This window comes from Anopheles stephensi, chromosome 2 (assembly GCF_013141755.1).
Source record: "Anopheles stephensi strain Indian chromosome 2, UCI_ANSTEP_V1.0, whole genome shotgun sequence".
Taxonomy (NCBI): domain Eukaryota; kingdom Metazoa; phylum Arthropoda; class Insecta; order Diptera; family Culicidae; genus Anopheles; species Anopheles stephensi.
In genome coordinates this window covers 83,029,961-83,150,367 of record NC_050202.1, presented here as the reverse complement: position 1 = coordinate 83,150,367, position 120,407 = coordinate 83,029,961, and the positions used below count along the sequence as shown (strand labels likewise).

The following is a 120,407-nucleotide window of genomic DNA, read 5'->3' as shown; positions in this document are numbered from 1 at the left end:
TTTCAAGTTCAGCTTGAGGCATCAGGTGGATCAAGTTACACCATGCGTGTGGTAGTGGTGGTCACATGCAAATCATGCAACCGATCGCAACGTCGCTGACGGATCGTTGCCTTCCACCGATCAGCCAGTGAAGATTTTTGCCATCTCCAACGCTCCGATTGACCTGAACATGGCTGCGCCTGACCATACCTTCCCGGTGTACCTTCGGATCGAAGCAACAAAAAAACCGCCCAAGAACATCAGAACAAAAACTGTGCTAACATAATGCACACAGCCAAGGGCCACCGAAGCAACCAACAAAGCAAAAAAACCTGGAAGCATCTCTCTCAACACGATTGTCCATGCGCGCACGGGCACACGGCACGATCCAGATTCGATCGCCACGACGGTTTCGGGCTCTCGACATGCTCCCGTTGCCTACTTCTGCCAGGCGACCGGGTTTTTTGGTCCTTTTTTTTGGTGCCGTCCGCTTGCGTTTTTCGGACTCGTTTTTTCCATCATCGCTCGTTGATGGCAGTGGGAATGGCTGGTGGTGGTGGTAAGGTTTTATGGCTAAGGCTTCACGCCAGGACGATGATGCAAAAATTCCGGCAGCAAATTTGAAGGGCTCAACAGAATGGAAGTACTGGACTGGATGGAACTGTGTGTGTGCTTGTGTGTGTGTGAGCACAAAAGGCCTGGGCCACAAAAAAAACGTGGGAAAATCAGTTTCTACACGGCGCAGAACCCGAACAATTGGAACCAGTCGAGAAGGGAACCCGTATGGGCAGAGGTAAGTAGTCGGGCTGGCAGCACAACCGTCCGCAGGTAGATAGCGCACCCGTGGCAGCAGAGGGACCCTTGCCTTTTCTTTGTACTTCACTTCGCCTTCTCGCCGTGCGTCAGGACGCTTGGCCGGGTCCCGCCGCTCGGATTCTGCACCGCTGCTCTGAGCATCCTTTGAAGAACCTATTTGATTATGTTATTACGGTTGCATTGAGCGTAGGCACCTTAGCCGTGGATCTGGCCAGTGCATGTAGGAGATGTACGAATTGATTGCAGTAGGATGAAACTCTGATGAAGCTGGAAGATCATCTTACGCCATCGTGATGCGGGCATATCTTCTGGCTGGAGCTCGCTACCAATTCTGCAATCCCAACAAATCTCCGTTACCACTGCCACATGATCGATCGGCCGAACAACGCCAACCAAGAAGAAAAACGTCGGTTGGCGACCTTTCTGACCCCCAAAACGTATCGTCCCCTTGCGAGTTCCAGCAACATCAGCAACGATCCCAACGACGTTGCAGCATCTTCCCTTTTGGAAATCAACCTATTCTTAGAAAGCGTGCGTCCCGAGTTCCTTCTCCGAGATCTATCGCAAACCCTCCTCGCTCGCCATTAAGTTCCTAGCGCCCGGTGCAGTTTTTCGCTCGGACGGACGAACGGCGACTGAATGGTCATAATTTGCAAATTTCGACCGCGTCCCGAGAATCCCTCGCCCTCGGCCGGGGACGATCCACGTAATCATACGTCTGTCAGTCGTCCTGGGTGTTTGCTTTGCATACGGCCATTACACCCCGCCAGACCCTTCTGATCGTCCTCGGAGGGTTAGTGCCATTTAGAGGCACCGTCGTTCGGTTACGGCTGTTGTGCAAATTTTGATGCTCAACACGAACGATTAAGATTTTGCAAAAATGTTTCTAGCTTAGCCTAGAAAGAGGATTGGAAAGCGATAATTTATGTTGCAGCATTTATCCTCCCATTTAATGTTCCAGTAGGCTGAAATCTAGGCGAACGGGGAGATTCCTTCGATTGGAATTAGGCCATCAGAATTAAAATATAAGCCCTTATGTTCAATAAAGCACCAAGATATTTTATTCTTTTATTTGCCTTGTATTTTCTCCTGGAACAACACCTAAAATCCCGCTAAAGGGCACACAACAACACGCAGTTAAAAAAAAAATGCACTCCCATCCGTACGATCGGCGCGTGCTATCGATCGGTTAACTTGTGGAAGGGCTCGTCCAACCGACTGTTGACGGTTTTTTAAAGGTTTGTCAGATTTTTTGTCCACTTTCATCGAGATCCTAGCAGCCTTTTTTTTTTGCTGTAACTTTCCTTCAAATCATCGCACGAGCTGCAACCAAAAATGGACATGAAAAAAAAGTATTCTTTCGCTCTCTCTCTCTCTCCGAACAGTGGTCGATGCACTTTTTTAGTTGAGACTCCTTTTTTTTTGCTCTGGTGCTTGCTGGTGATTTACAAAGTGTTTGGCATCCTTTTTTTTTGTGGTGGGTTATTCAAAAAAAGCGCTTTTACTTTTTTATTGGAGGCTTAACTGCGACTGCATCATTACAGTGCTGCTGTAAAGGACTTGTTTTGTTGTTGTCGTGCTTTCAATGCAATGTTTTCATCAACAAGTGCCTGCGTAACAAGGTGTAAAGGGACTTGAAGGGACGGTTTTTGTAGAGGATTGAACAGGTTGTTTATTTTATAAAAAAGGAACTATTTTATTAATAGTTCCTAACGACACGATAGAGTAATTTTCTGACAATTCGGTGTAACAAAGAGCTGGGGCATAATAAAAATTAGGAGAATAATCGCTAAATTGTCTCCTAGCTTTCAAGTCAGCCAAAAATAGGTTTGATGTTGGGTTCAAATCTAGAATTTATCATAATTTCTTGTAAAATTTTGAATTTAAGTGTTTATTACTACAATACTTAGCTTTTCCTACAGAAAAAAGGAGACCCGGCCGTTGTATGAGAAGCTACTAAGCAAGCTCCAACGCTCATCTGTTGCAAGTCAGATTGAAGTGAGTTGGAGTCACTCAGTCAAGAACTCACAACTCTGGAGAGGAGCTAGCTCATAAGCTTTAGCTGAAAAGGGAATTATCATTTGTCAAGTTGATACCAAAATACTTCAGGTAACTATCCTTAAGATTCTTCTTTTTCCTTGGCACTACAACCTTGAAGGGTCTCAACCAGTCATTTCTGACTTTCTTTGACTTTTAATTTTACCCGCAGCAACTCTTCGTACAGGGAGGCGGTCTGAATGGAATTTGAGCCCCGGTCCTGCCACGTGAAGGCAGCCACCCGGATTAAGGTTACTTACGAGCTAAATCTCTCATATCTTAAGCTAGCTGAATGTAGAGTTTTCTGTTTTCCGAATTGTAATTTGTACCTATAGCAAATTTGATATGAGTTCTGCTGATCCTGATATCCTGCGCTTTTGTTCCTAGTTCTAAAAGTGCAAGACATCTTGCCCAAGCATTTCTGATTTTCTAGACTCTCCCAGAATTTATCCTTTACCCTGCCCTGGGGATCTAGTCCTGAGGAGCTAGTCTGCCTGATATGTGAGCTTGTGTGCCTACTCGATACATTTTACGAGCAAGAGCTTATCAGCTGTCTCAAAGGTTCCGTGAGTGTTCACCGTAATATTTTGGCTATGCTAGGGTTCATTATATTAGCTGAGCCATTTCTAGCTCCAAATTAATTCTTGTTTCTATCCCAACCAACAGGATGTTTTTCAACCCCGTTTTATAGGTAATGTTGTGAAAATAAGCTCATGAGTCACTCGAAAAAATCACACCTTGGCCCATTAGACTCCCAGCCTGCTGCACGCATGACGCAACTGAAAACTGGTAACGGCATTGCAAAAGCAACACAACGGTCACGTCCCACCAGATGTGACCCCCAGCGAGATCCGCCAAAGATTGTTTCCCTTTTTTTCTTTTGGATAACGGATAAAGCAACATACGTACGGAAAAAAGGCACAAAATGACATGTACCACATCCGATAACCTCGGGACGCATGCATTCGCGTCAATCGGCCACCAAATTGGACTCACTTTCCCAGGCATGACACTCACTTCAACACTCAAAGTGAACACAAAACAACGAAATTTGTCAGCGAATTTTGCTCGCTGCACCTCGGTTTCGGCTGGAACGTCATAACATCGATAGAATGGATTTAAAAATTTGATTTTTGCTTTCTTCCCCTCCTTGTTGTGAGCATACGAATTAAACACAACTATTATTGCCATAATGCCATATAACCAGAGGGTACAACGCCGTATTTTTTCACTAATTTACACATTAGCTAACTAATTCTTTTTTTTTTTGTTTAATTCGTGTTATTTGCTCGTACCAGAAGGAAAAAAGAGACCACTTCAGCAGCAAAGCACAATTCTGTAAACCGTTGCACTTAGCACCCCGAAAAAGACACAAAAAATCGTCAACGTAAATCGGTGTCCACATGCAAAAGAAAAATAAGCCAAAGCAAAAAAATGGGGAGCATGCCAAAACAAGAAACCAAACGAAACCAGACAAAAAGAAGGAAAAACACCCAAAGACGCTGTGGAGGTACAATTTAATTCATAATTTAACACAACTTAACGCACCCAGTGCCGGCAACAGTGGACCAGTGTTCGGGAAGGGAACCGATGAGGCCAGCAGAACGACACGTCCCTGGCCGTTCATTCACACATTTCCTGTCGCGGCGTTTGTGCATGTGTGTTGGGGGGGTTTATCTTTCCTCCCGAGGTTAAGAAAACCAAGTATTGCACTCTGGTCTAGAACGTGTGCATGGGCCAGTGTGGGTGGAATGGATTGTTTTGATAGTGCGGCAGGAGAGTCAGGTGGTCGTGTCTGTCACGGTAAACAACTAAACTACCGAGGCCGGATCTATAGTGCGGTGGTTTGGCCGACAGGAAGGCGTTAAAGGCAAACAATAAACACCGCGCGGTCGGAAAAGTGTGCCTGGGAGTGTGTTAAATAACGGTTCAGAAGGCTTCAATGAAGTTGGAAGTCAATTTTAAACTAGAATAGAATAAAGTAATTGTTGAGCAATTAACGTAGTTTGTAGGAAAAAAAAGTATTTTGTGGAAGGCCCGAAACGTTGAAGAGATTGATGGAATTAATTTTATATTTTTGTTATAATACATATAATACATATTAATATTATTTAAGTCTTCACAGGCCAGGACCGGGGATCGAATCCCATCCGAATAATTGCCCATAAGTGAGGAATGACTATCCAACTGCGAGTGATCAATTAGTCTAATAAGCCAGAAATGAGCTATGTAAAACGTTGATAAACCAAGAAGAAGAAGAAGTTTAATTAATTGAGCCTAAAACATATTAAGAATTGCTCTAAAACCAATAAATAATTTTAGTCAGTTTCTAATTTTCTTTATTAATTTATTTTTGTATTCAATTGTGTTTTAAATCTGTTATCTATAATTATGTTTTAGGATACTTTTTCCTTTAAAGTTTTCTTAACAATATTTCATAAAAAACAGGAGTTAAAAGGATTTTTTTTTCCTTGCGGCCGCTAGGGATCTCCCTTCACCGACAACCATGTGCTTTGCTTTACACTAATTGATTCGCATTCATTTCGATACTCGAATCGATACACCTTGAATTGGTGTGTTTGGTTGTTTTGTCCTTTTTTTAACTCTTGTTACTTGCAGCGGTTCGGTTGTGATTGTAAATCATTTTCTCGTTTTCGCTGACACTGACGGAACGCCGGTCTGCTTTCCGATGCATTTTCCTGTCGGCCTGTCGCAGCATTTTTTCTTTCTGTGTTACACATTTACACTGGTCGTCAAATTGCGAGTCAATGGTCTTGTGGCTTTGTGTTTTGATTTGTACCCCGGGTGTTTTTGTTTTCGTAATTTATTGGCCACCGAGCGAGGTGTGTTTCTTTGTAATTGTTAAGGGCTGCGCGGTTGAACAATTGAAGGTTGGTTTCTTGCGTGTTTCTTGCGGACGTTCGGTTGTAGCTTTTCGATTATTACAAACGGACTGTTAAATGATAATATTTCTTCTATTACTTAATAGTGGTAAGCTATTTAAGCTATTGTAGCCAATGAATTTTAAAACAACGTCCACTTTTTTATAGCCAAAATTTTACCTTTATCGACAATCATTTCCCTACAACCCCCTATATTGGAAGATCGGAATTCACGCCTGCAAACGACAGCATTCCTTTTTCCCTCTAGCTGCCCACCAGAAACAACGCGACAACCCGAAAAAAAAACCGAACAAAAAGTTCGATTAGAATAGCGACCGCCATAAGAATGGAGGAAAAAATTGCCTCCAAAAGCCCATTTAACTCGGGCCACCATTAAATTTTCATTTCTATGGCGAAATTTAATAACCCTTCCGAGCTGCGTTTGGACCTGGTGGACCCTGCTGGGAGGTTGGCGGAGCAGGCGGGTGGGCACACGTCAAAGCCAAGCGCCATCTTTCTTCGGGTCCTTTTGGGAAAGTGAAATTAGGAAGAAGAGGAAAAATGTAAATTGAAGGGGTAACGTCGGCGGTAGAGCATTTAGTGCATGGCAAGCAAAAGAAAAAAAAGGAAGCAAAAGAAGCAAAAAAAAGCCTAAATTAATCTCCAAAAAATGTAATCAGTTTTCTTCCGCCGGCCCGCTTTCCTTGTCCCTTGTCCAGCATTCACATCAGACAACGAAACCCCTTCCCCGCACCGCTCTTTTCTCTCTCTCTCTCTCTCTCTATCGGTGTTAAACTTTTCCTCCCCCACGCAACACACACACATACAGCGATAGAAACCTCGAAAGAATTTGCCCTTTATTCCGTTTTTCTTCCGAAAAAGGATGCTCGTGGCTAGCAACAACAATCTCGAGCTACAGGCCAAAATAAAACGCGGAAAAACCAACCCATCGCGAGGAAAACCGGACTCATCATCAGCTTCGGGTCGTGGATCGCTCGACGGGGCACCGGGAAAAACGGAAAGACCACAGTTGATCAACGACAGAAATTCGACCAGCCCCGGTTCTCGGTGCTGGAAAAGAAGGGATGGAAAACGGGCACAGCGAGGAAAACGGGCTCTAAGATGCAAACGATTGGTGGATAGAAAGATGAAGGATGCAAATAAGGGAAGGAAAGAAGAAAAAAAAGCATCTCCGGGCAGCAACAAAAAAAAGGAAGGAAAACCAACACCACGCGAACTGTTAACGAATTAAAAGCAACAAACGCGAACTGAAAAAGAAAATCGAAAAGAAAAGAAAAAAAACACACACACACACCTCTTCCTTCCTCGTTGCAAGAAAACTTCATTTCCCACCTCCCCTTGGGCAGGCGAAAAAAAAAGGGGTGTTCGGTTCTATTGCTTCACTTCTTCGATCAGCCCACAGAGCTAGAAGTTGCTATTACTCTATTTTTTTTCTCCTCATCCAAAGAAAAACTGAGTGGAAGGGGAAGCGAAAAAATTAAAATCTTTAAAAAAGACTCGCCCAGCAACACTCACTCTTGGTGGTGGCCAAAAGGAAAAAGGGTTCGGGCAGGCCGGCAACCGAAAGCGGGGAAAAGCGAGATGGAAAATGCAAAATTGCGGATCGAAAAAAAAAAACTCGCACGCACTGCTCGCGACGACGCAGAATTATGCGTAAATTTTTCGCTTACGCACAGCCTCTTCCTTTCCGATGGGTCTTTACAATCCTTTTTTTCTTTCCATCTCTTTCCCTCTTTCTTGACAACATTCTAATTTTTCTTTTAAAAAAAACCCCTTTGGTAAAATCGATTATGTGGAAGGGGGAAAATTAAAACTCGCCCCCAGAACCGTTACCGACGTTGGGAGGAGAAAAAACCCTTTCCTTCTCCTTCCAGCAAGCGAAGCAGGTATTTTCTTGAGCGTCCGGGAAAATCATCTTTTTCCGATTGCGTAGCGACGTGAATTGATCGCTTTTCGATCAATGTAAGCGGCGAAACATCGTCGATATGATAATTAGGATTGTTTGCTTTTAATTTTAAATGGTTTCAGAGTAGATGATAAGATAATTCTTTGTCATAAAATAAATGGCGAAAAAAAAACTGAGCTTTTCCATTTTTCTCCCAAAACAGGCAAATTCCAGTCCTTCCTAACAAGACCACCGCCTAAGCGATGTTATTCTTCGATCCAGCAACAAAGCACACTTTTGGTTACTTGGGTCGGTCTGCTCACACTCGCGCCAAAACGAGACAACAGCCGCTCCGAACCGAGCGCGCTCCCTCTCGCTCTCTCTCTCGCTCACCGTTTGAAACACGTTTGCGGACGATCCTAAAAAAGAGATGCAGACACCGCATGCGACAGTGCGCCCGAACGAGACAGCCAACCTGGTCGTGCGTATGCTCGCTCCCGTTTCCTCTCACTGCAAACGTGCGCTTTTTGTGCGGTTTGGTGAAAAACATCGCAATCGTCGGTCGGTCGGCCTGTCGGCCGAGGCCGAGCATACCGCCGCGCGGACCAGGGCAGACCTCTCGTGAGCATAACAATTTTTTCAGTTTTCATTTCGATGTAATCCAACGGTCGGACCGGTGTGTTTCCGTGCGAGCCCGCTCTCACCTCTCTAGCTCGGTGCGTTGGGAACGCGTTTGTGTTTCTAACATTTTTATCGTGTGCGAGAGTCTCAAACCCGTGTGACGCGTGCTTACCGGGCCCTGCCTGATAAATATTGTGTGTGCGTGTGTATGATTGATTTTTTTTTTGGTTGGTTTCGGTTCGTTCGGGCTCAGTTCGGTTTGGTTGTTGGCTGCATTGACTGCACGGCTACTACGGGCGGAATTTGATGAGTTAGAGATTAATTATGTTTTGTGTGTGAATCGGTAAAGTGTGCGACAATTTAGGCTGTCCAGGCCGTGGGGATTTACACTACTGCCCTTTTTTCCCACGTCCGAGTTGTTGCGGAACGGTTTGATGCAGAAGTGCGTGAATGTAGGTGCGTGAACGTGCGTGACAGTTTTATCTCACAACACAACAGCAAAAAGGAAAAAAAAACACTCAACCACACAAATAACATGTTTGAGCGATTTTGACACACATCCACAAACCACCACGCTAAACGTTTCCTTCCGGATAGAAGCTGCGTTTTTGTAGTGAAACCGTTTCACCGTGTGCTTGATCGACGACTGTGTGTCTCTACGCCGCTCTGGCTGTGTGTGAGTGTACAAGTATTTTGGATTTCTGCATCCGAGGAGGCGATTTTTCGGCGAAAGAAGCAAAACAAAACGTACCCGCGCACACACCGGCACCAACGACGGAAAAGGTAAAGCGCGCCGTCATTTTCTTTTTCTGGTTTTCCGCGTGTTTTTTTTTTGTCTTTCCTTTTTTCGGAACAAGTGTTTTACGCTTGCGTGGTATCGTGGAATCACACTCTACGCACACTGTTGTGCATAGTGACAGTTCTCCAAACTCTGTTGTCCCCCGGTTCGTGTTGTCGGTGGAAAAATTGCATCTTTACAGATGTCCACTGGATTTGTTATGTATTACAATTTCCGCACCAAAGCTCGAAAAACCACACCTCGATCGTACCGTTTTTAAAAACCCGTTTTTCCTCGGGTTGGAAAAATGGAGGAAAAGTTTTTCCACCCGGTTCCCCAAAAAATCATTTGACCAAAAAACCCATTCCCAAACGTTCGTTCGCTCGGTATGCCTGCATCGGAAGTGTACCGTGACTGATAATAGGAGAGCGTATTTTTTTTTCTCGGGGGTCGTTTTCCACCACCCACCACTCCCCAACATCATCACCAGCCGTGGCAGGCAAGCTGCTTTGTTAGTTTGGCAGTTTTTCGTGCACCTCGACCACTTTTTTTTGGGGTTGGACGTTCCTACACGCTCTTTTTTCGGTGCTTATTTCCTGGAGCACCGAGGCCCGGTGGAACAGGAAAATCCCTCCCTCCCACTCGCACCCACCTAACCCACCCACCGCAAGTAAAATGCGCGCGCGTGCCCTGCTGCTACGAGACGAGTGGGACTTCTTTTTCTGCAAAGTGTGTGTGTGTGTGTGTGTGCGAGGTCTTTTTTATTGGCGTGGGGAACGTTTGAATTTGGGAAAAAAAGGTTGGAAAATTCGTGCCCAAAAGGTGGCTTCTGTCTCACTCTCTCTCTCGGTCTCGCTCTCTCGCTGCTTTTTGCGTACGCATTGATGAGGGAAGGATTTCCACCGCCTGACGTCGATGTCGTCGTCGTTGGCGCGTTTTTTGTTTGGGGTGGTGGTGGTGTTGGTGGGATGTGTCATCGGGTTCCATCAGTTTTTCCAGTCGCCGTTTTTCCCCCGCGAGCGAGATATGATGCGCGCGGCAACCCCCAACATCACACTTGCACCGACAACCAATTTTCATCCAGTGGCCCCGGAGTAGTTGCGACATCCCAAAAAAATGGGAAAAAGGATTCCGTGTTTTTTTATCTTCTGCCCAGGAACAAGATCGGACACTTGCTATGTACATCGGGAAACTGGGAACCATCCACGAACCAACTTATCTCCCACGTTCACCTTTATGTAGTGAAGGTGAGCAGTAGTTAGTAGGCTCTGCTTTTTAGCACCCCTACACACACACACCAGGGTGGAGGAAGGGTGTTTTTGAGTGGGGTGGGAAGGGTGATTTTTTTTCGGTCGGACCGGTTTTTCGCATAGGACGAGACGCGATCAACGCAGTCGCGCGACCGACCGACCGACCGAACCAGAGGCAACTCTCGATAGCTTCCGGAAAGTCAAACTTTGCGGCCCTCAACATACAAAAGCGGGAAAAAAGAGAAAACCACCACCAACCCTCTTCAAAAACCCATTCCCGCGCACCGTCGGACACCAATTTGCCACCCAGCCACAGGGCCAGTCCGCCTGTCTCTCCCAATGAAAATGGAAAAAATGTGCCTCTGCTGTGTGTGTGTGCGTGGTGGTACATTTTAGATTTTTTACAAACTTCACCAGATCTAGCAACCGCCGTAAAAAGGTGTATGAGTTTAGTGTGCGCGAGAGTGAGAGAGAGGGAAAGAGAGCGTGAGAGCGAGAGAGATGCGAACTTTGCAAGGGATGGCAAGAAACACTTAGGTCGAAAGAACGGTGAGTAAGCTCCGCCAAAGGGTCAGTGGAAAAGGGTGGTGGGTGGGTTTGGGGTTTGGAAATGAAACCCAAAATTCACGCAACCCACGCGAACGACCCATCTCGCCCGTGTGTTGGATGCGTTGCGGAACGAACGGAATCAGAGGAGAGAAGACCTAGACGAGCAAGAAAGAAAGCATAACCCCCAGCGCGGGTAGAAATGGTTAAACACGGCCGGAACCTGGTAGAGTGACGTCGTGACATCGCGAGTTTTGTTTTTCTTCTGTCGTGTACGTGCACGCACCGGGCTGTTCTTTGACAATTTCCGATAGCAACATTCACACACACACACACACTCTTTTGCTTCCTCCCAAACGTCAATACTGAATGTTCTTCTTCTTCTCTCCTTCTTTCCGTAGAGCTTGAAACGAGGTTTTTTCTTCTTCTGCCATCATAGGAGACTGTGTGGTCAACGTAGACAAGGTCCCGCCAAAAATTCAAACCCCAGTTCCCGGTGGACCACTAGGCAAAAACAAACTTTCGTTCAAGTGAAGCAACGACCGCGAGCGCCTGTGTGTGTATGTGTCTCGCTGTATGTGATATGTGTGCCGTGAAACGTGAAAGAAAGTCTCCGATGCAGCAAGCTTGACAGAGCACCGCTACCATTCAAAACAGGAATATCGACATTGCCGTGCGTGCCAGACAAAAACATTCGAAGTTTGACAGGTCCTCGTCCGTATGTGCATTGTGAGTGTCAAGTAGTGATTTCCGTAGTGTGTGACGCGATCGCGAGTGTGCGTCCTCGGTGAAGTGATCTCTGGGGTTTTTTTTTGAGCAGCGATCCCCTTTGGGCGTCGTGTGCCGCGCGGTTTTGCGACACCACGGACCCACGCAACGGCTCCAAGATTCTCTCGCTACAGCATCCCTATCACCATCATCACCATCCGAACGCCGGTAGCACGCTGGAGGGCAGAACGATCGAGTACCGGCCCGGTGGCGGGCTGGACTACCACAACTCTCCCCTCATGGCGGAGATACCGACCGGTGACTACAGCCACATCCACCGGTCCATCGATCAGCTCCGGTCGATGAACGAACGGGGCGTACTGGGACAGCTTAACGCACTGCAACACGCGGCGGCAGCCGTTGGCAATGGAACCGATCTCCGGTCGGCCCTAGTACACGACTACAAACCTTACATTAGTGATCTGCGGGCGAATGCCGCCAACGATCGGTTGATCGACTACGCTGTCGTCCAAAAGCACCACCACCATCATCAGCAACAGCAGCAGCAGCAACAACAGCAGCAGCAGCAGCAACAGCAACAGCAGCAACATCAGCAACACCAACAGCAGCAACAGCATCCTCACCAGCAGCAGCAACAGCAGCAACATCATCAGCACGGTCCTCCACACCTGCTGGACGATCGGACAGGCAACAACAATAACAACAACAACAACCATGAAACGGATCTGCGAATGGTGGAGGATCACAAGCCTCCCCACTACAGTGCGCCGTCCACACCTCCCACGCCGTTGGCGATCGTCGAGACGCAGATGGCAGAACCTGTGAAGGTAAGGATCCTTTTTTTTAGTTTTTGAATTTAAAAAAAAACCTTTCTCTGATTCTCTTAGTCTAGACAGGATTTGAACCTAAGATATTAGATTTGTTGTTGATCGTCCGTTACCGAGACCCGCCCTCTATACCTGCTCCAGTATCTGCGCCCGTTAGCGATTCAATGTACGGCACCCAAACCAAACCTCCAATGCACCAACTTTCGGTCCTCATTAAGATTACTCCAGCGTTAAATTGTGCATCAATTAAAAGAATAGTCCAAGAATGTCTCTCATTCCCCTTTTTTTTCGCTGTGCGTCCAGTGGCAAAAACAAGTGTTAATGAGCCTTCTTTTTGGGATGAACTAATGGGGGATTCCTTCTAACCGAATAGCAGAAGACGAGCCTGACCAATCTGAACCCTACAACGTTCATTAACAAACCTACAGCAGCAGACGAACAGCAGCAGTTGGTTTTGATTAATTTGCGTCCACCCGAGCAGATTAAACGAGCTTTTTTCGTGTTTGTTGCGCGTTTCGTTCCCGAAAAATAATTAACATCTACCGAGCGGTCGTTATCATTGGGGCACTCTCTCTCTTTCTGTCTGTCTCTCTCTCTCTGGAGCAAGTGCTATTTGATCTGCCGAAATGCCGAGGGAGTCTGTGGCATTTCTGATCTTGTTTTAATTTCGCTGACTATGGCGCTGACAGTGCCGCAACATGCACGAGCACTGCTTTATTGATTCTAGTCGAGTGGGACGCGAAATATCACTTATCAAAAACCCCAATGATGAATGTGCAACTTCACATTCATTCACTAGTGCCGTGCGCATCACGTGCGTTACGAGGAAGCGTTACGGGAGCGATCAGAAACCCCAGCTTCCTTCACTGCTGGGGTACGTCAGGCTCTATCAAAACAACGATGACACGAGACGATGTGCCATTGCTATTCCGTATCATGACGAGTTTCCGAAATTATTAAGTCATTTTGTGACGGTTGAGTGGGAACGGGAACGGCCTCCGCTGGTTGGCGTCTCGTGTGAAAGATCTAACGAAGACCGCAGGAGGACGCATTGTTTATCAATTAAACAGAGTTTAGAATAAGTAGAGCAATATTCCAAATCAAATTCCAACGCCAGCTTGCACGATCTTGGGAAATTCTTCGCAAGCCACTTCGCCATCGGTTCAGAGGCGGGAAAATGCATCGTGATCGAGCACGATTAACTCTCCCCCCGGAGGGTGGAAAATCCCTTTGCATTAGCTCCTCCTACTGCCGAAGGCTCCCCGTTCGAGGGAGGGTGGCCTGCATATTGTGCACTGTCAAAAGTACTGTGCGCCATGTTGGCTTTTGCCAGCTCCCCCCAGCACTCGCATGATGCACATTCAGGGGTTGCATTGCAGCAGCTCGCGCGTAATGTTATGCACCCCTTGTACGGGGTGGGAAAAACGCACCCTGCCAGTGTCGTTTCTAGGCGCACATTAAGATGTACTTTTCTGAAGCAAAGACCCACTGTTTTTTTTTGTGTGTGTATGTGTGTGTGCGCACACTTTTTGCTTCAATGTATGTTTTATCGATTACCATGTTAATCGGACCGCTGCTGCTGGTGCTGCTGCTGGTGTTGCTGCTGCTGCTGCTAGATGGCGAGAGGCGCTCGAGCAATTCATCCCCCTCAGTCGGGGCGCGAACCGTTCCCGAGGCTAGAGATCGTGCCGGTAAAAGCGATAATTAGCATATTTTAATTATAATTACCTATAACGCAAATTCAAACTCCACACGATTGAGGTAGGATTATTCTCTCATGATCGCACCATCCTGCTCGCGCTCGAATCTAGCCGTCTGCTTTCTCCCGTAGACCCCCATACGAACGCCCGTGGAAAAGCCCACTCCACCAGACAATGCAACACGCGTTTGATAATGTGCGCGAGAGTGAGAAAGAATGCGTGCGTGTGTGTGTGTGTGCGTCCATTAACGCAACAATGCACGCAATGCAAAATGTTGCACATTTCGACGCATTGCAATGCCGCGCTGTGCTAGCCAGCAGGGCGATCAAAAACAGGGCGGATCCTAATCCTGCAAACTAGTAGCAAAAACAAGGACACGCACACATGATGGAGCTCAAAGGGGGAGTACTCATCGCTCCGGGGAGGCTCATTTGTGCAGTTTTCCACGCCTACCGGCGAGAATGGAAAATGAGAAATTGCATTTCGATAGCAGTAAAAAGTTGGATTCTAAACTTTCCCATCAGTCACACACACACACACACTGGTTGGGTCCTGACGTGTCCCATTCCTGTGGTGGTGGTTCGTGTGAGGTGTGCTCCTACTAGAGTAGCAAATGGTGGGTCCTCCAATGGGGGTCAACCATGCAACAAAAAGGGTGTTCTGCACAACGCATAATTAATAATCCAAACCTCAACATCATGCAATCGGCCATAAATCTTGCCCCCCGTCCCAGGCAGGAGTTTTTTTTTCTTTGTTGCGTTCCTTCACGATAACGCTCGCCAAACTTCTCAAATCACGCGTTACCCTTGCGCGAGTGCGTTGTTGTACTCGACGGATTAATTAACTTAAAATGCCCGCGTTCCTTTCGTCCAACTCCATTTCCGGCTAGTTGCTTATCTTTCTAATGATATTGCGTGCGCCAGTGTGTGTGTGTGTGTGCCAGACATGTGTGGAAATGCGTGCATCTTCCCGTAGCAAACCGCAAACCTCTTTGTCCACGGCCATAAATCATCGCGGATGTATGTATATGCACATTACGATCCTTGGTCATGACATTTATGGGCGATTGCATGCAGCAGCGTTGGGTCCACAACGAATTTTCGGAACTCTGCGGGCAACAGGCTTCAAAAAAGCATTCGACAACCAAAAAAAAAAAGAGAAGGGTCTTGTTTTGGCACGATTGAGGTGACATGGAGAGCGTTCGCATCGGTTGGTCCAAGAGTCCCGCATCACCGCCGATTGATGAACCCGCGCAATTTGTCCAATGTCAAACGTCAGGTTTCGAGCGTTGTGGTTCTGCGTGTGGCTCTCGGCGAAACCACTCCTAATCAACCTCAAATTTTGGCTGTATCGCTTGATCCGATCTGGGGAGCTGGGTCCCGCCTGCTGATTCTTGAAACCCACTCATTAATGAATTTTCGTGTGGATCTCTAGGTCACGGAGAATGGAGGTTTTGTGGATGCATGGAGTCGCCATGACCTCGCGTCAAACACGTCGGCACCATCGCTTGCGCATTTTTTGGTGATCTTGCTGCAATCGCGATCGTTGACTTTACTCGCTTCGTCGTTGCCATTCTATCCGGAAGTATTGTCTCTGTTAGACTTTATTAGGTTAAGGAGCTCTTGAAGCTAAAAAGTGTTGCGCAATAAGCGAAGAATTTCTACATTCTTCTCCCTCTCGGCAGCTCTTCACGTAAACACAATTACACACCCTTTGGAAAACGAGTTGCCCAAAACCCTTTCGTAGTGGTGATCAACACCTTCTGCCCACTTCCATCCTCAATCACAATGCGATTCTTTTCCGTAACGATCTCTCGTTTTCTCGCGCGCGCCACCGCAGCACGGCCACCCTCTCGTGTCTATCTAACGCACCAACCCCCTAACGAAACCTTCTAAAGCGTACCGCCACGAAGCAACAACCACCAAACAAAAAAAAGGGAATTGGGCATGGAAGATTGCGCAGACCGGTTTTCAGGGTCAAGCAGTTTGGCTGCGACTCTACTACTACTACCGGGGCCTCAAAAACTGTGTTCGAGCGGCGGTGTCACGCTCGTGCGCAGCAAGCGACTTTGTGTGGCGGCTGATGCCGATGATGGCCGTCTACCGGTCTAGGCAGTGATCGTGTTTTCGTTTCACGCACGATCTTCAGTATTGTCTCGGTGGGGGGGGGGGGGGGTGTATGCGGGCATACTCTTGGGCGGTGGGGAGGTCGAGGGTTAAAACGTCAACCGAAATGTCAAATATTGGAGTTAGAGATGAGTATGCTGTCCGGCTGGTCGAGATTACCGCTAGTCCATCCCAAACCCATTGTTCCTAACCTTCAATGAACCTTAGCCTCAGCTCAGTCGTTAAACGCGCACGTCGACTGCATTCAATTGGTGGGGTGCAGTTTCTCTATCTGTCACTGTCCCCAGTAGAAATCTCCCAGGAGCTCCACCATTCTACCGGAAATGGTGTACTGATTACGGGAAGACATCATCAAAAAAGGGCCAAAAGGTGACAATTTGTGCACAAGAGCGTAGTGGCGACCGAATCATTAAACGCTAATACCCTAGACACAAAGCGGTGACATTGTTTTGCGGTTGACTGATAATGATTTGCTCCACTTGACGTTTGATGATTTTGGATGAGTTTTTTTTTGCTGGGGGGGGGGTGGGCAATTTCTGAGCATTATTCTGAGGTCCTATCAGCCTCCAGCGGGGGAACACTTGTCGCTTATTAATTTCATAAAAAAAATATTACAACATTTCTAGCCCGTTTCCCGTTTCCTGACGAGAGTCTCCGATGCATTAAAGTGCAAGCTTCGTTTTAATGCATTAAAGTGCAAAATCGGTCGCTGGCTTTTTTTTTTCGGTTCGATTTCGTTTCCCGGTCAACAAACGAGATTTCACGGCGGGCTTTTTATTTCTGCTGCTTCATCAAACCTCTGGCGATTTTCAATCAACCAGAAAGCCTAATCAGCTTTGTTCTGGGAACCGCAGGCACTGGCAAAAAAGGGGGCAACAAACACACAGGACTCTGTGGTGGTGGTGGTGGTGGACCGGATATTTGATTTTTATTTTTAATGTTTTATAATTTACAATTTTTCGCCGCCACCCGGAACCACCAGCTACCCGCTGCGATAAGGGAATGTGTGGTTTTGGTGGGTGTGTGTGTGTGTAGGTGGGATGCATATGGGCGAATGCATAAAATTTTAATTTCCCGCAATCACAATCGCATGAAAAATCACATGCTCCACCGAACGGTGCTGTGTTGTGGGGCGGGCGACATTTGGCTGCGGTTAGCTGGTCGGTGTGACACACGAGGGGGGAGCACAGGACTCACGGCTGCTGCTGTACAAATGATGTTATTAATAAATGTAGTGTGTTCCACTGTTTATGCTAACCACCACCCGTGCCAGGGAAAATGACCCCCCACACCCTCTCAACTAGAATGTGAATTTGTGTGTGTGTGTGTTATTTTATTTAGCCGGGGGATTTTTTTAAAGTTTACGCGTTGTCTCTGCGGCTTGTGATCCGTGGTCCACATTCTAAGCTTTATAATTAAATCAATTATGAGCCAGAATGGTTTTATATTTATTGTTCCATAATAATCGGCACATTCCAGCCGCTGCTCATGTTTCTGCAACATCCTGATTGGGATCGCTTTGTGCTACAGGGCATATTTGTTTTCATTTGTTAAATAATTGCATAAAAGGACATAGGCTGAGTGTGGATTAACCCCCCTCCAAAGCGAAAAAAAGACCACATTAACCATCATCAACCAATCATCAAAACGCACCCTCCCGAGATCTGGTGATAGACATTTTTTTGCATAACACACAAAAGTAATGAAGAAGCCCGCTCACCAGCACCAGCAACTGTGGGTTTGAGCACGTGGATATTGAACAATTGAAATCCCACACGAATGCGAAACCAACCGGAGCCAATCTGCGGTTGGTTCGCCAAAAAGAAAAAAAAAACTACAACCCACAACAGGTCACAAAGGTCGTCCGTGTCGGTGCGGGTGCTGAAAAAATATGGTCGCCCATAAAGTGCATCAGGTGAACGAACGCGGAAAAAAAACACACACGAAAAACCGTGAAAAATGGACGTGGAATATGTTTTTTGGGCCGCACAGGAACGGGCCACGTGTGGTTTCTCGGAGCGGGGGTTTGCATTCGTCCGATCGTCGTCGACCCATCATCATCATCACCGTATGCGGATGGCCTCCAAGTATTGAAAACCAAACCGGGAGCCCCGGCCGGGCCCCCTAATTGAAATGGGAAAAAATAAACTCAGCAACATTTTTATTATGTTATCACCATCGGGTCCATCATATCCGCAGCACAACATCCAGCCGTCGAAAAAAAAGGACCGGGGAGCCGGGGTGAAAAAACACAAATTGCGAAAAATAACTCACGCTCCCCGGGGAGGAAGGGAGTGGTGGTGGGGGGGGGGGGGGGTGTACAACATCATTACTGTGTTAGCATCAAACCGCGACACAAACAATCGTGATTTTCAACAAAAAAAAGAGAGAATGAATTAAAAAATCAACCATTGACCAACAACACCTCTCACCCAACGGGAAATGCATCTCTCACCGCAAGTGCGGATGGCGCGGGGTGGGAGGGGAGAGACACGGATGCATGTTGACCTTTTGATGCAACATTATGGATGGCAAAAATCGAGCAACAAACTTATGAACTTTTATGTCACAAATTGTATAATAACTCTTGGAGCCATTGTCCCAAATTGGGCATCGAATCAAACCGTCCTTAAACTTGTTTTTATTGCTTGATTTTTCTGGACTTTAACTATTTTTTTCTATTTTTTATTTTTTTCTCCTTTTTTGGGTTTTTTTTGACTTTTTCTTTTTCTACCAAGAATATTTAGTACGTTTTTATCAGTTTTGCTAATGTTCTTATATTTTGTTTATTTTGAATTCTTTTTTTTATCCTCTAAAATCGCTGCTTCACTTTTGTATATTTTTTTTTATCACTTTTACTTTAAGTTGGGATTCACCACTTTCAAATAATAAATAAAAGTTGAAGAGTTTTCCGTTCTCTTTTATTGTTTTATTTATATTTTGATAATGTTTTTGTATCTTTAATTTTTCTGTGTTTTTTCAATATTTCCCCTTTTCCTTCTCCCTTGGCACTACAACCTCCCGCCTGCCATTTCCCCGCCTGCCATTTCTGGCTTTCTGTGACTTGGTTTTCACCCATACCAAAGTAGTCAGCCTTGCGTACGGGGAGGCGGTCTGGATGGGATTTGAACCCCGATCCTGCGCCGTGTGAAGATCGGCGCCGGACCACCCCAAATGAACCCCCCTCGCCTTTTCCACCCTGGTTGAAAAGATGAAGAGATTATTAGTAGTCTTTTCTAATGTCTTTTCATTATTTTTTCTTTTTCTCATCATTTATGTCTGTCTAAGTTCACTTAAATTGCTTCTTTCCCTTTTAAATTCTTTATTAATCATTTTGTCGAATTAAAAACAATTTGCTTGATTTAATGATTAATGATTTTTATACATTAACGATGATTTTTAACTACATTCCTCTATTTAAATCCTGTGCATTAAAGCTAAAAAGGCTCCACCATTTATTCAATGCACATGATTAAACAAAGCGGCATGAGTTATGATATACAAATAAAATAAAAAATTAACCCATTTCCCATACCGAACCAATAAAAGGGAATAAAAGAAAAATCTATCATATAAAAAATTACCACATCCTGCCAAACCCTCCTTCCCCATCGAAACCGCCTCCAAACACTGCAAAATGGAAAATGCAAATCAAATAATGAAAATAACTAGACACCACAGCATGAAAAGCCACGTCCGCGTGTGTGTCTGCGTGGGTGGTAACGGCGGAACATCCTAAAACAAAACAAAAATATTAAAATATTCCCCCGCACATTTTTTTTGTGTGCGTGCATTACTATCTGATTGAACACATTTATTGCACTTTTTTTGTTGTTGCTTTTATTCCTAAAAGTGCATTCGTCCTTTTTTCCACCACCCTGCTATTGATCTTTATTGTCCTGCTGTTCATGTATGTGGTTTAGCTACAACAAAATAATGACGGTGCGAGGTTTTTTTTTTGTTTTCGTCCACTTTTTCTGCAAAAATTACAATCGTCAAACATTTTTCATTGTGTAGGAAAAATAAAAACCCCCAATCCCCCGAACCGAATGGCCCGCGATTGGGATTTTTCGTTTGATATGAAAACGAATGAACAACCAACCTCTCTCCCTGCGGTGTGGGTGATAATGTGCTTTTATCTATGCTCTGTGGAGAGGGGGATAGGCGGATTACCGAGTTTCAGGGAATAATTGATTGAAGTGGCGAATGTTTTAGAATAGTAATGTATCGATTAAATGATTTCCATTTTGCCCAACTGTTCTATTCTAATGCATTTTTCTCTTCTTCATCTTTTTTGCAGAGATATGGAAAAGGTCGCAAAAAGGTACGTGTAACATGATCGAGTATATTCAAATCAGAACAGCTTCTAATTGCTATAAAACGGTGAACACTTATTATTAACACACACTCACACACACACCCTTTTGTCATCAAAATTATACCCCAATTTAGGGGAACGCTGTTAATCTAATTGCACTTTACGCAAACGATCGCACAAAAACCTACGGGTTGATCGAAAAACCCACACCCTGTTCCCCGCACTTATGATGCCGACCATCCCACTGCGCTTGTTGTCTGCTTAACATATTCGACCGGCCGCCGACCGACTCGTTTTACATCTTTTCGCAATTAGCCACCACAACAGGTGACGTTATCGGACGGGGCGCATGGCAGAAAAGAGGCTAAGAAAAAAAATATATTCGCCGATAATAAATGATGATAGGGCACCTGAACCGAACGGTGGCGCGAGTATGCACAGGATCAAGTACGATCCCCTGTTTTCTGTCCTGGCAGCAGAAGGGATGAATCTGCTCTTGTGCGTAAGGGTTCTTATGGGGCGTTCATTTTTTTGTTTGGCTCTTCCTTTGGCTGGTATGGCTGATTGACAGTCAGCTGGACCCAGAAGACCCCGTGGTCCCGTGTCGTAAGGACACCGCCCATTATGCTTTCTCCGAAATAACAGTGAAAGGCACCCGGATGGGGGGGGTTTACGATCGGTGCACGATAACGTGATACGCAAATTGTACGCTATCAAAAGACGATATTTCTCGCTTCGGGTTTTTTTGCCGGGCCACACATTCGGGTCCATCTTTGCTTTTCTATCGTTCCAGCGTGAGGGTATTGCTTTTGTGATACTGCACTTGTTTGCGCTTTTTAATGGTTTGGTTTGTAATTTTTCATCATCATCATCGTTTTGCGGTGTGGCCGCCGCGAGTGTTGCGTTGTTCGGTTCGAATTAAGCATTATGTTTTTTTTTGGGTGGGTCCTTGCTTCCCGGTGGCACTTGTTGAACTCCGTCACTATCACCACTATCACCGAAGCTTTGGAACGGAAGGATACAAAAAAAAAGCTGAGAGTGCGCACAGTGGACAATTTTCAAGAAATATTGGGACAAACCGGTACAGAAGATTGACTAAAACTTACTTACTTACTTATCAGGCGCTACAACCGCTTTACGGTCTTGGCCTGCTCCAACAATCCTCGATACCGTTCACGTTTTAGCGCCGTCGTCTACCAATCCGTTATCCTGGCCGTTCCAGCGGACGTATCAACGCCATCACTCCATCTCAATTTGGGCCTACCACGCCTCCTCTGTCCGTGTGGACGGCCTAAAAGGACTTTACGGGCTGGATCGTCCGGTGTCATTCTCATGACGTGACCAGCCCACCAGAGCCTGGCGAGTCTAATTCGCTGCACGATGGTGAGATCATCGTACAGCTTTTAGAGCTCGTCGTTGTAGCGGCTTCTCCATTGTCCTTCCACACATACGGGGCCAAAAATCCTTCTTTTTGACTAAAAGGCTGTTGATAAATTGAAGGCTAGAAAGGCTAGCTAGACAATCAAGTCAAGTCCTAATGAAGTTGAAATGTCACAGAAGCAGACTTGAAACATTATTGGTCGCGTGAGACACTCTTGGGCACGCGTCTCAGAGATTAAGGATTCAGAAGGCCGATGCCTCTATATCACAATACTACTTTATGAAGTATTGGAGAATTTCTCGCATGGACTAAACAATTTAAGATGTCCTGTATGTCTAGTGGTGTTGTCTCGTTCTTCTGGAACGCTTCCTTCCCATCTGACATATTGGGGTGAGCGGATGGGCTATTTAGTATCGGCGCTAGTTGCACACTCGAAGGGATCGGTAACAGATTACCAGCCGGATCGCTATCGATCGGCCGGCAATGACCGGCCAAGACTGCACGATTTTATATAATAGCTTTATAAAATAACTTGTGCACTTTTAAGCTCCATTCTTCTTAAAAAGGATTCATCAGAGCACGAGTTGCATGTTTTGGCCATCTTCTCGCCAGCCACCCTATGTGCGCATTGAAGAAGACATTTAACCCTTGATCTACACAAACACGCATGCATACTCCATAAAGAAGTTGTCAGAATTAATTTTTACGATATCACCGCGCCCATTCTTCGACCGTTGATTGTCCTTTTTGCTTGCACCTCATCGGCACGCGACTTAAGTACGTGTTGGCCACTAACGCATCATTCGGTGAATTGGTTTGTTATTTATTTAATGGTTGTGTCCCTATTTTGTTGTGGATCGATATCACCCGCCCGTGTAATCGTAATTAGATCCCCACCCCAGTCGGGCTGTATTCGGGCGAAGAAAACCTAATTATCTTCACCACTCAATTTGCTCTCTCAACAGCTAATGCGGTGGTGCGTTGAAATCTTGCAGTAACCATGTTTTGCAGATACAATCTGTCTGATTCGCAATTCGCGTCCATGTTTGCTGCTACGATCGACGGGGCACACACACACGGTGCATGATTTATGGGAACTCCCTTTTTTGGGAACCCCTGAAGTACAAAAAAAAGCCCCGTTCCGTTGCGCTAATCGAAGGCAGATGCAAAAAGGCTACCAAACAAACCGGTGGTTTTAAGATCACATTCTGGAGTAATTGCAATGGCAGTTTCGCCTTCCGGGGACGCCCATCGCGCTGGACATGTTTATGATCATGAAATGGCAGCAACTTTAGCATTCTCTTTTTCGGGCTGTTCTTCGAGACCACGCCGGAACCCATGCTGATCTTCATTCCGGAGCCGTTGATTTATGTCTTTTTATAACCTCAAGCGACGCGTGTCCGCAAAAGCAGCAAAAGGACACCGGAAAAACACCGTTCAGTGGCGAAAGTATTATAAATTTCGAGTCGAGAAAAATATGTAACACCACCATCCCCGCGCTGCGCGCTGTTGGCCGTTAATGCGTGAGAATGAAATAGGCGACAGCTTTACGTTATCTTCGTAGAGTGGACATCGTGTGTGTGTGTCTAACTTTGGGAGGTTTTGTTTTCGTCCACTAATTACGCGCTCCTGCCCGACAAGTAGTTCCCGTTGGGATCATTATTGCCTGATCCTGTTCCAGGACTCAAAGGGAAGCCCAAACACGGAAGAAAAGATCGAAATCTCATTAAGGCCAACGATGGGGCCCACAAGATCATTAACTCTCCACAGCACAGAAAACATGTGTTTCTCAAACACTGGGTGGCCGAGGGGGGAGGAGGGGGACGGTGAAACGCGTGTATCATTAGTGTAGAACGTGTGTGTGTGTGGTTGTCGTGTGCTGATATCCCTAGTAGCAAAAATGAGTGACTTTCCTATTGGATTCTCGCTCCCTCCAATAAGAAAGGAGCGAATCTTCGAACGCGGCAGACCGTTCGAAGATTTATCCCCGAATGATAACCGAACGCATCATCGGCGCCGATCGTGCGGCCGTCGCCGCCAATCGCTCGGTCATCGGCGACCGACTGCTTGCACACAAATGAATAAAAAAAAGAATGAAAAAGGAAACAAAAAAACGGCTCGAGACCGGGCAGTTTTACTTTTGCAGGGTATTTCTGTTCTGCTCTGCCCCGTGCCCAGCTACTTCGCTGGCTTTTTTATTTATTCTATGGAGAGGCGGCGGTGGTGTTGCCTCTGAAGAATTGTGGTGGTTGTGGTGTTTGCTCGCTCTCGCCCCCCCCCGTATCGTCGTTCCGTCTGTGGCGTTCTCTATCCGAAGCTGCTGCGTTCACAAGCCAGACGGTGAGGCATTTTACCGTGTGTGCTGCAAATGAAAGAGAAATTAGTATTTTTTTCATACTTACCCAAAGTAGTCTCGATCTGGTGTCTGTGTGTTGGAGCTTCTTGACACTACCATGAGGCCATCGCGGTGTTGAAAAAACTACCGTCTACAAGGTGTGCAGTATTGGTCGGTGACAAACAGAATTGGAGCAACGAAGTGTACGCGTGTGTGCTTTCTTGTTTTTTTTTTGCTTACCGAATTTTCGGTTGCACGCTTTGCATGCTTTTGGTATGTGCGAAGAAAAAATTTTAATTGTTTCGGCTGGAGGTGGTTTGGAATCTAACGGAAAATCAGCCACACAGTTTGCAGTTGGCATTTTGGTCAGACGTGTTTAACCGTGTGAATACTTGTATTAAATTTTTGGTTCCTAGTTTTGTTTGCTCTGGTGTTCCCTTTAAGGATTCTAAACGATCGATTTTTCAGAGGTGTGTTTTAAAACTTCATTTATTGAAGTTGACGTATTATATTTATCATGATATCATATATATTTATCATGAGTATTTCATAAATACAGGCATCATGGAGGCCGACAAAATTTTGAAGCCCGTTGTTTCCCGGACTTGTGTTGGTTTTGGGACCACCTCGCAGACCCAGTTGTCCCCTCCGCCATTGGCTGCACTGCGAACCACCAAGTCTCCGCCAAAGATGGGGTCACGGCTGACAATGGTGTCCTCAGCGGCGATACCGCTAACTACCGGCGTGTCCCCTCCGTCGTTGATACCACGTCGGATCGGGGCGTCGTTCAATACGGTACTACAGCAGACCATGGTGTTTCCGGGGCAGACCCGCCTGTCCCCTCCGCCGTTGGTCGCACTGCGGACCAGCGAGTCTCCTCCGTCGTTGATACCACGGCGAACAAGCGTGTCGCCTACGACGGTACCACGGCAGACCAGGGTTTCGCCAGTGCCACTACCGCTAGTTACCCCGCCGACCCGCTTGTCCCCTCCGCCGTTGGTCGCACTGCGGACCAGCGAGTCTCCTCCGTCGTTGATACCACGGCGAACAAGCGTGTCGCCTACGACGGTACCACGGCAGACCAGGGTTTCGCCAGTGCCACTACCGCTAGTTACCCCGCCGACCCGCTTGTCCCCTCCGCCGTTGGTCGCACTGCGGACCACCGAGTATCCTCCGTCGTTGATACCACGGCGAACAAGCGTGTCGCCTACGACGGTACCACGGCAGACCAGGGTTTCTCCAGTGCCACTGCCGCTAGTTACCCCGCCGACCCGCTTGTCCCCTCCGCCCCTTCCTCGACCTTCTCTGGCGATTAGCCCATCCCCACGGCAAGAAGCTTCTCCATCGCGTAAAATAGACGACGAAAATTTAAAAAAAATTGATCAAATGTTCAAAATAATTATAGAAATGGACGTAAAAATTGATCTTCTATGCAAGATGTTTTGTAAACAACGAATTGTTTTTGAAAAAATAAGAAGTGAGCAGGAAATAATTGAATTCAATGTAAAATTAGAACAGCCGGAATATCAATTGGATGTTATGAATTCAATAGGCTTAATTATAGCAGGCATAAATAATGTCGAAAATAGAATGCACTCGGCACTTGATATAATTTTTGATAGACAATTTTTCGCCGAGTGTACCTGGAAACGTGGGGGAATGCCACCAAAAATTCCCCTCGCACCGTTTACGAATATTTTAAATTTATTTCAATTAATTGGTACGTCAGGTAGAGAAACCCCAAGTTCTGAAATGGTGGAAATGTTTTTCAAAAAAAAATTATACCACGCAACGGATAGATTAAATTTGCTGGGGCAAATAGAAACTACATGCCATAAACGTAAAAAAGTGTGAATAAAAAAATCGAAAGATGCAAATGGTTATAATTTATCCAACAAAATTTCATTGTGAATATTTATTTCTTGTTAATCCTGTCGCATCGTTCGAATCCAATCTTATCCTATCCTATTCTATCTTATCCTATCTTATCGTACCCTATCATATCTTATCCTATCTTATCGTATCCTATCATATCTTATCCTATCTTATCGTATCCTATCATATCTTATCCTATCTTATCGTATCCTATCATATCTTATCCTATCGTATCCTATCTTGTCCTATCCTATCCTATTCTATCCAATACTATCCTATAATATCCTATCCTATCATAACTCCTCCCATCCCAAAGTATGTAGTAGTGGCGTAAATATGAATTCAGTTTGTTTGCTTGTCCTTGCTGCTACTAGCTTACATTTAATTTCAGTTAAATTAATGGTTACGGTGGATGCTACAAGGTTGTCCATCGTTGCTCTGAATGTGTTTATTAAATTTGCACAGCAAGGATAGCTAAATGCCGGGATATGGTTTGGCAAAACATGGCCCTCAATTTTAATAATATTACTCGCCTCTGTAGTAGCAGAGCTGTATTGCATAATATGATTACTTTTTGTAAGAAACCAGCTGTCTTTGTTTCCTGTTTTCAGTACAAATCCATTCCTAACATAGCAAATTACCTCACTGTTTTTTATTTTTAATTTTGGATACGATTCTAAGGTTTCCTCGGCCGCAACATTGCACTCTTTGCGCTCTCCTAATCTGCAAATTACTTGTTGCAGTGTTTTGGAACCACTTCTTATCAAGCCTTTTATGATTTGTAAATGGTTTTCAAATGGATAGGTTGAAAACGTGTGGAGTGGACCAAACCTATCTACCTCTTCACTTACGTGTATTAAATTGTGAATGTTGCTGGTCAAGTGATTTCGGCTATAAATTGTACCGAACTGATTGACGAATGTCTTTAGTAAAGAGCCTGCGTATTCCCAATATTGGCTATAATAGTTCGATGACAAAAATGTAACAGCACAAAAATAAAGTTTGAAATGATGGAACGCACCTTCATTTAAAAAGTCCGACAGTATGGCCAGGCTTGCATAATGGAGGAAGGTACGATATTCAGTACCTTTCCAATAATGCAGGTAATGTAAAGGACGTAGAGTACGATCAGTTATTTCCGAGGGAAATTCAATTAACTTAAATAGTTTGTTAATCCTATCACATTCTTTAGACGACCACTTAGTAAATGGTTCCAACCCACCATGCGACCAGCCTTTCAATAGTTTCTTCGTCACTCCAAGATCTATTAAATGCAGCCTATCTCCAACTATAACGTTTTCAACTATGTTGAAATTCTTAATCTCAATAAGCGGGGATGGTCGCTTATAATGCGCAGCATACAACCCGCTCCTGAACTCTGCATCGGTGCGTTTTTCTGCTTCGGAATTCTCGAAAATAACCTTCCGAGCATCTTTCACGTGCACTCCTACACACTTGCATTTCATGCAACCGTGAATTGCGTTGAAGTAGGCTGCACCTGAAAATATAAATATATATTTGTTTTAAAAAATCTTCAGTAATGGTAAATATTTTGTGTCATACCTTTTATGAAGGCTCTTGCTGGTGAGTCTGCTACAATTAGACGCAAGTTTACATGGTATTGCTTTCCTCCTATTTTGAAACCAGACTCCAAAAGTTGGTTCAATTCGGTCACCAACGGTCGTAAATAATCTTCACAGTTATTCGGCTTACTGGATCCACAAAAAACACCTATCACCAGAACAGGTGTCCCAGAGATGTTGTGTAATTGCATCAAAATGGGCCAAAGCTGGGTTGGACCGTTATTGTATACAGGAATTCCATCCATCGAGAGATTGATTTCCAAACGATCGATGGTGGGCTTTGTGTTACTAAAATAAATAGCATAAAAATAAATTAATATTACCTGATTGAGGAAGCGAATGAACAAAAAATTTACACTTACCTAAAATAGTTTTGCAGGGCGGTTTCAATCCCCTGATACCAAAGCTGACCGCCTGCCACAGTCGCTATCTGGCTTCCAACACGTGTTGGCGTATTTAAAAATGTCCTGGCATCTTTGGGCACATAATAATCGGTTGTGTCGCGAACTAGCAACAACAGATCATTCACATGCGCCAGTGAAATTTTTGACGCAAGGGCCCAACGGCGTAGACCTTCTGGGAACGTCATTTTTTTACGTTCATCAGTCGCTACATTACCATCAAAAGTATTATGGTCCTCGGGAATGTCGTCATCGTCTTCAAGGATGTACGAAGTCTCTTCCGTTTCCTCGGATACTTCAAGTACTGGCGCGTTGTCAACCACCGCAACCTCAGCAGACGGAGGGACGGCTAAACAATACATTATTTAACGTATATCACCAACTGCACCAGTATTTAACTATATATACATACCATTCACCAACAAATCTGCGCTACTCGTTCCTGCTTGATGTTCGCGCTGCCAATCTTCCTCCAGCATACGCTTTTTAGCCGCACTTAGTTTTGCAAACTTTCCACTTGCTTTCAACTCTTTCACAGTGTGAGACATTTTGCCAAACTAAACTTTTTCACGTTTCACAGGGTATTTAAAATCAGCTAAGCGCTTTCACGACCGTCTTGCTACTGCGAGCAGATTTTCGATTTGGCGCGTTCTACAGCTGACGCCGGACAGCTGATCACCGATACCAATAAGCGCGGAAAGGGGGTAAACGTAGAGGTGCAAGAACGAATAACGATTCATTCTTGGGCGGGGTAGGAAGTGGGGATCAAGGGACGAAGGGGAAACGACGACGAACAGCCGTCGCCGAACGTATCGATAGGCGCGGGCAATGGAGGAAACGTAGAGGGGCAAGAACAATTCGTACTTCGGGTTAATTGATGGACGACGGAGACGAGTCGCGGTAATGGCGGTGGGTAGCGCTATAGGCTTTGCCGTGAGTAGGAGCGAGATAGTAATACAAAAGTCACTCATTTTTGCTACTAGGGATGTTTTGTGTTATAATTCAATTTACGGCGCGCTCCGAAAGTACGACGGACGGGCGACTTATTTTTCGGCACATCAAATTTAATTCACCGGTACGATTTAACGCTCGTGTAATGTGTGCGCTCGCCCTGCACCGGAACCGCATTGTGTGTGATCGATCATGCAATTTTCCAAACGGCTTGTAAAAATATGTTCAGCAGGGGTAATTGAGTGTTGTCGGTTTTACTGCTGACACGGCACTCCAGCAGTGAGTGAGTGGAGAGTGGAGTTGTGGTGTTGGAGCGCTGGGCTGGACGGGTTAAAATAACTTTGAACAAACAATTTGCAAGTAGCTACTTTTTGTTGCTGCTTTTGTTTTTTCGGCTACAATACCGGGGGGCTCTCATAGAGGCGCCAACCTGCTGCTGCGCAACAAGTGAATGAACCAGTGCTTCGACAACAAACCACTTCGATGACACTTCTGGTGTGGCTTTTGCGTTGCGTTCTTCGCTAGTCAGCTTAAATGCAACATGTATACGTCACTCGTTTGCTCTTCTCCTTCACCCTCGAGTGAAGTTCTCAATGAATCTTCGGTCCGTGTTAATAGAAAAAAGCACCCAAGAGCCACCCCACACATGTGTGCCACAGGAATTGTGGTGTCCTTTCGTTTTAGCGCGCACGCATGCTGTCGACACAGTTGGAAGACAAATTTTGCCCACTTCCGACACGACGCGGGATTATGTTTAATTGCTTTACGGCTGCTTAACGGACTGCCGCAACACCGTGCCGGTGGTCGCCATTCTTTGCTGCGGGACCATCCCCCCCCCCCCCCCCTTGGGTTTTTTGTGGTATCTAGCAATGGCGCCCCCCCGAAAAAAAACTAGCTCCCTTGGAGTGAGTGCGCGCGTACATATGAATGGTTTGCTTTCTTCCGTTGGCACAACTCCTTCCGTTTCGTTAATGGAAAGTGTTGTGTATAGGGTGGTGTGGTGGTGGACACCCGATTAGCGCGTGTTCCGCCCAGTTCCTCAAGCACACAAAAACAGTCATTTTACTTGCAGGGATGTGACAGAATTGGCGCGTCTCGTGATCGAGTGTTGGACATTTTATTTGAGATGAGTGAGATGTGGTGGTAGCACTACACAAATCATATGGCTGTAGAGATCTCTCGTAGATGGGACGGAAAGATTAGACAAATGAGGGCTGTTGTGATGAAATGTTGTGACATAGCACGACTTCTACGACTTCAATTACCGGCAAGTGAAAAGTCAAAGTCTGTGTATGGACCTTTCCATATACCCATTTACTGACTTAAGCTATCGCCTCCGGAGTGGTATATTGAGCTATTCGGTTCTAAGTCGACTTGACGTAGAGAACTGAAATTACTTATAATCCGTGGAACATTTGATCTAACGCCGAGCTCTAGATCAGGGCATAATTCTAGAATTTTTTGATTCTTTTCCGAATGAAGTTAAATAACTCAGTCTTTGTAAAACGAACCAAACAACCTTGGTCATCTCAGCTTAAAGGAATTCTGATAATCTGTTGATGATTCTGATGAGGAACTGATGATATGTTGTGACATACTCAAGCTGCCTTTGACGACTTAAATTATCCGTAATTGAATAGTGAAGTCATGCACTAGATGATAGAAAATACGCGGCGTAATCGAGACTGGAACCTCGGAACCACGTAGTCGGCTCTATACTGAGTATCGCGTAATCAACCGTGACCCCCGAATAGAATTGAGCTAAGGATTTTGAGGAAATGCTATTCCAAATTTTGATGCATCAAGCCATCAGGGACTCCACTGTTGGACTCAAGGATTTGCAGAGTGTTTATCTTTATATTCCTTAAATATTGCTCTCCAAAAAGTTCACCAATCTACACACCATCTCCAAAAATTCGCATCGCAACTGCAGTGCTGCAGACGATTGTAGTAGGCGCGTGTGAAATCACCAGATCTCGTCACGATCTCTCAGTCAGCATGCGTTTTCCGCCATGTGCCGCGTGTGTCTGGTGGTTGACGCGGCCTGTGTTCTGTTCAGTCAGTTTTTTTTGCGGCCACCTTCCGCCTCCCTTACTGTTTTACCGCCCAAAATCATTCCCAAAAATCGCGCATCACATTACGTCAGACCCGCGCTCTTTGTCGGTCAGTTTGCTTCTTTCGATTCTTTCCAGCTTTTTTTATTCATCTTCTCGCTCGCTGCTCAACGATGCACGGAAGAACCTTCGCGCTATGGATACGCGCACCAGAGTGGGGAAGGCATCACCTGGTACCGGCCCACTCCACTCCGGTCCCTCCCTGCCTTTCTTCTCCTCACCATAGCAACATTGTAGCGGCACCACCAAATCGGATGGTGACAAAGAATGAGTTTTTTCCTTTTTTTTTTTTTGCTTCGCTCTCCCACCCGAATAGTGAGGCGGGCAAGAAAAATTGCAATTTTCGGCGGGTTTCGCGGATGATGCGTATGTGTGTGTGTATGCGTTGCTGGTTCACACAGCGCGGTGTGTGTTGGAAGCATCATGGGTTAAAGCAGGAAGGGGATAGATTCAGAGATTGGCTCAACAACAACAAAAAAGCCAAAACTATCAAAGCAGGCGCATTCGGATGGATGAATGCGTTTTTGTTTTTTTTTCTCGGTCTCTTTTACGGTAATCTAGCCACCCGGTGCGTTGTTGCATTGCGCCCTCTTGCCCTTGTGCGTGCGTGTGTGTGCGTTTGATGAGATTTTCTCCCGTTTTAGCAAAGGCTGAGTAGGAGTAGGGAATGATCGCGGGGAGAAGGGTCATGATGCATAAAGTGCGGGTTCGCTAATTTTTTTTTCGGGGTAGTTTTGTCGTGTTGTGCTATAACGATGATGATGATGGGGATGATATTGGTTTAGAAGTGAACAAGAAAAAAAAGAATGGAAAACCAGCCGATAGGGGAAAATGGTCCCCCGTCATGCAATTCGGAAATGCAATTTTTGGGTGTTATATGGTGCTGATGCAGATACATACGCGCGCGCGTTTGTGTGTGTGTGGGAATAAAAAATGCATCGATAAAGGAGGAAGTTTGGCGAATTTTTTGGCTAAAACGAGCACCCCTCACCATCCACCCGTTTACTCACACACCGAGCGAGGGAAAACGATGATTTTTTTTTGCGCTTTTTTAAGAGCCACAAGTGACAGTGTATGTGCGCGCGCGCACACGCATACACCCGTGGGACAGAGAGAGAAAGAGAGAGAGGCACAAAAAACTGCCTACTACCACACGAACGCTTAAAAAAGGCAGCAGCGGTTTTTTCGGCAGTGTGTGTGTGTGTGTATGTAGTTGACGGGAAAGAAACGGGTTCAAAAAACCAGAAAAAATCGTCACTTTTCTCATCTTTTTTCTTGTCGTTGCTGCGTCTGTTCGTCTCTCCTTTTTTCTTTTTTCTTTGGTGGAGCGCCGCGCATGAATGATGCGTTGCGTTGGCGGTGGTGCAGAATGAGGGTGGTGGTGTTGGTGGAGCAGTTTTTTTTTGTGTGTTCGTCTTGTACTTTACCTACCCGTATACAACGCAACGTGTAAGGTACGTGGAGCGTGGGGGAGGCAAACCCCGGTGGAAGGAAAAGCTCCGAAACGAGACATTCGCGCGACACGCAAGTAATGCGGGAAGCGCGGAAAAAGAAGAAGAAGAAGAAGAAGAAGAACAGGGGGAGGAGGAAGAAGAAGCATATCAAAACGAAAGTGGAGATTCTCTCTTGTCGAATTGCTTTTCTTGCTGTTGCTGGTTTGGGCTCGCTGGTTTCTTTTACTTCTTTTTGCTATGCGGTACAGCTGGTCAAACTGCCAACTGTACACCACGTTGAGCGTGGCGTATCAATTATCAATGTTTATTGATGAGTATGAAACGTCAGTTTGGTGATGCCTTTTGTCATTTTTACGGTGAAGTTTAGGGACATAATTAAGGTTGGATTTTCATAATTTTGACTTTTTTTAAGAAGAATGCTTAAAGGCTGTCATTTCATGTTTAAAGGAAATGGGTCAAACGCTTGAGATCACGATCAAGCGGACATGCATGTTTTTCACCTCAAATGGGACCTCACAAGAGCATTGACAGCTAGTGAAATGTAACCACGGCCTAGGACAAGCTCTCTAGCTTGATGTACAAAAAGTCATGCTTTTTTAATACTTTTTTTTTTTCAAAAATGTTGTAAGTTTGTGTGGTTTTAGTGACCTATCTGTCAAAATTGTTTGTGTTTCTGCATAAATGCTTCGAGATAAATGTAAGCAGTTTCTTTTATAAACTATGAACAATAAGTAACTTAGAATTGTGCATCCTAAAAAAATAGCTACAAAAAAAAAATTCTTTATGCAATGCAACTCAAAGTAAATGTGCTTTTGCAGTTCAGGTGCTACAGAAAAAAAACGATGACAATACCTTTTCCATGTACGGACATTAGTTTGACCGACTGTACGTACAAGCGTAGCGGGCGAGAAGAGCGTGTGCGTGTGTGCAGATTTTCGCGGTTTTATGCATTTTTCAGGGTGGAATGGAACAACGGGGAAGCGGAGGGAGAAAGAGGGAGAGAGAGAGGGAGCGAGTGAGATAGAAGAGCGCGGGAATGATTCGAGGTGAAGTCTTTTCGCGCCCCGGTACGTACGATGATGTTGTGAAGGGAACGAAAAGGGAGAACAACCTGAACCTTGCGGAGGGCCAAAAACCCAACCAAAAAAAAGAAAAGAAGGAAAACCTTCAACGTGGATGTTTGATTTCGATTTTTGTTTTTTTTTTCGCTTGCTTTTGGGGAAGAAGAATTTTTGCTCACTTTTCGCGCGCTGTATTCTGCTGGCTTGGTGGTTCGGGTTTTTTTTTTCTTTTGGTTTTGGGTGCCATTATCGTTCATTGCCCTGCGGGAAATCGTGCGCCTCGGCCTCGGTCGTCGGTGCGGTTCTGCAACAAAACTGCAGTATGTAAATTTTGGAATCTCTCCGACGTTTTTTCGTGCCGTTCTATCTCGCTTTGTGTTAGTGATTAGCCAACGACAAGGTTAACACCATCGGAGGAGTGTTTGGATTTTTATCAAGACGAGAGCTGTACCGCTATTGAGCCTTCAACATATTATTTTCCTACTAATCGCACTGAATAATTCATTCTCGGATATGCGATACGGTAATGCTTATTATTCTCTGGACAAGATGAACATTTTTTTTAGGGGAAATTCACATCCATTCGCAAAACAGGCTCAACAAGCACGCTCGGACCACATCGGCACATCGGTCCGAGAGTGGTGCAGTTACAGAAATAAAAAAATAAAACCGAAAAGGGAAAAAACCGTCCCTAGTTTTATTGAAACCTTCGAAGCACACACACCAGCTCACGAAAAAGGTACCAGGCCCTTGCTTGCTTCCCTTTTTTTTCGGAGACTCCTAACCTTAACGGCCGGTTTTATGTGTTTTTTGGGCCCGTTTCTCTCGGACTATTTTGCAAACATTCCGTTGTCCTGCAGCAGCAGCAGCAGCAGCAGCAGTACCACGGAGCGTCCTTTTTATTCGTTCCCGTCCCTTTTCGCCCGTCCGTCCTTCGCCTCCAATCAACACACGCTCCCTTTTGGCCTTGTCCAGTGTGTTGGCCGAATCGATGTGCGTGTGTGTTTGTGTGTGCCAGCCTGCCCGTTTGTCCCCTTTTCCCTTAAAAAAAGGAAGTAAAACTGGAAAATCCCTTGTATTGCCCAGAAGGTTTTTCCGCCGCACCCTACCGGGCGCGTTGATTTGTGTTTTTCTATCGCCTGGGCCATCTGGCAATGAGAGGTGGCAATGAGGTTGTACATAATGTGCTACACGCAAAAATCTTTTCTGGTTCGGGTTCTTGTTTGCTCTTGTTGGGGAACTTTGAACCGATAGCAACAAATCTTTGATAAAAAACTAGGAACAAAAAAAAGAGATGGTCGATTAAAGAGTCTGCTCAAAAAGCCCATCGTGTTAGACCCCCAAAACTGAAGAGGCGTGCGCGCGCTTTTGAAAATGACTGCGTGTGTAGGTGCTGCGTGGAGAAAATGCATAACAAGCGGGAACATTTTCTAAAAAAAACTGCTTTAAATTTGTTTACCAGATAAAGAGAATTAAAATCAAATTTTGATTTAGCTCTTAATAATTTTTTTATTGAAAATTTTGAGCAATTACTCGAAAAGAGAAAAAACTTCAAATCATCAACAAAACAATCACCACACAAAAAATGAAAACGTGTTGTTGCTCCAGTCTCACCACTTTCTCATCTCATCGCCGGCTCTCATCTCACGACCCACTCGCACGTTCGCCTGTGTGAGATGCACGACTCGAGCAGCGCGCGTACACACAGTACAACAGCCACAGTGAGCTGGGCTCACACTCGAAACTGGCCAAAATCGCACCCGTCACAGATTTCGAGCTGTTTTCGAGCAGTGCGCGGCAAATTGTGTGCGATGTTCTTCTGTTCGAACTTTTTGCTACCCACACACACCGTACCCAGCGTGTGTGTTTGTGGTGGTGTGCGTTTTGCTCAAAAAAGTGACCGCACACAGCAAACGATTTTTCTTTTTTTCTTACCTCTCAAAGCGTGCGGATGTGTTTTCGTCTCGTCTGCTGTGCTCGCGCGTCAAGTGTTTTTTTCGTGTGTTAAAAGTATTCTACGTTACGCAAAAAAAAACATGATGCGAAAGCAAATGTGATCAAAGTGCACCGGGACACACTTTTTGTACGCTGTCTACTTTAACCGTGGATGATGGTGATGGTTCGGGTTTGTTTATTTCGCTTTTTTCGATTGGTGGTGCCTGCTACACCGTGTAGTGCGCGCGCGGTGAAATGGTCCGCAGTAGTGTGATGGGAAGGGGAAGAATCCGGGGAGTTTTTTCTGTAAAGGAATCCCCCAATTAACCTGTTCGTGTGTGTGTGTGTGTGCGTGTGTCAGAAATTGAAAGGGAAAATGAAAAGTGTGCGAAAAAAAGTATTTTTCCCTATCGAAAAAGATGCATTTTTCATCCCAAAAAAGTATTGAATTGTCGTGTCCGCGTGTGTGTATGTGTCGCTGTCGGAAGCAAAAAATAGCCCCAAATAAAATGTAAAACGGATCGCACACAAACACACATACACATAGAAGCACTCCCCTGTGTCTCCCGCGCAGATGAAAAAAATCGCCGCACTTGTGGAAGATGAAAAAATTGTTTTCCTTTTTTTTGCTACGGGATTGGTTTTTTCCCACTCGGTTGTGTGTGCGTATACGTGTGTGCGTGCCTTCAAGTTTTGTTTAGTTTTAAGCGGTAATCCATTTGCGTGAAAAATATAGCGATCCAAGGGGGGTTTTTTGGTTTTCGACCATCTCGGCACTTTTTTCATTCGCCGTCCGCCGTTTCTTCCCCGGCCCATAGTCAATCACCCACCCACCCCCTCTGTGCTGTAAGGAACGTGTGCGTACGGTTGTATGGTTGTGTGCGTGGTGCGCGCCCCTTCTATAAGAGCAGGCAGCGTTGGTGTGAATGTGTGAGAACATTTTTTGTTCCGCGACCAGCTCTCGCACCGTTGGATGCGTGTGTGGCTGCTGCAGACGTGTGGATTTCTGTGTGTGTGCGTTTGATGAATTTGGTTAGCAGAAATTCGTCGTCGTCGTCTGTTTACTTAAATAATGTGTGCCGTTTTTGCGTACCACCAGCGTAAAGTGCCAAAAAGAATGCTTGGCACTTCATCCAACCGTTGTGTATATGTGTGTGTGTGGGTTATTATTATTGCTATTACTTGACGTGTAATGTGATGTGCCGTGTCCGTCTACCTACCGAACGAACCAAGAAGAATGCAGCGCGCGGGAGATACTTTTAATCGGTGTTTAATTTGTGACCAAAAGGTGTATGAACTACGTTTCAGTATCTTTCCCTCGAAATTTAAACTACAAATTAGCATCTTTGATGGTTTTTTTGTATTATTTTATTTTATTCTAAAATGATACCAAAAATAAACTGCCGTTTTACTTGTTATCAAATTTAAACATTGCGAAAAAATCCGCACTTTGAAAAATTGAGAATCAAAGCAAGCTACGTGTGTGTGAGTGGGGTTACGTTGGAGCAAAAAACCAAATGGCGTACCGAGCTGTGTGAGCGGCAAAACGCATGAGTTGCCGAACTCGACGTCTCCCATCTCCACCCACCCACCCACCTTCTGCACATAGTGTGGGTAACCTGTAGTCCCCCCAAAAAAAAAAAGGTCTGCGAAAAAAAATGTCTGTCCCTTTCAATTCGATTCGTGTGCGCGCGCTGTGTGTTGTTACAAGAGAGGTACCGAGCACAAAAAATCTCCGGGAAGCCAAAAACCCGCGTGAGAGAGCGATAGACAGAGAGAGCGAGCGAGAGATCGCGTGTGACACCCACAAAAAGTGAAGCTGCGAGCACGTGTGTGTGTGTGCGCCGGTTTTTCGCACGTGAGAGTTTTTCTCTACGCGCGACCGATACGAAAGAAGAGAGCAAAGAACGCGCGATCTTCTCGTGCGTGCTGTGCGCTCTGCTCCTCGCCAAGGACAGGCGAATCACACCGCACACACACGCACACCACACTAGCCTGCTACGGTTCGCTTTGTTCGGGTGTGCATTTTTTGACAGCCAGCAAGAAGAGGCTGCCGTTCCTTGTAGTGCCAAATCTTTAACGCTAAAATAATGTCTAACCATGATTTTGGTGCGTTCTGTAGCGTCGGCGGCGTGGTATTGCACGGGCAATTGTTGCGGCTTGATGATGCGATTGCTTACGGTGCTGATTACGCGTGCGGTGTTGCTGTGTGCAAGAAGTAATTCCCGCTTAATAAGTTGACGGGCGTGAGCAAGCAAAAGGCAAGGAAGAGAAAAAAAAAGACGCACAACAAAAACAACAGCGAGAAACAATAACAAACCGCGAGTGTCGAAGTTGTACGGGAAAAGGTTGAGCAGCGAGCGCGCGCGGCACTGGTGATGATCGTTAAGCGTGTTTGAAAAGTTGGCAAATTACAAGCAAAGAAAAGTGCAATAATATAATAGTTTAAATAGAGAGAAAGAGAGAAATCAGTAAAAAAAATATATCCAAGTGAATTCCTTATTTGATAAGGAATAGATTTTCCGTTCTCGCGTGCGTGCGTGCGTGATTAGTGTCAACATGGCGCCAGTATTTGGGCAGCTTTTGCTGGCCACCGAGGAGGGAAAAATTCAACAAACCGCTCTAAACGTCAAGCGGGAAAAGAGTGAAGAGTCGGATGATCTTGATGTGAAGGTGAGTTTCCTAAAGGTAATGAGACAACGGGGTGAGAAAAGAAAAACCGCCCGGCCAAGTGCGCTTGCAGTAACAAAAGGACTCTTTAATCCCTCTTTAAAATCTTGGGGTTTTCACACACACACACACACACACACACACACACACACATGAATAATTTCATTCCATTATTGTGCCAATGCAAATAAAACAGGGGCAAGCTTTTGCTGTGTAACGCTTTCCTCTTGCACAGTTTATGGGTGTATGTGGGCCGCTGGGGTAGTCTATAGAAAAATGCATTTTTCCACCCTCACTGTGTTAATCCTGTGCAACAAAAAAAAAAAAAAATCAGTGCGATGAAAACAGGAACTCGTCGTTGGGAGGGAGGAGGTGTATATGCTCGCATACTTCACACAAACCCACCCACCCAATCATCCACCCACCACTGTATGCAACTGCATAAAATTCGAATGACGGTTCTCCCCGCTCTCCCTCCTTTTTTGTGCATTCGGTCGGTGCATTTCTGCCATTTCAGTATGCAACTCATTTTTAGCATGATTTACGCATTCTCCACCCGGTTTGCTACTAACCCTGGAATAAGAACAGCTCGCAAAGGTGAGCGATAACAAGAAAAAAGAAAAAAAACACAACACAAACGGTTGGGGGAACGGTTTATGTACCTAAAAAAACCCAAAAATCCACTTTTGCCACACACCTACCAACCCACAAGAGTCTGTGCGCAAAAAGAAAAATATGGTATACAAAAAAAAACATACTCAAAGAGCCACCAAAGGGGAAATAGCATGGAATGTGAAGAAGGATTTTTGAAAATCGACAGGGCGAATGAACCACAAAAAAACCGAACGAGATTAAAATAAAATAAAAAAGCATAACAACATACCGCCTCCTGTCCTACTCTCCTGCCCGGGTCCGTCGTCAGCACACAATCGCAGTAACCTGTGCAGCATAACACCCAGTCAGAGTCGGTCGGTCGGTCGGTGGAGCCACCAAAAATCGCTGGGAAGAGGATGAGCAAAAGAGAGAAAAGAATGGAAAAAATACACACACACACACACCATCAAAACAACAGCAGAAACAACAAAACCGTCCGCCAAAAACAACATTCAGCAAGCGCAATCGTTTGGGAGATGGGAGAAGAAGGGTGGTGAAGGGAGACGCAGTTGGAAGCAGCAAAAGAAAATGAAAGAATAACAAAAACATCATCACCCAACAGTCTTCCACAGACTTCCAGCGGGGAAAACACGACGGAGTCTGGACGCGGGCAGGGACCGAACATACAAACATCCCACCAAATCCAGCCAAGCCTGCCACTCGACGCTGTTGGCCGCGTGGATGTGTCACACTTGGGCCAGTACAATCCAGAGGCAGAGTCGGCTCTTGGTGGTGTTGCCGTTGGTTATTTTGATTTGGTTTTGTTGCTTCGACCTGTTATCATAGACTGGGGATGATGATGATGATGATGATGACGATGGAGCACACACAGAGCGAGGAGTGTGCTCCACGACAGTGGTGGCTAGAGAAATTGATAGAATTGACGAACAATCTCTTGCATGGCACCCCACCAATAAACCTTTGGGTGGGTGGTTGGTGGGTGGGTTTGTGGAAAGCGCAGCAGCAGCAAGGACTGGCGGAATAAGAAGTAAAAATAATAAACGATACGAAATATATATATCGTCTGCGCTTTCCTTTCGAACGGACGAGATCGAAGAAGGCGATGGATTTACGGTTTCTTTTAGTACGAGAGTAGATGTGTATCCTCTTCACACACACACACACACACGCGTTCTTTGATGACGAGGTGGAGTTGGAAAAATGTATCACTCCAACCCTCCCCACTATAATCAGCGCCCATCATTCCCATTTCATTTCCTTGAGGAAAATGGTTACTTGGATGGATGTTTGTGCTTGCTTGCTAGCTTGCAATTCGGAAACTGTCAAAGCGATCTTTTACCGAGCTTTCGATCGAGATTGAGAGTGAGAGAGAGGGAGAGAGATTATCGTGGAAAAAGGAAAATATCCACTGTCATGTAGGAGAGGAATTCAATTTCCCCAGGACAGTGTATAAAAAAGGGAAGAAACCGTTTTATTATTCAAAGCCCTAGAGAGAGATGAGAGGATTCTTCTCAACCTTTTTTGATACTATAAAATATCTAGAAGTCTTATTTTATCCATTTATTGATTAAAAATTGGGATTCGATATGGCTCGCTCTGGATGGGATTTGATACAGGTACCAATCGATTGAAAGGCTCGCGCAATTACAACCATGCTATCAAGCCACCAGGAATGACGGACGTGGGGAATGGGGACAAAGAACATATACTCTCTAGCAACAGTCTAAAGATCAGTACAACCTTTACAAAGCATATTTGAAATAAAAGAAAAGTGTTAAAATATTTAAAAATTATGATAATATACGTCCATGCACCCGGCAAGACAAAACTCATCAAAAAGGAACTGAGCATCATAAGTCAACTGATGTGAAGTATATTCCTATGAATCATGCGCCCAATCCTTCCGCAACAGGTAACCAGTGTCTCATTTACGCGCCATTACTGTCCCAATCTCAAGTCATCCAAGACCTCCTACTCCTCCTCCTTCTGCCCGTCTTATGTCAGACGCTTATGTGTTTTTAAGTCAGAGAAATATTATTCTTTCATTACCCTTTGCTCGCTTCCCCATGCCTTTTGCTAAGGGGACACAGAAATTTTAAAATAAGTTTTGTGTGTGTGTGTGCGAAAGGCGAAGCAGCTCCATACGCAATTTGTGGAATTAATTTGAACTCATCAACCCCTCTTTTTGGAGGATGGTCCGATTCTCTCCCCAGCACCACAGGGTTATTGTTGGAAGTCGAGAACAAACAAGAGCAACCAGCAAAGAATTATGTTTATTTTTGACTCCCCACAAGGTGGTTATGCTGCTCGGCTGGACCTAGAAGAACTGGGGAGAGAGGGGGCTTTTTTTCGTTGTGGCTCGTAATAATATTCCGCTTTGTTTATGTTTGATTTAACAAATTTGACCAAACGTCTTTTAGCAAGCGGCCGGAAGAACGATGGGTGAGACAAGGCTGCCACGATCACTCAAATGCGGCAGCATTTAGCAAGTTTAGAAGCAGGCAAAGCTTCAGAAAGGTTCTCCCCGTCTTCTTCCTACTTCCCGTTGTGGCAACAAGACACCTCTCTGGAACCCTCAGCCTCTCAAGAGCTAAATGGATATTTGGTACGGTGTGACGCACAATTTGCATTTGCCACTGCCACCTGTGTGTGTTTGAGCGTCTCGCTCTTCTTGGCCTCTTCACGACAAATTGAAGTTTGAGGGAGGAGAGTGTTAGCAAACGAACGACGACGCGATCGGGTACTTGAGGGAAGAGAGCAAACCATAGCCATAGCCACATACACACTCACAAAGCACGTTGTTTTAAATCCTCGACCATTATTAAAGACCTCAAGTCTGGAGGAGGTGGTGCGCGCGCGACTTGGCATAAAATAGTTGTTTACGTTGTAATTGCACCCTGGCCGGGGTCTTCCACGAATCACCTTCCAAAGTGGTTGAAGCGCTCCAAGAAGTGTGTTGATGAGATAAAACATCCTGCTTATCTGCATCTTATCCATGACCTCTCCAGGTTCGGCTCTTAAATCACTGCACTAAAACAGCTGATTTGTCAACATTGGCGACCAGTTACTTCCACTCTCGATCGTTATCTCACGCAAACCTTCGTTAGGGGCGTCTAAGGCATTCTCCTCGCGTCCCACTCCCCTACAAGGAAGAACTGACGACCTTGGCGCAAATGGCATATGGTTAGCTATGGGAGTTACGGAAGGCTTCGTTAAGAGCACACGCTTTGCACCTAAATTCGCTACAGCAAACGAAGATGATGATGACTAGTCACTTTCGGAAAGCAGAAACAGACCAACCTCTCCTCACCACAACCTTCTGGAGGTTCGTTCTGGTTGGCATAATAAGAAATTGTCCGTCTCAGAGCCTGTGTTGCGTGTCACCCGAAAACAGCGACAGAGACTTAGAATCAAAACATCAAGCATTCTCCGCACCACTAATAACCATTCGCGAACTTCGCGTAGTGCTGCTGCGCTCTGTCAAAAAGCTTCAGAACCACCGACCAACCACATTCGACCTTGACATTGTCTTAATTCGCTGGTTCTTCTGGGCCGTCCCGAATGGTGGACGCGCGTGTGTACGTGAAGTGGAGTTGTTAATAATCGATTTAGCGATGGAATGAAGGAAACCAGCAGCAACCCAATAACAACACCACCTGCGGAAAAGGGGGCAAGGTTAAGGTTGCGGCTGGGGCGATCCGATCAAGCAAGTGATCGGTTAAGAGTGACGGGGAGGACACAGATGGAGAGCTGGAGGAGGGGCCTATAAAAGCGTTGCCGCGAAACATTTGCGCTGGTTACAAACAGACTTTATTTTGCATACATTTGCTATACAATTATGGTCTCCTATTGATATGATCAGAGACGATCGTTGCTACTATAAAATTAGAGATTCATATAACCTTCACAAAAGTAAAAAATCATTTTTTAAGCGGAAACGAAAACGGCGATCGATGTTTGTTTACTATGTTTCATGGTAAATTATAGCAAACGATGCTATAAAATAGGATCTTTCATCCGTTCAACTGTTTTTGGTGCGCACTTAATCTTAATTCAACTTAACTAAAGTGATAACGGATGATCGAGTTCAGCGAACACTTACCACATTCGACATCGAATCGAAGTTTGCCTTTACCATGAACCAACCGCTATGGCAGCGACGCGTTCCGCAGCCAATTAATCAACCAGATTAACAATTATCTTCATCTCCCCTTTCGATTGTTAATTATCGAATCGCCAGAACTCATCATAAGCTTTTTAATTCACTCATGAATGATAAATACACATCGACGAGATGCTATAAACTCTAATCAAACCGTCCCGCGTGCGTTTACAAGTGATACTCGAGTACCTGCGAGTGCGTTAAAAAGTGAAGATCGTTTCGCGATCGTTTTGTACACTCTCGGCACAGACACACCATTGACGTAGTAGTAGTAGTAGTACTCAACCTTCCGTCATTAAAGGGAGGCCAATTGGGCGATCTATGATGGTGGAGCCGAAGTGTCCACTCAACTACTCCTCGTCTGTCCTTGGGCACTTAAATAAATGCCTTTAACGATGCCATAGAGCTAAGAAAACACTCAAAACCACATCTCTCCCTCCCTTCCTCTCTTGCTTCATTTACTAATGCTCGTTCTCCCTTTCGTTCCTTTTCCCCTCTCGTAACAGATCTTCTCCGCCAAGGCTAACCTGGAGCTGCACGGCGGATCGCTTCAGATGCGCGAAACCAAACCGTACAAATGCACGCAATGCACCAAGTCGTTCGCCAACTCGAGCTACCTGTCCCAGCACACGCGGATACACCTGGGCATCAAGCCGTACCGGTGCGAGATCTGTCAGCGCAAGTTCACCCAGCTGTCCCATCTGCAGCAGCACATCCGGACGCACACCGGCGACAAACCGTACAAATGCCGACATCCGGGCTGCCCGAAAGCGTTCTCGCAGCTCTCCAACCTGCAGTCCCATTCGCGGTGCCATCAGACGGACAAACCGTTCAAGTGTAACTCGTGCTACAAGTGCTTCACGGACGAGGCCTCCCTGCTGGAGCACATCCCGAAGCACAAGGACTCGAAGCATCTGAAGACGCACATCTGCCAGCTGTGCGGCAAATCGTACACGCAGGAAACGTATCTGGCGAAGCACATGCAGAAGCACGCGGAAAAGGAGGAAAAGCGTCGCAACCGGGCGGCCGGTGGCGGCGGTGGTGGAGGCGGTGGTGGTGGCGGTAGCGGGGCGGCGAGCGGTGCCAACTCTTCGGCCGGTTCCGGAGCTGCGGGAAATAATAATAATAATAATAACAATAACAGCAGTAATGCGAACAGCAACGCGAATAATAGCGGTGCCGGAAGTCCAAACGGTGGTGGCGCTGGTGGTGCGGCCGTGGTAGCGAATGCGGCCGCGGTGGCAGCGGTCGCCGATGCAGCCGCCGTTGGATTGGCCGGCCTGGCTGGGTTGGGACTGAACCGGATGGGCGGTATGGTGGTAGGGAATGCGGCCGCGGCAGCAGCAGCCGTCGGGCTGGAGCATCCTTACTGGCCCAAGGTTAGTCCGGATTCGGCCGCTAGCCTAGCGGAGGCCATGCAGCAGCAACAGCAGCAGCAACAGCAACAGCAGCAGCAACAGCAGTACGATTTCAGCAGTAGTGGAGGGGCGAGCGGCGGTAACAGTGGTGGCGGAGCCGGTGGCAACGCGAACAACGGTGGCGCCGCGAACGGTAAGTGGCGGAAGGAGTGTGGTGTGCTGCCCGGTTTTCCAATTCCAACGGAACAACAGTGCGGTGCGATAGCGCCTGATGGTAGCTTCTTATCTGTTCCATCTTTCCAGATCCGCAGCATCATCGTAACTTGAACGGGAGCAGCAGTTCCGCCAACTCGGCGGACGACGTCGGCGAGGACCTGGTCGTCATCCGGCACAACTCCCAGCAGCAGCAGCAGCAGCAGCAGCACGTTAGCAACCAATCGAATTCCTCGTCCGCCGCCAACTCGTCCGCCTTCACGCCGATCAACGTGATGCCACCGCATCTGAACAGCCTGGCGGCGGCCCACCAGCACCACCAGCAGCAGCTGGCGGCCGCCCAGCAGCGGGCCGCACCACCCTCGTACCTGTACGACGCGATCAGCTTCCAGAACCAGAAAGCGATCAATCAGAATGCGGCGGCGGTGGCTGCGGCCGCCGCGAACGGCTTCCCGAACCAGCTCATCTCCCTGCACCAGATCCGGAACTATGCGCACCAGCCGGGCGCGGGTGGTGGCGGTGGCGGCGGTGGAGGCGTCGGAGGCCTTCTGTCTGGGGAGCATTTGCTGATGGGCGGCGGTGTTGGCAAGGTGGAAAAATAGTTTCACCTGCAAGGGCTGCGTGTGTGTGTGCGCGCGTGATAAGGATGATGTAATTATAGAGCGGAAATCTCCACACCCCCCGCACACACGCACACACACAGACAGAGCCGATCCCGAGGATCCGTCGTTTGTTTGTAACAAAAGCTGCTTTGTATCTCTCCTCTCGGTGTAGAAAGGGATATCTGGTAGGGGGGAGTAGTGGCATGTGTGGACTACTTCGATTAATTTCTATTTTTTTCTCTCTCTCACACACTCCCTATCTCGCGCCACGCACACACACGCAGCCAACCAACACGGGAAACAAGCCTACTAGATTGATTGTAAGCTCCTTCTTTAAGTTAGATAAGTTTCGTCGTTGCTAGGATCCGCGTTTGACAAAAAAAAAGAGGATAGTTTGAAACTGTTCGCACGCAGACCAACACACACACACACACGCACACACACAGCTTTCTCGTGGGGGAGCCTCCGCTGTATTGTTTTTAATTTCTTGCTTAGAGAATATTTGCGCCTAGTTAAAGGATCTCGGTGATTTTAGACGGATAAGTAAGCACTGCTGTTGTGTGACAGTGGAAGCGGGCGGAGGGATCTTCTTCTTTTTCCTTTTTGTTTATTTGATTAAAAAAGCCCCCTTAAACATGAGCCACCACCGTGTATGTGCGCGCGCTTGTGTGTGCGTGTGTGTGTTTGCGTGCTTTTATGTAGTGTAGGGGGGGGGGGGGGGGGCCCCAAACGAACAGGCGCGAGTAGGCAAGCTGAGCTATATGAAAAGTAGGCAAAAATACTTTAATTTGCAACACAAACACACAAAATGCATGCCAGCCGATAGCAAACACACATGGGGGAAAATAGAGAGGTAAAAACAATTGTAAATAGAGAACAATCGAAGCGAGAATGAAGTAAGTAGCTATAAATATACATACCAACACATATACATATGCATCTCTATATAAATGTCACTCTGAATCACTTGAAGTGTGTGTGTGTGCTCTCTCGTGTATCCTGTTAACGTATGATCCTTGTACAAAAGAAAAAAGCAAAAACAGCATCGCGCACCCCACCCGGCAGTACTGCCCCTTTCCCTTCTTCACACACTTTAAGATGCATTTAAACAAGAAAGGGAACGGGGGATCGCTGTATGGGTATATGGGTGTGTGTGTGTGTGTGCGTGGATGATAGTTTCCTTCTCATTTTTTAAATTTTATTTACGGTTTAGTTGCCTTATATCCTTACCCTCTGTGTAGTGGAAGTTGAGCAGCAAGCTTATCAATCAATTATCAGCTTATGGGGCTTCGTTTCGCTTGATGGGACCGTTTTTGGGGTTAACTTAACCGGAAGAAACCTTCCCGCTTTCCACTTTCTCGAAGAAAAAGTGCAACAGGTGAAACGATCCTTCCGAGCGGCTGATGATAAGCTTTGCGCGCTGCAAGCGTTCCGGAGAGGAGGACGTAAGGGAGCAGGGGGAGAGTTTTACTTAAGCAACAAACACACCGAACGCAAACGATCCACGCATCCACGCATATCTGCTGCATCTCTTCTTGCATGAGATGTGAGTGTGTGTGTGTGGTGTGAGCAGGTGTGTAATATTAGTAGCAACCAGTATAGTAAGCCCGTATAGTAGTAGTAGTAGCAGTATGATGTAACGAACGAACGGTTGAGTAGAGCGTGTCGTCCTCTCTGTGACAAAGCAAGCGGAAGCGTATCGGGGAAAGGAAAGGTAAACAGTTGTGTAAAGAAGCAAACAAAAACAAATACACCGCACATAAATCGACGACGAATCGAACGGAAAGAACCACTCCAATGTAGCGGTGGTCAGCAGAAGCTGATACAAAAACAAATCTTTTATGATTATGAATAAAACAGAGTAAAAACAAAAGCAACAAACAACAAAAAAAAACACACACAACATAATTTAAAATAATCCAATGGTGTTGATTGAATTTTATTTTCTCTTAGAATTGTTAGAAGTTATGAGGAAAGAAAAAGGGATAAAATTGGGAAGGTTTTTGATTTGGGGCGCTTTCCGGACAATCCTTAATACTTATGTTCTTTTTGTAGTATTGAGTTAAAATTTTACTAGTTCCCGAGAGTTAACAAATGGCTCGATTCCGAAACGGAAAATCAACCACTGACCAGAGATCTTCACGATGCGGCAAATCTTGGAGAAGATGGCCGGAGCAGCAGCTCCTCTCCTACCATCTCTAGAATCGATTTTAAAACCGCATATGACAGCATAGCCAGGGTAAAACTGTACGACGCAATGAGCCCCTTTGGAATCCAGGCCAAGCTTACCAGGCTTGCAAGAATGACAATGGCCAACGTCACATGCCATGGTGAAGGTAGATGGAAAACTCTCAGGACCCTTTGCTACCACCAAGGACTTACCTGTCTCCTTTTCAGCCTGGCGCTAGAGAGAGAACCATCCGCGACTCGGAGGTGGAAACTTCGGGGACCATCTTCCATAATTCAATCCAGATGCTGGCATACGCTGATGACATAGACATCATTGGTTTGAGGCTCTCCTATGTAGCAGCAGCTTATCCAAGGATCGAGCGTGCGGCACAGAACCTCGGGTTGGAGATTAACGAGGCGAAAACCAAAAAGATGGTGGCGCACCACCAGCGGCCCTGCTAACAAACACTGATTTACGCACGGGGTGATGTACAGATAGGTGACCACACCTTCGAAGTCGTCCAAAACTTCACCTATCTGGGGTCAAAACTACAGCCTGAGGAAACTTCTCCACTCTAAATGCCTGTCGCGACGGACGAAGCTGGGACTGTACAGAATATTTATAGTCCCAGTACTCACATACGCCTCTGAGCAATGGACTCTGTCTAAAACTGACGAAGCCATCCTAGCCGCGTTCGAGAGGAAGATGCTCAGAAGGATTGTTGGCCCCGTGTATGTTTGGAAGGACAATGGAGGAGCCGCTACAATGACAAGCTCTACGAGCTGTACGATGATCTCATTATCGAGGCTCCGGTGGGCTGGTCATGTGATGAGAATGACACCGGACGACCCAGCCCGTAAAGTCCTATTAGGAATGGTCCGGTACGGAGTCCTAATTTTTATTTATCCTTCCTTCCGTTTCCTTCTTTCCTGCCTTCTTGGGTTAGAGCTGGAGCGGTCTTCCTTCTTTTCGTCTCGGTTGTGGGTTGAGAGCGGTCTTCCTTCCTACTTTCTCGGTTGGTCCTCCAGGAGATGTGATCCTCGTCGCGGATGGAACGATACTGATCCTGGTTTGGATATGGCACCGTTTTTATACTCTGGTGTCCGTATCCAGAACCTTCTGGCGCTTTGTATCCGCCTTCGCGTATCGGATTCCCGAATCTTCCGCGCTCGTATGGCCCGCCTCGCGTGGCGGGTTCCCGATCCTTCCAGAACTCGTACTTCGTGAGTTTTCCCATAGATGGCGTTCTGCTAGTGTTTGTGTCCTGGCTATTTTCCTGTTACGCGTTTCTAGCCTAGGACGCTCAGTCGCTACATCCTTTTAGGCGGTCCACACGGACAGAGGAGGTGTGGAAGGGCCGGGATAACGGATTGGCAGACGACGGCGCTAAACCGTGAGCGGTATCGAGGATTGTTGCAGCAGGCCAAGACCGCAAAGCGGCACATGTAGTGCCTGATAAGTGAAGTAAGTAAGTCATCCATTTCTTGTATACCGACACTGACAATAGCGGCCAATGCGACTTCTTGCGACTTTCTTGGGCAGACTTCAGCAGCTGTAAATATTTCTATAAAGTTTCTCAACACCTTGTTACCTACTTGCTGGTTAGGCATTATCAGCCCCGTAGTGGTTTTAGCCCTTGGAGCAGCCCTTCTACTATCCATCTCTGTATGGACCTGCAAAGCACCCATACAATATACTGAAAGTAGATTTGGCCAACTGGGGCCTTCCGGTGGCATTCTCACGACCCTGGTAAAGTCGTCTTGCTGAACCAAAGTCTCTGCAAAGCGTCTCCCTCTCGTACGCAGCTTAACAAAATTTCGTCAGTTTTAAACAGAATTCATGTCTCTGAGACGTCAGAGGCCAGATGGAAGACATGTGAAGTAATCTCTAACCCAAACCGTTGTCCGGAGAACCTCCATCCAATGAAGTCTATATCATCAGCACTTCTGGATTATAGACTTATGCGTCAGCACGCAAGGCTGATGGCTTTTTCAGCTCATCTAAATTTATAGAAGGAGGTCATAGAGTCCATTTTGAAGCTCTCATGATCTAGAAGAACTCTAGAGAAGGCTCTAGGACCTGGAAATTCGTGAGGATTTGTGAGCATTTGTTGGACTATGTTGGTGAGGACTGTGGACGAAAAGAGTTAGCTGAGCTGTTTAGCGGGTCAGATACTAAGACGCTGACCGGAAAATCGAAACGATACCGAGTCGTCCCTATCGAGGATCGGCCCTGGAACGAGTTCCTTCGATGATAACCTGCTACTGTTTCTGAACTCGACTATAAGCATTAACATGGTATTGGTTTTTTGTTTCTGATTCTGTTTATTTCTCTCTTGTTTTTACTACACAACAATAATAATCCACTAAGTGTAATGAAGACAGCCTCAGACACACACACACACTCGGACAGACAGACAGACCCATCGGCAACATACGATTAAGCGCAGGAAAAGAAGCAACTTATGTATTACAAAGTAAAAATGGCCAACACACGCAAAATTTAAGCACCTTGACGATATGCGCGCGCGTGTGTGTGTGTCTCTCTCTTTCTGTTAAAGCTAAAAACATAAAACCTTGCTCGAATGGACAATAGGGTAAAAGCTACACTTGTAAAAAGCCAATACGCAAAACCATTAACGAATTAAAACAAAAAAAATTGCTGGAATGGCCAATAACGCTCTGTGGAGCATCTCTGTAGTTTAATACCGCTTCGTTTCTTCGCTGCATGCACATACTGTCGGAATGGTTGGGGGTCTTCCCTGGGGGGGGGGGGGGGGGGGGTTTGTCCCCGTTAACTACTTTTTCTTTTCTTTTTCTACGAGTATCTGGAAGCTTTACGCGACCCGGAGCACACCAGTGCCGGTGTGCCGATGCGTATCGTCGCCGTTGCCGTATCGTCCGCCCCGTTCGTCCGTTCACCTGCGTTCGTGCCGCCGGGCCCGCCGGATAGTAGAGCGTGCTTGGTTATGTTTTCCGTCTGCAGGATCACCACCAGCAGCCGGTTGAACAGGATCAGCAGCAGCCGGGTGTTTAGCTTCCGGTTCTGCAGCATCTGGAAGAAGCTCAGCAGACCGCTGTTGCACGTCACCGACCCGACCACATGCTTCAGATCGTCGGAAAGCAGCGCGAAGAGGGAAATTTTGGCCGCCAGTTTCGTGCGCAGCCGGGTACTGTCTTCGCGCAGCGGTGTGGTTGGATTGAACCGATCGCCTTCCGGCCAAACGTTGTTCCTGAAAAGAAGCCATTCCATTAGCGCATTCCTTTCGCAAACCCCGGAAGCACCCCGAGTGCGGGTGAACACGTACAATATTGAGGATAGAACCGCCTCAAGCTTGTCCGGCGCAAGCAGACTGCTGGCCGTTTGGATGATGCGCTTGTTGGTCGCATGACTAACCCAGGGCGCACCGAGCAACCGGTTAATCAGCCCGCGGCGCAACCACTGCGATTTGTTCTGCAGATCAAACACTTCGTCCAGCAGGTTAAGTGCCGAGGCCAGCGCCGGATACTCGGACTGCTTTAGCTCGAGCGTCGGAATGTCCTGGATGTCGTAGAAGCTGCGCTCCTTCAGCGAGCTCTTGCTCACAAACATCCGCGAAATGCCACCGACGAGCGTGTCCGGCATGTTGCGGATCTTGCTCATGCCCGACTTGAGACTTTCGATCTGGAAAGACAAGAGCACCTCGCTTTAGCAAACTAGGCGGAAAGCTAGAAGAAGGAGAGTGGTAAGGTACCGTCTTCACCACCGGTCCACCGTGCATCTTGCGATCGTCCGTGTCCGGCTCGAGAAAGTTCCGGATGATCGCCATCATCTCCTCGGACAGTTCCGCTTTCGCGCACACCTCCGCCAGAAAGCGGTTCAGTATCTCCATCCGATGTTCCAGCACGGCCCGCTGCGTGTTTTGGAACGTTTTCTTCGCGGGAAATGGGACCCGCTCAAGGGCCGGGAAGCGCTTCACGAGCAGCTTCTTCAGCTCCAGGAACTTCGAGTAGCGCCGATAGATGTGCCAGCTCTTGTGGTGATTGTCCTCGATCACGTGCACCTGGATGGCGTACACCGCGTAGTGGCCCTCGCAGTGGATCGCCGTGTTAATGATCCGAGCGGACAGTTTGTGTTTATACTGCTGGTGGTGGTGGTGTTGGTGATGTCCCGTATGGCCCTGAAAGCTCGCTTCATCCGCATGTAGCTGTGGTGCGGGAATGCGCCTGCTCGTGGGCAACACGGCGGTTGGCGCCTCGTTCCCCGAATCGTTGCTCGAACAGTCGGACGATTGGCGGAGCTGCTCGATGTTGAGATCGTTAATGGCCGCAAACATCCCGGTACAGTCGCTGTGCGAACGGGCATGCTTGATCGTACTGACGGTCGTGGGAAACAGGCTGGAAGGGGACGGTTTCTTCAGCACCGGCAGGCCAGCCCTCACATCGTGCTCCTCCCTAATGTCCACCGTAATCGGTGGCCCGTGAAGGGTGGGCGCGGTCAGGCTCGCTGCGTCCTCATCATCATCCGTCTCGTCGAACCGAATGTCGCCGCTGTTCGTGTCGCTTGCGCTATCACCCTGCAGCCCCAGCCCACCGAACACGGTCAAATGCTCGAGCGACGGCAGGTCCGGATCGTGCGCGCTGTGAAAGTCCAGCTCGCGCAGCAGCTGCTTGTAGGCCACACTCTGGTAGAAGTTGTTCAGGAACACTTCCTCGTTTTTCTGCTTCTCGTAGATGTACTTGCAGATCGAATCGAACCACGTGTTTTCCGGCTGGATGGACGGATCGTTCAGCCGGAAGTTGAGCGCCTCGATCAGCCCCGGGTCGATGTTTAGGTAGTTCGGCGAGGAGGGTTGCAGATACTGGAACGAGTGTGGGGGGGGGGGGGGGAAAGGGCAATATTTTTAGTTTGATCTAGGCTGATACCGGTCCGGTGGCCGAAGCGACAGCGGCGCCGGTCTTCACACGACAGGGCCGCGGTTCCAATCCCATCCAGACCGCTTCCCCGTACGCAGAGCTGACTACTTTACAACGGGTAAAATTAAGTCACAGAAAGCCAGAAATGGCAGGCCGACACCTCTCGAGGTTTTGTAGTGCCAGGGAAGAAGAAGAAGAAGGCTGATACCAGCCAGAGGATTTGACAGAGCTAGGCTGCTGGCGATTAGCAACAAACACACAGCAATAAGTAGTAAGGTAAAAGACTCGAGAAGGCCCCCCATTCTGACAAAATTTGTTATGCACTGTAAGATTTACGCCTGAATGTATGCAGACCGCAGTACAAATTGCGAATGCTTCACAATGTGCTTGCAGTGTGGTCAAAAATGGTTGACGAAAGTCGAATGAAATAATGCTTATTATTCGATTAAATCCCCCTCCCTCTATTCTGACCATTTATATTGGCTTACAGAAGCTACGGAATAATTTTTGGTCACGCTAGGAGTGACCAATCGGGCCTAAGACATGCACGGCGTTCCCGGACTGTAACGGAACATTGGTTCGGTGGATACTTGTTAACGGGCATATATATTCCGAAACGGAGGAAAAATAAGAATTATAACATTTTAAATAACTTTTTACAATGTATTATATCAAGTTCTACTCGCTGTCTATTAACAGTATTAAGGAACAATGCACAATGTTTACATCAAATGGGTTTTGACCATACAGAAATTCCACTGTACAACAAAAATGACAGGCCACAGTGCTGCACACAAAAGATTCTAGGGGGGGCCTTCTCGAGTCTTTTACCGAATCTTTTGTGTGCAGCACTGTGGCCTGTTATTTTTGTTGTACAGTGGGATTTCTGTATGGTCAAAACCCATTTGATGTAAACATTGTGCATTGTTCCTTAATACTGTTAATAGACAGCGAGTAGAACTTGATACAATACATTTTAACAAGTGGTTTGAGATTATGATATTCTTATGTTTCCTCCTTTGCTGAATATCAATGCAAGGTAACAAGTATTCATCGAATAACTGTTCCGTTACCGTCCGAGAACGCCGTGCATGTTTTTGGCCCGATTGTTCACCCCTAGTGCGACTGAAAACTAGTACGAAGCCCCTGTTACCCAAAATGAATGGTAGGGTTAGCGGAGAGGGGATTTTAATCAAATAATAACAATATTTTATTCGACTTTCTTTAACCAATTTTGACCACACTGAAAGCACACTGAAAGCTCACTGTGAAGCTCTCGCAACGTGTACTGCGGATTGCATACCTTTAGGCGTAAATCCTACAGCGCCTAACAAATTTTGTCAGGGGGGGGCCTTCTCGAGTCTTTTACCAAAGATTCTAAGGGGGGTCTTCTCGAGTCTTTTACCTATCATGCTCTACTCGCTGTCCAGTAACAGTATTGAGGAACGAGTTATGACCATACAAAAATCCCACTGTGCCATAAAAATGACAAACCACAGTGCTGCACGCAAAAGATTCTTGGGAGGTGCCTTCTCGAGTCTTTTACCAGTAGTAAACATCAGAGAAGACTCCGGATCCCGAGCTATCTTGGAGAACTCTACTTCTCGCAACCTGATGCTCTCATGCTTCAGCTCTCAAGAGGCCTTTGATTCGATGAAAGGACATCAGCAAGAGACGGTGGACGAATATACTTCCGAGACTGCAGGCAAGACTTGGGACTAGTTAAGCTGTTAAGCCCCCGGTTAAGGGTGCAAATCGTCAACTGTATAGGCTTCTCTTCAGGATAAAAATGATAGATAGTGTTAAGCATAGTTGCTTCCCACGGCATAGCCTACCTCTTGATACAGTGTGCTCGCCTTCTCCCGGATGCTTCGCAGCAGCTCCTCCCGGCTCAGCTTCGACTTGTTTACCTGCATCTCGGAGAAGCATTGGCTGGTGCTAATTTTCCATTCTGCCACAACACAAGAAATGGGAAATGAATCCAATGAGCCCCTCCCCCCCAAAAGCATCCACAAACAATCGGGAACTAGCTCGGTTCTTCGGCTTCCTTACCTTGAGCGGTGAGATAAAATATCACATACTTTTGCAGATTTAATACACTAAGATAGTCCAGATAGTAGAACACGGCCAGCTCCTTCCGCAGTATGTCGTCCAGGCTGAGCTGTGGTAAATTCGTCGACGCCTTATCCCGTTCCGTCTTGCCAAAGTCTTTTGGGGGGGGAAAACAAAATTGAATAACATCGATGACCTTCCAGAACTCGGCAGCGGGCCTCGCTTACCATTCTTGTTGTTCTGCAGATGGCTAATTCGCAGATCGATCAGCTTCTGCGTGTACTTGAGACTGGCCAGCTCGGCACTACAGCTGCTGTCCTTGTACTTTGCGTCCATCTCTTTGGTAATCAGCTGCCGGCAGGCCCGCAGCTCCGACAGATCCGTCGACTGGCGGATCATCTTCAGCAGAAACTCGCCCGCCGGCGGATCCTTGGTGAATTGTTTCGCAATCTGCAGATTGATAAAGTCCGGATCGGCGAGCGTGTTCAGCATGGGCTTCAGCAAACTGTTCGCGAGCAGATTGCACAGCAAGGTGCGCAACGTTAGGCAGTTAAAGTCCTCCTCCGGCAGCACGAAGTACAGTACCGTTTCGGACACCTGCCTGAGGTACTCGTTGAGCGCCTCCGGATCCATACACTCACTGCGGTACTCTTCGCAGAAGCCAAAGAACGAGTGTAGGAGCATCGTTTCCGGATCGACCGACGACTGCTCGTCGGCCGGTACGCTGTAGAACCGGGAGTTGGCCACATTCTTCTGCAGGGCCGCGTTGCCCAGCTGCCAGGTAAGATCCGTTTCGCTCTTGTTTCGCCGGTGCCCTTCCACCTTGAGGTTGCGCCGCTGGGGAGACAGCTTCTCGTGAAGCTTCGAGCGTTTCGGGTCCGTGCCGGTGGAGGATTTTTTGCTGTTGGCACCGGTCGCCACCTCCTGGGTGGCTAGTCGATAGAAGCGCGTGTGCTTCGCTAGATCGTCGATCAGGCGGGTCGTCATCAGGGGAAGCAGATCGACGGACCGGACGCGTTGGCAGATTTGCAGGATGAGCGTTTCGATGCTGGTGCGTATGCTGCACTCGGAAAAATCCCGATTGTCCGACACGACGGTGTACCAGGAATCGATGAAATCACGCACCACGTAGTCGAGGATCGTGTGGATCAGCTTGTCGATCGGTTTGTTACCGCTGAGGATCTTTTTCTTCCTCGGCGAACCGGGCGGTGTGTCTTGCCGGTGCTGGTGGTGCAGCAGAATGTCCGTAGGGTGCGTGAGGTACGATTTAAACGAGGACAGTGGCGTGGACGCTACCGATACCTCTTCTCCGATGGAAACATTACCTACTGGAAGGCGAGAGAGAGAGAGAGTAGATCGATATTTAGTCGTTCTTGGCGGTCTCCTTTACAAGCGGAGTTGCTCTACGCTAGCACTAGCTTTGTGTCCCTCTACCTCCTACGGTCACAAGCGAACCTCCCTACACCTTCTTACGCTACAACAAACAAAATGGCAAAAGCATCGTCCCCCGGTAATCAATTCCCACCGTTTCCCCCCCCACTTCCCCAAACGTTACCATCTTTTTTACTCCGATGCTTGTCCGGTTCGTGGTCCGCTCCAGCTGCCCGCTTGTCCGTGTGTATTTTAATGCTCTCGAACGGTCTCCAGCGGGTACGTTCCTCCCCGGGCGATGGCCGATTGGGTGGGGGCTGCGTCGCCATCGGATGAGCCGGCCCACCTTCCGGACTGTTATCTAGAATGGTATGATGGTCCCGTTGGTGGAAGTGCAAATGGTGGCCACGGTGCATAAGGTGGTCCGTGATTGTGTTTGACTTGGCCGGTGGTTCGCTGGCGCCGGTGCGCGGTTCGCGCTTCTTGAACAGCAGCTCGATTCCGGCATCGAGAAAGTTGCGCCGGCGATTGCCGGCGCCCCCGGTCGCGGACGAATCGCCCGCCCCCGGCGGATGGTGCTGGTTGTGCGCTTTCGCATTACGGTTCGATTCGGTTTGCACTTTGATGTTGGGCGAAATGAGCAGCAAATTACCGGGCTTAGGGTCACAAACTGTTCGAGCGGGATATCGGTTTTTATGTGGCAAAAGGCGTAGCATTGTTTTGGAAATAGACACACCGGTCACCGGATGCCCGGGGTTAGCGTGCGACCGTGCGCGTGACGGTTACCGATAGCAGATAGTAACGAGAATGGCGGATTTTGATTTTGGTTTTTGACGATTTCATGTGCACGGGTGCATGTCATGGCAACATTTTGTTTTTGGTTGGGAGTTTTTTTTTTTTTGTTTGTTTTCGGTTCATGTGGTGACAAGAGAAAGAGAGATAGGCGTGTGTGTTTCATAGAGGAAAGAGAAAGAGAGAAGAAAGAATGGGGTTTCCGGATGAGGCGATTGAATATTGCTAGTGGCAATGGCAAACACAACATCCAAGCAATCGGTATGAGAACACTTAAGGGTGAATAAATGAAACAAATCATAACTCCAAAACACGTTTTGTCCAATCGGGATGAGATCGTGTGCATTGCACAGGTGCATCGTTAAGCAACACATAACCAAACCAAAACCAACAAAGCAAACCGACAACAAAACAACACAAACAGCCAATTCGCAATCGTACGGACGGGTACGTACGCGGGGTTAAGGAACAAATTAAAAGCTACCGAAACTAAAGGGGGTGGCATACAACGGCACCGATTTGCATGCGCTTGGTGGCCTCACTCTACATACCGATGCTTAGTCCCAACGATTTAGGTTCGTCCAGTGGATTCTCCAGCAGCCCACTGTCGAGGAATTTGTCCAGATCGCTGTGCTGTAAGTACAGTATGGTCAGAAACCTACGGCGAAAAGAATGGATTGAGCATGGGTGACACAAGGGAGGAACGAGGGCTGCTGATAAGCCTGCTTCCTTACCCGAGCAAGAATAGCACCAAACCGATAACCATCGTCGTGACCCAGAACACTCCGAACAGATTGATCGACACAGCGACGCTGAGCGCTATCCAGCTGGCGTACTTGAACTCCATCCTTTGATTCCCCCGGGGGCCAGCTACGTCTCGATGAAAACCATTCTACACTGTGCTTTCCGTAGATGATTCAAACACTTGCGGGCAGGCGGTGACGGTGAACGTGATGGAAAGCATCGCTATTGTGAAAGGAGGGCCATTGGGAAAAGGAAAAACACTTTTTCACGAAAATACAACACGAAAGTGACTTTTGTTTTGCTTACATATGTTGCGATGTTTTGATGGACTTTGATGTGGCGGCAGGTCCGTTCGCGGATCAGCTGTCATACAGCGTTTGACAGGTGACAGTTGGGCTTCGATGGTGCGGATTTAAAATTGTTAACGGTTTTTGGGACATTATCTCGAGAAAGAGGTGCAAACGATCTGTGATTTTTTTAAAAATAAATAATTTTAATAACTCATAACTTCTTGCTCTTACGATTACGGTTAGTGAATTGTGCCAGCAATCCTACTCTACATACTTTTTTCTAACACCTTCAAATATACTAATCCTTTATGGAGTTGATCCCATCTTTTGAAGCTGGTTGTGCTGCTACTATGCTCCCAGGGAGCTCCTCAAAAAATAGGATAATAAACAGATTAGGGTACTGTAGGCAGTATAGAGAGGGGTTTTAGCTCCGTGACCGTTCCCAATGCAGCACACTTTTGGATATGAAAACCCACACCGCGTGGAAGATTCTTGCAAATCATCGCAAATCGTGCCACCGTCATTGTGGTGTCGATTACAATACGAAACCCGTTCACTGTTCGACTTGATTGGTCATGTTTCCTTTCCCGCCCAGGCTTGGAACCGACGAAAGGCGTACCAATTGCTACCGGGGCCATTTGGCAGGTTAGTTGAGCGCGATCGTTTGATGCGATTGGTCAACGGTGTTGTTGACATAACGGTCGAGTGAAGCAAACCAACCGCAAACCGATCGGCGACTGCACAGCCAATGGCGAAGCTACTGGCAACGTTCAAAGCCACCCTCACGAGGATACTGTTTGCCGCCCACGGGTTCATCGCGATCTGGCAGGTGACGCAAAACAAGAAGGAACCCATCTACTGGTGTCTGTGCGCCCCGATCGGCGTACTCTTTATCGAGGGCATCTTTACGCTGGCGATCAAGAAGAACCAGGAATGGCGCTGGTAAGAACCGACAAACTGGACCGGAGTGCAGTGGTTTTCGGGAGGAAAGATGCAAACAAAATTGTGACCGTAAAATCTAATTTCCTGCTGCCGTGTCCTCGAACCGCACTTTGGTTATTGAGAATGGAGAATGGAGACAAATTCCCTGCCGTAACCGTACGATGAAGTGATTCTATTTTTTCTCTCCCCTGCGTGGTGTGGTCATGCTCTGTCTGGTGGTCTATTGTTGGGATTCATTCAAGATGGAAATTTTCATTCTCCAAGGGACACAAAGGTTGGATGGTGTAAAGAAAGGTGAAATTTCACTGCTCGTGTCGCGTCATGTAAAGTTACCGTCCGGTGTCTTCATCCATCCGTAAAGTAACTAACGCCCTTGGTGAAGAAAAAACGAAGAAGTAGATATGCCGAAAAAGTTGTGTCTTATCGCAAGTTGTGAAAAATCGAATTTATAACGTGCTTACATGGTGAGAGTGAGAGTCCCAGCCCAACCGATTGGCTGGCTGGTGGGAACGCTTCTACAATGATGGAAAGCGACGCCAGTAAGATCGAGCTTAAACAACTGGCAACAGTCCGGAGAAAGTGGTCGTCCATGTTCATCTCGGAGAAGAAAACATAAATTTAGATTAAACATAATCCATAGCAGTTTTAGCTTCAACTTGCGCACAATTTTTCGCCCATGTAATCATTTTATGAAGGTCACCCACAAGGACGACGGACCAGGTTTTAATGGGAAAGTTTTACTTACCGACGCAGAGCAACATTTTTGTTGATTTAGGGCGAAGGGCTCGATGTATACGGTGCAAGCGAATGTGCCACCGACAGACACACCACCGTATTAGGATTGATAGCGAAGCTTATAACGGTTTTCATTTATTTTAGCTAATTTTAAAATATCAGTGGGCTGTCCCGGTCTAGGCCAATCTGCCAGCTGCATGGAAAACAAATCTATTCTTCGTAAATTAAAATAAATACTTACACTGTCCAGAGTGATACAATTGCGTTTTGCCCTTGTCGCTTGCCTGCTGCACAGGTTCTGTCCGTCCGTCTTTCTGTACCTGTCCAGTATCGTCCCTGCGATATGGTTGCTGGAGCTGGACAAGCTGGACAAGCGTACCCGGTACCAGGACCAGATGCTGAACGAAACCATCAATCTTGCGGCGACGGTCGGCAAGGATCTGAAGGACCTGAACAAGATGCTGGGCGTCAAGATTCAGCTGCCGGACATCCAGCTAACGGCCGAGATGTGGGTCACGCTGATCGAGCAGTTCCTTATGCTCGTACTCATCATTGGCCGGTGGATGCTGCCGAAGGGAGATCTCACCCGGGACCAGCTCAGCCAGCTGCTGCTCGTGTACATCGGGACGGCGGCGGACATTATCGAGTTTTTTGACTCCTTCAAGGATGCGAAGATTGCAAACGAACCGGTGCTGGTGCTGCTGACGCTTAGCATCTGGTCCTGGTCGTTGCTGCAGTTCACCATCGTTCTGTCGGCGACACGTGCCCGCAAACCACGGGGCGGTGGAAGCCAACCGAGGGCCACCGGACCGGATGGGGCCGATGATACGAGCTGCTGCAATGTGGCCTGCTGTAACATCGATGTGTGGGGCATTGCGCTGAACATTTTGCTGCAGGACGCACCGTTCCTTACCTTCCGGTTGCTCATCATCGTGCACTACAAAATCATCACCTACATGAACATCTTCTTCACCTGTGAGTGATTTATCGGTTCGCGCCAGATTCGCTTACTAAATCCATCCCAAACGATTTCGTGCAGGCAAAAACACGCTCGTGATACTGCTGCAACTTTACCGGCTGTACGTGGTGAATTCGGAAAATCGGAAAGCGGCCGCCACCAGGAAGCGGTTGAAGATGCGGGCACGGGCCGAACAGCAGTCGGCAAGTCGGCAGCAGAAGCAGCGCAAAATTAGCAAAAGGTAAGAGCGTTTTTCTCTTCCCGCCGCACCAGAACTCAAGCAAAGGCCATTAGTGAGGTTAACCAGTTTAGTTCGACTCCATTGAGCGGGCCGAGCAAAGCGGATTAAATGTTGCTTTTCATAACATAATTATCCTATTAATAAGAAGCTGCTACAGCCCGCAATGTTATTTGGTTTTCAAGAGGCTTAGACACTGCTTCAAAGAAGTGTAACGGGCTCTTGCTTCCGCTTATCTATTAGCGATCACTAATTACATGCCATTCGGGTTTTTGCTTTGCGTACAACTCGCTGCCAAGCGGTCACGTAAAAGCGCAAATCTTCATCACAGGCACCTGAATCGTTCGCGAAACCCAGTAGGCGGTGGAGCTGGTTCCCACAGGGAGCAAACATTAATCATTCCGTCCGTTAGCGTTACGACGGACGTTACGCGGTGGCTGACAGAGGCAGTGCGCCTGAAAGTAGGCCACGGGAAGCGTCGTCGGAAAGGAGTCTGAATCGATGCCGTTTTCCGGTGTCCTCGACGGAGCAAGCCGTCTCGGAAAGTGTGAGTGAAGGCCTCCGATTTCCGGTTGCGTATGAAACCCGCGTGCGGTCGAGAACTGCTTGCTGCTGTGACGCGTTATCGATTATTTTGCAAGTGGGCTGGCGCAGAAAAAGGATTGCCCAACAAACGAGATATGGTAATAGTGGCACGGATAAAGGAAATATAAACCTATGATTCGATTTGAGTCGATGGACGTGATTCCTCAGCCGGGGGCTGCGGAGCAGATACTTTTCACTGCCAAATTGAATCTTTTCGTGCCTGGAATGAATGAACCGTTTATTTGCAGTTGTTTGCGCTACCAGACGTTGAGTAAGGAATCTTGAATGCTGTTTGCCCAGCATTCTCCCGGCCGGCAGGCGGAATATCAACCAGCAGCTGTTTGTTTAACGATGAGGATGTAAGCTAGCGCATTAATTATTTGTTGCGTGATTTATAATCTTGAGAAACTTTGGTGGAAGGTTTAGAACAACTTTGCGAGGAAATACGTCACGTTCTGAAGTAAAATTTTCCCCAAAAGCGTAAAACTTTTCCTAAACTCTCAAGTCCAAACCACGAAAGCAACAGTTGTTTAAAGATTTATGTTAATGGCGATTGCGCTTCGGCATAATTAGTTTGATTTCGTTTTTATCAGACACCAAACTGACACCGGCAATCCCATCCCGACACGATCGGGCTAACTTGGAAACGGTCTTCACAAACACGTTGTAAGCATTATTTAAAATTCCCTCGATTGTAAATTTCGCTCTCAATCCGGTACAAAGAACTTACCAGAAGGACTTCTCCAGAAGCTCGCCGGAAGATAGGTAAGGAACTGTGCCAAAGCTTACCGGAAGCTATGCCCGTGGTCGCTAGCCGACCTTGAGAGTTGCCACTGTAACTTCCGTGCTACGAATTGATCCCCCGGGACGACGAGCTAGCCAAAGTTTTCCCCTTTTTCTCTCGGTTGGCCAACGCAATCCCATCATTCGTAACTGTTGTTTCTGGAAGTTGCCGTGTTCCGCAACAATAAAAGCACCGATGCACCTGTGTGCTGGACTGGTGAGTCGGGAGGGCAATTTTCAAAACCTCCCTCTGCCCATCAGCAACAACTGCCCCACCGAAACGATGCACTTTTAATGCGACTTATAGAGCGGTTGCGTCTGATTGCGCCTGAAGGTATGCGGCGGTTAGCGTGCTAGTGGGAAAATGAAGTGTGTTTTGCTTGCCCCGTTCCGGAAAACAGAGGATTTATACCGCGAGCGTGGGCTTTTATTTCGAAACTTTGCATCAATGGCAAACTTTCCTAGTGGTGGGATCGTAATCTGTTGTAGGAAGCACACAAATACACTGTTTGCGCGAGTTCCATTTCCAGGAACCGGGAACCGAACCGTCTCATCAAAGCCGATCGATGGGACCGTCGTTGTCTGTGTACAGCCTCTTATTCATTTGATCTTCCTCTCCTCCTCCCACCTCCACAGGAAAGTGGCAGACATTGGAGATGATGACCCGGACCAGGACGGACGAAAGTCGAAGCATTCGCGGAAAAGTCGGTAAGTGTTGCCCATTTGTAAGCGTAAAGGTCGTTCGGCTCACAACTAATCCGGTACGGGGCAGCGCCAAGCACTTGCTGGCGTGAGCACGATTAATTATGCGCAATTAATCACCCGTGACGGCACGCCACTGTTGCGCATTTAGTCGTTAGCACGAGTGTGTCTTTCGCAAAACGACTGTCAAACCTCATCATCATCATCAACATTTCGCTTGTTCTCTTGGCACCTCCGTGCCGCGTGCGACTGCCTTTGGTTCGATTTGACGCATGAACTTTTCCCACCGCAGGTCGTCCTCGTCCCGCAAGGACACTGGCTACTCGACCGCCAGCAGTCAGACGACGGCCGAGCAGCGGCGTCAGCGACGGTCGGCGACGGTGAAACCGCGGCCCGGTACCGTGTCGGATGAGGACGATCCACCGAACCACCACGGTGATGGCGGTGCGGTGGAAGATGATGATTGCAACCTGTCAGAGGGCGAACGGCGCCCGGGAAAAGGTGAAGCACGTCGGGCAAAGGACGCAAAGGACAGGTAAAACAGTTAACTCGTCACGAGATGGTTCCTGGGTTGTGTCAGGAGCACAAAACACCTTTAATTGGGTAAATTGTTGTAAACAAGAACAAGAAGAAGAACAAGAACAAGAACAAGAACAAGAACAAGAACAAGAACAAGAACAAGAACAAGAACAAAAACAAGAACAAGAACAAGAACAAGAACAAGAACAAGAACAAGAACAAGAACAAGAACAAGAACAAACCGAGAATTAGGAGATAGATACAGGAGTGCTCAAAAAAGGGATTACAAATCCCGAAGCAATAGACAATCGAGCACCTACATTTTCAACCACAAATTGGATGCTTGTTTGGCTTATTTAATTTATTTATTATTTTTTTCTCGCAATAAACACACAAAATACCACATTTAACCATCCACGAACGCCATCGCAACAATATGGCTTACACACGCAGCTCACAAAATGATACATTGCACTCCTGCTTCTCACGAAAAACAAATCGATCCTACAGTTTTCCCGGAAAAAGGTCATCCCTTTTGCGCTCGTGAAGCCGGCACCGCTTTGATACCCGGGAGGTACCACGCTCATCTTATGGTTCGCCATTTTTTCTCGAGAACGTACCGAGTCTAATGCCCGATCGCACGTAATCCCATTTCATTGCAAACCTCCCGTTGTCTCCTGCAGCCCCCCAACCCCACGGAACTGCTACATCATCCAGGACATTTTGCCAAAAACTCATCTCTTCCTAGCCCGAAGGCTAGCGGCAAGATCTCGAACCGAAATGACGGCATTTTTGGATTAATATTAATTGAGAAAGATATCCTGTAACAATCGTGTGTCTCGTGTCCCGCGCCTTATCCTTGTGGCCCGTTCCTCTACCAGCCTTTCTAACAGCCAAACAAATTATCGTCCGGATGTTCAGCCGCAAAGGGGAACACATGTGTACGCACACGATGAATGTTTTTCGAAGCGAACACAGACGCGAGATCTCGCCTGCTCGCTCGAAAGGAGGAAAGGATTCGCCTTTCCTCACGCTGCCGGATGATTGTGTGCCACTTGTGATAAAAACACGGGCATTAACATCATACACAAGATGATGATGTGTGTTCCATACACACACACAAGATGAGTAGGGCAATGTTTCCACCTCGGCGGAGTTTTATTCCATTATAACTTCACCGGAATAATGCTTCACGAACGGACGGATTCCCATTCCACGAGCTCGGGCGAGGAGGATCCACACACGTTAGGATATAAATATACATACAACCAGGCATCGTCCTGCTACCATCATTACCATCTTCTCATCGCTCGGACGTGTTATTCTTGTGTTTTGCTCTTGCAGAAAATCTTCCACCAACCGACACGCGGACACGAAGCAGGCTGGGAGCCGCGGTCGAAAGCAACGAACCTCCTTGGACAGTGATCGTAGCGAGGATGGCAACACTGGCACCGAGACGCGCCATCAGCGAAAACGGCGCAACGGAACCGACACAACGGCCGGTGGTGGTAGCTTCGAGATTATCCACGAAAAAACGTCCAGCGGACGGAAGAAGAAATCGAAACCTCCGCCACAGCACGACAAGTCACCTCCACCACCACCACCACCACCGGACGAAGAGTCCTCCTCCTCCGGATCATCGTCCGCTTCCAGCAGCGAGTCCTTTTCCGGGTCGGAATAAATGGCCGACCGCAATTTTTGGTGATGTGATCTCTAAAAACGAGGAATCTCCCTTATTTTGGGCAGCCGGTTTTGGTTTGGACAACACTGGACACAGGAACCAGGACCTGCCATCTGAGCCCGGGTTTTCTGAGTAGGGTTTTTCCGGGAGATAAATCTCGGCAAACAAAGCCCGGCAACCTGTCCCAAACAAAAGAAGGTTCAAACAGTTTTGTGTGGAAGCGATAAATGTTCGTTTTATCTGTAACCTGACCACCTGGAAAGGTGGGAAAATGGGGGCTCAGGAAAAAAAAAATCGAACCAACCTCCACGAAGCGTGGTGCAGCGCGGGCTTTTAGTTGATAAATATGAATCTGATTGTATTAAAACAAAATTGGTGATTTTGGACCCGAAATGTAGTGTTTGGTACAAATTCCCAAACAACGAAACCGATTAAAACTTTGTGATAGTGTAGCGCAGCATCACAGTTGGTTGTTTAAATTGCCGGACCAACAAGCTCTCGCAGTGCTCCCGAGTGCCTTCACACCCATTTCCCGGGTAGCCATAATTCGTGGAAAACCATTAACGTTTTATCCGTTTTTTTTAGTCTGTTGGTACACAAAATCGCATCATACTCGGGGGGTTTTTTTACCACCGGTAAATAAAACCGGTGACATAAAAAAGACTCGCTAAAAGTGTCCAGCTGAGAAGCTGCCATCAGCAGACCATTTCGGACAATTCAACGTGATGGACGTGGATTACGGGCCGACTTTGCGTTGGGATAAGCAAACCACTCATCCACCGTTGACGAGCACGATTACTTTTTTTTTTTTTTGTTTCGTTGTCTGTGTGCGTGTAATTCGGATTGTGATGAAGATAATACACACTTGTCATTGATAGGCCGTATCGTCGTAATCGGCACGTACCGCGCCACAATTGTCCTTGCGCTTGATGGAGACGCCTGGTCAGCCGTGTGCGTGCGTGCCTCGGTGGCGTGTGATGATTGTCTTTCCCCTCTTGGTTCGAATATCGATACGAACGCGGTAACATAATCGGAGGGATTAGTGTCGGGTAAGCTATTAATACGCAACGCCAAGCGGATGGAAAATCCTTTTGTGAGCGGAGAAGAAAGGAAGCGCATCATAAAGTGATAATGGTACGCAACAAGTACCTCGTCGCTTTATTCGGTGTACAATGGCTTTGGATAGCTCTGCACTAGCCAATATCGAACCGAACTCTATAAAGCTAAGCCTTTTACCCCCTCGGCTGGGTGTTTGTTCATAGACGGGGAAGGTTTGTTTGTTTACCAAAATTGTTAGGCGACGATTAATCGCTGAACAAATGTATTCATGACCACACACACACACACGTTTACCTGTATGACGTCGTGTGTCGCACATTCCTAACCTTAATTACCATAATTGGGTGGCATATGTTTTCGGTAATCGTACCATAAACGGTTTGCCGCTCGTGGAAAATCATCCCAATAAATTAGATTGGTCCGCACATGTGAGTGTCGATGGGAAGAGAAACATTGGGATTGTTGGTATCTTTTTCCCGGGGATGATATATTTAATAAGAATTTTTAGAAATGTCATATAGAGATTGGAATTTATTGTAGTTCAAACAGAACTCAAGAGAGAAATATTTAAAAAACCTTGTAAAACTTGCACATAACAAGGTCAATGGCATCAAACGGCTGGATACAAATTTCAACGTGCCTAAAATGTAGCACCCAAAAAAACTGAAACTCAAGTAAACCGAATCAAAAAAAGGGAGGTAACAAAAAAAAACACACACACCATATCGAACTCGTTTTCCCCATTAGGTTTTCGGCACAAAGCCACCGTAACGCTTCACCGGATACCGAGATTTGAATACCGGATTGAAGCGCCCGGTCTGCTGGTGCCATGATACAGAGCGTGCTGAATACAAAGCCCATTGAATGTTCCAACGGTTTCTCGAGGAGGAGGAAGAAAAAAAACAGAACCCAAAACCCCACACACACACACAAAAACACCGGCCCCAACATGCCGAGTAGCTTGGTTATGGTGATCCGCCGGCACGGCACAGTTTGATACGGAGCGAGTGAATGTGCTGGTGTGGCAAAAGTCACGCCGGGTAGCAGGCGAACAAAAAAGCGAACAAGAGATGACGATTTGCGTGGGGAAAATCGGTATGAATTTTACACAAAAACCTGTGCAACCGACGAATTGTGGATGTGCAGTGAAGCCGCCTTTGGGGAGAGTTCATAATCGATGTGTAGAAGTCGGTCGGGCAGGGAACGTTGCTCCCGGCTGACTGTTGCTTAAACTTTCCCAGTTCGGAAACAATCGATTATTGTGTATTTGGCACGACAATAAAAAAAAACATAGCTTTAAAGGGCTGGAACTGTAAGGAGTAGCATGAACAGACCTACATTTTAAATATTATCTTCCTACATTTTCCGCTTGATGATTTTTGCGCGGAGATTCAATTTATTACGAACACAGAAAAGTTATTGATTGGCAGAGCGTGTTTCACCCTCTGAAGAAGCTGATTTGCACTTACCGCGACCCATCGATGGGAACCTTGTGCCGGTGCAGCACCAGGCACCAGGCGCCTCCATCGAGCACGTAGCGCGGTATGATTTTATTATTATCATTACCATAATATAATCGCTTTGCGTGTACTGGTTTGGGTAGATTGTTCGGTGAAGGTGAAAAAAAAAGGATGCCAAATAAACATCGAAAAGGAATCGGGAATAGTATTAGCGCGCACGGGAGCGAAAACGAACAGGTGAAGCTTTCCTTCCTGCCTGAAGCACCCCGAAAAGTTGTAGTTGGAAGCGAAAGGAGACAAAAGCATCGGTACTTTTGCCGATGAAAAAAGAACCCCCCCCCCCCCCCCACGAACCAAAGTTCTGAGCGGATGAAAAAGCATATTTACTTCGCCTGTATTTCCCTCCACTCCACGCTGAGTGTTCGAGGGCAGTGCTCTGTTTACTGGGAGATGTAGAGGAAATCTGGCAGGATGGAAAATTAGATTCAATTCGCTTTACTTTTCGCTTCTTCGATCGCTCCGCTTTTACGCTCCTGGAATCTAGTTTCGTGTGAACAAGCCCCCGCTCTTTTCGTTGTTTTGCTGGGGCTATTTCCGTAGTACGTGACGTCAGAGGAATCTGCACCACTGGAGCCTTCTCAATGGCAAGTTCTTTTCGTCGAAATGGCCTCAAGTACATTCACAGGCATGGGAATGGTAAGAGAAGCGTAAAAGAATGAAAGGCAAGGGGTAAAACTATTCACCAGTCGCACTGGAAACAGGCGGTCGACGAAGAGATTCCGTTAGAAGGCTGGCTGGTTGCTTCCCGGTAGGCCTAGGCAGAGTGCAGAAGAAGCAAGTTTGAATGGTGCTCGAGTGCCGGAATTTGAAGACAAAAAGCGTCGGAGAAAAGGTATCATTCAGCGGAAAGATATCAACGAATTCATGAACACTTGTGGCATGAATTGTATTGAACGTTGCACTTTCAAGGGAAGTCTTGTCATTGATTAACATTACAAAGTGAATTCTGATACGAATATAACATTTGAATGATTTCACAAAATACAGAAGGAAAGCAATAAATATGCACAAGTTTTTTTTTAATTTGGCAAGCGTGTGAATAAAATAATTTTAATTTAAAACCCAGAAAAATGAAGCAATTTAAATCGTTTTAAATAATTTCTTTTCAGTTCAATTTTCTACCTAAATCCTTGCTTAAGAAGACTCTTTATTGACAATGTTTAAGTTACTCAGCTTGAATTTAATTTAATTTAAACGAATTATGTTCAAAATAATGTCACCTTTCCTCGAGCTTTTAATTAAAATTACGATACGGCGCAAATGGCGTACAATTTTTCTGCCATTTTATTAAAAATACTTGAATGCTGATTTTTTGTACCAAAGTGCCTATGTGAACTTACATTTAATTAACGTATAATTTAGATATATATATTTTTATGATGTTAAATAAAAATGTATTAAATTTCACCCAGCCCGGTGATAAACCGTCCGACACCGCTCGTCACACGGCAGGCAGAATCGGAGTTCAAATCCCATCTGGACCGTTCTCCCGTAATGTGCACTGTCTATGAAAAAAAAAGTTTAGTAAGCCAGAAATCACAGACATAACCCAAAAGATCGTTACGTCAAAAGAGAGAGGGAGAGAGAGAGAGAAAGAGAGAGAGAGATAGATTTGCATTTTTATATTAGGTATCAAAACTGTGTCCATCTGTGCATACATTTAATTTAAAAATTCACCTTATAATATAAATTTAAAAAAATCAATCGAAGTGACGGTCCTCCATAACGCAAACCCTACATGCCATAATAAGAGCCTTATCATATTTCATATCAGTAACGATTCCATTGAATTTTTTTTGAAATGAAAATGTAGCACAATTCCACGTTTTTAATTACATACAAAAAATACAGCGCACAGCCATTGAAATGAGCTGGTACACGGTAAATCTCCTGTACTTACACAAGATTAGAGCTCTTATACCGATATATTATTCATTATTATTGTAACGCATTGCTTAAAAAAGAATACAACATATAAAAAAGGAAAGTATTTCTGTTGAACGTCCATAATGAATGGTGCATTGCATTCATTATTAAATTTTCCATTCACGCTACCCGTAAACATCATCTGGTGGAATGAATTTCCGGCGAAAAAAATAATAATTCCATGTAATACAATACAGGTTTCGCGTGCGTAATGTCTAGCGGAGAGCTCACTGTCGCCAGCCCACCGTGCCTCTGACTACCAGCCTCAACACGCAAACACACACACACACACACCTGGCATTGTGGTCCGTTTCGTTTCGTTCAATTCATACGCCGCCGTACACAATACGATTGAAATTGTGCTGAGAATAAATTAAAGTTGTCCCCCCAAAAAAAAGGGCGCAATACTACATCCTGAGCCCAAAACTCGTGAATGCGCTCGCTCCATGATGGTCCCGGGCCTGTATAAAGGAATCCTTACGCGAAGGAAGCTGTACAGCACGCCACTGTGTACCGAGGGAAAACAGTGGTCTCGGGAGGAACCGAGCAAAAAAAAAATCTGAAGACGACGGCCACAGATCGATGAGACGCACCACCGCCGACGTTGTGGTGTTGGTGGCATACAAGCACAAGGAATCCCTCCCGGGGGTTAGACGTTTCTTTTTGAGTGGAATTTTGTGTCAACGGTGAGTGTCCCACTGCGTGTGTAAGAGTATGTGTGTGTGTGTGTGGCTGCGTTCGACGTGTACGGCCGTTTTGACAGCTTCCGGGGCCATCCGTCCGTCGTATCGCCCGTCTCATCTCAATCATCTCTAGAGAAATCGAGAAATCGACCACGCTTTTCCCCGGTGTAAAGAGCGAGAGAGAGAGAGAGATAGACGCACACAGGTTTGTTGCCATTTTTTTTCCTGCTCCACATTGTGCTACCGTCATTGTTACACGGCTGGTACACGGCAGGCAAGTGCATCCTTCCGAGGCCTTCTTTCTTTTCGACGCTGACGACGACTTTCGAGGCTTCCGGCCGTCTCACCGACAGCAGCGTTCACAGTCGACCGGGCACACTGCGACCGGAAGCGTGTAGGACCGGAAAGTGGTGCCACATCAGAAAGTAAAGTACACTCGGCGGTTGGCCCCAGCTCGTGCCATCTCGTGAGGTTTCCTTCTTACCCACCGTGCGCTAGAAATAATGTAGCCAGCCTTTTCGCGTCTCACTCACCTTTGTCCCAGCTCTTTCCCTGGCTCCTTCAGAAAGTTGCGTAGATTTTTCTCTCTTTTGACAGTTCCATGGAGGGAGATGAAGTGCAATCGGGGAGGGTAAAAAAAACTCAAAACTTATCCACCCACCCGCGTCTGTGTGAGCCTTCTGGCACAGGCTTTGCCATCAAGTTTGTTACGCTACTTTTGGCGCAGTTTCTGCAAACAAAACTTTATTCCCTGCACACTGTTTTTTCGGAGGCTCGATTCCATGAGCCCTAGCTGACCAGGAGTGCAAAAACAAAGAGGCAAAGAAGGAAAAACCTAATCCCTTGCTGGGAAGCTGTGCGATTTCTTTGGCACAAAAGAGTCCAACCTACCAAAGCTAAGTAGCGCATACTTCAGTGGTCAAATTTTATGGTTCAGCGGACGGCCGCTGGTTCTGTATTCAATGTTTTCTGGTCTGTTTCCGCTTTTCTTTGCCCTCACTATAAAAAAAGAAAAAATCATAATATTTCAGGTTTTTTTTTGTAACTTACACTAAGAACGGGCTCAATAGTAAACTAGGTAGTTAAGAACAATCAGAACCGATTCATGTTTTCGATCGATTCGAATGCGTTAGAGACATTTATTTAGAAGCATTTAATCATAGTAGGCTGGTTTAAAAAATTTACAAAACATGATGCACAATCGAGGTTGGAACCCTCATCGAACGGTGTGGGTCATTCGTGTTTTACTAACCTCACTATTTTGATTGCTAGCGGATTTCAGGAATAAAATGGTATATAAGGGGAAACAGGACCCCAAAGTAAAAATTGTATTGATCTGTTTTGTAAACTAAAAGACAGCATAGAAGCAAACATACGGTGCCAATTCATCGGTAAACGAGTATTTACATACGAGTATTTAATCGGATTTTATTCCATACGGCAACGATCGTTCCAGCCTGTAAATAGTATATTCACCGCAAAACCCTCAACGTGTAAACGATTTTCGAAATTGTTTACCGTTTGACGGGAAAATGAACACAAATAAACATAAATGAACATCATTGTCAATAGTATCGAACGTTCTCCGGACGATCGAATTTCACCATAACTCACCATGCCGGCTAGTGTGGAAAGTGTTTGCGAAAGCACTTTTCGTTTGTCATTTACTTTAAGATTTATTGTTATTGTTCGGGTAGGAAAATTCTTTGTAATCCCATCAAACAAAATTGTGGGCTAAACTCTGTATCTATTAACGCTGCTTCTGTGCACGAAAGCACAATAAAGAGGAAATTTATGTGAGTCACCATTAATCTGTGCACCAAAACAAACAACATTAATTGAATACCACAGACGGCAAACATTCACCATACAAAGCGGTACAATGTGTCCCATTTGAGCGATACATTTTCCAGCTCGGTTTTAATTGAGGTTATGCTTGAATCAAAAATTGAAGGAACACCTATTTGCTACCGACTTCATTGACACAAATCGTAAGATCAAAGCTCGACTGTAGGTAAAGCTCCAATTCAATGTACGCTACCTTTTTCCACTCAATAAACATGCTTTTTAAATGAAAATCGTTGGTGAAAGTCATCCTTTAATCCGCGCGAGCATTCCTTAAAATAGGTTTTCCACCCAGACCGGGCTTTTGCGTTGAGCGGTGCTAAATTCAATACCGCAACCGAACCAACATCTTAATTTCCCGGAAACCTACCGTCCCATTAAACATGTCTTTATGATTTATTGCTTCATCCAAACTCGACGTCGTCGTGTGCGCTGGGATTTTCATAGGACTGTTTCGATCTAAAACCTCAAACACGGACCAAAAATTTCCATTTTTGAACGAAGGATCACGGCCGTGGCTGAGGATGAAAAACACTTTACTTCAACGAGCCGTGCGGCACCGATCAATACCCCGGACCGGGCTGATAATTCTCTCCCGAACGATACATACCAGTGCCTTTTCCATCCCGCAGCTGCACCGCGGGAACCGTGCGGGAAAAGTTAACATTTTCCACCACGTATGGCGTCTTTGGCGGCTTTGGATGGTTTTTGGCATTTTACGGTTCATCTGCCTGCCAACGACCGTGAACGGGAAAGCTAATCAATTAAGCACTTTCGTCACATTTCCACATCATCATCATCATCATCATCATCGTTATTCCAGCGCTTGCTGTTACCGCTATTTGTTCTGATCTGTGAAGCTTGTGTTTCGTTACACATTTGCCACCGTACGGGTATCTAATTGCTTACCTTGTGGTAAGGGTTTTTGGTGGAACGTTTCGGAAACTAATTCCACTTTTGTGCGTTTCGAATTGCAAATTAAATGACGAATGAGAGAGGGGGGTGGAAAAAAGGTGCCGAGATGAATATCTTTTGTTAATATTGACACTATTGTTTGCCTTTGCCACGTGGCAGCTGGGGGTGAATAGTTTCGATTGATAGGAAGAAATGGCTGTTCCATTCCTCATCGTTTCCCTGAGAGCGAGAGAGAGTGAGAGAGTGAGATGGCAGCCAGCGAGAATGTAGTATTTGCCTTGGGGAAAAATAATATTGGTCACCGAACAAATAGACAGTCTTGCGCTTCCTTCCTTCTTGCCTGTGCCGCCGCCGGCTATCGTCTGTTCCCTTTTTTATCTGGATGCCGGTTGAATATGTGAAAGCATTCCTGTCCGGGGGAAAATGCAGCCAAATTCCAGCCGCTGTGTGTTTGGGGTATGTGCGGCGAAAATGCTACACATTCCTCGTCCTAATCGAACACATTCTGTCCAGTCATGTCATGCCTTTTTCGGTCTTACCGGAGGTGAATGAACAAGATATGAAAAAATACGTGTGTATTCCTCCCTCTTATTTGACGTATCAATCGATTTGTTACAGGAATTAGTGGAATAAATATGGACTTTGGATTAATAAACCACCCTTACCTGAACCAGTGAAGCTCCTAGAAAAGTTCTGCCCATTGGTACAAAACCAAGATTTGAACCACCGCCGGCCGTTATTGCTTAGCATCGTCTTACCAATTATGCTAATCGATCAATCCAACTTCCAAGCACAGAGTAGCGTATAAGTTGCACATCTTAATCATAATAATAATCCAACAAATCAAACAAAAATAGAAATAGCTTTAAATCAACACACTTCCCATCATTAATCGCTTTAAAGCAAACAGAGGAAAAGCTGCCCCCCCAACACCAACTCTGCCACCAGCTGTGTTGCTCTAAAATAAACTTTCCTTTTTGCTTGCGTGCGTCCATACTCCCGTGTGCCGGCTGCTGCTGCTGCTGCTTTCACACATTCATTCATCTCCATTTAATTACATTTCCTTAAGAAAACTCTCCTCGAACTTCCCGCCCAATGCCCGTCCGATCGGAAAATGCAATCCATTGGCGCTCGAATCGGGAGCTATCGAAAAGAAACTTTATCCTTTCCCAGCTTCCAGCCATCATCATCCGCTTTTGCCGATACGGTGATGTTGCTTGCCGTGGCGTATGGAAGTCGATTTGCATTTCCATTCTGTGTTCACAATCGCAACCCGAACGTGCCCGCCAGGGGAGTGTGTTTAGGGGAGGGTGGTGTACCTAACGGGGGGGTGTAGCTTTTGCCAACTTTTCATCGGTAAAGTTTTCGTTCGATGTGTTTTCCGATGCGGCACAACACACACACACACTGTCGAGTGTCTTTCCGGCGCCGGCCGACACCTGGCAGCAGCAGCTTCTAAGACGGTCATGCTTCACATGTTTCAGTGAAGAAAAGAGGCGCAAGTGCCATAAGCAAAAGACGCTGGTGGAAATCCATTTACCCGCACCCCTGCCCCCGCTTGGTGTACAAATTCGGAACGGATCGATTTGCCCGCCAGTGCCTCCTGGCAATTGTTTTTTTGCTGCCAAGAGTGTAGCACAAGATAAGACAAATGGCGTGAGCAGCGGGGAGCTGTGGAGCTGCGGAGTGTAAAAGGTTGTGTTGTGTGGCTCTATACACCCCGACCGACAGGTTCAATAATCAAATTTTGCCCGGTTTCCATTGAATGGTTTTCCCCACAGGGCGACAGCTCGAGCCACAACGCAACCGTACGCCAGTCAAACACGCCAGTTGCAGGTCAGAGTCGCCTGTGCTGCCGTGGAAGAAAAGCTCAACGATGCTGTCACCCGCGCGCGCCATTTCCCCTCAGTCACACACTCGCCGACGTTCGCCATCTTGTCGTCCGGGCAGAGAAAGTGTACCGACGATTGCTTTTCTTTTATTGGCGAGATCTTAAGATTTACTTTTGCTTTCAGGCGCACGTGAACACGATTGTGCCCTTTCGCCGTCCGTTTGTGAGCACGCACGCACGGAAGCTGAGCGTAGCCTGGCGCGTGTACGTCACCATTTCGTTTAGCGCTTTTTGGGAGCGAGTTTATCTGAGAGAACACTCTCTCTCCTCTCTGCTGACTGGAATTCATTCGCATCTCGGGAGAACGCGAAGACGGGTCCGCTTCTCTTCGTGGCGAGTGAACGCCGTGTTCATCCCATTCCCACAGGTTGCCATTCATCGCCACCGTCCACCGTCGTTCATTCGTGTGCGAATAGTCTGACGAGGCTGAAGTAGGTCTAGCGCGCGCGAGTGTTGCCGCATCAAACACTTCAGTCACTTTTGTGGAAGTACATAAACGGTTTGCGTGTGATGGCTGCACGGGACGAGCCAAGAACCGTTTCCGTTTCAAACTGATTTTATCTCTGTTGAGATGCCATTTCCGTCGTTCGCGTCGTGAGTGTTTAGTGCGACAAGCAACACGAGCAGAGAATAGAAACAGGTGGAATAGAATTTTTTTCAAAGGTTCCTGTGAACGTCGTCGTCCTTGCTGTGACGTCAGTCGGTGGACGAACGTTTCCTGATCGATCGAGTAAGATTACTCGTCTTGTGGCATGGTGCTAGAATTCGGTGAACCTTTGAGCTTGAGTGCGCTGCTATCAAGTTAATCCGAAAGCCGAATTCCGCAGCCAAGTGAAGTGGTCGCGGGATCAAACGGGAAGGATTACACGATGTAACGAGATGCTCGATTCTTGATGAAAGAAGTTTTGCAAAGTTGTGGTCAAGAATTTAAGCGCTGAAAACGGATCAGTGATTCGGTGCGGAGTGTCAACTGTGGCTGTGTGAATCGGTGAGTGAAAGTGGTTTCCTTATGTGTCCCTACATTGTTGTGTCCCTCAATGTATGCAACAGGAAAGTGAGTGAAAGTCGGCCAGCTGTTTCTATCGATTTGGTTTTCTTTCCCAAAATCCTTTAAACGTGGTTTTCGTGTCACGACGAGGGTATTTATTTTTTATTTCGTCTGTCTACCGTCAGTAAAAAATCTGACCCTTGATTCCATTGGTCATCGCGGGTGAACGCGTGAGAAACCGTTGAGAAACCGTTGAGAACTGTCACCTACTTAAACGGAAAGGACCACAAAGGGACCACCATCCACACACACACACACAATTTATCCTCTCCAATCATCATAAACCGGTGATTCGTGTCAAATTAAAGTTGCTCTTCTTCTTTCCCTTGTCCTCCCCAACCATTCCCCCTCTACCCAGTGCCACGTATTTATCTTCGTTTAGGGATCGTTCGCCGGAAACAACACCGCGGGAACCTCTGATCAGTTTTTTTTCTGGGTAAATGAGATTCTGATTTACAACTCTCGGGAAAAATTCTCGCCCGTACGCTCGAGCTGCGCGCGCGTGTGTGTGTGTCTGTGAAGAAAACGATTTTACCAACTGCTGGACGGACGAGTGACCCGGAGCAAGGGAGCAGAGCGACCGTGAAGTGCGTGGCGTGCAAACCAAGAATATTGCTCACTAAAAGCGCTGGAACAACAGCGAACAGTCAAGCGTGATAAGATAACGTTCAAGAGGACAGGAAAAAGTACTCGGCCACGCGGCACGCCAGGTAAGCCGATTCCGTCGATCCTTTCCGCCATGTTTAATTAGGTTGCTTCCCGGGCGACGATCACTCGAGCAATTCAATTACGAAACGTAATTTGCGGTCCTAATGGAATAATTATTGACCGGCAAAACGATCACTAAAGGGTCCTGTGGTGTTTGTTGTTGCCGCTGTTAGACATTTTGTGATGTGGTTTTGGGGACAGGAAAAAAGGGAAAAGAAAATGAATCCTATATTCATTATCGCATTCGTTTCATGTGATGCTAGCTCGGGGGAACAAAAAAGGTTGCAGATTTTATCCACCAAAGCGAGGCGCTATTAAAGGAACATCTTTGTCCTTATGAGGTTCACAGGTATGTGAACGTACGCCATTAGCAGCATCGGGTCTCTCGGCCAACCATTTATGGCCACGTCCGCAACGATCAAATGGATTCCGGGAATCCGTAGCTTCTTGATGGGGATTTTGCTTTTCCCCACTCCAAAAACCGTTTCGCATTTTATCTTCTTTCAACGACAGCAAATTGAACGGCCATGTTTGAAACCACGCCACGCAGGCAGAGCAATAAAGAAAATCTTCTTTGCCAAAGCAAACCGATGGGGACAAATATCGTTAGGGAAGCGCGTCCTGCTGGAATCAGCATAAACACACACACAAACATGCCCACCGGAAGCATTAAAGGAGCACCCGGAGTGCTGTTTACCATTTCCTAATGCCATTTCCATTGATTAAACATGCACCGTCGTCTGTATCGTTTTTGCAATTCCAATCCTTGGTCGACGGTAACAACACTCAGGGCAGGGTGGAAACATTTATTTTTGTTTTTCCTCCAGCAATAACTATGATAAGCAATAACAGCCGGGCTGATCGCATTTGCGTCCGGGAGATGTAAAAATTATGCTAATTTATTTACACTGTTTGGTCTTGGTCTTGGTGTTGGCGCTAGCTTTTTCACAAATCAATCATCAGCTGTCCAACTGGCCTGTCCAACGGCTTCGATACTCAGCTTCGCGACAGACTCGACCCGACCTGAGATCACCAGCAACGGTGTGCATGCTAATCATCGGACGCGAATGTAAATGTGAGAAATCGTGAGAAAAAATCATCCACCCCGCTTGATTCGCCCGGCCCCACTGAACGGATGAATAACGTTGACGCAGTGCTGCTTCACCTGTAACCGATAGCTTCATCGTGCAAAAAACGTGCCATTGGTGTGGAGACCACATAAAAACCACACACACACACACCAGCACCGGTCAAAGTGTTGTTTCTATTTATCAGATAAAACCCACTCCACTGGTTGGGCGCGAGAAAAACCCCGATTGATCGTGAGTCGAGGTTGGGCCGGTGGTTGCAACATGACGATGGTTGATTGTTGAGAAAACACACACACTTCACATGACCGCCCGGTCGCGTTGGGCGAAACATCCACCAGCAAGGGAGAAAAGGTCAAACGGGACCACTTTCCGCCCCATTGGGAAAGAATAGCGGCGGATGCTACTTGGGCGGTACTTGGCTAATGTATTCCTAAAGCAGCGGACATACACGTAGAAAGTATGGGCGCACTCTCGGTGAGCATTATTTATGACGAAAGCGTGCGATCGATGGGTCGGAAGGGAAGAACGTGCCCGCCGAGTGGGAGTGAATAATCACGCCAGCATAATCGGGAGTGCGCGACCCGTCGTGCCGTGGTGACTAAGAAGCCAAGACGCGGGTTGCATTAATTGTGGGACAGTAGGTGCGGGATGGGTGCCATTATTCATATTCACGGCACTGTTAGAAATGCAATTGAATTAATCGTCGAATGGGTTTGACACCGATTCACCCGGAGCAATCGAGCAGAATTGGGACAGCAATCAAATGAAAGTGCGCATTGCAATTATTCGGATAGTTGGGTTTGTTTACTTGTGTTTCTTATTGAAAGTTAAGCGGTTCAGCTGACGGGCTGGCAGTAGAAGTGTCGGCGAGCCATAATTCCACTGCAAGGTCAGGCTTGGGTTCAATACCCGACGGGAATGGACTGCTATGAAGAGCGAAGAATAAGTCTTGCACTTAGCCACAACATGTTCTTCAGTTCTGGGCTGAGCTTTTCTGACGATTCTTGGAGCTGGATGGAGTCGGTAATACCGGTCACTCTAAACCTCTCTTGCCTTTAGGCTTACACGAAGTCACAAAATTTATAACCTATTGAAATTGGAATTGAAATGTCAACACAGGAAGCCTGTTCCATGATTGACCCAGAATCTAAGACGATGAGACCTCTTCGCAGCTACAAAGTCTATTGGTAGAATGAGCTTCCTTGAAGATATGGCCTTTTTTTCTACGACGCCTCTTAGGCGACTATATTAAGATCTTTTGAAAGATGAGGCTCGCTTCACTATAAAGTTTCTAAGCATCTGAAGCTTAACCAATATGTTCCCCTTCGACTACAAGACCTCTTAGTAGACAAAGTCCCTTGAACGATTGGACCTCTTTCATTAGGAGGACCTTAAGGCGACAGCCTCGATGACTATACGCGAGGTCCTTTGAACAACGGACCAAGAGGTCTCATGGAGCGAGTTCTAGACGACGAGTTCCGTTGGACGACAAATTCTATTAGATATTCGTCAGATTGTTTGAAAGATAAGGTCTCTTCAAGAGACTTAGAGAGACAACAGACTTCTTTTGAAAAAATCTTAGCTTTTATATTCGAGCAATTTATCGAAATAAAGTAAGAACATATAAAATAGACAAAAATTAGTACTAATCATGGCTCATTTGAGATGAATTTCGATCCACGACCTTCGATGCATAAGACCGAAAACCGAATCGCAAGCACTCAACTTAAGAAAATTCCTACATACAATAAGCATGTGCTTTTCCCAGCAACCAACGCTTATTATTCCCAGTAATTGAACCATCCAACCTTCACATCATCGTTCTAAAATGAAAATCCCTCTCCCTTTCCGCATGCTCTTTAATATCTCACATTCATAATTTATTGGATCAGCCGTTTGCATCAATCCGTGCGTCCGGTACCGAATTGCAAGCGAGCTCCGGTGTACGGTCGCGTCGACTTTCATCTCGGCATTCCTTCGAGGCATAAATCAACTTGCGTAGTTGACTCGGTTTATTAGTGCCTCGGCAATGCGCTAACCGGTAGCGAATGTAATTTCAAGCATGGTGAAAAGAAACCTCCCACGACCAAGGCAAGCCCAGCACCAGGGGGTGATTTATTTCTCCCCTTTCGTACACTCATGCTGGGTAAAATTTTAATCAATCCAAGGACTTTCTTCTGCCCCCGGGAAGCAAACCGCGCGGGTGGTAAAGATCTCGCCGGCGGCGGTGAGTTTTATGTGAAACAGATAACAGCACTTCACCTCAGGAAACCATAATCACAACCATGAGAGGCTAGGAAGAAGGGGGGCGGCTATCGAATTGTTTTGTCACTCTCGGGAAAGCAACCAGCGCCAACGCGGCAGACACAACCTCATGGCCCACCGGTGCCAAACAACAGCTACCGGGGCTCCTTCGAGCTTTCTTCCCCGGGATTCCATAAAAGTGTTGTCAGTGATTGGTCTGCCGGGTCGGGAGAAGGGACGGAACGGGAAGCAGTCACAGCATGACTTTCTTGCTGCGTTTGCTTTCTCGACTGGAGCCACCAGTCACGTCTCGGGGACTGTTTTGATCAGCGTTCCCTCCACCGAGAAAGCATGCACCAAATGCTGATAGCAGGCTAAAGATAGACGAACGAGAGAGCATCACTTAATTTGCTGCTAATAAAAATATGTTGATTAAAATAATTCTGTCGAAGCGTATATGCGAACCAGCTACGAAGAGAGAACGTGCTGCAAAAATTGTTTTCCCTTCGTTCGGGTTGTTTACCGAGACAAGTAAACTAACTGGCTTGCTTATTTTATTTTACTTACTGCTGGTCAGAAAATTCAGACCTAACAACTTTCGTGTCTTATGGTTTCCCATTCAATTACGCGCCCTAATTTGTAGCAAAACCATTTCAACCAAAAACCAAAAAGCGCTTCCCCAATCGATAAGCGTCCGAAGGCAAAGCATGGAAGCATTAAAATTACCCAAATTGAGCAAACAACAAACACGTTCCGCAGCAGTAAATGGAAAGCCCCTGCGAAAAAAAAACATGAAACAAAACAGAAAAAGAAGACGCTTAAAACACGAGTCAGACGACCAGCTCCAATTAGCTTACCGAGCCTCTCTCAAAACATGGCCGATCATAGCCGCAGAACTTTAAAAGGATGTCAAATTAACGTGTTCCCGGGTTTGGCGGGGGAGAAATTGTGCGTCCTGAATATACAATCAATGGCAACGGTTTTTGCGGATGGAAAGTGCGACGGGCGAATAATTGAAATCACCCGGAGGGGTAATTTGTCATACCAGAAAAAAACACTCCTGTCGTCCTATGCACGAGATTGTTTTTACAGTCAAGACAAGTGGCGTTTCGTTTTGTCACGTCGGGCCAGCGAAAGGCGTCGTCGTCTTGTGTTGATTTATGCCTTAAGGAATTGATTTTTGATTTAACGGATTTTTTAATTTAAGAGTCTGGAATGAAGCGACTACTGTAGTTGCTTAAACAACTGTTTTATGAACCCCAATTCGCTTTACTTCAACAACATCTGCCCAGTGAGCTGCAACTAACGAGACTCTGGGCCCGACGAGATTAATTCAGGTCATTTGTAATCCGTTACCTACTCGCTCCGAGGGACTTTGCATCTAAATTTGAAACCCTGTGCGCCACATCACCGAACAGTGTCTCATATGCATATGATTTCCCATTCATCAATAATCAAAATGTCGATTGAGCGTGCTCGTCATATCGTGCGTTCGCAAAAGCACCGAACGTCACCCAGGCGTCAATGACTCTGACAAACAGCGATCATAAATTATGCCCGATTAAGCCTCACATTTAATCTGATCCGCCCATGATCACGTCGCATGGCTAGCCGTGCCGGGAAACTGTATTATCGTATGTAGATACGCAATCAATGTCAGCGTCAACGGATTGAATGTGGGACACAACAAAGAAGCTCGATGATTCGATGGGCGGATTAACTCGGGTTCAATTTTTGTAATCCAAATTACGAGTACGACCATCGCTGAATGCGTTCAATCCAATGTTTACTTAATGCCCTTTCAATATCCTATTAGGATAGACACGCACACATACACACCACCACCATTTTTTGGATGTAAATAAACACATGTTGATGCGCCTGAATGGCTGCAGCGAGCTGAAAACCCGCTGATGCATCTTTAATACACCACTTATCGGGGATTTACAGCAGCAGTGTTGGATGGCCTTCCGAGACACGGCGTACGATTATGTGTGTTTAAGCGATGTTCGAAGTGCATCGACATCCCGAACCCAAACATCATCAACCATTCATTGATCAATAAATGCACTCAGCACCTTTCTGCCGAACCGCCATCAGCACCACCGACCGAGCTGCTGACCACACCGGTGACCGCCTTCATTTAATTGGAAAATGCATTCATCCGCCGTCCGTGTGTGCCGTTCGCCCCGGGTGCGACTTATTGAACTTATCGCCCTGGTGGCTGTGCATGATTATATGGACGACCCATCCGGGGTGGGCTGTAATTCCGGGAGTGGTAGTTTTACCCGTCCCGCCCTTCCACCCAACCCCCAGCACCTTGCTCACTGTGGTGGATGATTTAATGGATAAGGCAAATGGTGTCCATCAAATGCCAAACGTCAGTTCGATATTTAGTTTCGTGGCTGCGTTTTGATCCCCAGCACGGGAGCATCGAACGGTATGGGATAGATTTTCGGACAGCACAATCATACACCGGCCTTCCGGGTTCGTTCAGTTGATATTCCTGCAGGAGAAAGAAAAGGGAAATGAACATTAACATTTGATAACGAAAATAACTAGGTGCGCCTAGCGTTATGCTATTCGCCCGACAGCATTACTGCGCTAGGATCTTGTTAGCAGGTTGCGCCGGGTGTCCTTCAGAAATCCCATCCATTGGGGGCACATTTCCTACGACTATCGATCGGCCACACACTTTTGACCTGCGTCACGGAAGTGCTACTTACCTAGCCCTCTTTCCTTTTTCTTTCTTTGTTTGCTTCCGCTGCCCCGGATCAGTTGCGTTAACGTAACGGGCCCGGAATTGGGGACCGTCCGTCCGTGGGCTCACCGCCGCAAGTGCTTCCGTGAGTGAGTACGTGCTTGAAAGTGCCTTCTGTCCGCTGTTGAGCCCTGGTAGCCCGGAAAGTGTAGAACCAACCATTAGGATCTCCATCAAGAACACTCGATTGGGAAACTTTCATCCTTGTCGATCGTTTGAGCAGTTCCGCGGGAAGGGAGAAAGTGAGTCGGTCCTGGATGAGGAACGCCGGCCATCAAGAGGTCGCCGAATGGCGTCACGTGCAAGTGTTCAACGCAGGGAAATGTCGAAAGGAAAACAAATCAATATTACATCATTCAATTATATCGTACCATGGGTTTAGAGTTTCCCATCGGTAAGCAACATTTTCTAACCGGAATATTCACACACATTTGGAGTGGAAAAGTGGTTGCAAAAGTCTAATAAAATATTACTCGGAAAACAGGTACCTCATATGCTGATCAAATGGATTTCTTTGCATTTCCCCCGAAAACCTGATCCACAATTGAATGCGTTCTTGGAAGAATGGTAAGTGGTTTCCACATAAATTCCCCCATTTCTCCATGCGTGCGATACTACGCTTAGCATTTTTCTCCAAATTGGCAACAATCCAATCTCGATGGTCTCGCTGTGCCTGTCTCGTGTTCGCTCGCTCGTCTTATGGCTAACTTTTCCCATCGATCAACCGGACGGGCCTACCATGAAAATGAACACGAACCACGTGCATTTCGTGCGAAGCATTTCACTCATAACCTTACACCGTTGCGCCCCCGAACCGGGCCACTCCATTACGTTCCCGGTGGTATATTAAAAAAGTTCACGTCACTTGCTCGGTAAACGCAAAATGCTGCCGACGTTTGCGGCACGGGCAGCCTTCTCATTAGAAGCCTTTTGTTTCGGTTTCGCTATTGTTGTGCTGTCGAGTGAAATAGGCCAGGGCGGCGCTTCGTGGGGTTATTCGAGAAAATGGGGAGCTCCATTTGTTAAAAGAGACCTATTAAACTATATGTTTTGTACATTTTCGGCAGTTGATGGGAAATTTAAAGTAACCTAAGTGTAGTGATTACTTTAACCCATAGAATTGGCCAAAAAACAACTCCAGCATTGCAAGCTGACACAGTTGTGTGCAAATGGCACAAACTAAATTAATTTCGATTCCGCTACCATCATCGGGGCACAATCACATCTGCCAAACACCAATCCACAACGTTCAACAAGTGTTTATGCGTTTGTTTTTTTTTTCTGGTGGGTTTAATAAGCCTTTCCAGCTGGTTGATATGAGTTTCCCGTTCGACAGCCACGTGTCGGTCACACCGCTCAATCGGTTTTGCGCAACAGGTGAAGTTTTGGCAAAAGTTTCATCAAACGATTCGAGGAGACAGAGGACACAAATTCAGGAGGTTTGTTGGTTTTGTGGGGAAAAAATTGGAGAGAAGCATTCCTGTCACAAACAGGATTTGTGCCCTGAAGGGATTGGAAAGAGTTGGTTTTCCTAGCTTTTTTCTATGTCTGCTGCTTGGGTTTGTAAGGTTATAGTTCCACAGGAAATCCTAATATAAATTAAATTTAATTCTCAAAAATCAATACAAACCAGTTCCACACAACCACAAATGAACGGTTAAACCATTCATCTCCACAGCATCAGCAAAGCTCACCGATCCGTACGGCCAATTTTCACCCGAACACGAAAAACTCTGGAGCAGAATTATTACACTGAATGGAAAACATTTTCATAGCTTTTCCCATAAAAGCTAACCGTGCTTGGTACCAGGAATGAGAGAAAAGTTCCACCCGAAAGCTGCATGCTACGTCGCTGGACATCACATTGTCCAATGACATCATATACGAATGATTCGATAGAAATAAGCATTCCGAGTGTGTTGGGGTGAAGAAAAGTGGGACAAATGGAAAACTTTTCCATTATCGAACACTCCACGAGACGAGCGATAACGTACATGCGGGTCGGGCCCTACCATAGATAACGTACCGAAGTGGTTCGCAAACTTTACGATTATGTGATAAACAGAGCTCGGACGGTTTTGTAAGACGTCAGTGAACCTTGCCCACCGAACAAACCCCGGCCACAAAGTTCAATCGTCCCGAGGAGCGAGCGAGCGAGCGAGTAAATTGTGCGCAAAAGTTTTTCCAACCTATTTGACCTCCAACTGCAAGTGACATGATACATGGAAATCCTTTTCCACTCCAAACCACTCCTCCCTTTTAGTCAGGACGGTGGATTGCGCTTCATCCACGGTTTTCGTCTCGATCCGCGCACGGAGATCAAAACTTCCCGTCAACAGCTCTGGCCGGGCTTTCGGTTCGGTACAAGTGATGCAAAACTTTATCATCACGCTTGCCCGTAAATCGTGCGCTTTGCGAAATTCTTCGTGGTAAAACAAGTGGTAATAAATTCGCTCGCTCGCATCCAACGTCTGATTTATGCAGCTCCCAGTCCGTTAGCTCCTTATTGCGTCCTGCTCGGCAGCTCATTCTAGACCACCAGCAGTCGGTCGGTTTTTTGTGTGTGTGTGTGTGTGTGACAGGAGCCACCGTACTGCTCCCCAGGAAATGTCAGCTGGAATTATCAAGATTGATTATGCTGCTAGCCGGTAAAGATCAGGCCGGGATGCTTCGGCAAACTTCCCCGTTCCTGGACGAGCGCGCGCGCCCGTTTAGCGTGCGAGCGTGTTAAAGGATTCGTGCCTCGAACAGCAAGCCCGAAGCGCTTTCGGGCGTTGGTAGGTTATGAAAACCGCCGGAGCAAAACGGATTAGCGTTTTATTGCCGGGCGAGGTACCGGAGGATGTCACCCATCCCCTGCCATCTTCCCTGTCCGGGGACCAGATATCTGATCACACCAGCGTGCACGTGGTGGTTTTGGCTGGGAAGTCATCTCCGCCTGATAGACGCTACCCGGGAACACTAGCGAAACGAACTCGTTTAGACGTCACGTTGATGGACGGCTGCTAATCCTAGCCCGGGGTCAAAATGGTCCCCTAGCAGACACCCTCAAACGTCATCACATCGCACGGCTTCGTCATAATCGTGATAATAGTCCGCCCAAACAAAGCCTCCCGAACCGACGGCCACCGTATGCACGGGGATGAGAAGATTGTATGGGTGATAAAATGTGACCACACTGAGCACACTCGCCTTCGTGGTCGGAAAAGCTCTCAAGCATTCCGGCACTTGACAGTCAAACGTCAGCGGTTCCGTGACACTTTTCGGCGCTACTCATCCTCACTCAACGCGCGCCCGGCACGGCAATGGGCAAGCACATTAAATCTTGTCATCAGTGTCATCGGAAACGCATAACCCCACATCGCGCACATTCAAGAACACACGCTTTTAAGGAAGTCATCGGTCATCCATCCATTGTGCCGAAGCCGGAGGTTGAGTTTTCAAGCGACATGATAAATGACGCTCTGTGCCCTGGTGCGATAAACCCCACAGCCACCGTCGCCCCACATGGAAGCGTGGTGATGTCACATTAAAACATTGCACATTAAAATGCTCTTTCGGTTTTATTTTTAACCGTCTCGGCACAGGTGACACGGCCTCACCTGCGATCGCATCAGTCTTCATTAGGACACATGGGGGGGGGTGGTTTCTTTTGTTTTCGTAGACCTCGGCAGTAAAAATCACTGGTTTACGATCGAAGGCGCGTCAGATTGTTCCCTGGGTTCCCATTTGCTTGCGAACAAACGGCAAGACCACGGAGCATGTCGCACGTGTGAAGATGTTTGGGAGTTAAGGGCAGATGTGAGCCTTACAGTGAGGAGAATTCTTTTAAGGGTAAGAGACTCGAGAAGCGAGGGGGGGGTGCCTGGCAAAATTTGTTAGGCACTGTAGGATTTACGCCTGAATGTATGCAAACCGCAGTATGCTTGCAGTGAGGTCAAAAATGGTTGAATAAAGTCGAAAGAAATATTGCTTATTATTCGATTAAATCACCCTCCCTCTATCCTGACCATTTATATCGGCTTACAGAAGCTACGGAATAATGTTTGATCACGCTAGGAGTGACCAATCAGGCTTACAACATACACAGTGTTCCCGGACTGTAACGGAACATTGGTTCGATGGATACTTGTTAACGGGCATAGATATTCAGAAACGGAGGAAAAATAAGAATTATAACATTTTAAATAACTTTTTACAATGTATATTATCATGCTCTACTCGCTGTCCAGCAACAGTATTAAGGAACAATGCACAATGTTTATATCAAACGAGTTATGACCATACAAAAATCCCACTGTGCCATAAAAATGACAGACCACAGTGCTGCACAAAAAAGATTCTAGGGGGAGGCCTTCTCGAGTCTTTTACCCTTTTAAGTGCATTAAACCTTGAAGATAGCTAATTGCTGGTCGAATTTTAGTTCCCTTAAGATCTTTCTCCATTCTTCAAATGATAAAGTCATGTCCTTCAAGTTCTCCAAACATTTACGTACCTTTACATATAAAAATACCATGTTAGGTCCTCTGATGACTCTAGTTGTATTCGCAATCAGACTTTGTGAAATGAACCATCTAGACTAGGCTTCGCTTATCCAAAATATCCGAGATGTCTGAGTTCTTCAAGAGCTTTTTACCGATGAAAGGCACGTGAGCTTCAAAAAAATCACACACACACACACACTGTAATCTTCGAGTGCTTATGAAACTTCCGGCGAACCTCGATCAGCAGCGCCGGACACTAACCTCATTCGGAAATGAAACATCTACGAAGGACACACACTTATCGGACGATAAAACCCCCCCAAAGAAAATGTGCTGTGGCTCGCTGGATGATGGATCGTGTCCGTCAGTGGGTAATAAAATCGTTCATTTTCACAAACACTCCCAGTCACTTGTTGACCGTACACAAATACCGATACAATGCTTTCGTTGTTAAGTGCATAATACAAAGTTAAGTGCAATCCGCCTCACATTCCGACTCCCAACTCCTCCCGGGTTGGAGCGTTTTTATGGCCCGGGAAGTAGTTTTACGATGGGAATTTGTTTTTGGGAATCAAGTCGTTTACCATATCGGGAGGAAAATGGCGATGGTCTTTCTTTCCTTCACGCACTTTGGTTCGGAGTAGCGCAGTAGGGACCCCATAAAACCGGGCACCCATATTAAAACAAACAACAGTTTTGCCTTCTTTATGGCTGCTAATAAAGCGGACGTCTCGTGCCGGGAGCGACGCAGAAAATCGGTTATCTACGATTACATTTATTTACGCCCGGCCCGTTTGGGATGTTGATGGCTGATCTACCATTTTCGGGATGGAAAATTTGTATGTATTTAATACACTCTCGAGGGAGGATTCGATTCCGCTCTAGGTTCAATATTGTTTTCTCGTAAATCCAATAATAGGTTATCAAGATGGGAATGCAATTCAGAAGTAGCGGGAAAAAATAATTGAACCATCTGGAAGGCGAACGTTCGCCGGCACTTATCGAAACCCCGGTAGATAACAATAAATGCTCAATATTTTCTTATGATGAGTTTCGCGCCGTTTTTCCCCCCTTCCCCCTGACTGGCTTTGTTTACCGTACCCGGCATGCCAAAAATGCCGAATACAAGGAAAATCGCTTTATACTCGGCACGGCAAATTGCAGGAGGAAAAAATTGAAAATAAATCAAATTTTCAGCTCATTGTTTCTCCGCTACCGTACGGCGTGTCGTACTGTTGTTTACCTTTTTCGGAAAATGCACGAGAAACATGAGAAATTCGTTACACTTGACAATGTTTTCGCTCTCTCTCTCTTTTCATCTTCTCGAACTTGAGACGGCGAAACGAGCAACGGTGCAGTGAATCAACGTTTTATCCGACATCGCTCGGCTCGCTCGTCCCGGGTTCGGCTTCTTCAAGTGAGCGTGTATCGATTACGGTCATTTAAAATTATGGCATAATTCCATACCAACCGTTGCTTAGCGGAACCGTTCGGATTAAGCATCCTGCTGCTGGCACAAACCACCCTTCCCCCCGCACACTGAAACGACGATCATGACGACGATGATGATGTTTTTCCTTTGCTAAAGAAGCGTCTTCCTTCCAACTACACACAGGCACGAAACGAGTGTGGCAGTAATTTTTCACCGCTACACATCGTTTATATTAAAATGTGAAACCCTCCCGTTTGGAGCGCATCTCCGCCAGGTTGTTTATGTTCTACGCTGCGGCACGGGTTTTGATGGAGGCGCCCGGTTGATTTCATGATGTCCCGGTGGTGTTTATTTTTAAACCGCCAAATTAGAATGCGACGTGCCTCGAAACGGTGCACTGCACGTGATGCCAACCAAAGGACAGGGGAGGGGGTGGGGAGGGGGATGTTTATGAAGGGCATTGAAGGGGTTTTTTGGTGTGTGGGTGTTTCGTTTGCCGATGGAAACTGGGTTGTTGTCTAGGGCCGAAGCGAAAAGAGGTAAAAGCGTAGCCCTTCTGGCGGTAGGATGAGCTATAGCTTCATTTCGCTACAATAATGGATGGAATGTTATTTTTGAATAATTTTCTCCCGCATCATCTTTTTTTCACTCTCTCTCTCTCTGGACCGTAGCACCACCAGGAGGAAAACTGCGTCAAATTGACCCATTTCTAAGGATATAAACAACGGAGCGAAAGGTTGCGAAAGGAGGAGATGCATGTTTTGCAATCATGAAGTAAATTAAAATAATAGACAAAGTCCACAAACACACAAGTGCAGCGTAATTGAGTTCATGTTGAATAATATTATCCACAAACAATTGGTTCACATTGCTACGCTCGTCGGAATGCTCTTCTGTGCTTTCGCAACAGTAAATTTAATAAATGAATTTAATCGTTTCTTTGCGCTTTGCACACAATCCACCGAAAGGAAACTAATTAATTTCCTTTTTTTTTTGTTTTTCACAATCTCCCCTGCAGTTGGAATCACATCAAAAGTGAGTTCGCGCTTTCATGCTGCACTCGCTTCGTTAATCTCGCAAGCGCAACTGGGGGTTTTGCCCCGCGAAACTCTCCGCACAAGAGCCAGTGGCACGTTTTGCTGCGTTTTTGACGCGGATGGTTACATATCTGTTTTATCTTGTAGCTAATTTCTTGCGCATGAAAGATCGTCCACAAAGAAAAGCGCTCGTTTGCCGTTATCTGTGCAGGTGGGGAGAAGGATGGAAAACACAATTTGGTGCAAGAGTAAGGTAGCGAAAGTAGCTTCGAAACAGAAGCAGCAGCAACACGCAGTACACGAATGAATCCTTTTTCCTAGCGTCTTGGCTTTTACCACAATGGTTCTTTACGGAGTGCTCGACGACGGCAGATGATTGGTGGAATGAGAGTGAGCCAAGTTTGCTCGTGGTCAATCCCAGGATGGTAAAGCAGAAAGGTAGAAGGATTAAAAACGAACTGCTTGGAATTGTTGTTCTTTTCAGCAGCATTCAGAGACACACAAACAGAGAATGAGAAACGTTCTTGTCTCTAGAATATAACTTCTTTTGGAAATTCTTTTAAAGGGTGTATGCTGTAAAAAAGTACCCCAACAACTGCATTGTCTGAAGCAATGAAAACTTCTACTCAACACTTTTATCATCCTGAATGAATGTTTAAAGAAAAGCATTTCCCACGCACACTTTGTAACATTCTTTAATCGCTTTCCCTCTCGCGTTCAACGCACCAAAGCAAACGGATCGGACCGTTCATCTGCACCAATCTGCTCAGCGAACAGCAGCCCCCAAAATCCATTAAAACACTGAGGTGATAAAAATATTATTGAACGCATTTTGCACGCTTCAAATAAAAACTGCCGGCAGCCCTTCGGGACTCGATTCGTGTGCCTTCCTGGAAGTGTCTTTTGCCCGGCAAAGCAGCGTCGAAATTTCGACGCTCTGACTGTCAATCACTGCCGGTTGGAATGAAAAGGTGGAAGAAATATTTTCGGCCCCGAAAGAAATATTGCGCCATTTCCCGCATTCCTAGTCGTCCTTTCTATTATTAAAAATAATAATAATCTAAACATTTAAGGTAAACAGCCCATCGAGTTGGGCTTCGACGAAAAGGGGGACCAGTTTTTGTGCTTCAGGCATTCAAACGAAGCTGTGCCCACTAATTATTCCGTTTCACTTCACTCTACCGCGGGGATCCTGGAAAAGTTGCTTAATGGCTTCTAGAATATTTGTGAAGCCACCAGGCGCCTCCATTGGATTCACGCTGAACTACCAGGCGCCTCCATTCGAATATACACTAACCTTAAATCTGAAGCTGCTTAGCTTACGTGAGTCGCACTGGGCGTTTCATGCAAGCACCCATCCAGAAATGACTCATTTCGATAAAACCGGGATTAATTATCCATTGCATGCTGGCGATTTTACGTTAATTGGAACAAACTGATGAAAAGTTTGCCCAGTTATGCTTTCGGTGCAGCCGTTTTTGCACGACCTTGTGACTCAGGTGGGCAAAATCGCACTTCCACCATCGTACCAGAATGTGGCGAAATAAGCACAAACACACACACACAGGAGGTACCATCATTATAGTGTAATTATGCAAACGGGCCTCCTCCACGCTTTCAACGAGCGAGCGAAACGAGGCAAGGCCGTGCTTCGGCAAGAGCTCTTCTGCGTGCTGTGTCACCGGTGTCGGTTGCGACGGCAAGTGCAAATAGTGGGCCCTGCACGTACTCTAACGCGCGGGAATTAATTCCACCGGGGTTACCCACGAAGAGCCAGGGCCACCCACGGTTCGCTGCATTCTTCAACGGCGGCAGCAGCAGCAGCAGGAGGAGGACGAATGAAAAAAAAGCGTAGAAAGGAACGAACCACAGAAAAAAACAGTAGATCACTTTCTCTGACAACCTACCCACTGCGGCGTTACGGTGGGCCGTTTGACGTCACTGCCCGGTTTGCACTCCACCAGAATCGACATTTTCTGGTACAATTATCAAGAAAAACACTTCCACAAACGGTGGATGACACATTCATTCATTCGTGACACTACTTCGTGCACAGCTTTAGGTAGCTCGCAACGATTTACGAACCACACACACACACACCAGCTTCCTTTTTGCGGGATGGTGGACACGGCGAGTGAGGCAGATGAGAGAAGGAATTTAATTTCCATATGCACCTTTCTAATTGCGCACATTGCGCTACGGGATCAGCTAATTCACCGGTGGATTGCTGGCCCTGTATGCTGGTGTGTAATTGGAAATTTAATCCAAACCACAGCTGGGCCAGAACGCAAGGGGGACGGTCAACAGCACGGTGGTGGTACTAAATTGTTGAATGATTTCGCTGGCTTATCTGTGTGTGTGTGTGGAACTGACCGCAATTAGGACGTGCTTTGTTTGATAAATTTGTGGGTGTGAGTGTGTGGGGTGGATGTGCGCTGGGTAGTTTGAAACATTTCCTAACTTTTCACACTGTTCTGTTGAAACACTCTGTGTTTTATCTGTAAGCTTTACGCAATTATAATTCACTTAAACCAATTAAGCTTTGTGTTGGTTTCTATTTCATTGTAATTCAATATGACAGCCTGTCGGGGTTGTTTTGGTCAGCATTTTTTAATGCTGAGGCACTTTGAACCTCTTTTATTGATGGTAATATTATTTCAAATTCACAGAAAAATTAGTCAGAGTCTCCTTCTTCTTCTTTTTGGCTTAACGGCCTCTCTTAGATCATGATCATGCCTGCCATTTCTGGCTTACCAAATTTAATGATACCACGTTGGTTCGGTCAGAATGGGATTTGAAACCTGGTCTTGCCGTGCGAAGACCTGCGCCATTGTCGTCTCTATCACAGAGCCACTCCCGGCTCGAGTCAGGAGGTTCTGCAATCTTCATATGGCAGAACCACAGATCAAATCCCAGCTAGACCGTCTCCCCGTACGTAGGACTGATTTATCCAGCTACACATAAAATAAAATCAAGATAAACCATTATTGGCATCACGAGGCCTTTCGAGAGTGTAGTTCCGCGGCCCGATGGTAAAGGCGACAACGGCGCCGGTCTTTTTAATTCATTCACGCATCGACCAAATTTTAATATGTATTGTAGATGCAAGTCTGAATAGAATCTCTTCATGGCCGTTTCTTCATACGCAGAACTGACTGATGTCAAAGAAGCCAGAAATTGCAGGCCTCAGTTAGGATCTGGTCTCAATGAAGTAGAGCCAAACAAAAAGAAGATTGTACATACAAGCTACTGTAAGTGAACCAGTTCATTCAAATTCATTTCGATTCATCTAAGCCCATTACTTCCTCGTACCTGCCTACCAATTTTAACGTCTCCCGGAAGTCTCATTCCACCCCGAATTCTCCGCGTTTCAAATTGATTTTCGATGGAAATCTCATCCCTGACTTGTTTCTCTTTCTACCTTTGGGGTGCGAAATCAATCACCACCGTCCGTACCGATACGCCACAGATGCGTGTGGCGTAACGAATCAAACTCATCATCCGACCAGAACGAGCACGAGCAAGTGCAAAAAAAAAGCATCATATTTTCCTTTCAATCTCATTCTCACTCGGAAGGAAACATCCATCATCGGTGGGGCGTAATTTTGGCGCAATGAATGAGCATTGCTGCTTTTTTCTCGTTAAAATTACAACCTCACAGTCACCATCCAAGCGAGCTCGGTTTATTGAGTAGAGAAGCACTGCCTACCGTACTCCTCCTCAGCCTCGACGACTCTTTTACGACCCGACCTAGAGCTGGATTGTTTACATCCGATCGGCCAATATTTACTCAAACACAGGTGGAGCTCAGAAGAACATATGTATTTGTTTGTGCCTGTCCGTAACGCATTACCGTGCCCGCGATGGCCACCGCCGGGTTCAAATTGTGCTCAAGTAGCCGCCAACTGTGCCAGTACTGCCGCATTGTTTTATGTTTTCTTTCGCCCGTAGTGTCGTCTTTGCATTGATTTTGCGAGCCGTCTCATGTGGAGAAACGCACGACGATATACATTCACGTTTCAAGAGCCACTTGAGCCACGATCCAGTCAATTTGTGCGTTAAAGTAATCACATTTCTGCGATAACCGTTTATTACTTCCCGGGTGTCTCATGCGCCTTGGGTTGGTTGGTTGGTCGTTTTTCGGTCGCGATGGCCCTTTTCGACTCGGCTCGTGTGTGTCGGGTCTGATAAGCGCGGAACAGGGTGATCGAGGATCGACCAGAAGGGCAATCAACTGAACGTGCCGGTGTGAACGTCTGTGTGTGTGTGAGGGTAAAAGTAAGCAACTGAATAGGAGACGCGTGCATGTGACAACATTTGTCAAACTCTTTCAGTTGAAGTTGAGCTGTGATACTTTTCTCTCTCAAAAGCGTGCTCAAAACGTTAAAGGCCGTTTTGTGTCTATTCTACTTTGAATCAAACTTCCACAAAGGTAAAGCATCCCTTTCGCTATACAATGTCTGCCTTTGTGTGGCACAAAAAAAAAATAGAATCATTCCCTCATTGTTCAATGCACACACAAAAGCAGGAAGCAAAAGTTGGGTTGATCGTGATATGGCATGCCGCCACTGATGCCAGCGAAAATTCAAGCGCTTACAAAACTATTCTTAGCCGACGGAAATCGACTGCACAGTCCTGCACAGTCTTCTATTTTCATCTCCGCAGTCATTCAAGCGAAAAGAAACAAGGTTGGAACTCATCTTATAATGACAGCTCGTCACATTTCGAGTGCATCCGAGTGAACGAGTTGATGTATTGAGTTACTCGTCAGAGATTAAATTAATTCCCCTTTCAAGCTGTCCAAACCCACCACAACGGAGCACACAACTAAGCACGTTGAGCACATACACATTTTGGCAAAACGAGCAAATCGTACGACCCCGCTGGTTCAAACGTGAACCGCTGTTTAGCGTCAATTTTCGAGTACATTGCACCATTGTACCAATTCAATCGACGGCCGAACGAAGCAACATATTGACGACCTGCTTTGTTTACCCAAAGAGAACCTCCCCAAACATTTCCGCACTCATCGGAAGCGCTCGCGCTGCGTACCGTTTATCGCTTTCCCGCTCGAGCAGCAGACGACACAACTTTTATGCACTGGCACAACGACCACTCCGGCTCCAATTGTGTCAACGCTGGCGTTAATGTAATCGACGCAATCGACTTCGACCAACGCACGTTTGATAACACACTCACCATCTGGTCGCCCTGTCAGCGATGGTTGTGCCGTGTGGTGTGGCTTTCGGTGGCGATCCGGTTGCGATGCGGAATAGCTTCTTCCCCGGCGAGAGCGTGACTAACCGACGCCAGGCAGCGTAGATCGGTCGAGACGCAGGCAAACTTTGCCCGCTTCCGAATATGCCACTAGCAGGCAGGTGCTACTATGAACCGCAAACAGCGGACGACAATCTTCGAAGGCCACCGTACGGTACGGCACCGGTTCGGTTCGGGCACAACGGTTCTTCCGAGCAACACGACCAACTTCTAAGCCGCGGTTTTGGGCTGCGTGCGAGTGTGTTGTGCAGAGTTCGATGCTTTGGGTCAATTAAAAGTTTCGCGCCACGCACGGGCGAGGCGGATAGGCGTAGGGTTTTCTGATAAGCTGGTAGTTGCGCTGTCGAAGCTGTCATCGACGGATGGGTCGGTAGTCGCCAGCTGTTACTGTCACGTCAGCAAATCATACGAGTTGAAATGGTTTGAATAATTTAATTTCGTATTCGGGGTACGCGAAAGTTTGTAAAGCTTTGATGGTAGCAAATTTATCTATGAAAAATAAAGGCTTTGTGGGGCTTTTCGAAAGAATTCAGATGGTTGTACAGGAACACATAAAGCAGCTGATGTTATCCAGATTGTTATACGGTGACTCTACTTTATAAGGGTGGCTTGGACAATAAGCAGACAGAGATAGGGCCTTAAGAAATCATGGGCTAATGATGACAGCTTTTCTCCAATTCCTGAGCCGCTTGGTCGCAATTCTCGACACAGTCTTTGCTTTTAATGACAGCATAAACAGCTCTGCCTTAACTGTTTCAACTTGGAACAATAAACTAATCCTTTCGAATTACCTAACGGGGTTAGGGGTTTGAACTAAAAAAAGCGAAGTGCAAGCCATAACTGTTAAGGATCTTAGGAATTTGCCCAGGATGTTCCACCTAGCCAAAGTTGCAATTGCCAAGACTGGTAATCGAATTCGAGCCTCGATTTCAATTGAGAATCGATTGAATTTAACACTTACTAAACTCGCATTAAAACGCCTTATAGAAGAGGCAGTATAACACACAAAACCTCCCCTTAAAGACTAGCCCTTTATCTTTTCTACATAAAAAATTAAGTAATTAGTTTCTCAGTATTGAATCTCACGTCCATCAGACTACCCCTTGCTACTGAAATAACCACCACGAATCCAGCACCCAACAGAATCCATTCTAATTGTGTTTCGAGGGCAAACACCATTGCTCCCAACTACGCTCGGTGAACCATCGGTACAACATGGTAAGTGTTTGCCCTGTTGCACCCTTAATTCAACCCAACCTGAAGAGGGCCCCAAAATGGGTAAGCCTATTGTGGTTATCCAGCTGTATGTTGTGCACACGGGTACATTTGTTTCACATTCTCCCTCCTCGAAGACCAGCTAGCGTTAGGACCAACTCATCATCTGCTTTGGAATGAATTTCCCACACAATAACAGGCACCACCGTGCCAGGATTAAAACCTGGCGCTGTAACGTGTATTGTTTGCCCGTGTCTAACAATCGCCCAACGTTTTCTTGGAATCTGGTCCGAACTTCCAGTCCGGGAAGTTGGTCTGGCTCTGGTGTGGCTGTGAGATTAATTCCAGCTAAAAAGCGGTCCAGCTCACTCTGCCCTGCTTTAACCGAAGGCCGCGTCTCGGGCGCACTAGTGCATTTTTATTATTCGTCTGGTCCCAACCCAACCCGGCTCATGCTCTAACAGCGCATTATTGTTATCACTTAGCACGTCGCTTTTGTTGAAATCGAAATGGTGAATGGAATGAAGCATTGCTTTCAGCGAACAACCATTTGCGACAAATTGGAGAGCAAATTAGCCGGTTTGCCGGTTGTCCACACCACTTTCAATTAGAATAAATGGAAACGAGCAGGACGTTAATTGTGTTATGCTGGGAGAGCATCGATCATAGTGCTTAGCAGGTAGGCGACAAAGGAAACAGTGTCGGCATTCTTCGCTACAGTCGCAAGCAACAAAGTGTCATCTTTCATCCATTCTTATGCAAACCGTCACACTCTGTCCTTTTATCTTTACAGCTTCATCGATCGTTTCAACCATCAGTCAACCGAGCAACCCAGACCGTAGTAGACAAGCGGAAGAAAATCGATACCACCGATAGCTTCCCAGACGTTCCCAAATGCAGGCATCTTTTACTGCGACCGTCGTCAGTATGATGGAAGTCGATAGCATCCACGACCGCTAGCTGGCGAAAGACGCTCCAGCGCCCTGTTGCACCGACACCCCACACACACACACACACAAAGCGCACGGCCACGGACGATCGGCACAAAATGCTGCAACCTGCGTGCACCACCGCCCGCCCGAACCATCGTTTGCAGCAAATGTCTGTCAGCGTTTTATCGCTCCGGTATCAGCACCTGAATCAGCAACAGCATCAGCGCCGTAAAAGCCTTAGTTAATATCATATCAAACCACACGGACGTTCCCTCACGGGGCAGCAGGCCGACAGCTAAGAAGGCATCGTTTGCATCATCGTTGTTTTCTTTTTTGCTCTCCTTCGAGAAAAAAAAGACGATACACACCTGGCTGCATCGTTCGCTGCTGCAGAAAACCCCGCTCTAACAAGCGCTGAAACGATGTTGAAGGAACGGGACGACCAAGATCAGGAGATATGCAAAGCACCGTCACCATCGTCGACGGAAGACAGGTAAGGCGCACACAGCACCGTTACTGTTGCGATGCATCGTTAGCGTAACGCGTTCCAGTGCCCAGCTTGCACGAATTATGCTACCCAAGCCCGTACGTACGTCCGGGATACGTTTCAACGGGGATACGGGTCTATAAAAATTGACCCACATTAGCGTGAGATGCCAGACCGTGCGCTGGGCACCACTGTCGCTATTTAGCGAATTTGGTTCAATTAAGCAGAGCACTTCCTGCAGTGCTGCTTTCACGACACCGTTACACTGCTTCCAGGGTTTATAGAGTCACTTAATTGAGTAAGCTGATTTGTGCAGAGTGGACGAACAATGTAGATAAAAATTCTTTTTTTCGACATTGTTAAATACGAGTACATTTTTTCAAGTAATATAGTTACTGAACGAAAAGTAGCTGCGATCAATATAATACTAAAAACACGTTTCTGTGAACGAATTTTTCGCTTCATTTTCACACGTCATAATCTGGGGGTTTTTGTGAGCGAAAAATTGTTTAAACTATCGTTGTTTGGGCGAAACGCTTCGGAAGCGTTGAAGCGTTGGTCTTTAAGTGCCGATCGCATGCTTTGATGACACCGCCTACGTGGATAAAAATAGTAAGGAAAAGTGAGCTAGCGAAGTGTGGTCGGAATGCTAGCGATTGCTGTCCCCATTTCTACTCGTGGTTCAACACAGCTCAATTAATCTATCAGTAAAATTAATAAGGTTTATAGTAAATAGATTGAATACTTCATCTCAGGTCAGAAAGAAGCACAATGCAAACTAGACGTAAAACGAATTGCAGCCATTTAGGCGCGCTCGCAAGTATTTTATTGAGAGGACATATAGCTTCTCGAACTAAGCTTGGTACTTTTAAAAATGTTCTTTTAAACAACATTTTATCAAAAATTCAACCAATGCCATAGTTTAAATTATACTCAATAAACGTTAGTGCCTCTATAGAAAATGGATGCAGTGTACGGTTTGTGCCGTATTTAATTTACAGTCTAATTGACAGCCGGGCGGCCAGCAGTGGGCAGCGATTAGATTGCATCATTTATAAAGCTTCATTCCATCTGCCAATAATGCTACTGTTTCACGTATAATCCCACAACGGCTGAACCACACCGAGTAAGGCGAGCACCTCTTAGCACCTTAGCACCCAAGTACGACCCAAGCACGGTCGCTCCTTTATCCTTCTTCCTGCTGACACTGCGTTAGAAAACTGTTGGAAAACAATCAATAATTTATCCATTTCCCCCTGCGCCGTCGTCCCTTGCTCACGACGGCAGCTCGGTAGGAATTAAGGACACACAAACCCTCTTCTCTGATTTAGAGCTGGATGCCACTTCTCGGCAGTAAATTGCACCCGATGGAAAGGAGGGATTGCAATAAAAGCGGACAGCAAAATATTTCCTTCGATTGCGATGTCAAGTGATCATTCATTGGCGACGTTTTGCTTCGAGCATAGCGGGCGTGATATATCTTCACCTTCCACCGCCAGGGGACGCACAAACAACAAACGGTGCATGTAAATTTAATTCCCCAACACAAGCAAGGACCGTCGAGCGGGGTGGCATTTACCCATATTCTCGTTGGACATAATTCTTGTGTATGCCACCACCAGCTGCTTACCTTTCGTGCCTTTCCTGCCAATCGTTAGCAACCAAGACGCTGTTCGTGTGTCTAATCCTTCGTCCTTCGTGACGTTCGTGTCTGAGGCTCCCAACGACGTCTGCAATCGTTCGACAGCAGCATCCTGAAAAGGGATACCCAGTAAAAGGGCACCCAGGTTAGAAGTAAATCTTCAAAAGGTTCGTTTCGAGATGGTTTGTTTCGCCGGGAAAACAGCTGCTCCTTGGTAACATCTTGCCCTCCTCTTCTGTCCTTGCTGTGAGGCAAATCCAGACCCTTTTTTCGAGGATGATATCCTTCACCGTTACACAAAGCTAGCGGAAGCTGCTTATTCTGTTCGAATTGAAAGCGCTTCCGTTGGCGTTGGTGGTGGGCTTGAGAAGTTTAACCTAATTCTCACGCTGCGCCAAGGATGCCCCCCTCGCCAACGTTTGTCTTGATGAATTAGATTACAAATTGTTTCGTGTTTCGATTGAGTTTGAGCCGCTTGCTTGGAGCGTCTGTTTCATCTCAAGCTCAAATATCAAACAGCGTAGAGAAAAGGGGCAAAAATCTTCCCCGATCCTTGTTCGGCACTAACGAGATATCCTAGACGATGGCAAAGTTTGATGCGGACATCGTATTAATTACTCTTAAAGCATAATATTCATCCATAAATACAACCGATCCTGTCTATGGTATGCTGTCTGTAATATGATGTTCACATTTGGCAAATTTTGTGTTCCATCCACAGAAAGCTACAGGATTCGGATGCGGATCCAGTCGGTTCCCAGCGGTAAGTAATGGTCCTCCTGAGGCTGATAACACCTGATATCCACCGTTCCTTTTCCAACCCGTTCCCACCGCGGAGGTTTACTAAAGCACAAACTAATAAACACACCAAAAACACGCTCATCCCTCCAGGGTAAACCAATCTGACAGTAAATAAATTGTAATCCAGCTTAAAATGTCCCTGATGTCCTGTGTGGAAGGTGGCTGTTTTAGACAAAACACACGGAGGAGAATGTGGAAGAGAGAGGGGGAGAGAATCAGGATTGAATTTCCTCTACATAAATGCAACACCACAAATAATGGTGGTGCATTCTGGGGAGAAATTCTTCTGCATGAAGCACCAACACCGACATGCAAAAACACAATAAAATGGTGCAGAAGGCTGCATGACTTAATCGTGGTACAATCGGGCTAACCACATTTCCACCCTCGAAAAACAACCCTGGTTGCATGCAACCGAACGAATGCAACCGGAGTCGTGTGGTTAGAAGGGGGAATGGAATTTAGGCACCAAGCGAGAGAAAGACGCTACGGCTGGCTCAATGAACTAGAGCCAAGCCTTTTGGGTCACTCCATTCGATCAAGTAGCTTCCGCCTTTGCACACTATGGGGCTAGTTCGAGAAGAAGTCGTGGTCAAAAAAGCCTCTAAAATAGTTAGTAGCAATAAATGTGATTTATAAGTTGACATGTAAAGGGCGCAAGTGTGAACTATTAATGTTTATTGATAATTGTTTGAAAATAACTTCATTTAATGTAGATTTTTCTATTACATTCTATCTTATGTCTGCTCTGCTCTTTGCGTTATTTTATGTCCCTTAGAGCAAAGTAAATGGAGTTTGTTGTTAGATTGAATGGAGTACTGGGCGTCTCCACCAGCCATACATTTTTATTCCGAAAAAAAGGTAACAGGCGCTTGACAGAGCCATTTTGCAGCATTACATTTCCAACATAAAACTTGACTTATAAATGTAATTATATTCAGATTTTTTTTGCGATAAGGTAGGTTAAAGAAAGATTTTTAATTTAACTTTTGACCGCCCTTACCTCATTGTGCTTTGGACGGATTGAACAAAAAACACAATGTGTGCTTCCGTGTGCAGATTCTACTGGTTCGCATGAACCCAACCGTACCCGAAACGGATGCAACAAAAAGGAATGCAACACCGTTCCGCACGCTTCGATGCTTAACTTAACCGTTTTTTTCTTGTCTTTTCTTTTCTGCTCCACTTTCATTCGGATAAGTGGCGTGTAATGCGGTAGTTTTGATAGCTGCCGTTGTGTGCAGCAGTACCGTGCTTCCCGTTCTTCAAAGCCAACACGTCACGGCGCACGAATCACGATGTTGAATTACGTTTCCAGCTGTTTTAGTTTAGTTTCGGTTCGTTTTGTTTTGCTCTCCGTTCGATTACAATTTACAGCCGTGTGAAAGCTGTGTTAGATGACTTCACGTTAGGATTTATGGTCGGCACCCCTATCCGAATCAAAGGTACAAGCGTGAGCGCAAGCACGCTAACACACATTGAAATTGAAGGAAGGCAACGAACGTAAAAATCCTTCAGGCTTCTTTAGATTGTGGGATTTTGCTTGTTTGGCTTTTAAAACGGATTACACCGTTTTCCCGGGAAAATGGGCATCGACGCAAAGAGTGAAAGCGATACGTATTCGACTACAATATCCAATGCATTAGATGGATTGGGTTTTTTCTCTCTCTCTCTTCTTCGTTTGCCTTTAAACCCATCAAATAAAGGGGCAGCGATTGCTATGATTTGGGTTGCTCTTACAATTTCCTTTTGCGAATCGACTCGACGGTTTGCCGAGCATTAATTGAAACTTTTGATGGTTTCCTGCTCCGACTTCTGTAAGCAGCGAGTAATTAACGTTCTTAAGCAACCGCTTCCGGTTTGCTGTTCGCTATTGCTTGGTAAAAATTTCCTGCCCACAAAAAAAGCTTCCAAAGGTAAATAATAAGCTAAGCTGATTTATGTTACCCCTACGGTAGATTTGTTTAGCTCACGCAAGAATAAATGGCAATCGAGTTTGAAGGAAACGTTGCGTGAGGAAAGCAGCGTTTTTCGCTAAATAGCATAATGGCTAAAAGTGATAGAATGTAGAATAGATTTTTTTTTCTGCAATTAATGCCAAAGGAGGCGTTGGATACACCTTGAACGAGGCGCAGAAGGCAGCTTCAAGCTAGAGTTAGAATTTAAAAAAAATCTGGTGAACCTTGAGAAAATGTATTTGAAATGTGTACTGCATTTCCCACCAAATGCCTAATGAAGAGATTCTTGTGTGTCCTCATTACGACAGAAAGAAGCTCATCGAAGGCAGAAAAAGAAAATTAAAAAAAGAAATTCTTCTTACCGAATCAGTCAAAAGTTTGGTGGTGCCGTGACCAGGATTCAAGCCCATAAAACGCCTGCCTACCTCCTTGTGCGAAGAGTAAAGCGATCTCTAAATTATGTACACGCAAACGCAGCAAATCTCCAGTTACGTAGACTCAACGTAATGTAGCCGATTTTCCCACCCCGGTCTACTCATTTGCACCCAAAAAGAAAAACAAAAACACACATTTTCCCCCATTGCCCCCAAATTGCTTGTTGTTGTTGCTTTCTTTTCCACACACCATGATCGATAGCTTCATTAAAATTGATTCCGACCGATATTCTTTCAACCCTGCCCAGCGTGTACAAGAAAACTTCCTCCAATCAGCTGCTCACGCTGTACCTCGGAAGCCGGGAGCTGGTGGCACGGAAGGGCGTCATCGAACCGCTCAAGGGCGTGCTTTACATCGATTCGAAAATCATCAACGAGGCCAAAATCTACGGACAGCTTACACTAACGTTCCGGTAAGTACGGCTGGCGGTTGGACATGTGCTGTTGCGTGTAGCTCACCATAAGCGTCATGGTGTTTTAATCACCCAGCGGCGGCGGCGTTGGTCGTTCAATCAGGTGGAAAAGGGGGTTTTGCCCGGAAAACACGGGCGGGGGGGGGGAAAGACAGTCGATCTCTCGTAGCCTTCCTTCTTCGCTTTCATACTAGTAACTCAACGCAAAACTAAAGCTTGAACCTCGTTACCGAGTTCCGCCAGGGGAAAAACTGACTACCAACCGTAGTTGGTAGCGATAAAGAAGAAAAAAAAAACACATTTCCCAAACGAAAAACGAGCTAGCAAAAAACATTATGCGGTAATTAATTTTCTCTCCGATCTTGCTGCTTTCTATTGAGTTTGTTTCTTTATCTCTTTCTCGCTCTCGGTCGTGGGCAAAATCTGGAACCGACGTCCTGCAATTACGCTCTCCATCCCTGCGTGTATCCCCTCCATGCTGGATGGTGTGGATGTCCTTCCTTTCCGGCTACAGCTACGGGCGCGAGGATGAGGAAGTGATGGGACTAAAGTTCTGCAATGAAGCCGTTATTGCCCTGCAGCAATTTTGGCCCCGACCCGTAAGTGCCGAAACGGATTCGCTGACGCCCCTTCAGGTAAGTTTCGGGTGGGAGGAAAAGTTGGTCGTATAAAACGGTAACGTGGATATAATTAAGTAAACCGGCCGTTCGGTAAGGCGGTGGAACGGGGCCCAAGTAAGCTTTCCAGATAGATTATAAGCGCATTTGTGAGATCCTGTCCGGCCGGTGTTGGATGTTGTCAGTGTTGTGAGTGATGAAGTTTTGTTCGGAGAAATTTTGCCTAATCTCACAATTTATCCCATTCCGCAAAATTTTCCTTACCAGGACATGTGTTTTGTGTCGTTTTTCTTTTTAAGCCCTCACAAAATCTAACTCTTTTAGTGCTTTAATAGCAGTGTTGGGTTGGGAGTTTTCTTAAAACTCCACCGGAGACTGCTGCTGCCCTCCGGCGGTACACAATGATGGCGGAACACAAACATGTTGTTTACTAGCGAAAGCACAAACACAAACATGGTACCATTTCACGAAATTAATATTTCGTTCCCGAGCGAACGTATTCCGACTCGCTCGAACGCCACGCCAGAGTTACGGTTGTATGCTGTAGCTTGTACAAGCTAGCTTTGGGTTTTTTTATTTCACCCCGTACTCCATGAAACTGAGACACGAATCTTAGACAGCGTACCCAAGGAAAAGAAAACAGCCACAGCAAAACAATAGCAGCGTACTCAGCTTCTTCTGTACCAGGAACACAAAATACAGAATACAGCTTCGTCGCTAGGCTTTATTTAGTAAACTAAGATATTTCACATAGATACTTTTACTTTTTTTGGCCGTCGTCCAACGTTCCAGTAGATGCTTCGTTCGAAGTTGTCCGCAACATTTTTGATAACATATGTTAACAGAGAGTCAGAAATGACAGGCCAGCACCTCTCTAGGTAGTGCCAAGAAGGAAGAAGAAGCAGAAGCTGACTTCAACTAATGCATCCCAGATGCTCGGTGTCGTTATCATATTCCATTCGGACCATGCCTCCATACACAGGACTTGCGTATCTAGCCTCCTGAGGTTGAAGATCCACCAGGCAAGAGAGTAACTCCAATTGGTCCATCTCCGTGACTCAGTGTCTTTAAGGAATCAAATCCCATCCGAATCCTTCCCCCATACAAAGTCCTCCATACTTCTGAGTTTGAAAATGCATCTACTGCAAGGCATCAGATAGCAGAGTAACTTTGGTAAATTGGTCCATCTCAGTAACTCAGTGCTATGAAGGTCTCAAATTCCATCAGAATCGTTCCCTCATTCACAGGACTACATTTTAAGACTGCTAATATATAAGTGCCAAAGGAAAAGGTCCATTTGCTTCAAGAGATCCCTTGGCATAATGTGGTGAGCTTAAGTCTATCCAGAAGAACTCTCTTGAGGAAGATGCTTCATGTAATTGTCTTCAGTTACGACCGACATGCAGGCCTCGTCCAAGGCTTCCAACTTCAAAAAACTTAGGGCAAAATATTCAATCTAGTCCAAGATCTTGACCACAGGTTGGGATGATTCTTCCGACTAATGGGATGAAGATACGGAAATTGAAGGCCACCAGGCGTCCATTTGGCCAGGAAATACATCGCAAAGGCTCCTAGCTCTATATTTGGGACTGAACCTTACATTGGACACTATTGAACGTTCCCTGATGTAAAATATTACTTCAATATTGCCTTTAATATCCTTTCACAAGCGCCATCACATCACCCGCCATCTAACTATTACTTTTTCTTTGATTTTTCCGCCCTTTTTCCGGCTCGATGCTGGTGATATCCGGCCGTGGCGGTACGACGATCGAACGCTAAAACAACAAACAACAACCCCAACAGGAAGCGCTGCTCGAGCGGCTGGGCAAAAATGCGGTTCCCTTCGCGCTGGAAATAGGAACGCTCGCCCCACCGAGCGTGCAGCTTTTACCGGCCAAACGGTACACCGGAGCACCGATCGGTACCAGCTATGACGTTCGCGTCTACACAGGTAAGTGCCACGACTTCCGGCGTATGCAACCGCGACCGAGGCATGTGAAGATGACGCACCGCGACAACGCAACCGTGAAGCCTCATTCGAACCTTCCGGTGGTGACGGTGGAATGTGACACCCTTTTCTGCCCCGGGGGCTAATTGATTTACGATGTCCCTTCCGGTGAGGTTGATTGTGTTTTTTCCATCCCGCCACGCTCGCCGGCGTGTATCTATCTTTTCCGTCCTACCCGATGACTGCGACCACCGACGAATGCGCCCGGGGACCAATGATTCGCCGGCAATGGAATGGCCACGGTACGACCCCAGCCGAAACATCCGGCGACGAACGTGTCCAGCGGAGATCAACTGTGAGATTAGGTATAAGATTAATCCATAAGATCTGCCTTGATAGTACCAAAGCACCGGCCGCACTCGAGACGGCCACCGTCAACAACTCGTTCGGCGAGCCGCAAACCGGCCCAAAAAGCCCACCGGCCCTAACACCGCAGGCCTCGATTCCGGGTGGACCGGACAGTAATGCCAACACTACCACCACCACCACCACCACCATTCCCCGGGCGCTTCGGTTACGACTGTCGCCGAAATCGCTCAAACTGTCCTCGCTTCATCGGCACAGCAGCAGCGTGGACAGCACGAACGGAGGCATCAAATCGTACGGCGATCATGCCATCATCGAGCTGACGGAGACGAACAAGGTGAGTGGCGAGCATGTGTGTGCTGTGTGTACGTGTGCAGGAAGGAGTAGATGGGTAATTTATTGCCAAAGCCTACGGAAGCCTTTACGGTTAAGCTCCACGGTCGTCGGTGCGTGCGCGTGGGGCGAACAAAAGCGGCGAGAAATAAAATGAAACGAAGGATAAATTGAATCCAATACAAACTGCAATCAATTTTCGCAAAAACAGCTCTGGAATAGGCTTGTCGTTGGTGTAAAGCCACTTCTTAGAAGCTTCGTGTGTGTGTGTGTGTCTGTGTGATTTTGCGCTTAATTTATCCAATCTATCCGGAGAGAACTGTTCGTGTGTTTAGAAAATTTCCGGTTCGATTCTTAAGAAGCAGGGAATAAGGTTTGCAAACAGGTGCAAAATTTCATGCTTCATAAGAAATGTTGTTTGATTGATTGCTTAGGTGTAATTGAGTAAGCCGGCACACATCAGGTGTGAAGCATCTATTTAAATTTCTCGTTTAACCTCGGCCCTGAAAATTGTTCCTCGGAAATTCATACCGATAAGGTAATGGAGAAAAACGTACATTTTAAGAAAAATATATATTGCACACTCGACACACTAGAATGTGACATCTAATTTGAAAATGTATCGCTCACGGCACGTCACACACATGTCCGATTCGAATATCGATCCCGACCTCAGCCTTAGTCGGTGGAGTGAAAGTTCTTCCACACTGCTGGTTAGCCAAACAAACCCCCCCCACACAAACACACACACACAAAGCGTGACGCACTCAGCATCGTGTTTAAAATTAAGGCAATTTTCGTTAAACACCAGGCGCCTCCATCGTTCCCAAAAATCACCACGCGCCTCCATGCGGTTTGCCGATGTTTCGCAAACTGGCTGCTACTGGTAAAAAGGATGACGCAGACAAAATTCGGACAGTTTGGCAATTGGCCAACGTTACGAGCATATGGGGATACGAGCAACAACAAAAAAAAACAAAAACAAGCAGTTATCATACATCGCCTAATGAGATGTGACGGGCCATCTGACTCGGAAGCATCAGGTCAAAAATACTCGTCGCGCCCGGACCAACCGCCAACTAAAGAGATAAATTGATGACAAGCACTTTGGCCAGCCGACTTGCGTCAGTTTCGGTGAATAATAACTACCCATCTGTGGAAGCACATTTCTCGCACATTCCGTGAACGGGTCCCATCATCGGGAATGTACCGGCCGCTGCCATTGCGCTGCGCTATCATTTATTCACCAGTCCCCCCGGTGGGACCAAATTTAGCGCACCGTACATATACTTGCACGGTAATGGCCGCACCGGGTGCACATCAACGGGAAGCGACCGCATTGTTACAACTTTCGCTCGTTCGCTCTCTCTCTCTCTCTCTGTCGTTCTGTTTTGCGTGCGTGCTGCCATCTTAGTGGCAATAGAAATGGTTAGTTTGTTAGTTAGGTTAGGTGTTCTGCTATTTTTACTTTCCCTTTTCGAGTACGATGGATAAGAAGCAGAAGCTGGCCTGTCATACCACACAACCCAAAAGGCCTACTCCAGTCCAGTGACAACGAGAATTGTTTCCAGACCGTAGAAAAAGACTAGAGTAAACCTGCCAGCTATCCAATTATGAAGGTCATTATTTGCCTTTATGATGAGGGATCATTCCGGTTGACCCATGAACACCATCCAGGAGACCATCTCGGAAGGAAAACGAAGAAACGAAGGAGGAAAAAACACACTTACAAACAAACCAGAGCGTATCGGGGCAGAGAGAACTGTCCGACTACTGCTCGATAGCCACTAGAACACGAGAACAAGAACACGAGCCTCTTCTTCATCTTGCAGATGCCAAAGCTCATTCGCCGTGGAGTACGGTAAATCGAGACGTAAATAATTGATTGCAGCCAGAATCTTCATCCCCGGGGGACACAGGGGGGGCAAGAATGAGGCAAGTGAAAAAGGAAGACAAAAACTGACTTTTGACAATGGGCTTGCTCAAAGCTTTTGTTCGTTCGGGACACAAGTTCTGGGGTGTTTTTTTTTTTAAATTTGAACAAATCCTTTCTGTGCCTGTAAGGATTGCATACTTCAATTAAATAACTAAGGATTTGAGGAAGAAGATTTTAAGGATCATCCCAAGAGCCAATTAGACCAAAATCATACAAATCCGCATAGAAATCTCAAAAGTTTGCAATTCTCGGCTCGCACTTTTTACTAGTAAACCTTTCACGCAGAAACAAAATTAATCACTAAGAAAACATTTTTCACTTCACTACACAGGGTCCGCAAGTGTCCGTCGATAAGCCGTTCCTGTGGGCAGATGGGCGCGTCAACCTGAAGGCTTCACTGAACAAAGCGGCCTACGTGCACGGTGAAAACGTAACCGTTACGCTCGACATCAAGAACGACAGCCGAAAAATTGTGCGAAAAATTCGGGTAAGTAATCCGAGAACTCAAATCCGAAATTGTGCGTGTGCGTATGTTTGATGGATTCCGGTTTTTTTGTTAGTCTTCACCCTTTGCAATGGTTTCCATTGCGATGTTTTCCAAGCGCACGCACAAAACCGTTTGCATATGCCGCACGCAGGATATGGAGGATAATACAGAGCCTTACTAGTGCTATTTTTAAAACCCATCTCACTATGGGGTGGCCAAGGACAAACGAGAAAAAAAAATGTTAATATATATAAATAATAAAAAAATCAGAGTCAGTGATGCCTCTTCTGACATTCGGTTTAAGTCGCTTTGGGTTTCAAATAATCTTCTCACTTCTCGAAAATGGAAATTAATAAAATAAAGAAAATCCCTGCAATGCTCTGCTAATTGAGACACTGAAGAGGAAATTCAAACCATTCTCTCCTAGTTGCTTTAATGCAAATAGTTTCGTACTTCTTCTTCTTTGGCACTACAACCTCGAGAGGTTAAGTACGGAGAGGCGGTCTGGATGGGATTTGAACCCCGGCCCTGCCGTGTGAAGACCGGCGCCGCTGTCGCCTCGGCCATCGGACCGCCCCATTGGTACGAATGGTTTCGTACATGGTATTTTAATTGTAACAGTAAAACAAGGAAATTATTAGACAAAACAGGTCGTTGATAGAAGCCGTTCTCGCAGAAGAAGAACGCGTCCAAAATCCTTCAACTGGACAAAATCCATCATTGAGTTAAATTTGAGTTAATATTTTTAAATAAAATAAGTGACTTTTAATTTTATTTTTGACCACTTCCAGCCCATAGTGTCTCCGCAAAAGGTTATTAGTAAAAGCTTTTTTTGTGTGCGATGTAATGTGACGTGTAGCGCAGTGCTAAAATTTCTGTACGCAGCACACGATACGAGAAAGGACACTTTCACATGACAACCTATTCTCCCATTTCCAAGCGAATATCTCGGATCGTCCATCCGGCAGGACGATCATAAAAGCTTATCCTGTGGAATTGGTCGTTAGAATAGAACTTGGCTTGGAGATTATTTGTTGTAAGGGAAAATGGATCTCTCTCTCTCTCTTTCGTTGTGGAAAGAGAGAGAAAAATCGAAGCAACCAACGTTTGCATGCATGTCGTGCTAGTTATTTAAATTATTTGAACAATGGCTACCCAATACTAGTGTTTCTCCGGGTGCCAGCTACGATGGGTGGATATTTTATCATCCAAAAAAACCTCTCCCTCCCAGCTATTATCAGTGCCACTGAATAGCTGAACAATGCTTGATTGTATTAATTGAGTTACGGGCGAGTATCCTCGGTTGCCTCGCTCGCATTGTCCAATTTCCACTCAAATTTCCTCCCCGCTTTTTTATTCCCTCTTTCCAGGAAACATTGTATTGCATTACGATTTGCAAAATTGAAAACGAAACCAACACACAAATGCGCTCGCTCGCCTTATCAGCTTTCACGGATGCTCTTCGGTTCGGTGGAAGTGCAATCGGTAAAGCGATGTTGCTGCATAATTGAATACATGTAACGCGAAACTAAATGGGTGGATATTAAATTGAATTCATATTCCACCGGTTCACTGGAACGGCCGGTGGTTGGAGGGCTCATCAGGCAAAGCCAACCAAACAGGATCATTCCCGAAAAGCCCGATGGCTAGCGTGATTTTATTCCGCGTAATGATAGGATTAATGTTTTTATAATGCTCAGAGGCAAAAAAGCAGGCATCAGTATCCCACTGGAATGACGTTGCGAGGGGTTTGGGGAAGCAAATCAGGAAGCAAATGGCGGCCAAGAGTCGCTAATGATAAACCAACATTGTCTCGTATTAATTAACTGCGACCCAACTACAAGCAGCAAAAAACTTCCTTAATGCACACTTAACAACATTTTAAATTCATCGGCTTCCCCATGCCGGCCCGTTCTGATCCGTTAATGTGCTTTATTAGCTTCTTGTGCTTAGCCTTCTTTCACTCTCGCTGTGTCCCCTAACCCGCCCGCCGGTTGACCCTTCGAATTACGGCAATTGGCCTCGGGCCCGTAATGTAAACTCAAGCACACTGGCAACACATTGGCGGTGTCTATTTCCATTACCCGCAGTCTTTACTATCCCTTTTTTAACCCTGTTTTCATCCCCTGTCTGCTGAATGCGGACCATGTACAGCGGCATGAATATTCATGAGAATCTTCATCAAAACGGACATCGGATTGTAGACTTTGAATTTTACAAAAATGTAAGGCTGAAGGTCCTGCTTCCCTTGCCTCTCGCGTTTTTCCTTGCTCACGCTGCAATGGGGCTGCAGCTTCATCTTGACACCTCTTTCGGAATGTCACATAATCCTATTTTGAGCCTGCTGTAAAAGTTCCCGCAGGCGGGCACCAGAAGTTAATCTGTTTTACTGTATCAGCATGTTTCATCCATTTGCCGCCTGACAATGGGGCATACAGGGAGAGCACATACAAGCTTAGTATAGAGCGAAAGTTAGAATGGATATAAAACACCTTTTGATGGCACCAAGACGGTGTACGGAGTGCAAAGACCGTGCCACAGCCCCCTCCGCCAAAAGCAAACAAGTTGACGCCGGGCGAGCCAACAAGAATCATGCAGCACCAACGTCGACCAAACCCCGGCTCTAAGCAAACTAAAGAACTCTCTCTCTCTCTCTCTCTCTCTCTCTCTCTCGCTTTCTCGCTTTCTCTCTCACCGCAGCTGGTTGCCGTACAGCACGTGGACGTGTGCATGTTCAGCAACGGCAAGTTCAAAAACATCGTCGCCGAGGTGGACGTCAGCAAACACATCGGTCCGGGCGATACGCTGCACGCGTCCTACTCGCTACTTCCGGTACGAGGTAAGTGATATTTATGGCCCCAGTTGGGTGGATGGATCTGCTACAGGACAACACGATCTGTACGGTGATGCGTTACATGCTCTGCTCCCGGAAGCATGAAGCAAATGCACCAGCTCTCCGCGGCGTGGATGAAAAAAAGGACAGGCGCGTTTAACTGAAAGGCAGGCAAAAAGGCAAACGCCATTCCTTTTGATGTGGTTGGTACGGCCGATAAATCATTCACATCAGTAAAGGGGAGTGCCACTCAGGTGCATGGGGGCATCTTGAGCCTTTTTTCTCATCGTGCCAATTACGAAGAATGATACATCAGACAAAACTCTTCAAGTGTCTTGGGGAGCTCGCCACACCGACCTGGCCACTTCTTCCGGTTATCCTAACGCACAATCTCTTTGAATCGCCACCTCTCTTCCAGGCACCACCAAAAACTGGATCGCCGTGGAAGGTGCCTTATTTAGCAGCAACAGCGCCGATCCGAGCTCCTCCGCCTACAACTCGAAGCTGGCAACGAGCGCACCCCGCGGCATGCTGTCCGCATCGGCCGCCTCGACCGAGGAGAAGAACGTGTTCGCCATCTACGTGTCCTACTACGTGAAGGTGAAGCTAATACTCAGCAGCATGGGCGGCGAGGTATCGCTCAAGCTTCCGTTCGTGCTCGGGAACGTGGAGCTCAGCAATCCGGACGCCACCAAACCGCCGGACACGCTGAGCGGACTGAAAAAGTTGCGCGAACTGCGCCGAAAGTCGTCCGCCATCGCCACCAACGGTGGTGTCGGCGGCAGCCTAGACTTTACGCCCTGCCGCTCACCACTGTCCAAGGAGCTCAGCCTGCGGGATGTGGACGAACCGCCCGAGGACGAAGCGGTCGGCAGTCGGGTGCGAAACCTGAACCAACACAATCAACCGCAGCCAGCGGGGGGCGGTTCGGCCGAGGAGCAGGCCACCATCAACAGCCGCCGGGAGCTGTTCAAGAACTCCAAGTTCAATGAAAACCTGAGCAGTACAATCGACATCATCACCGAGGACTTCCAGACGATCACGGCCAACATTTCCAGCCTGATCACCAAGTCGGACTCGAGCAAATCGAACCTGAACGAGGCGGGCGTGTCCTGCAATCAGGAGATTAGCGTCGAAGCGCAGATACACTGTCCACAGTCGGACCCGGTGGTGGCGGTGATGGTGGAGGACGCTTCTGCGCGCGTTTCCCCATCACCCCAGCCCTCCCCGCAACGGTCGCCCCAGCCGGTGGAGCATTGATAGTGGACCGGGGAAGGCAGGCGGCCAATTCCACGGAAACCACAGTACTCTCCTCGTCTACTCGTCGTACGTCGTGTGTATGTCGTGATTGTCGGTGTAATTCGTTGTGTGCGTGTGCATGAATGTTCGTCTACGCCCGCTTGGCGTTCCCAGCCTTCTGGGATGGGGATGAAAGACAAACAATGCAAAGCCTACTCTTTTCTACTAGCATTCGAAATGTATAAGCGTCCAAAACCTACTAGTCCCCTTACTAGCCAGAGGCATTGTACTGAACCTTAGCTTAGTGTGAAGAAACAGCAGAAAAAAAAGACCCAGACTCAAACAAACAAAGACAGAGGACGGTGGGAGAATCCTGGCTCTGGGTTTGGAATCTTCAGCTCAGCGAGCGAGCGTAACAACCTGTCAGGGACTGCCGTACTCCGTGGCTCGGGAGAGTAGTAGCAGTAGTAGCTTTAACTTGTACAATCACGCACGCCGCACGTGCTCGGCGACCCGTGACACCCAGAACCAGCAGCAGTAAATGTATTTAGCGAACGTCGGTTAGCATCCTTTCTACTCACTTACGCGCCCTGTCACCGCGAGGCAAACGCTTCGAAACGTCAATCAAAGCCTGAACCGTCACCAGTCATCATCCCCGTGTGTGCCTAGTACAGATGTGTTGAGCAAGCGAGCCCCCCCCCCCCCCCCCCACCGGGGGTCCGAAAGGGAAAACAACGGAAAGCAGGTTAAAAGTATTACTCATTCGGATTCTTTACTCTAAACAAACAAAAAAGAGGAGGCAGCACATGTGCGGTCTAAGTTCTGTGAACTTTTTCGAAACAACTTCTCCTCCGTTCGCCGTTCCGGGAACAATGGAAGTCGAGCGGGAAATTGGTATAATATTACAAGCAGAGAAAACTGAAGGCAAATTAAAACAACACACACACACACACACACCTAAACACACTTTTCCCTGGAAATGAAGTCGTTGGCGCGATTCCGAAACGTTTAACCGGAAGCCTTTATACATAAGCCCACTGTCACTGATACATATCGAGAGAAGAAGAATATATATACACACGCGGGACATCCCCCCCCCCCCCCCCGTCCCCCCTTCTCGAAGGATGAGGACGAGATTTCGGCAGTCTAAACTTATGAAAACCATTTCTTTCCGGCCGGAATGCTGGCCTTTTTCTTTGTAGCTGCTGTAGCTGTTCCGTGTTGAGTTCCTTTATTACCAAAAACAAAAAGATTACCAAAAACAAAGTAGAAAAATTGTTGTTTTCGCTACAAGCATTTTAAATGCAACGCTAGATAATACGAGTTGCGGACATTAGTATGAGGAGAGGAATATTAAGTAGCTGAAGGTAGTCGCCGGACGAGGTTTTCGTTTCACGTGTTGCTTTATGTTTACGCCATTCCAGGTATGTGCCATGTATGTATGTGTGTACGTGTGAGTGTGTGTGTGTGCGTGTCGCGCGATACCATAAATCATAGGCACTACCCAAAGTTGGACAAGCGGGCAAAACTTCCCCCCTCTGGTTTGCGGGGCATCTAGCAACCTATAGGACACGGGAAGGACTCTTCCTTAATTATCCGCTAATGCGTGAGAGAAAGAGAGAGAGAGAAAAATACCCCCCGAGTGGATGCTGTGCGTCTGCTCGTAGATATATATATTTAGGTGGAAATGAGGCGTAAATTAATCGATTCACCTTGCTGTTGGTATTTGAGACGAAGGTACGCGGATAGATACTAAGTAGATATTGTGACAGCCGTACCGATGTATGTAAGTGTAGCCAAACCTAGTTGCTAGATAATGAAGCGCCGGGAAGTGTTGGGGAGGGCACGAAACGCAACTGCAGTGCACTGTTGCTGGTTTCAACGTAACTTCCCTTTCCGGCAAGTACACAATACAATTAGAACGACAGCCATTAACACTACTACTACTACTGCTAGCAACTACTATTACCACTACTACTCACACTAGTGCTGTAGGTGTGTCTGCAGTGTCTAAACAGGTAAAGAAGATATTTAAAACTGAACGAGTAAATAAATTGATGTTTTGTACGAAAAACCGTAACGTATTGGTGCAGCCATTTTGTAACGCTGATTCTTAATGTTAGCGGACTTCATATCAAGAGAAAATAGATTCACTCCTTCACCGTAGTGCAGCAATCTCCAGTTCTCGACGCTGTCAGTGCTAGTGCTAGGCGCGGGATCAATGCGGGTGTTCTGTTTCGTGTGCTGAACTGTATCGATGAGTCCTGAGTGATATGGGCAGTGCTGGGATGAGGTGAGAATTTTCCGACTGATGCACCTGGAAGGAAAAGGTCGGCAACTCCTAATCCGCAAGTAACAGGCAAATTGGAATGACTCTGTTGACATGTTGACGTGAGCATGTTATGATCATCATCATCATCATCATCATCATCATCATCATCATCATCATCATCATCATCATCATCATCATCATCATCATCATCATCATCATCATCATCATCATCATCATCATCATCATCATCATCATCATCATCATCATCATCTCATCATCATCATCATCATCATCATCATCATCATCATCATCATCATCATCATCATCATCATCATCATCATCATCATCATCATCATCATCATCATCATCATCATCATCATCATCATCATCATCATCATCATCATCATCATCATCATCATCATCATCATCATCATCATCATCATCATCATCATCATCATCATCATCATCATCATCATCATCATCATCATCATCATCATCATCATCATCATCATCATCATCATCATCATCATCATCATCATCATCATCATCATCATCATCATCATCATCATCATCATCATCATCATCATCATCATCATCATCATCATCATCATCATCATCATCATCATCATCATCATCATCATCATCATCATCATCATCATCATCATCATCATCATCATCATCATCATCATCATCATCATCATCATCATCATCATCATCATCATCATCATCATCATCATCATGTGTACGTTCACATCCTCTGTGCCGGAACTTCATGTCATGCGTATGTCTGTATCGAATCACCACAGATCATCCCAGTCCATAAACGATAGTAGCTACCCACCGAGAACAGTACAGCAGCTGAGATTCCACCACAATGGGGCATATTTTCCGTTGCTATCGAAGCATTTTTCACACAGGAAAAACAACCCCATCCCATGCCACCCCTCGGAGAAGAAAATCGTTCCATGTTTTAAGGATTACAAAATATCCGTTCTTCTTCGTACGTGAGGCCGGGGCTCCCGGACCATGTATAAATATTTATAGAATATATTGGAACGAATGAGGCAAGAAGCGCAAAAAAGACAATCGACTGTGAAGTAAATGTGTACGACCTGTGGGAAAAGCCCGGCACTGTACCACCACGGCACCGGAGCTTGCACCAGCTGTTTACCCGAGGAATGCGTTCAAACGAAACCAATAGTTAACGATTCGGTGGATCACATCCTTGGTGGAATTCTTGGAGATAGGTTTTGGAGATACCTTTTGATTTTTTTTTCTTCTGTTGGCCTATCGAAGCTTTGTTTATACACGGTTGCGAAGTATTTATTTTTCCGTTCGATTTGATAGCTCCCTTTACTTACTTTCTTTTGTCCGCTCACCTTTAACACAATCAAATGGGGATGGGGTTAAAGGTGAGAGAGGAAGAAATTCATGAATAGACGACTATAGACACCTTTTCGAATTTCTCTGTCCCACTGTCCACTATTACTTTGAAGCCCCCGTTTTCCCGGATCTCTCTTCTAGCGGGCTAGGCCTTTTCCACGAAAAGCGAACAACATTAACCCGCTTTCTTCCAGGTACTTTACAGAGAGATTAGGACAATGTCCATTGCCAGCAACATTCGAAAGAAATGACCTTTCGTCTAGCAGCAAACAAGGCACAGTAATTCAATGGGGGGAAAATCGATTCCCCCACCCAGTCCACTGTCAACATTGCCATGATTCAATTGGCGAAAGCTGTCCAACCACCGGAGCCCCCATCAATCTCGCAGGCAGGGATCAACGCAAGAAAAAGGGGTTTTGAGTGATGGATTCATTGGAATTGGGCAGCTTTTTAGATTGAGAATCAATGATAATTTAAATCTCATTTCATATCTAGCTTCAGTACTAATAATGGCTTTTGCTGTACCCAGTAGAAGGTACGGCCGCACCGAGGACCCTCCATCAACTTTAGATAACTTCATCATTTTCCTTCGTTCAATCGGATGCTTATCCCGGGCACCCGGTTAACAGTCGAAGCGTTCGCCCTTCACATCTTAAAACATTGCATAATGTATTCTGCACCAAAATCCTTTCATATAAATAAAGCTCACATGATCATGCGTGTGTGTGTGTGTGTGTGTGTGTGTGAGTGTGCATTCCGTGCCACGCTCATTCCTTCCTCAATATCCTTCGTCGGAACAGGTAATGTTGTGGTCCGGGTATTTGGTTAGCAGCAAACGTCTCGTTTCGGTGTGGTCCGCCTTCCCATAGCCCTGCGAGTAGCCGTACACCTTGATCTGCTTCAGGTCCGGTCTGTTCTCGATCCGTCCACCACCGAGACACTCCGTCTCGAGCCCGAGCCCCAACAGCGCCGAGCTAACCTCATCGTAAATATCCGAATGCCACTGGGCCCGATCGAAGCCGCGAACGATCAGCTTCGATGGTTCGCTGCCATCGGTTTTTTCCTTGCCGTAAACTTTGATCAGCACGTACTTGAAGATTCCTTCATCGATCTCCACCACCGGAACCGCATCGAGCTTGGCGTCGACCATCCTGGCAAATGTTCTCCAACACACTGCAAATCGAGGGTAGAACTCGTTAAATAAGATTAAACATTATCCGCTTCGCTGCATTTACCGTTGCTTCCGGGAACCACTTTAGGCAAAAGATGCTTGATCCCAAGCCGGCAAATCGAGCTCATCCTGTGCATAATGTCAACATTCGCTGTCAACAGATGGAAAACGGCTCTTCCCATTGTTCCCGCAAACGATTACAAACAAACGCAAGAGCCGCAAAGTGCACTAAATTCTCGTTCATAATGGAAATAAAACAATTGGAAAACTGATTTCCACACAAATTCGCAACTTTTTAGCAAAATTGAGAAATAATTAAACTTTCCTTTTTTCAAGTATTCAGCTCGAATGTCATCTACGCACGTGGGATGGTTGGCAATGTCAATTTTGACAGTTGAAGTCCACAATCAAAATGTAAACAAAGCTGCGTAGCAAAAATTGCAAAACAACACCGGAAAGTGATGGTAAACTAACATTAAAAATAATGGCTTTAAAACTTGTTAGGGACGCCCCTACGGTGTGGAACTATCTGAATGGGTTGGTAAATCTTTACAAACCTGCCGGTGTCACGGTACAGCAGGTACAAAACACGATCATCCACAATCTGTGCCGAGGTAAGGCTGTGGGGGAAGCATTCACATGTATCAACAAAATTATCTAGCAAAACCTTTTCTGTTCTATTTTATAGATCTTAACCAACTCGAAGTACGACCATCACTGCAGCGTGTAGTAATAGGCAATGCTGGCGAATCTAAACTTGTTGTAAGAAAGGTGGAAGACTTATCGGACAATGTGCTTGTGACAGGACCACGCTATCAGCCGGAAGATATCAAATGCCGGTTCTCTGCAAATCATGGTCGTTTTACCAGTGGTGTAATAGGTATGGAATAATTTCAATATAAATGTATTTGAATTTTCTAACACTCTTCATCCTCTTCTCCCTGCAGTGCTGGGCATCAACAATGGCACAAAGCTTGCCTTCAGACTGCAACAGAATCGTCCGCTGCGAGTGTACCGCGTGACCGGATTTCTGGGAAAAGCAACCGAAACACATTTCGCCAACTCGCGTGTAACGGCCCGCGCCACCATCGATCACATCGGATCGGAGAAAATCGGTCGCCTTCTGGCATCGATCCAGGCATCGCATCAGCGCAAGATGTTCGAGCTGAGCGGTATCGACATACAATCACAGGCCGCCTACGAACTAGCGTGCAGAGGAACGATACGGCCCGCAGACAACCGCGTACCAATGATTTACGGCATTCGGCTGGCAGAATACCGGAAACCTTTCTTTACCGTAGAAATCCATGCCATCAACGAGACGGAAGCGTACCTCGGTGAGCTGGTACACGAGATCGGGATCAATCTGAAATCGTGTGCCCACTGTACCGGCGTCCGGTGCATACGGCACGGTCACTTTCTGCTGGAAGATTCGCTGCTCAAAAAGGACTGGAACCTGCAGAACATCGTCAGCGGTATGGCACACACGAATAAGCTCATTAATCAGCATCCGGACATGTTACAGCAGCACAGCTCATCGTTGCAAGAAATGGAAGTGGTGCCCCTGGTCAATAAATAGTCTCGTCTCGAGCTGTGGGCGTAACACCCCACCCACACGCTTAAACCGCCGACGAGTCGAGTAGAAAGTTGTTTCAGGCCAGGCATCGGACGTGTAGAAGTCAGGTTACACGGCGCTTTATTTATGACCACTGTTGTCTCCCTGAGTGGCCCCGTTCTCAACGTGCAATAAATGATAGATTCTGCGTGGACCTTGCAATTTGGCACGCAAACATTGTAATAGAGGTACAAAGGTACCACCACTTCCATACATTCGTTACAAGGTTTTCATTTTCGTCGGTGTTTGAAGAATTCGCCACTCTTGAAGCTAAAAATACACATTACGATGGGAGAAAGAGCGAGAAATTTGAGTGACGAAAATTCCATCCAGACGATCAACGGCTCATAAATTTGCGGCAATGACACACACTTAAGGCCGGCCTATATTTGAGCACGCCGTGTTGTCATGGCCTGGTTACCAATCGTCCTGCTCCAGGCAAGGTTCGATGCACTATTCACGGTTACCTTTCAGAATTCTACCCTGCATGAGTCACTGTCGAACGTCTTACCTTGTGTGTCGGATTCTTCTGGATTGCTTGCGAACTCATCGAAAACCTTCCTTGACCTTGAAGGACTACTTAAACCCTTGCTCTTCTGCGCCACAACCTCAGGAAGTCTCAACCCCCAAGTGCTAGCTTCCTTCACTTAGTTCTACCACCCTTCCCACATTGGAGCGAATTAACAATTCACAATGACGAGCTTGTCCCCATTCGATCGATTTGAAGAACATTGCCGTACAGGCTAAATCAATTCAAATTGTCATCACCTACAATAACTGCTCGCAATCAAGGTATATAGATTTAGGAGGTAGAATTATATAGAGCAATTTGACATTTCGCGACTTGACGTTTTTGTTCCGTGGTGAGGTGGAGAAGAAATGGTTGTGGAATGGTAGAAGGTATTGGTGGAGGTATTGTTTACAAATATTTACCCTCATAGCTTCTTGTACTTTCGGTTTGCTCGGTTGTGGATTGCGTGTTTTTGGTGGCTTTGAAGTGATATCATAAGGAAGTGTGTTTTTTGAAGGTTAATTTTTTGTTATAGTTATTTTTTATAATCATTTAATAAAAATTATAGTTTGTATTAAGTGATTTTGACTATAACTTGGATAGATGTGTAGATTCTAAATTAAGATCCACATCTACAGTTCTTTGAAATCGTTAGTTAAGTTTCATTTACGATAATTTTCTTATAAAATAGTGTTTAGTTAGGTTAGTTAGTTAGCTCTATGGTAAGATAGTTACGTTAGTATAGGTATTAGTTTGATATTTTGTTGTTTGTTTTCAAGTAGCATTAGTTAAATTTTGTTTCTTTCATTACCATAACGAATTTCATAAGAACTTTTCTAAAACTTTTAAACATGCCTGCTCCCTGTGCTGTTTCACTGTGTCGCAATAAACGATGCGATGCAAAAAAACATTCGGTGGAGATTTCCTTCCACATTTTCCCAAAATCTGAACCCCTTCGTAAATCTTGGGTTCAATTTTGTAACCGGGAGGAAAATTGGGAACCTTCAATAAATGACGTGATATGTTCAACACATTTCCTAGAAAATGATTATCTAATGCCAATTAATAATTTGGTTGGTGCTAAAGTGTCTCGAAGACTTCTTCTTCCTAATGGTGAGTTGTTTTGAATTGCATCTTAATCTTTGTGTGACTAATTCATTATATTTGTTTCAGCTATTCCAACAATTAAAACTGCATTGCATACTGCA

The 120,407-nt window shown here is 46.3% G+C and overlaps 7 protein-coding genes across 18 annotated transcripts; 4 read left to right on the top strand and 3 right to left on the bottom strand.

Annotated features, from left to right (window-relative positions):
• The first annotated feature begins 8,263 nt into the window (after window positions 1-8,263).
• LOC118505710 (zinc finger protein squeeze-like) lies at window positions 8,264-47,140 on the top strand. Of its 4 annotated transcripts, none has more exons than XM_036041880.1 (5): window positions 8,264-8,439; window positions 11,217-12,371; window positions 20,498-20,521; window positions 43,559-44,603; window positions 44,714-47,140. In XM_036041880.1, the coding sequence occupies exons 2-5, from the start codon at window positions 11,823-11,825 to the stop codon at window positions 45,223-45,225; spliced, it is 2,130 nt and encodes a 709-aa protein (XP_035897773.1). In that variant the 5' UTR covers window positions 8,264-8,439; window positions 11,217-11,822; the 3' UTR covers window positions 45,226-47,140. The 4 variants fall into 4 exon arrangements, with proteins under 4 accessions (XP_035897773.1, XP_035897772.1, XP_035897775.1 ...); XM_036041879.1 differs by having other exon boundaries at window positions 8,264-9,024; XM_036041882.1 differs by having other exon boundaries at window positions 8,272-8,336.
• LOC118505714 lies at window positions 25,977-29,080 on the bottom strand. Its single transcript, XM_036041891.1, has 4 exons — window positions 28,503-29,080; window positions 28,052-28,439; window positions 27,670-27,977; window positions 25,977-27,604 (listed from the first exon to the last, which is right to left on the bottom strand). The coding sequence occupies exons 1-4, from the start codon at window positions 28,636-28,638 to the stop codon at window positions 26,400-26,402; spliced, it is 2,037 nt and encodes a 678-aa protein (XP_035897784.1). The 5' UTR covers window positions 28,639-29,080; the 3' UTR covers window positions 25,977-26,399.
• Window positions 47,141-49,695: 2,555 nt separating the features above from the next.
• LOC118505708 (sorting nexin-13-like) lies at window positions 49,696-57,689 on the bottom strand. Of its 5 annotated transcripts, XM_036041871.1 has the most exons (10): window positions 57,556-57,689; window positions 57,240-57,471; window positions 57,057-57,163; window positions 55,898-56,383; window positions 54,570-55,670; window positions 54,343-54,498; window positions 54,126-54,241; window positions 51,129-52,235; window positions 50,703-51,058; window positions 49,696-50,627 (listed from the first exon to the last, which is right to left on the bottom strand). In XM_036041871.1, exons 2-10 carry the CDS (start codon window positions 57,350-57,352, stop codon window positions 50,213-50,215), a joined length of 3,957 nt encoding a protein of 1,318 aa, XP_035897764.1. In that variant the 5' UTR covers window positions 57,353-57,471; window positions 57,556-57,689; the 3' UTR covers window positions 49,696-50,212. The 5 variants fall into 5 exon arrangements, with proteins under 5 accessions (XP_035897764.1, XP_035897765.1, XP_035897766.1 ...); XM_036041872.1 differs by having other exon boundaries at window positions 54,570-55,667; window positions 57,240-57,559; XM_036041873.1 differs by having other exon boundaries at window positions 55,898-56,332; window positions 57,240-57,559.
• A 518-nt stretch (window positions 57,690-58,207) lies between these two features.
• On the top strand, window positions 58,208-64,682 carry LOC118502480 (transmembrane protein 26-like). Its single transcript, XM_036034710.1, has 6 exons — window positions 58,208-58,481; window positions 59,512-60,191; window positions 60,256-60,415; window positions 62,417-62,488; window positions 62,775-63,017; window positions 64,346-64,682. The coding sequence occupies exons 1-6, from the start codon at window positions 58,288-58,290 to the stop codon at window positions 64,680-64,682; spliced, it is 1,686 nt and encodes a 561-aa protein (XP_035890603.1). The 5' UTR covers window positions 58,208-58,287.
• A 10,249-nt stretch (window positions 64,683-74,931) lies between these two features.
• LOC118505712 lies at window positions 74,932-114,327 on the top strand. Of its 4 annotated transcripts, none has more exons than XM_036041887.1 (11): window positions 74,932-74,952; window positions 75,928-76,279; window positions 96,612-97,243; window positions 99,601-99,642; window positions 102,321-102,485; window positions 103,000-103,120; window positions 104,909-105,056; window positions 105,368-105,756; window positions 108,020-108,175; window positions 110,876-111,014; window positions 111,427-114,327. In XM_036041887.1, the coding sequence occupies exons 3-11, from the start codon at window positions 97,173-97,175 to the stop codon at window positions 112,266-112,268; spliced, it is 2,073 nt and encodes a 690-aa protein (XP_035897780.1). In that variant the 5' UTR covers window positions 74,932-74,952; window positions 75,928-76,279; window positions 96,612-97,172; the 3' UTR covers window positions 112,269-114,327. The 4 variants fall into 4 exon arrangements, with proteins under 4 accessions (XP_035897780.1, XP_035897778.1, XP_035897779.1 ...); XM_036041885.1 differs by having other exon boundaries at window positions 74,933-75,509; XM_036041886.1 differs by lacking the exon at window positions 75,928-76,279 and having other exon boundaries at window positions 74,933-75,509.
• A 2,219-nt stretch (window positions 114,328-116,546) lies between these two features.
• LOC118505722 (sex-regulated protein janus-A-like) lies at window positions 116,547-119,428 on the bottom strand. 2 transcript variants are annotated; one of them, XM_036041903.1, is made up of 3 exons: window positions 119,200-119,359; window positions 117,138-117,202; window positions 116,547-117,075 (listed from the first exon to the last, which is right to left on the bottom strand). In XM_036041903.1, exons 2-3 carry the CDS (start codon window positions 117,199-117,201, stop codon window positions 116,681-116,683), a joined length of 459 nt encoding a protein of 152 aa, XP_035897796.1. In that variant the 5' UTR covers window position 117,202; window positions 119,200-119,359; the 3' UTR covers window positions 116,547-116,680. The 2 variants fall into 2 exon arrangements, with proteins under 2 accessions (XP_035897796.1, XP_035897797.1); XM_036041904.1 differs by lacking the exon at window positions 117,138-117,202 and having other exon boundaries at window positions 119,200-119,428.
• On the top strand, window positions 117,488-118,901 carry LOC118505721 (mitochondrial mRNA pseudouridine synthase Trub2-like). Its single transcript, XM_036041902.1, has 3 exons — window positions 117,488-117,687; window positions 117,762-117,953; window positions 118,021-118,901. The coding sequence occupies exons 1-3, from the start codon at window positions 117,558-117,560 to the stop codon at window positions 118,650-118,652; spliced, it is 954 nt and encodes a 317-aa protein (XP_035897795.1). The 5' UTR covers window positions 117,488-117,557; the 3' UTR covers window positions 118,653-118,901.
• Window positions 119,429-120,407: the final 979 nt, after the last annotated feature.

Excerpts from the sequence above, each read along its gene's own strand:
- LOC118505710 (XM_036041880.1), top strand. The coding sequence starts at position 11,823 with ATGGCGGAGATACCGACCGGTGACTACAGCCACATCCACCGGTCCATC. Across the intron at positions 20,522-43,558 it reads ATGGAAAAGGTCGCAAAAAG|ATCTTCTCCGCCAAGGCTAA; the intron begins GTACGTGTAACA and ends CTCTCGTAACAG. Across the intron at positions 44,604-44,713 it reads CAACGGTGGCGCCGCGAACG|ATCCGCAGCATCATCGTAAC; the intron begins GTAAGTGGCGGA and ends CCATCTTTCCAG.
- LOC118505714 (XM_036041891.1), bottom strand. The coding sequence starts at position 28,638 with ATGTCTCACACTGTGAAAGAGTTGAAAGCAAGTGGAAAGTTTGCAAAA. Across the intron at positions 28,440-28,502 it reads CGCAGATTTGTTGGTGAATG|CCGTCCCTCCGTCTGCTGAG; the intron begins GTATGTATATAT and ends TGTATTGTTTAG. Across the intron at positions 27,978-28,051 it reads GCCCTGCAAAACTATTTTAG|TAACACAAAGCCCACCATCG; the intron begins GTAAGTGTAAAT and ends TATTTATTTTAG.
- LOC118505708 (XM_036041871.1), bottom strand. The coding sequence starts at position 57,352 with ATGGAGTTCAAGTACGCCAGCTGGATAGCGCTCAGCGTCGCTGTGTCG. Across the intron at positions 56,384-57,056 it reads ATCGTTGGGACTAAGCATCG|TTTGTGACCCTAAGCCCGGT; the intron begins GTATGTAGAGTG and ends CCGCTCGAACAG. Across the intron at positions 51,059-51,128 it reads GTGGACCGGTGGTGAAGACG|ATCGAAAGTCTCAAGTCGGG; the intron begins GTACCTTACCAC and ends TTGTCTTTCCAG.
- LOC118502480 (XM_036034710.1), top strand. The coding sequence starts at position 58,288 with ATGGCGAAGCTACTGGCAACGTTCAAAGCCACCCTCACGAGGATACTG. Across the intron at positions 60,192-60,255 it reads CATGAACATCTTCTTCACCT|GCAAAAACACGCTCGTGATA; the intron begins GTGAGTGATTTA and ends GATTTCGTGCAG. Across the intron at positions 60,416-62,416 it reads CAGCGCAAAATTAGCAAAAG|GAAAGTGGCAGACATTGGAG; the intron begins GTAAGAGCGTTT and ends CCACCTCCACAG.
- LOC118505712 (XM_036041887.1), top strand. The coding sequence starts at position 97,173 with ATGTTGAAGGAACGGGACGACCAAGATCAGGAGATATGCAAAGCACCG. Across the intron at positions 103,121-104,908 it reads ATTCGCTGACGCCCCTTCAG|GAAGCGCTGCTCGAGCGGCT; the intron begins GTAAGTTTCGGG and ends CAACCCCAACAG. Across the intron at positions 105,057-105,367 it reads TGACGTTCGCGTCTACACAG|CCGAAACATCCGGCGACGAA; the intron begins GTAAGTGCCACG and ends GTACGACCCCAG.
- LOC118505722 (XM_036041903.1), bottom strand. The coding sequence starts at position 117,201 with ATGAGCTCGATTTGCCGGCTTGGGATCAAGCATCTTTTGCCTAAAGTG. Across the intron at positions 117,076-117,137 it reads AGTGGTTCCCGGAAGCAACG|TGTGTTGGAGAACATTTGCC; the intron begins GTAAATGCAGCG and ends CTCGATTTGCAG.
- LOC118505721 (XM_036041902.1), top strand. The coding sequence starts at position 117,558 with ATGGCTTTAAAACTTGTTAGGGACGCCCCTACGGTGTGGAACTATCTG. Across the intron at positions 117,688-117,761 it reads CATCCACAATCTGTGCCGAG|ATCTTAACCAACTCGAAGTA; the intron begins GTAAGGCTGTGG and ends TCTATTTTATAG. Across the intron at positions 117,954-118,020 it reads TTTTACCAGTGGTGTAATAG|TGCTGGGCATCAACAATGGC; the intron begins GTATGGAATAAT and ends TTCTCCCTGCAG.